General features: G+C 40.7%; 1 protein-coding gene and 6 long non-coding RNA genes across 8 annotated transcripts; 6 read left to right on the top strand and 1 right to left on the bottom strand.

Moving 5' to 3' along the window:
* The first annotated feature begins 25,490 nt into the window (after positions 1-25,490).
* On the top strand, positions 25,491-34,301 carry LOC118493489 (putative uncharacterized protein DDB_G0282133). The gene is made up of 7 exons (XM_035993446.1): positions 25,491-25,550; positions 25,645-25,676; positions 25,927-26,335; positions 26,462-26,733; positions 27,049-27,110; positions 27,615-28,007; positions 34,267-34,301. Exons 1-7 carry the CDS (start codon positions 25,491-25,493, stop codon positions 34,299-34,301), a joined length of 1,263 nt encoding a protein of 420 aa, XP_035849339.1.
* A 7,852-nt stretch (positions 34,302-42,153) lies between these two features.
* LOC118493315 lies at positions 42,154-43,629 on the bottom strand. The gene is made up of 2 exons (XR_004895307.1): positions 43,318-43,629; positions 42,154-42,267 (listed from the first exon to the last, which is right to left on the bottom strand). It is a non-coding gene; the product is annotated as an uncharacterized LOC118493315 (long non-coding RNA).
* A 6,149-nt stretch (positions 43,630-49,778) lies between these two features.
* Positions 49,779-50,682, top strand: LOC116051702. The gene is made up of 3 exons (XR_004105404.2): positions 49,779-49,867; positions 50,329-50,382; positions 50,568-50,682. It is a non-coding gene; the product is annotated as an uncharacterized LOC116051702 (long non-coding RNA).
* Positions 50,683-56,295: 5,613 nt separating this feature from the next.
* Positions 56,296-63,092, top strand: LOC116051703. 2 transcript variants are annotated; one of them, XR_004105406.1, is made up of 3 exons: positions 56,296-56,428; positions 57,057-57,110; positions 63,074-63,092. It is a non-coding gene; the product is annotated as an uncharacterized LOC116051703 (long non-coding RNA). The 2 variants fall into 2 exon arrangements; XR_004105405.2 differs by lacking the exon at positions 63,074-63,092 and adding an exon at positions 57,296-57,339.
* Positions 61,918-62,889, top strand: LOC116051704. The gene is made up of 3 exons (XR_004105407.2): positions 61,918-62,182; positions 62,733-62,738; positions 62,840-62,889. It is a non-coding gene; the product is annotated as an uncharacterized LOC116051704 (long non-coding RNA).
* A 33,814-nt stretch (positions 63,093-96,906) lies between the features above and the next one.
* On the top strand, positions 96,907-99,180 carry LOC116051705. Its single transcript, XR_004105408.2, has 3 exons — positions 96,907-97,368; positions 98,562-98,634; positions 98,717-99,180. It is a non-coding gene; the product is annotated as an uncharacterized LOC116051705 (long non-coding RNA).
* A 12,222-nt stretch (positions 99,181-111,402) lies between these two features.
* On the top strand, positions 111,403-134,281 carry LOC116051719. Its single transcript, XR_004105421.2, has 4 exons — positions 111,403-111,412; positions 126,598-126,608; positions 130,946-130,949; positions 134,193-134,281. It is a non-coding gene; the product is annotated as an uncharacterized LOC116051719 (long non-coding RNA).
* Positions 134,282-144,179: the final 9,898 nt, after the last annotated feature.

Below are 144,179 nucleotides of genomic sequence, written 5' to 3'. Positions count from 1 at the left end.
TAAAGTACATTTAAAATCAGGTACTTTTTACTTTTACTTAAGTAGGGTTTTCATTGTTGTACTTTTACTTTTACTAAAGTAAATATATCTCTGGTTATTTGTACTTTTACTTAAGTACTGAGATTCAGTACTTCCTCCACCACTGTAAACTGTAGAAATAAAATGATCTAAACTGGGCTCAATGACAGTAGTAAAATGCTGTACTAATGGTGTGTGTGTATTTTTTCTCCTAAGAATTTTATGTCGATGTTGTGTGGACCTTACCAACATGGTATTCTTGGTTTCCCCCACATATTGTAAACCACTTTTTATTTTTTTTTTTATTTTTTTTTTTACAAATAATCAAATAAACATAATTACTGGAAGCTGGTCTGGTGCTTAAAAAAATTCCCCCTGACCTCTAAGTTTTGGGGTTAATAATGGTTTAATTTTGGCTTCAACCAGGTAATCCTGCAGGTTTTTGTTTATCCTGTAAACCACATTATTCCTGTTGTCTTGTAATAGTTGGGTATCTCTTGTAAAATGATTGAAGTTATGTTTCACACTCTGACCAGCTTCATCATTGATGGAGAATATGTAGTAATAAAAGGCAGAAGATGCTCTTGCCGTCTGGGTTTAGTCTGTTGAAATGTTTTAAAGCACTGTCTCAGAAAAGACAGAGTAGCCTCTAGTGGTCAAAACAGAGGATAACACTTTTACAACGGTTGTGATTTAACAAGTCCAGCATCAGTGTGCTTAGGATGGTAACTTGTTTTAAAGAGCAGAGCATGCATGTCTGTATCCTTAAAAGATATGTTTATCTCCAATCTGTGTATTTCTCCAAAGTTATCATATTTAATCCTTTGAGGTCTAAGGGCATTTTCATATATGTTCTTAAAAATACCTTTTTAAGGTAATTGCATATAACTGATCCCCATTTCTTTCATATCAAAATGTTCAGAACAAACTCAGCTTTTCCTAAAGTGATGCCCACATTTTTGTAGAGCAATTTGTAAACCAGATAGTTTGGCGCTAAAGCTGAAACGTTTATTTTGGCTTTTTGAAAGTCCTCAAATCTCTTTTGTAAACAAACCAAATAAAATTTTGTAATATCGCTTTTAGAGTCAGAGTTTTTTCAAACATTGTTTGGACGCGTCGGTGGGTCTTTTGTCCTCAGAGGGTTAAATGTTGTAGTATCTGAAAAAGTCCACTGTAGACAAGCTGGTAGTAGAAGCATTGTGGTTGTTCAGAGTGTTCAAATATACCTCAAAATCCTCCATCGAATGCGTCCACACTCCCCAGATGTCGTCCAGATATCTAAAATAATGCAATGGCTTTTTGGAACATGATATCAAGGCTGAAACCTCCCATTCAGGCATGAAAATGTTGGCATAAGCAGAAGAAAATGTCTTCCCCATCATATTATATTTGATCTGCAGGAGAAAAAAACCCGCCAAAAGTCATTTCTGGTCAAATTAATCTCCAATAATTGCAATAATTCTGAATCTGGTCTTTTACTATCTGGGTTTATCTCCAATGTATGTTTGTATTTTTTTTGTATGCCCTCCTTGATATCAATGTTGGTGTAAAGGCGTTCAATATCCATAGTAAATATGATAGAATGATCAGCAATATGAAGTATTTTGACCCTATCCATTAATAATAGGTGTCTATAAGATAGCTGGGGTGTGTCATCAAGGATTAATAAAAAAGTCAATAAATTCAGGTGTTTGATAAGTCTCACTAATCGCTAACAATAGGTCTCCCAGCAGGGATCTCAAATGGTTTCGGCCACCAATCGGGCGGATTTTAGGAAGCATATAAAACAATCTGGTTCTGGGCTCTGAGCTCTGCAGATATGTCTTTTGTTTTGCATTGATATATTTTTTTCACATACAGAGTTTGAATTATTTTTGTCACCAGAGGCACAGTTTGAGGGTAGATAGGATATTCCAGCTTAGAATTATAATTGATACCATTTAGTTGTCTGTATCCCTCCCACAAATATTGCTCCCTGTTTAAAATCACAACAGCACTGCCCTTGTCATCTTGTTTAATGAAAATGTGTTTATCCAGGCTACGTGATGTCAGTGCTTCCCCCTCTTCTTTTTTGAGCTTAGGCTACATGTGACAGATTTGGAAAGCAGTATCAAAACAGTTTTCAGTATTGACAAGGTCAGTGACTTCCTGTGGCAGTTTACCATCAGAAGGAGTCCATTCAGATTTAGAAATGAATGGTAAAGATGGAAAATCTTCCTTATTTCTTCACTGATTTCTGTAGCTGCTTTACTGTCGTTTCTCTGGTCTTTTGGCTCCTGTTGTTGATGGCGAAAGAGAGGATGACCTTCTCCACCATTGTGTGGCAAGTCGTTTGGGACAGGATGGCCTCAGCATGTCTAAATGTCGCAGCCGGGAAGCTGTTGATCTGAAGATTCAGTGTTTAGTAAGCTAAAAACTCTGAGACATTTGAGTCTCCCACAATAAGCCACGTTGTTCTGGTTCTTTTGAGATGTCTCAGAGGTCTAGTGGTTGGTGTCTGTGGTTTTGGATCCGCAGGTTGAGGTTCCAGGCCCTGTGGTAGCCCCAGGGCGGCCGAGTCTCCTGGTGCCAATAGGAGACAGAGAATAAGGCTCCTGGATGCTCTGGGTCAGATGTTTAATCCTTTCCTTGGGGTCAGACAGTAGCACGCTCCAAGATGACATCTTTTTCCATGCTGACACATGGATTGACCAGAGATGGAGGATTATAAACAGAAGTGGCGGCAACATCTGGAACAGCAGCAGGTGTAGAGAAGCCAGCCGGAGCAGCAGCAGGTGTAGAGCTGGCAGAAGCAGAGAAGACTGTCACTACCCGATGTGAGTCGAGTGCAGATGTGAGTTGCGCATGCTCAGATTTAAACGGTTTATGGCATAACACCAAGGGATCCGAATCTGGCTGCAAGCAATTTGTGAAAGCCATAAAATAATAAACTTTTCTCATTACAAACAATAACAGAAGACGGAAATCACTCAAATAGCCATTCAAGTGACAGCCTTTGTTGTGTTTGATAGCTAACTTGTAGCCAGCAGTGAACAAACTTCGTTATGCAGGTCTATTTTTATTGTATTGACATTACAGAAGTCGTTCTTGCTACTTCAGCCTCTAATCTAGAACTGACATCAGGGATCATGCCGTGAAAATGTGATGCCTTACGCTAAATAATAAATTACTGCTATGTAATGTACCTATCTCATTATTCTGTGGCTAACAACAAAACAGATCTGCGTGAAATCATGGTCTAGCCTACCTATGTGTCGCAAAGTGACGCATGCGCAACTCACATTTGCACTCGACTCACATCGGGTAGTGACAAAGACATCCGGAGCAGCAGCAGATGTGGGGGCGTAAAGCCGGTGGAGTCCTCTGTTGCAGAGCAGAGGGAGGAGTGGGGGGGATTTCTGCCTACTCATCCTCAGGACCAGATGAGTCGTCTCCCCTCGCTGTAGTGGTTTCTGACTGTAGAGCAGCCTTTGTGTGTGCGCGTGTGCCCCTGATTCTGGACTGCAAGCGCGCGCTGGTCTGCCTGGATGGAGCTGGAACATGCACTTGTGCTGTTGTGGATGGCTGGACAGGTCTGGTCTTATTAACAGCTGTCTCCTGGGGCTGCAAATCTGTGAGCCTATATAGTTTCATTTTGATCCAGGATTTCAGCCTGCAGACGTTGACCCAGGTTTCTCCCAGCCCATGCTGTAGCCACCTCAAAAGGGCCGTGCCAGTCAACATCCGAGAGTCCAGTTATTCTCTCAACCTCAAGCTCCAGTGTCTGCATGTAGTGATCTTGTAGAATAAGTATAGTTATAAGTGTCCTTATATTGTCGATGTGTAAACTTATGTTTGCCACCTTTGCTGTTGTTGTTGTAGTAGTGGTAATTCTCTCGTCTGTAGTTGTTCTGAGCAGTTGAAGTGAGTGAGTAGTGGCTCAGCACCGTCTGGCTGTGGCGGGAATGATTCTCTCCACAGAGGCCAAAAAAAAGGAAGATTTGGGCTAACAATTTGATTTAGTGTCAGAAGCAGAGCCAGTAGTGTGCAAGGGTTAGCTGCTGTCAGTGTCAAAAGGCATAGGTAAGCTGTGTCCCTGTTTGCTTACTGCTGGGAGATTTACCTTTTTGTTCTTAATTAATTTTTTTTTTATTGTGTAGTTTAATTTCCCTCAATACTTTTAAACCTTTTTTTTTTTTGGTTTTGGTGATTGTGGTAGGCCTACAGGCTCATTTTAAGCACAGTTCAAAACAGTTTAATAAACAGTCAAAACATTCAGTGATGGTTATTTGAAACTTAGTGAAGCAAACTCAGAACGTGCCTAATCTCTGTGGCAGAAACAAATCAGAGACTCAAACGTCAACCGCTTCCGCAGATTCTTGACGCGCCATTTGAGAACGTCTTCCTTGAAGACATAATCTCAAAACAGACTCTTTGTGCCAAGATCAATCCCAATGCATTTCCCTTTAAAAATTAATTAAGGTTTGAATCTCTGCTGAAAACTTTCAGAGAGATCAGACATTTCTCAGGCCTTAGATTGTTTTTATAGCCAAATTACAAATTTACAATTACAAGTTTTGATTCTGTCAAAACTGAGACATGGTAAGGCAAAAGAAAATATGATTTGCACTTAGCAGTTGTGTAGTTTCCTCGAAATCCTGTTCGTTGTCACCAGTTGTTATTGAAAGACTCAGCAGCAGCTCGACTCTAGATATGTGAAGAAGGTTCGGGAGACTTTGATGACTTACACAACATTACGCTTAAGCTTCAAACTGGAAATAAATACTGGAAACAGCTGTCAACGTGTTGCTTAAATGCTCTGAGAAATAAAATACAACACATCTTTTTTGTGGCATCCATATTGTTTTAACATTACAGGTTAAATTTAATGAAAACACCAAAGTCAGAAGAACGACTTTCCAACTTGGGAAATGGGACCATTGGAGGAGCACGTGAATGCACCATATATACCGTATGTAGAAGGCAAACGGGAAGAGCTGAAGCCATGTAGCATCGGGCTGATGGTAATTTATTTATTTATAAAAAGTTAGTGACGTGTTGAACACCTAAACTTCCCTGAGGCTATAAACAGACACCAGTAGTGAAGAATATTTATTGACACTGGGTGTGTAAATGTAAATGTGCATCATCACACACGCAAACATAATAATCTATTTTCAGTAAATATGTTGGTTATTTTAACCACATGTATTTGTATAACCAATGTTATTTCTGAACTCTCTTATCTGAATAAAAAATTGAATTTCATGCAGTGGACGTCAATAAAAGACATTTTAGTAATTTAATGATGAATATAATGGGGTTATGTTATTAATACAAGAGGTTCTCTTTGTACATTGTGATTTTGCCGAACAAATGTCGATGACATGTATGACAATAGTTACAGTTTAGAATCATTGTTTTGATGATTTTAATGTGTGAATAGTTTGTTAAATTATTCCTATAGCTTGTTATTGGCTGTATGATCGTGCACTTGACACTGAAACAGTAGAGCTTTTGAGCACACATGACAGGAAGTCAGCCACCTTGGAGTTTGTATGTTAATTTTCATTTTACGAACATGTTTAAGGGCTGTAGGATACACAAAAACTCAAAGATATAGGCAGCTGTGTTCAAACTAGTAATAATTTAGATTGATATCGTAATTGGGCTCAGGCGTGGCATGTTGTCTCTATAGCGCCCCGCCTAGTTGGTGACTCTGGTTGCTTTGCAACAACAACACCAAAGCAGACTCGGCTGCTCTGCTTCGTACGTGTGAAACTACAGTTCATCCTCTATGTTCAGAGTCACTGGAGCCTATAACTGGAGAGGAGAGGCAACATGTAGATCCCAACTGCACAAACTAATTCTGGGCCCTGTAGAAAGGCATTCTGTATGGGCCACTCCCTGCATTCACAGCTATTCATTCTAGCATGTTTCTGGGCCCTACTCACATGAGGGCCCTGGGTATTGACCAGTCCGACACCCCTGACTGCAACTAACTATTATTTTCATTGTCGATTAAAATGTTGATTATTATTATTACTATCTTGACTAATGGATCAATGTTTTCCAAAGCCCAAGATTACGTCCTCAAATGTTTAGTTTTGTCCACAACTCAAAGATATTCAGTTTACTGTCACAGAGGATAAAAGAAACTAAAACATATTCACGTTTAAGAAGCTGGAATCAAAACATTTTTTTTCATTAAAAAAATGACTCAAACTGATTAATCAGTTATCAAAATAGTTGTTGATTAATTTAAGAGTAGACAACTCATTCCTTGTTGAATGTTGACCAGAACATCATAAAAACCTCTGGAGATCCTCCAGACGTGTTTTGCAGAGTTTAAGTTTCTGTGGTGTAACAGTGATCCAGCATGTTCTCCTTTCTGGTCAGGCATTTAATATCCTGTCTATATTTAGGTAGTACGTGAGTGAGGTTTCCTTTATTAAAGTCACCAAGGACAATAACTAAGGAGTCCGGGTTGGTCCGCTCCACACTCAGTATCTGGTCGGCGAGCATGCGCTGTGCGTCCTGCACGTTGGCCTGCGGCAGGATGTAAACACCGACCAGAATGAATGAATGGAACTCACGGGGTGAATAAAAAGGCTTACAGTTTATGATGAAAGATTCCAGGTCAGGAGAACAATGCTGCTGGATCACTGTCACGTCGTAGCACCAACCGCTGTTGATGTAGAAACAGATTCCTCCACCTTTAGTTTTGCCGGAGAGGTCCGTGTCTCTGTCCGCTCTGTAGAGTTGGAAGTATTAATCCACAGAGCCACGTCTCCGTGAAGCACAAAACAGCAGATGAAGAAAAGTCCCTGTTTTTCCCCAACAGCAGTTGTAATTCCTCCAGTTTGTTGGGCACTGAACACACATTAGAGAGAAGTATGCCCGGAAACGGTTCTCGGTTCTCCTCATGCATGATGCACCAGCGAACCAGCCCGTTTCCCTCTCCTCCGGCGTTTCGCTGCGTGAGCAAAGGTGAGCGCACCTTTGACTAGAATTTCCAAAATTTCCAGTGTAGGGAGAAGAAAAGTAGGAAATAAGTCCTCTGGCATTGTTCCCCTGATGTTCAAGAGCTCTTCTCTGGAGAAAGAGATCCGAGTACCATCGCAAAAAAACAAACCAAAACAAAACAACGCACACAAACACACCGAGTGTGGTGAACATTCTCCGATGAACTGATGACGCTGAAATGAGAAGGCTTCAGAGGGGTCAACCATATGACCCTGGGGTCTGCTTCACCAAACAAAAAGACACTGGACAAAAGATTCTGGAAATTCAGACTAATGGCCAGCAGACTGACTGAGAGTAGGAGGGGGGGGGAGTCATCTGACGCATGTGAAAAATGGTAGTGCACCTACAGCATACACATTCTGAAAATACACATACACTGTTAGGAGAAGCTAATCTATTAGAAGTAATTATTTTTACTTTCAAAAATAGGTTTACGCCCATGTGGGCACCTATATGAAGTGTTAAGCACCTATAGTAGTACATGACTCAATATCAGTCAAGTCGGTATGGAAAAATTACATTTTGCCTGTATCAGGTGCTATACATTCTGTAAAATTTGCATTGAATTTCCTGTGACAGCTTCTACCAAGATTAGTGGCAACTATATTAATTCCGTTGGTGTGTCAGGAAATGTTAAAAGAGCATTTCACTGTTCTACTTTCGTGCACCGACAACATTGGCAACTTTTGAACATGCTTTCATGATTCAGTGCTGCCCAGATAATTTATTAGGAAGTGATCTCATGTAAAATTCGAATTAGATTGATGTAAAGGTGGTAAAACAGCAGATTGAGAGTACTGTGTATCACTAGTGTCATTATGACCATATGAAGTGTATGTAAAACAGTGGTAGTGATAATGTAAAAGCAGACAACTCGCAATTACAGATATATTTTGGTGATATTATTATTATTTTTTTTGCATTGGTTAATTTGACCCTGAAAAACAGAAATTGTTTAGAGTGTATCATTCATCTGTTCATGTCTTACAGATTCACAAACAACTGAACGGAAATCAGTTTATTACTGGTTAGAATGGATGATGTACACAGCACAACAAGCTAATGTTAACAATTGCATTGCATGCTCCACTGGGAGGCCACAGTTAGGCACCATCCCATTAAAATTGAACAACCAAAATGATGCCACAGGTTTGCAATGTGTCCTTAGTCTGTTCAGCTATGCCTTCCTAAGCCTTACACCTAAAATGGAGCAATGCAAATCATTAGGTTATTCTTTCCTCCAGTAAAGCCTGTTGCTTCAGCTCTTCCAGGTAATTACACCTGTTTCTCGAGAATAGGACGGGGAAAAAGTATGCACCAACTGAGCTCGTCTTGGTGTTCGGAGAACATTGACATCACTACCGACAACGGTAACTACTTAGCCTCATGGTTTGTTAATCAATGCACCAGTAGAGCTGATGTGTGGTGGCTGTGTGGAGACAGTAAGTTGCGCCCTAGATTACCTCCACTGTGGACAGGAAGTTGTGCGTTGATACAGCTATTGATGCCGTTCCAGCTTTTCCAGCAGGAGACTTTGAGAACTTGTCTTCCATGCTCCACAAGCAGCACCCGCACTATGTCCCATACCGAGCTAAAAGGGACACTCCTGGTGGCACTTTTGATGACAGAGTGTACATTGATAAACTCGGTGTACCCAGAGCGTACCAGAGTCATTCCTTTTCTGGTGGGCAACAATAAACAAAAATGTGGATTGGATTAATTACTTGTATTACAATGCAGTGAGAGGCATGGCTGAGCAGTTAGGGCCAACTTCCCTGATGCCTTGGCATGGCCTTAGATATGCTGTTGGCCAAGAAAGGTGGAGTCTGTCTTAAGTTTGGGACATATTGTTGTACCTTTATTCCAAATAACACGGCACCCAATGGCAACATCACCAGGGCCCTAGAAAAATTAGCAGATAACTCAGGCATAAATGACCCATTCAAAGACTTCCTAGAAGCTTGGTTTGGAAAGTGGAACACTTTAATTTGTTCTTTGCTAGTATCCTTTGCAGTTGCTGCATCTCTCCTAGTGGCCTGCGGATGCTGTATCGTACCTTGTCTCCAAGGTTTAGCACTAAAATTGATCGAAAACATGTTGACAAAAAACATTATATATATATATATATATATATATATATATATATATATATATATATATACAATTGTGTTCAAAATAATAGCAGTCCAACATCACTAACCTCATAAATCAAATGTTTTGGTAGAAGTGATATTTCTACATGGCAAATTTACTAGTAAGTGTTGTAGAGTCATAGAAAACCAACAGACCCAACAGTCATGACATGCATGCTGCTCATTCTGTGTAATTGAATCTGTATTTGAAAGGGGCATGCTCAAAATAATAGCAGTGTAAATACTCAGAAAAATGGGTCGTTCCAGACATTGCTTTGAGGAACAGCGAACTTTGATTAAAAAGTTGATTGGAGAGGGGAAAACATATAAATAAGTGCAGAAAATTATAGGATGCTCAGCCAAAATGATTTCAGAATAGCCAAAATGGCAAAGGCTCAACCAATGATCAGCTCCAGGAAAATCAAAGAAGACTTAAAGTTACCTGTGAATACTGTTACGATCAGAAGAAGGCTATGTGAAGCAAAGCTATCAGCTAGAAGCCCCCGCAAAGTCCCACTGCTGAAAAAAAGACATGTACTGAATAGGTTGAAATTTGCCAAAGGACACATTAACTGGCCAAAGGAGAAATGGGGCAAGATTCTGTGAACTGATGAGAGCAAAAATGTTCTTTTTGGGTCTAGGGGCCGCAGACAGTTTGTCCGACGACCCCCATGCACTGAATTCAAGCCACAGTACACTGTGAAGACAGTAAAGCGTGGTGGTGCAAAAATCATGTTATGGGGATGTTTCTCATACTGTGGTGTTGGGCCTATTTATCGCATACCAGGGATCATGGATCAGTTATAATACATCAAAATACTTGAAGAGGTCATGTTGTCTTATGCTGAAGAGGAAATGCCTTTGAAATGGGTCTTTCAACAAGACAATGACCCAAAACACACCAGTAAGCGAGCAAAGTCTTCCAGATGAACAAGATTGATGTTATGGAGTGGCCAGCCCAATCCCCAGACCTCAATCCCATAGAAAACCTGTGGGGTGACATCAAAAATGCTGTTTCTGAGGCCAAACCCAGTAATGCAGAGGAATTGTGGAATGTAGTTCAATCGTCCTGGGCTGGAATACCTGTTCAAGTTGGTCAACTCCATGCAACACAGATGTGAAGCAGTTCTCAGAAATACTGGTTATGCAACTAAATATTTGTGCAGTGATTCACAGTAAAGCCAACCTTTGAGACATTTTTCAGTTCATACAGTAAATGTTTGAGTTTGTAAAGAAAAATGCAAATACTGCTATTTTTTGAACAGCCTAATATTCCTTTTTCTTCACTTTCTGTAAAGGTATAACACAAACGTGATTAATTTTGGTCATGTTTTGATTTGGAATTGAATGTGCAGTGTTCCCAATGCATTGATATTATGGAATTAAAAGCTATTCTAAGGATTTTGAGCATTATTTACTTTTTTTAAACACACTGCTATTATTCTGAACACAACTGTATATATTTATTGAAATTCATTTACTCTTATATTCATGTACTTATATATGCTTATTGAAGATGCAAAAGTTTAAACAGGAGGGAAATGTTAGAAAAGTTATGCTTACTTTTCTTTTAGTGTTAAACTATTTGCATGACGTCTGTGTGCAAACTATTTCTGTTTCCCATATGATAATCATGAGAGCCAATGACCTTATGAAAAGCACAGAATGCCCCTGAGGGGAGAGCGCATGTGGCGGAGACGCCGGGCCTAACCAGAGATAAAGACACTATCTCTTTTTACGTGCTATACTCCCTGATTGTTATAAAAATACACTGCTGTGAACAGATAGTCAGTCATTTTTCTGTACTTATGCTGTGAGTTCTGTAAAACTGACTCTACTTGCAACAAGCTTTTAAGAGAACTGTTTTGTCCATTCTTTGATAAGTAATTATCTTAACACAGACTCAGTCAGTAAATATGTTGGGTATACTAGTTTTGATGACTTTAATGTGTTAATAGTTAGTTGAAAGTTAGATGAAACCTGTTCCTATTTGCACACATTTTGATGCTAAGCTCCCAGTTTCTTCTACCACTGGCTGCTGATTTCTTCTCTTCTTATTCAACTGTTGCTCAGAGGGATCTTGCCAGTAGGTGTCACCGAAAAGCCATATTTTACAGAATATACTTCACAGTAGATGTAGACAGGTAGGTCCACAGGTAAACAGACAGTTGAGACGTGGAAGGTGTTGCTGAAGAACACATGTATGTTCGACAAAAGCTTGTTTGTAGATAAATAAAAGAGGAAAGTCTATTTTTTGGGGGGCTTTTCCTTTTTATTTGATAGTGACAGTGGATAGACCCGAAAGGTGGGGATGACACGCAGCAAACGGCTGCAGGTCGGACTCAAACCTGGGCTGCTTACTGGGTGAGCTAGAGGTCGCACCAGGAAAGTCTATTTTAAGGCAGGTTGATAAATGTTTTTATTTAGATTCAGAGTTAGTTATATTAAGTTAGTTATATTTAAAGAATAAAGATAGAGATAGAGATCTTGGTTAGTAGTGATGTTTATTTAATGAGATTTTTAGTTCTTTGAGCACTATTTTGGTTTTTACATGAGATTTGTTTTCTAGGATTTCATTTATTAGATTGTTTTCTTAACTTTAAAAATGAAAAAGACTTTAACCACATTTTCTCACCTCTTCTTAAACTTTCTTTTAAATCAAAGAGACAAATCACGACAAAACAAATTTAGAATCTACATATGAAAAAACAACAATGACGAATGAATATTTATTTGTGAAAGAGCAGTCATGGATTTATACTCATAAATACAAATGTAATTATGTATATATATATATATATATATATATATATATAATATATTTTTTTTAGATGGTTTTCATTCACTTTTTATTTGAATCCTACTTTAGTTTTGGTTAGTTTCTTTTCTTGGTTTTCTTTTGATTTTGATGTTGACGTGATTTCTGCCCCCAGTGAATTCTCCAGCTCTGCAGGTTCACTCGGCAGGTTAAGTAAGTGTGCAATAGTGCAAAACAATGCATTTGAAGCACTTTATCTTGTGGGTCGTTTAATGTTGCTGCTGATTTCCCTACAGGTGCTAGTGTTTTAATCTGTATTGCTGTATTTTATTTTAAGTTTTTGCTGTATGAACTATTTTATGTTTTATACGTTGTTTAATGTATTATGTGCTCTATGAGTGAGTAGCTTTACTTTTTAAAGATTCCAGATCGGCCCATCTGAGCTTTCATTTTCTCAAAGGCAGAGCAGGATACCCAGGGCTCGGTTTACACCTATCACCATTTCTAGCCACTGGGGGACCATAGGCAGGCTGGGGGAACTCGTGTCGCGTCGTGACGTGTCGTATGGTATTTTCTCGTATTGTGCCGTGTCGCATCGTATTGTTTCACGCTTGGTGCGGTAAAAGCCTGGAACAAGCTTCCAGAAGAAGTTGTGCGTTCACCTTGCCTTGGGCCTTCTGTGTGTTGGCATTTTAAACTCCAGTGAATTTATGAAAACTATTGTTAACTGCTCCTCAGATCTCTGCAGGGTAAATCCAGACAGCTAGCATGACTATCTGTCCAATCTGAGTTTTCTGTTGCCGGACTAAAACAACCTTTGAACGTACACCGTTCTACCAAAACAAGTTCCTTCCGAGCCCATTTTGCAGAGGCACCACAACTTTTCCCCGGTGCTTAACACCGCCCAAGACGATTGTGATTGGTTTAAAGAAATGCTAATAAACCAGAGCACGTTTGTCTCCCATCCCCGAATGCTATGTGGACTAGCCAGACCCTCCTCCAGCGTGCTTTGGAGGAGGGTGTGGCAAAGCGAAACTACCCTTCAGTTAACTCTTTCAAGAATAGGTTGGAAACATACATACTTGTTTGTAATGTATGTAACTTATTTATGAAATGTGAGTAATTTTTAATCATGGCATTCAAATTTGTTTAAATTATTTTTGTTTTTGTGTTGTTTAAGTCTGGAATAGAGGGTTTTATATCCTGTACCAGAACATTTTCAATCAATTTCAATAAATTGCAAAATTTTAAATTCAATCGAGTAATTTAAGATTCCATATATGAAGAAAATATATTTTCAAAAAGTGCTTGTTTGCATGTGTGAAGTAGGGTTAACCCTCCTGTTGTCCTTGGGTCAAATTTGACCCTATTCAAAAAGTTTCTATATCAGAAATTTGGGTTTTCTTTCAACCAAATTGTCAAAAAACAATAGGTGCTTTCCGACCGGTAGTACTTGTACTTTTTAGAGGAAAAGTACACTTCTAAGCAGTTCTAAGAACTACTCTCCCCCAAAATCTTTTTTTCCGTTTGCATTCCCACTGGCCAAGTGGCCATAGGGACTGGTAGGAGGGGTAAGGGAGTGACGCAAGCACGGCAACGGTCTTTATAGCATCATCACTAGACCTTAGCGCGACATACAACAACAACAACAAATGATGCTAATACTTGTGCACTTTTCCTATATTAAATGCACGTCCATTCTCGTAGTAATTCACGTAATGTTTTGCTCAACACAGACGGGGCTTTATTATACTCAGAACAGACCCCGCCTCTGCCTGCAGCGCTGTGGACGTGTGTGTGTGACTGTGTGTGTGTGTGTGTGTGTGTGTGTGTGACGGCCGGCGAGCCGTAGGACACGCTTGTGGAGTTTAACTCCGAAAAGATAGTTAACCACAGGTTCCCGTTAATCTTATGATGGACATGTGTTGTGATATTTAAACAAACGAACCGTCAACGACAAAATAAAAGCCTCTTATTTATGAGAGCGGTCTGAGAGACCTCCACCTCCAGGTGTCTGAGCAGGACTGGCCCAGCGACGAGCTAGAAGCCGGGGCAGGTGCTTGCTGGCTGTCGCCTCACTTGATGGAGCTTCTGAACTCCGAAAACTTTGAAGCAAATTGTCAATTCGGCATCAATTTTCGCAAGACTGCCTATATTCGAAATCTAAACAGTTAATTTCTCGCCTAAAACGTTGTTAGAAGTGAATTTAATGATGAATAAGATGGTGAAAATTGTTAAAAATGTCCCGTTGTTGGTTAGTCTGCAAGTTCCGAGTTGGCAGTGGGCGTGACTTATAAGTTCGACCAATCAAGTACACCTAGGAAAAGGGAAAAGGGAAAAGACCCTGCTCTGAAGTAGGAGCTAAAAAAGTACGCTACTGAGGCCAGAGGAACTTAAAAATCCCCAAATTTTTCCTGTCAGCACACGATGAAAAAAGTGTTCTAGGAACGTTTAGTTCTGAGAACTGCAAAAATCCCTCCGGCCGGAAAGCCCCTAATAACGTGGCTGGTTCCCTAAAACTATTACTCTTCACAAGTAAAAGAAATGATCACTTCACTACTTTCATTGAATTTGGGTGTTTTTATTCAATTGTATAGCATTTGAAAAAAAAACAAAATGGTCAAAGAGTGTTGAAAAAAGTGACACACACACACACACACACACACACACACACACACACACACACAAACACACACACACACACACACACACACACACACACACACACACACACACACACACAGTTATGATATAATTCACTGATAACACACCCAAAATCTTGTTGTCTGCAGTCACAGACAAAGAAACAGCAGGACAAAAGAACTTGTTCCTCTGAGGAATGCAACAAACGCAACAAACGAAAGTCGACCCGTCACACACACTTAGGATTTTGTTTTTAACCTGACCACACGACATGCTCTCCGCATTTTTTAAGCTTCCTTTGTGTTTGGAAATCAGAAGCAGCTTCATGTAACAGCGACATCGTTTCAAAGTGTTACATTATGGAATCCCTTTCCCAAAACAAATTATATTTAAGATGCACACACACACGCATGCATGCACACACACACACACACACACACACACACACACACACACACACACACACACACACACACACACACACACACACACACACACACACGTTTGTTTCACTATCTTTGTGGGGACCCGTCATTGACACAATGCATTCCCTAGCCCCTTACCCTAACCTTACCCATCACAACTAAATGCCTAACCTTAACCCTTACCCTCACCCTAACCATAACCTAATTCTAACCCTAATCCTAAAACCAAGTCTTAACCCTCAAACAGACCTTTAACCTTGTGGGGTCCAGCATTCTGGGCCCCACAAGGCTGTGCAGACCCCACAAGTATACTGTATTCCCTGGTTTTTGGACCCCACGAGTATAGTAAAACAAGCGCACACACACACACACACACACACACACACACACACACAGATGGATACACCCAGAATCTTTGTCTGCAGTCACAGACAAACGAACAGCAGGACAAAAGAACTTGTTCCTCTGAGGAATGCAACAAACGCAACAAACAATTTACCACTTAGGATTTTGTTTTTAACCTGACCACACGACATGCTCTCCGCATTCTTTAAGCTTCCTTTTTGTTTGGAAAGCAGAAGCAGCTTCATGTGACAGCGACATCCTTTCATAGTGTTACATTATGGCCTCCCTTTCCCCAAAAGAATTATATTTAAGAACCATATTGTGTGTGAAACAACATGATAATAATGTATGCTTGTTATATGGTACTGTGTAGGCTCTGTGTTGTGCAAAGATTAAGCTCAATTGATTGTTTTCCTTCATTCTCCTTTCTTTCTTTTTACAGATCTCCACCTCTGTACAATTTGAATTACAGCTGATACTGTGTAATTTACTATTCAGGTCAGCGTGTCACGTTATTGTGATCATTAACAGTGACGAATACTTAATGAGCCGATATTAATAGTCATTATGTGTTTTTAATTTTAAACAAACGTGAGTCATGTATCATACTATATACAGTATTTATATATATACATATATATATATATATACGGACAATAAAGTCTCCATCATGTAACTTTATTTAAACTAGAGGAAAGAAGGGTTCAACCTAAACACAATGCATGCAAGGAAGTGTGATAATTAGCCAACAATTGACCAATTCAATTCAATTCAATTTTAACAAGAGTTATCTCAGGACACTTTACAGATAGAGTAGGTCTAGACCACACTCTATAATTTACAAAGACCCAACAATTCCAGTGATTCCTCCCAAGAATATGCATAAGTGCGTAAATGTGACAGTGGCAAGGAAAAACTCCCTTTAAGAAGAAACCTTGGACAGACCCAGTCTCTTGGTAGGTGGTGTCTGACGGTGCCGGTTGGGGGTGTGATGGACAATGGCAATAATAGTCACAATAAAGATAATGACTAGAAATAGTAGTTATAGTAGTTCATGGTGTTGCAGGGCACAGCAGGGCGCTACAAAGCGTAGCAGGGCACCGCAGGGCGTTGCAGGACGTGGTAGGACGTAGCAAGTCGTAGCTGGGCATTGCAGAGCGTAGCATGGTGAAATAGGGCACAGCAGGGCGTAGAGCAGGACCACGGCGACAGCTGGCACCATGATTTAGGTGCCATTCTGACCCAAGGAAACATGCTGGGCGAAAAAAAACAAAAAACATAATGACTCCGGGGAATAAGCTCCCCAGAGCTAGGTTAGTAACAAGCATTTCATGGGACATGGATACACACAGATGGAAAGAGAGAGGAGAGAGGAGCTCAGTGTGTCAAAGGTTGTACCCCGGCAGTCTAAAACTATAACCGCATAACTAAGAGCTGCAGAGAAGCAGAAATAGGGAGGCTGCGCGCTGTGACTGTGGCTACACACCCTCCCCCGCCGGTCTAGGTAAACTCTGCGGCTCCTTACTTCCTAAATATATGTAAGCTTTCTATGGGAAGAAGCAGAGATAGGGTGGGGGTGCGCCCTGGTTGTGGCTACAAACCCACCCCCGCCAGTCTAGGCGAACGCTGCAACTCCTCATTCCCTAAATATACGTAAGCTTTCTATGAAGATAAGCAGAGATAGGGAGGGGGTGCACCATGTTCTTGTCAGAACACACGCTGCAGCATTCTGGATCAGCTGGAGAGTCTTAAGGGTTTTATTTGAGCATCCTGATAATAAGGAATTACAGTAGTCCAGCCTGGAAGTAACAAATGCATGGACTAGTTTTTCAGCATCGTTTTGAGACAGGATGTTCCTAATTTTGGCAATGTTATGAAGGTGAAAAAAAGCTGTTCTTGAGGTTTGTTTTAAGTGGGCGTTAAAAGATATATCCTGATCAAAAATAACTCCTAGATTTCTGACAGTAGTGCTGGAGGCCAACAGGCAATGCCATCCAGAATAATTATATCTTCGGATAATGAGGTTCGGAGATGTTTAGGGCCCAGCACAATCACTTCAGTTTTGTTTGAGTTTAACATCAGAAAATTGTAGGTCATCCAGGTTTTTATATCTTTAATGCATGCTTGAAGTTTAGCTGAGTGGTTTCATCTGGCTTGATTGATAAGTATAATTGTGTGTCATCCGCATAACAGTGAAAGTTAATTGAGTGTTTCCTAATAATATTTCCTAGAGGAAACATATATAAGGAGAATAGAATTGGTCCAAGCACTGAGCCTTGTGGAACGTCATGGCTAACTTTAGTATACTTGGAGGATTTATCGTTAACATTAACAAATTGAGATCGATCAGAGAAATAGGACTTAAACCAGCTTAGTGTGATTCCTTTAATGCCAACTAAATGTTCCAATGTCAAGAATGAAGTCCAAATAATTACACTAATGCGATGATTATGTTTAATTACAATAATTACAATTAATTGCTAACAGACGAGTACGATTATTCTGGTTTCACTCCCAAGTTTAGGTCTTCTGTCTCTAAGTGATGCCTAAAATCCAGGAACTTCGGTTGATCAACCTGTGTATTATGTTACAAGACAAATATACAACAAAGCTCTGTTGGCAGTTTTCTTGCTTTACTTTACTTTAAATGTTGGATTTATTACGACAATGTTTTATTCTGCTTTTACAATCAGGCCTCAGGGTTGTTTAGGTGCTCCAGTAAAAAATGTTTTACAATTTTATCATGTAAATGAGGCCTTTTGGTGAACTTTGAGATGAAAACAGAAGAAAGTTAAAAGGGCTCTTTACATTGTGTGATTTTGAAGAACCTTTGTTAAGTTATTTCTTGACTTAGAATACTTTTGGCCTCTTGGATTTAAATTTCAAAGCTCATTTTAATAAATATTTTTAAAGCAATCTTTAAAGCAAGTTGAGGGGAAAAGGTACAGCTAAACGTATTTACATTTCAGTTATCATACGTATTCAGTGTGGATGCAGGAAGTAGTGTATGGTGACTTTTTGTAGGGTGTGGAGGTCAGGGTGGGCACATCACATACATACGCACACACTCACTCACGCACGCACACACACACACACACACACACACACACACACACACACACACACACACACACACACACACACACACAAAATGCACAAATGAAGATAAATTTAGAGAACCGGGCAGACTCTGCAGGTCTGAACTCTAGGAATGCTTCCTTGTTCTTTGATAAGATCATATAATTATATCTGTTTACTGTCAACTCGTGAGGTTTTAATAGCTGAGTAGATGTTTTTTTTTAAATAGTAAAATGAAGTGATGATGTAGATCGGTACAGAATGTTCAAAAGAAACAACCTAAAAATAACCAGTTGAGACTTGAATCAAGGTTATTAGAGTTTATTCGTACACCCGTTGTAATGTATTGGTGTGGCGCTAAGAGCGCTATTCAGAAATGTGGCTTTACTCGTAATGTCTATTCTCAGCCACCAAACCTCTCTGGGTGGGTTTTGTTGTTAACGGTTTGAGTTTTAAAAGCAGAATAAAGCAAAGCAGCATGAAGTTCATAACGTCTCAGTTACTGAGTCACGGTATATTACATGGTGTCAGAATTCTGTCTAGCACAGACTTTTAAACAAGTGTAGTTATGGCTACTCCGCAGTTTGAACACCCGAGGATTGAGTGGGATGCCGCTGACTTATAGAAAGAGTTTTCGAAGTCACGCCACATTCGTCTTTGATGGACCGCTGTCAGGGCTAGAAGTTAAGCAGAAGGCGCACTGGCTCGGCACGTGGATAAGCGAACAAGGCAGAGATGGTGAGAAAGAAGATCCTATTAAAGTACCGGATAAGTTTGAAAGCTACATCAGACCGAGGAAAAATAAGAGGATAGCTCGTCTATTACTTTAAATTATCTGGATTGTGATACTAAACTAAAATCAGCACGGCTTAATATACTGTTTCATTCATGCATCATTCATCATCAGTTGACAAGATGGAGAAAAAAAACCAATGGTGTCATTGTGATTGTTCTGACAGGGAAGAACAATTCTGACATAATGTGTAATGTAATACTCTCACTTACACTTTACTATCACACCGCTGACCTTGCATGTGCTTCTTGTTTTTCATCATATGGCATGTTGCGAAACTAGCAACCCTAGCTGTTCACTACATTCAATGATGCAATGAATTGCGTAGACTGTATGTTTTGTGGAACAGGCTCAATTTTAGTGTGTAGAATGATGGTAACAGCATGCACTTTAAAGCAGTAAAACATTCAACCATACACAGATCAATAAACACTGCAGTCACAATTAAACATTGTACTTCAGTGGCGGTAATTTGAAACTTAGTGATGCCAACTCAGTTTTTAAATGTCTTGTTTACACATTTCCATCAGCGCCTAACCGCTGTGCCAGAAGCAAATCAGAGGCTCACATTTCAAAATGGCACACCGCTTCCACAGATTCTTGACTTATATCAAAATAGAATTTCTTAGCCACTTGAGAAAGACTTCCTGAAAGATATAATCTTACTACAGACTGTTGTGCCTAGCTCAATCTGAAATTGTTTCAGAAAACAATCAGCTGTCTTTCCAAACCACCCACCACTGGCAGTTCCTTTTCTGACTCTGTCAAAACTGAGACATGGTGAGGCAAAAGAAAATATGATTTGCACTTAGCAGTTGCGTAGTTTGCTCGGAATCCTGTTCGTTGTCGCCAGTTGTTATTGAAAAACTCAGCAGCAGCTCGACTCTGGATATGTGAAGAAGGTTCGGGAGACTTTGATGACTTACACAACATTACGCATTTAAATACATTTTGTTTCATAGCAGTTGGCATTCACAATATTGCAGATGCTGCCACTTTCTGGCTGTGTTACTTTGCTGCAACATATACCAAAAGTGAAACAAGAAACAAAATAATGATTTGACAGTGTAAACATAATAAATAATGCATAGATTTCATTTGCGCGTTTGAAAAGTATTGGAGTGTATTGGAAATAGCACAACTAACTTTCTTTAACCCAATCACAATCCTCTTGGGCGGCGCTATGGATGCAACAACGGTGCCTCTGCAAAATAGCCTCGGGAAGGAACTTGTTTTGGTGAAACGTGGTCGTTTAAAAGTTGTTTTAGTAGTGCAACAGAAAACTAAGATTGGACAGATAGTCTAGCTAGCTGTCTGGATTTACCCTGCAGAGATCTGAGGAGCAGTTAACCATAGTCCTCAGAAATCCAAAGGAGTTTAGAACGCCAACACAAAGAAAGAGGAAGGTGACGGACATTCGGCCTAAAATGAGGGACATCCGATGGCACTGGGACAATCCTGTAGATGAATCTTCGTCAATATAGACTAATATCTCAGGAGCTGCGTGGTCCAGAGCAGCAGCTGGATCTGCTATAGTGCAGCAGTCCTTATTGTGACATATAATTGATTCTTGGCCATTTTAATTGAGTGACTCTCCCCCAGCTTCAGCCTTGTTTTTAGCTCAGTTTTATCATTAAGAATTATGCAATAAAGTTATCCTTTTTTTATACACTCCCTTAAAGGTATAATCTCACTATGGGCTCTTTGTGCAGAGCTCAATCCGAAATTGTTTCTCAAAACAATCAGCTGCCTTTCCAAACCACCTACCACTGACAGTATCAAAACATAAATCATAAATTATGTCAACTCTGCTGCTCTTGGCCATACAATGTTGTATGGCCAAATTACAAATTTACATTAAGCAGTACAGTTTAACCACAATGCATTATCACATAGTGCCATCCCAACTCTGAGGCACTCTGCATTTTAAAGAGGCATTTGTCTCATGCTGTACACATGTCAAGTTTGGGTTATGTAAAAATATTTGTCTGTATATATAGTCTGGATGAACAGAAGTACATTTCCAGGACAAAGCCTTACATCATGTCAGACTTTGCCATTCTCAAAATCCCTTCAATACGGGAAACAACAACAAACTTTGACTTAGCAAGCTAAGTGCTGAAAATGGAAAGTTTTGAAGAACATTTGGATTGTGCAACAAGGCAGGCCTGCTTGGTTCTTTCAAGGAATGATTGTAAAGATTTACAAAGAATATGTTTACGCCATTTACGGACTGATTGGTGGGATTGCTATTGACGCTGGTCAGTGCTGTGGAGGTCTGACTAATGGTGCCATAACACTGGCACTGTAAACACAGATGTTGACCTAAATAAATGTTTTGCAAGTTCAATATCTATCTATCTATCTATCTATCTATCTATCTATCTATCTATCTATCTATCTATCTATCTATCTTTCGATCTATCTATCCATCCATCTACTGGGCTTGCGCACATCCTGTTGTACTGGAATTCCCCTGCTTTCCAAGCTGGAAAATCAAACTTTTCCCGAACCCCGTGGGGAGGAGGGCCACAACATCATGGCCACCAACAAAACTCAGCAAAGGTTGTTCTTGCTCGGGCTTTAACTTCTGGATATTCGGCAGCGTTGCTGCCACAACGGACCGAATGGCTTCGCTCGCATCTTTCTAGTGCTCGTCCTCAACGTCATCGTTCTCAGCCACTCCCTCTGTTCGCTGATTGGACCTACAAATATTTGACCGGAGAAAACCTAAGAATATACCGCAAACCCAGACGGAGTACTGAAGGAAAATGAAAATTGAGCGGAAGTAAGTAGGAGGGCGGAGCCAGGCTAACAGTCATCACCCAGTAGTGAAGAATATTTATTGACACTGGGTGTGTAAATGTCAATGTGCATCATCACACACACAAACATAATAATCTATTTTCAGTAAATAGTTGTATGTTGGGTATTTTAACCACACCTGCATGTATTTGTATAATCAATGTTATTTCTGAACTCTCTTCTTTTAAAAAATTGAATTTACTGCAGTGGACATCAGTAAAATACATTTTAGTAATTTAATGATGAATATAATCGGGTTATGTTATTAATATAAGAGGTTCTCTTGTACACTAAACCAAGTCCAGCTAATTCCAGAGAAACAACTCACATTTGAATAAAAAGAAGGTATTGGATGTTTCAGTTGTCACAATTGAGACTGACTGTTGTTGTTAAGCACAGTATAACTAAAGACACACCCTGTAGTTTGGGAAGATCCCAGTAACAATAATAGTCACAATGTCAGTAAAGCCTAAAATTACAGGACAGCTTTTTGCGGCACAAACCTGCAGGACTGTGGATGATATGTGGATGATATGTGGAAGATATGCGTCGCCCAGCACAAATTCACGTCTTTGCATTGACTTTGTATGTAAACATTTTGCGCAGATTTGTTTGGTGTGTGAACACATCATATGAAGTCTTGGTCACAATTTGTGTCAGACTGTATGAGGCATGTCATCAAATCATGTCATCCATCTCTGCCGCCCGCACGTTCTGAAACCAACAAAAACACTAAAAGAAACTTTGGCGATAGAGCTGACACATCCATTTAAAAAAAACTCAAGAGGAGAAGAAGGAAAGCGTAAAGTCAGTCTCTGAAAGATGGTGCATTCTAAGTAGCAAAATATAATGACACATTTCAATAAATTAATCCACTGCTGGAGTGCAAAATTTTGAAATTTATCCTGATGAAAGCCAAAAGGTTGGCTTTATTATTGGACCAAAGTGTGTATCAATAGTAGAGAGCAGTGTCAATAAATCAGATCAATATAAGAAATCAATTCAACAACGACCATGGTATTTGGACCCTAGATACTGTTGCTGTTTGCTCCTAAAGGTGTGGTACTTCCAGTCTCTCATACATGTACACAAATTAAACAAAAAACTAAAGACATAAGCTACAGAATAACGAAAAGGCATGGTGCAATCTTATCAGGAAAATTAACAAATATTTATAATAAAATTGAAAATAACTGCCAAAATATAAAATCAAAGGCTGTATCTTAAAAAGAAATGGTTTTCGAAATGTCTTTACCCAGTCCCCTTTAAACCTAAATAAAAGAAGTATGAATAGGCTATACATGGGTGGCTGCACCTTAAAATAAATGACTCATACAAATCATGTACGCTGTTGTTTGGCGCCTGATATCATATTACCTGCTTTGTGTGAATGGATATAAAAGATTATGTGTGTTCAGGGGATTTATCAGCAAACAGAAACAGGTGGAACCACAGCTTCAATCACTGGAGTCAAATCTGAAGACAAATCTTCGGCAGACCTGTAAGTATTTAAATGATGAATATTCATCCAATTTCATTCAAAGCAAGTTGTGTTTCCTGTCATTCTTTAATAACTATGCATTTATCTTTAATAATAGTCATAATAATAATGATTATCAACAATTATATGTAATTGTTGGTGTTACACGCTTGTTTAATTTTTTTTCAGGAGGAAAAGAGAAAAGATTTAAAAAGTGTTCTTAATTTGAATGCTTTAATTATTTAGTTGTATGTGTCTACAGCGTATGTTGGTATTAGACAGATTTTTTTTTTTAACTTAAAAGTTTAATTAAAGAAGAAAAAAAGCTTGTTTTCTTCCAGAAACAATGTAGACGCATACGATAACACAATGACAGTACTTGTTTGTAGATCCAAACATTTATACATGGTAGATTGCATATACAGTTAACAAGTTATTATTGTCTCAAACATGCATAGTTAATGTAAAGAAATTGAATAAATTAATTTTAACATATGCAATAAGTGACTTACTTAATTCTGATAGTTCAACAATTTACCATATTCCCTAAGTATCAGTATGTAGTAGTTTAAATACAGATTTTAGTTGATAAATTCAGCTATTATGTTGTCATTACGTAACTGAATCTTACTAAATTAAATCATTATATTTTTTAGCACCTTCCCAAAATGATGATGAAGATCTGTGTCCTCCTTCTTCTGTGTGTTGGTAAATTCAAAATTATTAATTAAAAATAAATGTACTGTAAAGAGAAGTCTAAAATGTGGGATCAAAATCTGAATGTTATTATGATCAACCATGGCATTATTGAAGACCATCAAACAATGCACTTGTCAAATGACTTTGAAATGTTGAACTAATTGTGCATCTGATCAAACAATTTCTACTCAAAACAGGCTCTGGCAACGCACAGGCCACCACAGCTGCCCCAGCAGTAACCACAGCGGCCCCATCAATAACAACAGCGGCCACATCAGTAACAACAGCTGCCCCAGCGGTAACCACAGCGGCCCCATCAATAACAACAGCTGCCCCAGCAGTGACGACAGCTGCCCCAGCAGAAACCACAGTTGCACCCTTGTTAACAACAGCGGCCCCAACAGTAACAACAGCTGCCCCATCAGTAACGACAGCAGCCACATCAGGAACAATAGCTGCCCCAGCATCAACCACAGCTGCCCCATCAATAACAACAGCTGCCCCATCAGTAACAACAGCTGCCCCAGCAGCAACAACAGCTGCACCCACTGTAACAACAGCTGCACCCGCAGAAACAACAGCTGCCCCAGCAGTAACCTCAGCTGCCCCAGCAGTGACGACAGCTGCCCCAGCAGTAACCACAGCTGCCCCAGCAGTGACGACAGCTGCACCAGCAGTAACCACAGCGGCCCCATCAATAACAATAGCTGCCCCAGCAGTATCAACAGCTGCCCCAGCAGTGACAACAGCGGCCCCAGCAGTAACCACTGCTGCCCCAGCATCTACCACAGCTGCCCCATCAGTAACGACAGCGGCCCCAGCAGTAACAACATTGGATCCAGCAGTAACCACAGCTGCCCCAGCACCAACCACAGCGGCCCCAGCAGTAACCACAGCTGCCCCAGCAGTAACCACAGCGGCCCCATCAATAACAACAGCTGCACCCGCAGTAACAACAGCTTCCCCAGCATCAACCACAGCGGACCCAGCAGCAACAACAGCGGCCCCAGCAGTAACCACAGCTGCCCCAGCAGTAACCACAGCGGCCCCATCAATAACAACAGCTGCACCCGCAGTAACAACAGCTTCCCCAGCATCAACCACAGCGGACCCAGCAGCAACAACAGCTGCCCCAGCAGTAACCTCAGCTGCCCCAGCATCAACAACAGCATCCCCAGCAGTAACGACAACTGCCCCAGCAGTAACCACAGCGGCCCCATTAATAACAACAGCAGCCCCAGCAGTAACAACATCTGCCCCAGCATCAACCACAGCGGCCCCAGGAGTAACCACAGCTGACCCTGCAGCGATGACAGCAGCCCCAGCAGTAACCACAGCTGCCTCATCAGTAACAATAGCTGCCCCTGCAGTAACCACAGCTGCCACAGTAGTGACGACAGCTGCCTCTGCAGCAACCACAGTGGCCCCAGCAGTGATGACAGCTGCCCCATCAGTAACGACAGCTGCCCCAGCAGCAACCACAGTGGCCCCAGCAGTGATGACAGCTGCCACATCAGTGACGACAGCTGCCCCAGCATTAACCACAGCTGCCCCAGTATCAACCACAGCGGCCCCAGCAGCAACAACAGCTGCACCCACTGTAACAACAGCTGCACCTGCAGAAACAACAGCTGCCCCAGAAGTAACAACAGCTGCCCCAGCAGTAACCACAGAGGCCCCAGCAGTAACCTCAGCTGCCCCAGCATCAAACACAGCTGCACCAGCAGTAACGACAACTGCCCCAGCAGTAACCACAGCGGCCCCATTAATAACAACAGCAGCCCCAGCAGTAACAACATCTGCCCCAGCATCAACCACAGCGGCCCCAGCAGTAACCACAGCTGCCTCATCAGTAACAATAGCTGCCCCTGCAGTAACCACAGCTGCCACAGTAGTGACGACAGCTGCCTCTGCAGCAACCACAGTGGCCCCAGCAGTGATGACAGCTGCCCCATCAGTAACGACAGCTGCCCCAGAAGTAACCACAGCTGCCCCAGCAGTGACGACAGCTGCACCCGCAGTAACGACAGTGACCCCAGCAGTGACGACAGCTGCCCCAGCAGTAACCACAGCGGCCCCATCAATAACAATAGCTGCCCCAGCAGTATCAACAGCTGCCCCATCAGTAACGACAGCGGCCCCAGCAGTAACAACATTGGATCCAGCAGTAACCACAGCTTCCCCAGCACCAACCACAGCGGCCCCAGCAGTTACCACAGCGGCCCCATCAATAACAACAGCTGCACCAGCAGTATCAACAGCAGCCCCAACAGTAATGACAGCTGCCCCAGCATCAACCACAGCGGACCCAGCATCAACAACAGCTGCCCCAGCAGTAACCTCAGCTGCCCAAGCATCAACAACAGCTGCCTCAGCAGTAACGACAACTGCCCCAGCAGTAACCACAGCGGCCCCATTAATAACAACAGCAGCCCCAGCAGTAACCACAGCTGCCTCATCAGTAACAATAGCTGCCCCTGCAGTAACCACAGCTGCCACAGTAGTGACGACAGCTGCCTCTGCAGCAACCACAACTGCCCCAGCAGTGACGACAGTGGCCCCAGCAGCAACAACAGCTGCACCCACTGTAACAACAGCTGCACCCGCAGAAACAACAGCTGCCCCAGCGGTAACCACAGCGGCCCCATCAATAACAACAGCTGCCCCATCAGTAACAACAGCGGCCCCAGCAGTAACCACAGCTGCCCCAGTATCAACCACAGCGGCCCTAGCAGCAACAACAGCTGCACCCACTGTAACAACAGCTGCACCCGCAGAAACAACAGCTGCCCCAGCAGTAACCACAGCGGCCCCAGAAGTAACAACAGCTGCCCCAGCAGTAACCACAGAGGCCCCAGCAGTAACCTCAGCTGCCCCAGCAGTAACGACAGCTGCCCCAGCAGTAACGACAGCTGCCCCAGCATCAACCACAGCGGCCCCAGCAGTAACCACAGCGGCCCCAGCAGTAACCACAGCGGCACCAGCAGTAACCACAGCTGCCCCATCAGTAAACACAGCTGCCCCAGCATCAAACACAGCTGCCCCAGCATCAACCACAGCGGCCCCAGCAGTAACCACAGCTGACCCTGCAGCGATGACAGCAGCCCCAGCAGTAACCACAGCTGCCTCATCAGTAACAATAGCTGCCCCTGCAGCAACCACAGCGGCCCCAGCAGTGATGACAGATGCTCCATCAGTAATGACAGCTGCCCCAGCAGTAACCACAGCTGCCCTAGCAGCAACCACAGTGGCCCCTGCAGTGATGACAGCTGCCCCATCAGTAACGACAGCTGCCCCAGCAGTAACCACAGCGGCCCCATTAATAACAACAGCGGCCCCAGCAGTAACAACAACTGCCTCTGCAGCAACAACAGCTGCACCCGCAGTAACATCAGCTGCCCCAGCATCAACCACAGTGGCCCCTGCAGTGATGACAGCTGCCCCATCAGTAACGACAGCTGCCCCAGCAGTAACCACAGCGGCCCCATTAATAACAACAGCGGCCCCAGCAGTAACAACAGCTGCCTCTGCAGCAACAACAGCTGCACCCGCAGTAACATCAGCTGCCCCAGCATCAACCACAGCGGCCCCAGCAGTAACAACAGCTGCACCCGCAGTAACAACAGCTTCCCCAGCAGTATCAACAGCGGCCCCAGCAGTAACCACAGCTGCACCCGCAGTAACCACAGCTGCCCCAGCAGTAACCACAGCTGCCCCAGCAGTGACGACAGCTGCCCCAGCAGTAACAACAGCGGCACCATCAGTAACGACAGCAGCCCCAGCAGCAACCACAGCTGCACCCGCTGTAGCAACAGCGGCCTCAGTAGTGACGACAGCTGCCCCAGCATCAACCACAGCTGCCCCATCAATAACAACAGCTGCACCCGCAGTAACAACAGCTGCCCCAGCTGTCCCAGCAGTGACTACAGCTGCCTCTGCAGCAACAACAGCTGCACCGACTGTAACAACAGCTGCACCCGCAGTAACTACAGCGGCCCCAACAGTAACAACAGCTGCCTCTGCAGCAACAACAGCTGCCCCAGCAGTGACAACAGCTGCGCCAGCAGTAACCACAGCTGCCCCAGCATCATCCACAGCTGCACCCGCAGTAACTACAGCTGCCCCAGCAGCCCCAGCAGTAACAACAGCTGCCCCATCAGTAAACACAGCTGCCCCAGCATCAAACACAGCTGCCCCAGCAGTAACGACAGTGGCCCCAGCAGTAACCACAGAGGCCCCAGCAGTAACCTCAGCTGCCCCAGCATCAACCACAGCGGCCCCAGCAGTAACCACAGCGGCCCCAGCAGTAACCACAGCGGCCCCAGCAGTAACCACAGCTGCCCCATCAATAAACACAGCTGCCCCAGCATCAAACACAGCTGCCCCAGCATCAAACACAGCTGCCCCAGCAGTAACGACAGTGGCCCCAGCAGTAACCACAGAGGCCCCAGCAGTAACCTCAGCTGCCCCAGCATCAACCACAGCGGCCCCAGCAGTAACCACAGCGGCCCCAGCAGTAACCACAGCTGCCCCATCAGTAACCACAGCTGCCCCAGCATCAAACACAGCTGCCCCAGCAGTAACCACAGTGGCCCCATTAATAACAACAGCAGTCCCAGCAGTAACAACAGCTGCCTCTGCAGCAACAACAGCTGCACCCGCAGTAACATCAGCTGCCCCAGCATCAACCACAGCGGCTCCAGCAGTAACAACAGCTGCACCCGCAGTAACAACAGCTTCCCCAGCAGTATCAACAGCGGCCCCAGCAGTAACCACAGCTGCCCCAGCAGTAACCACAGCTGCCCCATCAGTAAACACAGCTGCCCCAGCATCAAACACAGCTGCCCCAGCAGTAACCACAGTGGCCCCATTAATAACAACAGCAGTCCCAGCAGTAACAACAGCTGCCTCTGCAGCAACAACAGCTGCACCCGCAGTAACATCAGCTGCCCCAGCATCAACCACAGCGGCCCCAGCAGTAACAACAGCTGCACCCGCAGTAACAACAGCTTCCCCAGCAGTATCAACAGCGGCCCCAGCAGTAAGCACAGCTGCCCCAGCAGTAACCACAGCTGCCCCAGCAGTGACGACAGCTGCCCCAGCAGTAACAACAGCGGCACCATCAGTAACGACAGCAGCCCCAGCAGCAACCACAGCTGCACCCGCTGTAGCAACAGCGGCCTCAGTAGTGACGACAGCTGCCCCAGCATCAACCACAGCTGCCCCATCAATAACAACAGCTGCACCCGCAGTAACAACAGCTGCCCCAGCTGCCCCAGCAGTGACTACAGCTGCCTCTGCAGCAACGACAGCTGCACCGACTGTAACAACAGCTGCACCCGCAGTAACAACAGCGGCCCCAACAGTAACAACAGCTGCCTCTGCAGCAACAACAGCTGCCCCAGCAGTAACCACAGCTGCCCCAGCAGTAACCACAGCTGCACCCGCAGTAACGACAGCTGCCCCAGCAGCCCCAGCAGTAACAACAGCTGCCCCATCAGTAACAACAGCTGCCCCATCAGTAAACACAGCTGCCCCAGCATCAAACACAGCTGCCCCAGCAGTAACGACAGTGGCCCCAGCAGTAACCACAGAGGCCCCAGCAGTAACCTCAGCTGCCCCAGCATCAACCACAGCGGCCCCAGCAGTAACCACAGCTGCCCCATCAGTAAACACAGCTGCCCCAGCATCAAACACAGCTGCCCCAGCAGTAACCACAGTGGCCCCATTAATAACAACAGCAGTCCCAGCATCAACCACAGCTGCCCCAGCATCAACCACAGCTGCCCCAGCAGTAACCACAGCTGCCCCAGCACCAACCACAGCTGCCCCAGCAGTAACCACAGTGGCCCCATTAATAACAACAGCAGTCCCAGCATCAACCACAGCTGCCCCAGCATCAACCACAGCTGCCCCAGCATCAACCACAGCTGCCCCAGCAGTAACAACAGCTGCCCCAGCATCAACCACAGCTGCCCCAGCAGTAACCACAGCTGCCCCAGCACCAACCACAGCTGCCCCAGCAGTAACCACAGCTGCCCCAGCAGTAACCACAGCTGCCCCAGCACCAACCACAGCTGCCCCAGCAGTGACGACAGTGGCCCCAGCAGTAACCACAGCGGCCCCAGCAGTAACCACAGCGGCGCCAGCAGTAACCACAGCGGCCCCAGCAGTAACCACAGCTGCCCCATCAGTAAACACAGCTGCCCCAGCATCAAACACAGCTGCCCCAGCAGTAACCACAGTGGCCCCATTAATAACAACAGCAGTCCCAGCAGTAACAACAGCTGCCCCAGCATCAACCACAGCGGCCCCAGCAGTAACCACAGCTGCCCCAGCACCAACCACAGCTGCCCCAGCAGTAACCACAGCTGCCCCAGCAGTAACCACAGCTGCCCCAGCACCAACCACAGCTGCCCCAGCAGTGACGACAGCTGCCCCAGCAGTAACCACAGCTGCCCCATCAATAACAACAGCTGCACCCGTAGTAACAATAGCTGCCCCATCAGTAACGACAACTGCCCCAGCAGCAACCACAGCTGCCCCAGCAGCAACCACAGCTGCCCCAGCATCAACCACAGCTGCACCCGCTGTAACAACAGCGGCCCCAGCACCAACCACAGCGGCCCCCTCATTAATGACAGCTGCCCCAGCAGTAACAACAGCTGCCCCAGTAACGACAGCTGCCCCAGCATCAATCACAGTGGCCCCAGCAGTAACAACAGCTGCCCCAGCAGTAACAACAGCTGCCCCAGCATCAACCACAGTGGCCCCAGCAGTAACGACAGCGGCCCCAGCAGTAACCACAGCTGCCCCAGCAGTATCAACAGCTGCCCCAGTAACGACAGCTGCCCCAGCATCAACCACAGTGGCCCCAGCAGTAACAACAGCGGCCCCAACAGTAACAACAGCTGCCCCAGCATCAACCACAGCTGCCCCAGCAGTAACCACAGCGGCCCCATCAATAACAACAGTTGCCCCAGCATCAACCACAGCGGCCCCCAAAACAACTACAGTGAAGCTAACAACTGCTGCCTCCTCTGCAGTCATCAACAAAACAAGTTTCTTTTTAGTCATTGCAGTTGTTACAGCTGTTATTTGGAATTAACTGGACTGGATCAAGGGATTTAATACACCAACATTTAGACACTGTGTACACTTTCTACTGTTCATGAAGAGACTTATTATGTTATTCTATGCTATATATAATGTTCTTTAGCTGTGACTTATGTTTTTTACAAACAAAACTTACTAATCATAACAGACCTTATGTCATGCACTAAGTACACAGACAAACTTTATGTATATATTCTTTTGACATAAGACAAGCATACTTACAACTTTTACTAACTGCTGTTAACATTGACACAGAACCATTTGAGCCATATGCAGTGATGGGCTACAATAATTAACAACCCTTATGTACAGGATATAAGAGATATTTAATATCCATATTGCAGTTCATTAGTTTTTGATTGCATTACATTGTAAGAAATTTACTTGGTGGAAACTCTGCTGCACACTGTGGTGATTGTTATGTTGTCTGCATTTTTATGTCTGTTAATATTCTATGTAATGTAAATAAAGTATTAAAGTGTGAAATACAAGGAACATGAGTGTACTTGTGTATGTATGATGCAGCATCATTCTCATGGTGGTAAGCCCATGTTGGCATCTCACGAACCCCAGAATATTTTTACCTTTAATTATTTTCATCACAGGGCAATTGTGAACAGTTTTGACAATATAAACCATGTGGCACATGTGATACATAATTTTGAATAAACTTTATTTTTATTCACTGAGCCTTGTTTTAAATTTTGAGGAATCATTGAAGGCCTGCCATCATTTTCAGTAATGTCAAGAGTACAATTTAAACAGAATAAATACTCTAAAAACAACAACAACCAGACCACAACAGAACACAGTTAACAACAGAGGAAGTCAGTGTTTCCCACACATAGACTAATTTGTGGCTGTGCACCATACAACCAACACCGGCCGCCACATATTGCGTTTCGTTATTAGTATTATTATTATTTTTTTTAACGCTATTTAAAACATGCAGCGTATTCGTTCAGCTGCATTTCCTTTACCTGCTCTCCTCTGTCTCTCTGTTGCTCACGCGTCTCTCACACACTCACACACACACACACACACACACACACACACACACACACACACACACACACACACACACACACACACACACACACAGATACACACACAGCCCCTTCCCTTGCTGGCGAAGGATCTTGTGAACACCTTTACACAATTACACATTAAAAAGTCCTATAAATACTATTTTATATTCTGAATACAATGTTGGAGTCCCGACCCGACTCTTAACAAACAAGTGATTGCGCCTGCTTTAGAAAGTTAAGTAGTCGCAAGTTTGCGGTAAAATGCAGTTGGGTTGTCGAGGTCAAAACACTATATATAGCAGCTGTGAATCAAATAAACTTATTATAAATAATGTTATGTCATTTTTTTACTCTTACACTGAATGTTTGCTGCTTCAATCCAGATGAGTATTGAAAAGTATTTTCTGCCACTGAAAAAGGCACGTGTTGAGGATGAGACGGTTCAGGCTGGTCTGAAACAGAGCTGAACAGTCCGACCAGTGTAATTAGTTATGTTATAAATTTATTACAATATTTGCAGGCTTCAACCAGTGCTGCTAAAGCAGAAAGACAGGGTCACTGGGAGAGAAAAAGATAGATTTGTTAGGCATTGAAGAAAGAGTAGGAAAGGAGGACAGCATCCAACAGCATGTCCTCAGTTTTTGATACTTGATTGTTACGAAAATAAGTATTTAACACCCCCCCCCGCGCGCCACAAATTGCTTTCTAATCTGTGGGAAACACTGGAAGTGAAGACCTGTCGAGTGAACTGAGAAGTCCAGTTTAACCCTCTGAGGTCTAACGGCATATTTAGATATCTTCCTAAATTCTCGTTGTAAGGGTATTTGCATATAACCCTGATCCCCACGTGTTTCAAAACAAAATGTTCAGAACAAACTCGGCTTTCTGTACAGTGATGCCCCTAATTGTGCCAGAGCAATGTACAAAGAGATAATGCGGCCCTAAAGTGGAAATATTTCTCAAATCTCTTGTGAAAACATACCTACACTCAGTTGATTTGGTGCTTGAAATAAGTTTATAAAAGTCTTGGGTTCACATACGTAGCGTAATATGTGAATTAAATGCAATATGCAGAGCACCATGCGGAGCACTGTTGTCGGCTTCGCAAAACTCTGTAGAAGCTAAACACATCTACTAACTGTCGCTGATACGGCCAAGATCTGACAGAGGTCTGTAGCCAGCGTCACAAAGCTTTTTAGTGGCTTAAAGAACTACCAACTTCTGCTTGGCGTCATAGAGCTCGTAGCCAGCCACCAGCCGGCGGTCTCCTAGTTTTTGTACAATATCTTACGTTTTGGAGTGCATACATTTTCATACAAAATCATACAAACACGTTTGTGAATTGAATTAACACACCCCTGCAGGGTGCCTGGGTAGCTCACCTCATTAAACGTGTGCCCCATGTACCTAGAATCAGTCCTAGCGGCCGTGGGTTTCAATCCAACCTGGGGCACTTTGCTCCATGTCAATCCCCCTCTCTCTCCCCTTTCTTTTCTTAAGCTGTCCTGTCAATAATGGGCCAAAATATAATCTTAAAAAACAACAAACAATTAACAAGCCCCACCAGTGGCAAAGAAGCCCAACAATTCCTATCCAGTTTACACACATGTATTAGCGTGGTAAATTCTTTTGTAAAGGTCAATGGGAGAGAGCAAGTAACCTCAACCCCCAGATATTTAAACCCATCCAGGGCACTCTTAAAAGGGAAAATGGCTATAGTATAGGGAAGAGCTACACATTCATAATTCAGAGTTTAAAAAAAACCTTGCTCTTTTGCAAGTTCAGCTTATACGGCGACATAAGGCCAAATTGGTTTAAAATATTTAAAATGCAGGGAGTGATTGAGCTACATCAGAAACACATAATAGCGGATTGCCTGCGTAGAAAGAGAGAGAGAGACCTTAAATACCTCTCCACTGCAGCCCTTTGAAATCCTTATAGAGCTGCAGTACCACTGCCAGGGATTCAATGGCTAGGGCAAACAGGAGGGGATGGGGGCCGACACCCCTGTCTTGTTCACCTGCATAGAGGAAAGTAGTTAGCTTGAGTATTGTTACTCAACAATACTACATGTAACTACATGGGCTTACCGCACACTTCCAGAAGAAACAAATATGAGTGTCATACAAAAACAAGTACTCTCCGGTTCTTTTTAATATCACACTTAAATACTTTAAATACATTACATGTAATATTAACACACAGAAATTAAAATGCAGAAACAGAACAATCATCACACTCTGCAGCAGTGTTCCTTACGATGTCATGAAATCGAATACAAAAGAACAGAAATGTGGATATTAAATATCTCTTTAATTATATCAGATATAAGAGCTGTTTATGTCGTTGTATCCGCTCACTGCATATGGCTCATATGGTTCTGTGTCACTGTTAACAGCAGTTAGTAAAAGTTGTATGTGTGCTTGTCTTATGTCAGTGTACTTAATTAGTGCATGTCTTAAGATCTAATAAAATTAGTTTTGTGTTTGTAAAGAACACAAGTCACAGTTAAAGCATGTTACAGCTCCCATGGCATGAAAATTTCACTTTATGAGGTTTTTTAACATTAATATGAGTTCCCCCAGCCTGCCTATGGTCCCCCAGTGGCTAGAAATGGTGATAGGTGTAAACCGAGCCCTGGGTATCCTGCTCTGCCTTTGAGAAAATGAAAGCTCAGATGGGCCGATCTGGAATCTTCCCTTTATGACGTCATAAGGGGAAAGGTTACCTCCCCTTTCTCTGCTTTGCCGGCCCAGAGAATTTGGCCCACCCATGAGAGAGAGAGAGACATCATAGCTTGCAAACGAGCGAAGCATGGCACCCCCACCCTCCACCTTGCCCCCCCCCCCCTCTCCTCCTCAATAGCATTTAAAGCTACAGACACAGAAATGGCACATCCTAAGGAAAGCTCATTGTGGGACTGGCTCTAGTGGCTGTAATTCTGCACCAAGACTGAATTTCGGGAAAGACACTTCACATACAGTATTAGGGGACCACTAAGGTCTATATAAAAGAGACTTCAGGTACAGTATTAGAGGACCACTAAGGTCTATATAAAAGAGACTTCAGATACAGTATTAGGAGACCACTAAGGCCTATATAAAAGATACTTCAGATACAGTATTAGGGACCACTAAGGCCTATATAAAGAGACTTCAGATACAGTATTAGGGGACCACTAAGGCCTATATAAAAGAGACTTCAGATACAGTATTAGGGGACCATTAAGGTCTATATAAAAGAGACTTCAGATACAGTATTAGGGGACCACTAAGGCCTATATAAAAGCATCCAAAAAGCAGCATGTCATAGGACCTTTACATATATAGTAAATATATAGTATCGCCTCCACTCCAATCTCTTCCAGCACATTGCCTGAGGCTGTTTAATAGTTTCATGGATGGATCAGTAGGCTATAACATACACATGTTGATCCCACATTTTAAACAGTTTTTTTAAACTGCTTTGACACACTGCTTTCAACGTGTGGCCGGCAGAGATGGATGACGTGAGTTGATGACTTTCAAATTAATCACCAACCAAGTTTGATAACTTATTAATCAAAAAAGACGTATCTCAAAAGAAATGTCCCTCAGCTGGTTGTTATTACCCAGTAAACATAGGAACCCAAACAAATGTCCCTCAACAGGTTTCTTTAGGCAGAAACCCAAAAGAAGATTGAAGAATAAGCTATTACAGGTGTGTCCACACCTTAAAAGGCATCACTCATGTTCGGAGCCTGATATCATATTACCTGCTTTGTGTGAATGGATATAAAAGCTGTGTTCAGTCGAGGACATTTATCAGCAAACAGAAACAGGTGAAATCACAGCTTCAATCACTGCAGTCAAGACAAATCTTCAGCAGACCTGTAAGTATTTAAATGATGAATATTCATCCAATTTCATTCAATGCAAGTTGTGTTTCCTGTCATTCTTTAATGACTATGCATTTATCTTTAGTCATAGTCATCAAAATAATCATTACCAACGATTATATGTAATTGTTGGTGTTACACTTATCGGCTCCTTGTTTAATTTTTTTTCAGGAGGAAAAGATTTAAAAAGTGTTCTTAATTTGAATGCTTTAATTATTAATTAATTAATTAATTAATTATTTTGTATGTGTCTACAGCGTATGTTGGTATTAGACAGATGCTTTTTTTTTAACTTAAAAGTTTAATTAAAGAAGAAAAAAAGCTTGTTTTCTTCCAGAAACAATGTAGACGCATACGATAACACAATGACAGTACTTGTTTGTAGATCCAAACATTTATACATGGTAGATTGCATTGACAGTTAACAAGTTATTATTGTTTCAATGATGCAATAGTTAATGTAAATAAATTGAATAAATACATTTTAACATACACAATAAGTGACTTACTTAATTTTGATAGTTCAACAATTTACCATATTGCCTAAGTATCAGTATGTAGTAGTTTAAATACATATTTTAGTTGATAAATTCAGCTATTATGTTGACATTACTTAACTGAATCTTACTAAATTAAATCATTATATTTTTTCACGAGTAAAGCACCTTCCCAAAATGATGATGATAATGATGATGAAGATCAAAATTATTAATTAAAAATAAATGTTGTGCTGTAAAGAGAAGTATAAAATGTGGGATCAAAATCTGAATGTTATTATGATCAACCATGACATTGTTGAAGACCCTCAGACAATGCACTTGTCAAATGAGTTTGAAATGTTGAGCTAAATGTGCACCAGATCGAACAATTTCTACTCAAAACAGGCTCTGGCAACGCACAGGCCGCCACAACGGCTCCAGCAGTAACCATAGTCGCCCCTGCAGTAACCACAACTGCCCCAGCAGTAACCATAGCCGTCCCTGCAGTAACCACAACTGCCCCTGCAGTAACCATAGCCGTCCCTGCAGTAACCACAACTGCCCCAGCAGTAACCATAGCCGCCCCTGCAGTAACCACAACTGCCCCAGCAGTAACAGCTGCACCTGCAGTAACAACAACAAACAAGCTCACTTGAAACATGACCAGAGGAATGTGGGAATAATTGGAACTGGTACTGAGAGCAACATTGGAGTGGTGAAAACAAAGTTGGTGAATGTGTTTGCCACTAGGTTCTCTCCCACCCTGGATGCAGACACGCTACGTGAATATTTCTTTGAGAAATTGGAGAACGGAACAGTGACGTGTCGAAAGATCGAGACGGCTCGCAGCAGGTATGGCTCATTTCACATCACCGCTGAATGTAACAATGTTGCTGATATGTACGATCCAAAACTCTGGCCCGACGGGACTTATGTTCGTCGCTATTATGAGGCCCGTGGCCCCAAGGCATTTGGTAGTGAGGTGGGGGGTGAACTGAATTGCCATGGTACACCTGCAGCTCCACATGAGAGCCAGCCTGCATAGTAGCTGCTATGATATGAATTAACCTATATGAACATCTGTGTCGTGTCTTATAATGTGCGTGGGCTGCGTGTTGGCCACAGTGAAACTGATAAATCACACCGTATTGTTGTGGACAAATTGATGGACAGATGTGACATTTTGTGTGTCCAGGAGACGTTCCTGGCTAAACAAGACCTGGAAGGTCTAAATTCTATACATAGGGACTTTCATGGGGCAGGTGAATCAACAACTGACCTAAGTGCTAAAGTTGTTCGGGGGAGAATCGCAGGGGGGGTAGCCACGATGTGGAATAAAAAATATGACCAGTTGGTTAATGTTATAAGATTGGGAGTTGACTGGGCTATTGGGCTTGAGCTGTGTTGTAATGATAGGAAGATAATAATTTTGAATGTCTATATGCCATGTGAGTGCATACAAAATGAGGATGAGTACCTCAGTAGATGGGCATTTATTATGTCTTTTATTCAGGACAATTCTTCTACCTGCATTTATGTTGTTGGTGATATGAATGCTGATGTAACTGATGCCTACTCTTTATTTGGTAATCATTTTATGCAGTTTTGTACAGACAGTGGTTTGATTTTATCTAGTAAGGTACTATTGCCGAATGACAGCTATACTTATATCAGCGAGGCCTGGCACTCTACTTCCTGGCTAGACCACTGCCTTTATACAGTGGATGCTCATGACTCCATCGATATGATGAAGATTGATTATGATCTGGCTACTACGGACCATATACCCTTTCTCATGGTGTTGAACACAATTTACCAGTGTTATTGCCTGTGGATAATGGCATTGATGTAGGGCAAATAAATTGGTCAAAATTGTCTAAGGAAGATCTTAATGAATATTTCAGGCATTCTGATGCTTTGTTGGGTAATATTAAGGTCCAAAAAGATGCCTTATTGTGTCGGGATATGAACTGTAAGAATGTACAACACTGTAAGGATTTATGTTTCCTGTATGAGGCTATTGTGGAGTCTCTCGTTATCTCGAGCAGGCCTCTGTTTAAACATAGGACAAAAGTGTGCAATGCTAAGCCAGGTTGGAAAGATCGTGTAGAAGAGCTCCATGCAGAGGCCCGAAATGCTTTTAAAAAATGGGCTGAGTCAGGCAAAAGCAGGCGTGGCCCCTTGTTTGAAAATAAGAAATGCACTAATGCTAGATTTAAATATGTACTTCGTTATATTAAAAGAAATGAAAACACTATGAGGTCAGATTCACTGGCATGGAAGCTGCAAAAAAATAATGTTAATGACTTCTGGAAAGAAATAAAAACTATGAATAATTGGAAAACAACTCTCCCATCTAATGTAGCTCAGCGTAAATTCTGTCAGGGAGACTTCTAATACGTTGTCTCTATTCTCTTTAACTGATCAGCTGGGCAGTGGGTGTTTCGGTTCTGTATACCAATTAGAATCGGGCACGTATGTTCTATCCAATCACAGCATGACTACCTTGTTTTAAATATCTTCTCTCTCCCGTTTCTGTCAGTTGTATTTTCAGAAGAGAGTGCGACCCGCCTCCTCCCCTTCTACCTCCAGGCATTGTCGACAGTGTATCGGTCTTCTCCCGGCTGACGGCCCATTTTAAATCTCAGATTTTCTCACCACCACCGCCAGTGTCTAGATTCCATTGGGGGATATGTTTGGTTTTCCTAAACATTAGTTGTATAGATCCCCTTTACAATGGAGTCTAATCTCCAAATAATTGTTTGTACTTGTTTGGTTAATTGTTAGAAATAAATGTTTGCATATCTGCAACGAAGTCTCTCCTGATTGAAATATAGATGGTGTGAGTGGTCCTGATGAAATTTCACAGTTATGGCAGAAACAATATTATGAACTGTTGAACTGTGTAAAAAGTAATCTGTTTGTAGTGGATAATGTAGAGTTTAATGATGATGTTGTTGTCACTTCTGCTGAAGTCTATGAAGCAATATTGAAGTTAATAGATAATAAGGCCTGTGGTCTGGATAGTATTACAGCTGAACATCTTAAACTTGCCAGTAGGAAACTGTGCCCTCTGGTAGCCATGTGCCACACAGGTTTTTTTGTTCATGGAGCGTTACCTGATCCTATGCTCTCTGTTGTGCTAGTACCAGTTATTCAAGATAAAGTGGGGAAGCTGAACAGCTCAGATAATTACAGGCCAAGACAGTTCTATTGTGTAGACTTGAAAGGTACGTCCTGTCTACTGATAACCAATTTGGTTTTAAAAGAAAGCATGGCACTGATTTATGTATTGTTGCACTAAAGGAAATTTTAGAGAAATATAATAGGCAAAATTCCACAATGTTCATGTGCTTCATTGATGCTTCTAAAGCATTCGATCGTGTTAATCATGAGAAATTATTTTTAAAATTGTCTAAAAGTGGGGTCCCTGGTTTTTTAATAAGAATCTTGGTTTAATGGTACTCACGTCAGACAATGAGAGTGAGATGGGGGAATATAACATCTGTTCCCTTCCAAGTGACCAATGGTGTCTGCCAGGGCGGAATTCTGTCTTCTGTTCTTTTTAATATGTATATGAATGATTTGCCCTTGAATTTAAATGCATGTGGTACAGGTTGTAGGGCAGCGCTGCAGCTCAACCGTGGCGCTGTGAGATGACATGGGTTAAGAGCGACAACGGTAGCGAGAAGTATTAATGACCGAAAATCCGCGTAAGGAAGTTGGTTGGGGTGGTGGATGGGTCAAACTACCCAGGTCTTTCACCCAGGAAACCAGGGTTTGTGTCCCCGTTCCTGTCCCGCGTGTCACTGAAATGTACATTTTGTATCCCCACCCACCATCTTTTCCTTAACCTAATTGTCCCTTTCTTGTTCCCCATGTCAGTGGTCGCTGTTACTGTTATTGGGGCCACTGTTACTGTTACTGGGGCCGCTCTTGCTGGGGCCACTGTTACTGGGGACACTGTCACTGGGCTCAATGTTATTGGGGCCACTGTTACTGTTACTGGGGCCGCTGTTGCTGGGGCCACTGTTGGCGGGGCCACTGTAACAGTTTCCCCAGTTTCTCAAATGCTCTACAAGGGGTCTCTTAATCTTTCTCACGCAGATTTACTTACATTTTTGTCTCATAAAACAAATTGTAATTAAAAAATATGTTTAAAAATAATAGTATTATGATAAACCTTTAAATAGCATTGTCAAGCTCAAAATGCTTTACATCAAATTACAAACCCCATTTCCAATGAAGTTGGGGCATTGTGTAAAACGTAAATAAAAACAGAATACAATGATTTGCAAATCATTTTCAACCTATATTCAATTGAATACACTACAAAGACAAGATATTTCATGTTCAAACTGTTTTTTTTGCAAATATTCACTCATTTTGAATTTGATGCCAGCAACACGTTTCAAAAAAGCTGCAACAGGGGCAACACAAGACTGGGAAAGTTGAGGAATGCTAAAAAAAACACCTGTTTGGAACATTCCACAGGTGAACAGGTTAATTGGTCATGATTAGGTATGAAGGGAGCATCCCCAAAAGGCTTAGTCAATCATAAACAAGGATGGGGCTAGGTTGCCCACTTTGTGAACAAGTACGTGAGCAAATAGTCCAACAGTTTAAGGACGTTTCTCAATGTACAATTGCAAGGAACTAAGGGATTTCATCATCTAGAGTCCATAATATCATCAAAAGATTCAGAGAATCTGGAGAAATCTCTGCACGTAAGCGGCATGGAAGAAAACCAACATTGAATGTCCATGACCTTCGATCCCTCAGGCGGCACTGTATTAAAAAACGAAATCATTATGTAAAGGATGTTACCATGTGGACTTGTCTCCCATTGAAAATGCGTGATGCATTATGAAGCGCAAAATTTGACAATGGAGACCCTGGACTGTTGAGCAACTGAATTCATACATCAAGCAAGAATGGTAAAGAATTCCACCTGCAAAGCTTCAACATAATGGGCCCCATCTTGCACTCAGCGCAATTGCCTTTGTACACCGACGCATGTATCATTCCTATTTTGCACCCGACGCACAGCGGACTTTTCCCTTCACAGACACATGTCAGTAAATTAGGGCGGTTCAGCAAGAAGAGGAGGCGTGTTCAGGCGCAAACGTTCCCTAGTGCTATTTTGCAGTTTCAGAAAACAATTCCACCACAGACCAGGAAAAACCAGACCAGCCGACCGGAAATTCTTCCGGTGCTCCCGATTAGCCAATCAGGGCCTGTCTCTAAGGTACTTCCATCCACTGATGAAGACTTTTATGATATTGCTGAAAGCACTATAAAAGCTTTTACCTGGAGACTGTTAAACGCACAGTCCTGATGAAGCAGAATAGCTGATATTTAAAAAATATGACCGACTGTAAGGATTATTTTACCACTCCACATGAGCCTTTGCACCGCTATTGAGAAATACTTAAACAGATATATAATAAAAAGTTATGAGTGACAACTGCATAGCTTTGCAAAACCTTTATTGTAAACCATCTTTTTGTAATCATGTGACGACATACAAAATGTTAATATTTCGTAATATTAGACAGATTCACTTGCTGGCCTCTGAATCAAAACCTTACAAAGTCATCACAGGCATTTGGATTAATTATAAATACCGTCAGAGGCCTTTACTACGAATCAATATCAACATGCCCTGACGGGTGTCAGAAAAGGAAAAACGCCGACAGTATGACAATCACATCTAAAACACGTGATTCACTCTCAGTGGTTTCTGTGACATGAGAAATACTTTCAAAGTCCTGATGTTTAAAAATACAAAAATACACAGAGTCACGCCACTAACCATCTGTGTAAAACAAATCTCTCCGCAGTGTCACTCTCCGCCGTGCCATGTTGTAAACTTATATGAATTGTGATTGGCTGTCAGTGTTTCTATTGTTCATCAAATGGCTCTGAAAGTGATCCCCACGATATTTTTCTCCACTGTCGTTGTCTTTATAGTTGTGGTGTGGACTCCGCCATCCACCTGAGTTAGAACCATTTTTAAAACTAAACATTTATAGTTGTCGTTCTTGGTGTGGACGGCCCATTAGTTCCCTAAACTTAGCTGGGCTTCAATGCTCATGTCAATATTGGAACAGTCAATATGGTTGGTATTGAAATCCACTGACAAACTACCCGTTTTGTCATTTAGGTATGATGACTTTTTGCTAGACATGATTTCAGCCAACCTAATACCATGACTGAACACCGCCGGTCCTCGCAACCAAAAAACCAGACCAGCCCACTCAGTGCTCCCGATTAGCCAATTCCAGCCTGTCTCTAAACTAACTCCATCCACATATGAAGACTGTGTCATATGGCTGAAAACACTAGAAAATGCTTTAACTGGACAAGTCTGCTCAAACCTGCACAGTCCTGATGAAGCAGAATAGCTGATTTTTCATAAATATGACCAACAGCAAGGATTTGTTTTTAAAACTTTGATTTTAATAGCTAATTTGCTCATGAATGTTTCATGTTATCAAGAGTTACTTAACTTTAAAAAAATATATATTAAAGTTATGAGTGACAACTCCATAGCTTTGCAAAACCTTTATTGTAAATCATCTTTGTTTAATCATGTGACGACATGCAAAATGTTAATATTTCGTTATATTAGACAAACATAGTCATCACAGGCATTTGGATTAATTATAAGTACCTCCAGGAGGGTCCAGTGTACAATACACACATCATTAAACAGTTAAATCAATTAGCATATTAGCTTACAGTATATAAACACAAATCCTTACATTTTCATCACTTTCATGCACAGGATAAGAACTGCACTTAACACCTTCAACAACCTGAGTGGAGTACAGGTGTCATCACAGCCACAACGACTGAAAAGAGACTGATTTTGTTGATGAGGGCGGAGGAGGCCGGGGCAGTTGTATTTCCTGCCGGGGCAGTTGTATTTGCTGCCGGGGCAGTTGTGGTAACTGCAGGTGCAGCTGTGGTTGATGTTGGTGCAGCTGCGGTTGATGCTGGTGCAGCTGCGGTTGATGCTGGTGCAGCTGCGGTTGATGCTGGTGCAACTGCGGTTGATGCTGGTGCAGCTGCGGTTGATGCTGGTGCAGCTGCGGTTGATGCTGGGGCAGCTGCGGTTGATGCTGGTGCAACTGCGGTTGATGCTGGTGCAGCTGCGGTTGATGCTGGTGCAGCTGCGGTTGATGCTGGTGCAGCTGCGGTTGATGCTGGTGCAGCTGCGGTTGATGCTGGGGCAGCTGCGGTTGATGCTGGTGCAGCTGCGGTTGATGCTGGTGCAACTGCGGTTGATGCTGGGGCAGTTGCGGTTGATGCTGGTGCAACTGCGGTTGATGCTGGTGCAGCTGCGGTTGATGCTGGTGCAGCTGTGGTTACTGCTGGGGCAGCTGTTGTTACTGTTGGGGCCACTGTATCTGCTGGGGCTGCTGTGGTCTGTGAGTTGCCAGAAGCTGTTTTGAGTAAAAATTGTTGGATCAGTTTCATATTTCAAATTCATTTAACAACTTAATTTGTGGTGAAAGTTTCTCTCACCAACGAACAGAAGGAGGATGACACAAATCTTTGCAATCATGGTGATGATGTTGGAGTTTCTCTTCTCTGCTCTCTGAAAAATTGGTAATTTTCATTACATAAATGCAAAAACTGAAAATATTTTTTCTTCAATTTTAAACAGAATTAGTCTTGTGCTGAATTGCTTCCTGTTTTTTTCAGTGCTTCTGTTGAATGTCTATCACTGAGTTGAATAAAAATAAAATAACTTAAAGCTGCTTATTGAATAATTAAAAGAAACACAACAAAACACACCCACAGCTACTGCTGGTTACGCTCTGCTATATTACTATACTACTAAAATGTAATTTACTTCTTTGGCTGACTAAAAACATTTCTCAGGGAGCAGTTCACATACAATTCATAACTTTACTTCATAAAATATATACTTTATTGCGGTTTGAAAACTATATTGATACCATTATTGGGGTAATGGACCATTAAAACGTCGAGAAATCCTGCTTTAAATATACACACACCAAATAGAAAATTTGAACATTCATGCAATCTCCGTCTTGGAAAAAGAAAATAGCCATTGGTTCATATTGAAGTAATTTAATACTAGTAATTTAATAAAGTACTTACAGGGGCTGATTTACTGCTTGAATGTCATCAACTGCCGTGAATGAAGTTGTGATGTTTGTTCATTCTTTTTATAGGCAAATTGCATGAGGTGACATCAGTCTGAGGACAAAGGCAATAAAATATGTGCAGGTGTGACTGATGGCTCATGTTAAAGGTGTGATCATGTGCAATTAACACAACCATCACGTGTTTAGGGGTGGTTTGATACGCTATACACGTACCATCACATTTTCTGAAATGACATTTCACATTTAAACTGTGACTGGGACTTTGTGTTCTTTTTGTTACCATTGTACATCATTTACGTCATTGTAGGATTTCAGATCTATTTCCATACTGGAATCTGCACCTAATCACTTCTTGTAAGTCAAGGTAAATTGTATGACTGCGGACGTTAAAATGGGATGACCTGATCCTCCTTCATTAGTTCAGTGTTATTTTCTTGCTTATGTTGTGCATTATATGTATGCAGTATTATTTTACAATTTTTACTATTATTATGAAATGTTTTTGTATCAATTATGGCATTCCTTCACTGTTTTTACCTGGATTCAATGTCAACTTCTACTTATTGTAGAGCACTTTGTGCTACATTTCTCGTATTAAGGGTGTTATAAAATATATGACGTGTATTACAATTATTTATTTATTCAGCGACTCCCTGATCACAATCCACAGTTACACATTCATACTTGGGATGTGTAACTGTCCAACAGCTCCACTGGAGCGGTTTCGGTTGAGGGCCTTGCTCAAAGGCACCCCACCCAGATTTGTATCCTGTCGGTTTAGGGATTAAACCGACAACCTCCCGGTCACAGGCTTGCTTCTTTTACCTTTAGGCCACCACTGCCCACATGACGGTAAAAATACTAACAACTGGACACTTTACAACATGTAACACTATTGTATTTTTCCTTTTTGCTAGTAAAGGTCATATAACAAGGTCTCGCCGACTAAAGTGCCATCCACACCAAGAACGATAACCATAACCGTAACTATAACTATACCGATGTGAGCATGTGTGAACGATAACGTTCTGTAGGGATGTAACGGTACATGTATTTGTACCGGACCGTTTCAGTACAAGACATTCAGAACTGACAAACTACCTGTTTTGTCATTTAGGTATGAGGACTTTTTGGTAACCATTATTTAGTACAGTGGATATTCATAACAGTCAGATGATTTGCTAGGATATTCAGGGAGGAGTGCTGACTCGTCAGAGTCACACCTAGAAGAATAATAACAGTCTGAGACGTGTTTACAGAACATTCATCCTTCCATCAATTATTTATACCAGACTATCCTGTTTGATGTTCGTCAGACAGGAGTCTATCCCAGCATGCATTGGGCAAGGCACAGATGTTGCCTCCCGTGGATTAGTCAGAGAGCTAAGTATCTATTATTCTGAAACATACAGTTGTGTTTGAAATAATAGCAGTCCAACATCACTAACCTCATAAATCAATTTTTTTGGTAGAAGTGATATTTCTACATGGCAAATAATTTACTAGTAAGTGTTGTAGAGTCATAGAAAACCAACAGACCCAACAGTCATGACATGCATGCTGCTCATTCTGTGTAATTGAATCTGTAATTGAAAGGGGCATGTTCAAAATAATAGCAGTGTTGTGTTTAATTAGTGAGGTGATTGATTCTGTGAAGAAACAGGTGTCAATTATGGCCCATATTTAAGGAAGGAAGGAAGCAAATGTTGTGCATGCTGGTTATAGTGCATTTCACACTGAAATACTCAGCAAAATGGGTCGTTCCAGACATTGCTCTGAGGAACAGCGGACTTTGATTTAAAAGTTGATTGGAGAGGGTAAAACATATAAAGAAGTGCAGAAAATTATAGGCTGCTCAGCCAAAATGATTTCAACTTGAGACCATTCAGCAAAGGACACTGGGGAATAACAAATTCAACACTGGTTGCTATGGACTCATCACTAGGCTTCCTCAGTCATATATTTAGCACTGCTGAAGCTGAACATTATATTCCAAAACATACATGTTTATTTTTGAAGCAGATTTTAAATTACATTGTAACAATTTAACAATTCACCCTTATGAAATCCAATTGCGGCACGGCTGTCTTGGAACGCAATAGACAGACGGTGGCGGAATACCACGGCACTTAAATTCAACTAAAATGTAACAGTGAACAATCAGTGTTGGACCTACAGTCTGTTGAGATGATCTCCAAACGCAGAAACGAAGCGCAGTCCCACCATAAAACGTTAAGACACGTTGAGAAAAAAGATCTGTATTTTGCCGTAATCCAATGACACGAAAAAAAAAGTACTCCACAGCGATCAGTAGATCCACAAACAGTCACAGTGTATCCAGCAAGGCCTATACGGGCGTCACATTCACCAGACAGCTCCAAACAGGTGAACGAGGCCTCTCCACTTCGCCATTTAAAGTGGAATAAACGTATAAAAGTCCAAATCTACACAAAACCCACAATCAATTAGTAAGCTGACATCAAATTATATTATATTATATTATTATATACATGGCATTTAGGAAACCTTTATTGCAAGGTTGGCACGGCAAGATGTCCAGACTAGTGCAACAGTAATTTTCGTTTTTTGCGTCCTGCTGCTCCCATCGTCAGCCAGGTAATATTTCTTTTTACTAAAGCAGTATATGAAATCTGATGTATTACCTACCACCATTTAGTTGTTTTGTGTTATTTAAGATCATTTTTTAAACAATGCAATTACCCGTTTCAGCCACCAGGGGGGCAGTGCCCCCCAGCAAACTCATGGGTCAGACCCATCTGGTAGCAAAGGAGGGCCGAGACTAAGAGCTAAAAAAATATGCACCAAACAAGCCACTTTGAAATGTTGCTGTTTTCATGAATACAAAAGTTGGGTGACCCCGCACCCCCCGCCCAGACTAAAAAATGTTGGGTGACCCTCCCCTCAACAAAGAATAAAAAGACATGACCTATTTTCCTCCGGTGGTCCATTCCATAAATACCAAACAAATACCAAACGGTCCCTAAATTCTTTGCACAAAGAAGGTTCAGTACATCAGGAGAGTCTGAGAGGATTGAACACAGAGATTACAGAACTAGGTTTTCAAGTTTTTACAGCAATGTGTGGTGCAACATATTCTCACTCTCCCATTGTGTAACATACGCGTTTGTTATTCACACTAAAAGTCTCCTTTCGCGTCAGGACTCTGAAAAGCCATAATGTAACCCACAGGTATAGCACATGTTCAAACTAACAATCTTGATTAAATCAAAGGTACAGATATAATAAATAAGTGGAATAAGTTACATCTAAAATTACATGTCATTTAGCTGACGCTTTTATCCAAAGTGACTTACAATTGCTATATATGTCAGAGGTCACACTCTTCTGGAGCAACTAGGGGTTACGTGTCTTGCTCAGGAACACATTGGTTAATGTATTGCAGTGGGAATCAAACCCAGGTCTCCCACACCAAAGGCAGGTGTCATATCTAAAATTTCCTTCGGGATGAATAAAGTATCTATCTATCTATCCACTGCACCATCACCACCTAAAATAAGATTTAATTTATAGATTTAATATATACAGTGTCTAAATGTTGGTGGTATGTAGTCCCTTGTTCCAGTCCATTTTTTTAATTCCAAATAATACCTGTAACAACTGCTGTGACCAAAAGGAAACTTATTTTGTTGATGACTGCAGAGGAGGCAGCAGTTGTTGGCTGTGCTGCAGTTATTGTTGCTGGGGGCAGGTGTTGTTGTTGTTGGAGTAGCTTTTGTTGTCCTGCTGTTGATCCTTCAAAATCAATATTAAAAATATGGATTCTCTCAAACAAAATTACTACTTCTTTTTCTGCTTGGCCTTGATGGCTGCTGTCCTCTAGTCTGCGTTAGAAGTGCTAGATTGGAAAGATCAAGCTGTAGGATTGTTATCAATAGAAATGTAACATTCAGGCTTTTCTCAGTGACCTTGCTGACAGTAGTATACCGTTCATCACACTTCTGAAATACCATTTGTAGAACTGGCATTGAAATATTTGACAAATTATCATTACATGCGCACACTGCATTAAATTACATCAAACAACTAAACTTAGAGTTAAAGATAGATCAAGCCGCTGGTTCTACACAGAAATATCAATGATGTTCAAGGCAAAGGACTTAGGTTTAAATTACCCCTATGTCTGGATATAAAACTGCAAGTGCTGAACAGTTTAGTAACAAGCTTTCTTTTATGATGAGGTGGTGTAAGAGCATCATTAATAGATTCTCTCCTGAAGGTGTGGTTCTTCTAGTCTCTTATACCTATACACAAATTAACACAAAACTAGAAAAACGCTGCATAATGACAAAAACGCTTGGTGTAATCTTATGAGGAAAATAAACAAAGGTTTAGCAGAACATCGCAAATACCTTCCCCACAAATCAAACGTCATGTCTCGAAAGAAATGTCCCTCAACCAGTTTGGCAGTAACCCAAAAGAAGACGTTAGAATAAGCTACTACAGGGGTGGCCACACCTAAAAACAAACAACCATTACTCATGCAATTCATGAACGTTGTTCACAACTCATTGACTGATCAATTTATCTTTTCACAGCATCACATAAATTTTGTTTTCCACGCCCAGTGAAAATTCACGCCTGCTTTGAATTTGTATGTAAACGACTTGTGCAATAAATTCACTTGACGTTTGGTGTGAACACACCATAATAAAGTCTTGGTCACAATCTGTTTCTGCTTCCTATTAACCCTTGTGTTGCCTTCCCATCGACCATGCAACTTTTTGTTTTTCTGGGTCCAAATTTAAAATGAAAACTTTAATTTCAATGTTTTGGTCGTCTTTTTCGACACTTTTGTTCGTGTATGTTTTTGAAGCTTTTCCCGACGTTTTTGTCACTTTATAAGAGTGTTAGAGCATCAATAATAAAATTCTCTTATCTCTATAATAATAGATTCTCTCCTGAAGTGGAGGACATCAACCAGCAAACAGCAACAGGTGGAATCAGAGAGCATCACAGCTTCAATCACTGCAGTAAAGACAAATCTACGGCAGACAAAACCTGTAAGTATTTTAATGATGAATATTAGAATTAGAATGAATTTCAATCAATGCAAGTTGTGTTTTCTGTCTTTCTTCAATAACAATGCAATTATTTGCAATAATCGTAATCAAAATAATCATCACCCACGGTCTGTCGGTGTAAAAATTGTTGGTGTTACACTTTTCTGCTCTTTGTTTAATATTTTTCTTGAAGATGATGAAACGAATTTTAAATGCTTCAATTATTGTATGTGTCTATAGCTTCAACTATGTTGTGTATGTTGGTATTACAGATCTTTTTTTTTTTTTTTTTTTTACTTTTTAAATAAAAAAAAGAAAAAGTTTTATTCCAGACACTAAATTCTACGGCAATTTACTATAATGTCTGACTATCAGTAAGCAGTAGTATAAATACAGATTTTAGTTAGTTGCCATTGCTTAACTGAATCTAACAAAAAATATTATTTTATATTTTTCAACAGTAAAGCATCTTTCCAAAATGATGAAGATCTGTCTCATTCTTCTTCTGTGTGTCGGTAAGTTTCAAAATAATGGGGGATAAAAATCGGAATGTTATAGCCTCTCTATCATTGACATTGTTAAACAGCCTCAGACAACGCACTGGAAAAAACCACAGTGGCCTGAAAAATGTATGTTGTTAAATTAGTTTGAAATGTGGAACTAAATGTGAAACTGATCCAACAATTTCTACTCAAAACAGCCACTGGCAATGCACAGACCACCACAGCTGCCCCGACAACAACCACAGCTGCTCCAACAACAACCACAGATGCTCCAACAACAACCACAGATGCTCCAACAACAACCACAGCTACCCCAACAACAACCACAGCTGCCCCAACGACAACCACAGCTGCAGCAACGACAACCACAGCTGCCCCAACAACAACCACAGCTGCCCCAACAACAACCACAGCTGCCCCAACAACAACCACAGCTGCAGAAACAACAACCACAGCTGCCCCAACAACAACCACAGCTGCCCCAACAACAACCACAGCTGCAGCAACAACAACCACAGCTGGCCCAACAACAACCACAGCTGCCCCTACAACAACCACAGCTGCAGCAACGACAACCACAGCTGCTCCGACAACAACCACAGCTGCCCCGACAACAACCACAGCTGCAGCAACAACAACCACAGCTGCAGCAACAACAACCACAGCTGCAGCAACAACAACCACAGCTGCCCCAACAACAACCACAGCTGCCCCAACAACAACCACAGCTGCAGGAACAACAACCACAGCTGCAGCAACGAGCACAGCTGCCCCGACAACAACCACAGCTGCAGCAACGACAACCACAGCTGCAGCAACAACAACCACAGCTGCCTCCTCTGCAGTCAGCAACAAAACAAGTTTCCTTTTAGTCGTAGCAGTTGTTACAGCTATTATTTGGAATTAACTGGAATGGATCAAGGGACCTGTGTTATGTGATTCTATTCTATATATCTAATGTGCTTTAGCTGTGACTTATGTTTTTTACAAACACAACATTCACTAATTATAACAGATCTTATGTCATGCACTAATTAAGTACACAGACAATCTTGATGTATATTCTTTTGATATAAGACAAGCACACATACAACTTTTACTAACTGCTGTTAACAGTGACACAGAACCATATGAGCCATATGCAGTGATGGGCTACAAGAATAAACAGCTCTTATGTCTAATATATTCAAAGAGATATTTAATATCCATATTGCAGTTCATTTGTATTTGATTGCAATACACTGTAAGAAATGTACTTGGTGGAAACTCTGCTGCACACTGTGGTGATTGTTCTGTTGTCTGCATTTTTATGTGTTCATATTCCATTTAAAGTACATCAAATATTAAAGTGTGAAATACAAAGAATGAATTTACTTGTGTCTGTGTGATGCAGCATCATACTCATATTTGTTTCTTCTAGTAGTGTGTGGTAAGCCCATGTTGGCATTTCATGAAACACATTCAACCTGTCAGTTGATTGATGAGCCAGGCAGAACAACTTGAAGAAGCCTTCAAAATCAACATTGAAAAATTTGATTCTCTCAAATAGGAGGGACATAATGACTGCTTCTGGAGATTTTGTGCTTGGCTTTAATAACCGCTGTCCTCTAGTCTGCGTTAGAAGTGCTAGATTGCAAAGATCAAGCTGTTGGATATTTATCAAAAGAAATGTAACATTCAGGCTTTTCTCAGTGACCTTTCTGACAGTAATATACCGTTCATCACACTTTTGAAATACCATTTTTAGAACTGGCATCGAAATATTTGACAAATTAATGACATGCTAACATTACATTAAATTACAATGCTTAGATTTAAAGATAGATCAAGCCGCTGATTCTCCACAGAAATATCAATGACGTTCAAGGCAAAGCACAAAGCCTGGGCTCCAACAAGGCTTACTGGCGAAGTAGCTCATTTGCTGACTTTTAATCTCAGAAATACAACCTGATCTCACAGAATTCTGTGAAATGAACACGGCCCCTTAACTCAACATCTGTGTCAGTTTCACGGAATCGCCGAAAATTCCGTGATGGGCCCATGGAAGAATTCCGTGAAATGAACACTTAAGCCCCTTCAGTTATGTAAAAGGTCGTGGGTGGGCTTACGTTTCCATGACATGCTGGACAACAACAGATGGGATACATTTTGAATGTGCACAAAGTTTTGAACATGAGCAGTAATCTTGCTCAAACACATCTAAAACATTACAGTCCAGGGGTTTATTAATCCATTAAAATTAATTCATGTATCATTGAGGTGAATAATTGTCATATGCACATTTAAGGAGGTTACTTAGGGACTGTTCGTTATTTAATTAAGGGGCCACCAGAGGGGTTTTGTGGCCTCTAACCTAAAAAGACTTGACCCCTCCCCTCATCAGTAATAATTTTCCTATGACCCTCCAAAATGATTTGAAAAAGAGGCATGACCCTCCCCTTGCGTGCAACTTTGCATTTAGCAAAGACACACACATACCATTTGATTTTTACAGCCATGACGTACACGAGTTTACCTCTGCATTCTCATCTTACACATCCCACTCCTCTGTTATGGTGTGGTGGCCATTTCAGTAGATTTACTCACTAACATTGTTGTGGAAACACAATAAGCATGGAAACTAAATGCACACTTCATGCATTACTGCATTACTTCACATACTAAGTTACTCCTCTAGTAAACTAGTATTCACATGAAATAAAACAATAAAACATTGAGACCATTCAGCAAAGGACGCTGGGATATAACCAATTCAACAGTGGTTGCTATGGACTTGTCACTATCGTCATTGTATATTTTAGCACATAGGTAAAGCTGCCGAAGCTGAACATTATATTCCAAAACACATATGTTTATTTTTAAAGCAAATTTTAAGTTACATTGTAACAATTTAACAATTCGCCCTTATGAAATCCAATCGCGGCACGGCTGTTTTGGAACGCAATAGGAAGACGCTTAAATTCAACTAAAATGTAACAGTGAACAATCAGTGTTCGACCTACAGTCTGTTGAGATGCCTCTCCAAACGCAGAAACCAAGCGCAGTCACACCATAAAACGTTAAGACAAGTTGAGATAAAAAAGATCCGTATTTTGCCGTAATCCAATGACCACAGCGATCAGTAGATCCACAAAAAGGTAAATGACACGGTGTATCCAGCAAGGCCGATACGAGCGTCACATTCACCAGCCAGCTCCAAACAGGTGAACGAGGCCTCTCCACTTCACTGTTTAAACAAAGTGGAATAAACGTATAAAAGTCCAAATCTACACAAAATCCGCAATCAATTAGTAAGCTGACATCAAATTATATTATATTATATTATTATATACATGGCATTTAGGAAACCTTTATTGCAAGGTTGGCACGGCAAGATGTCCAGACTAGTGCAACAGTTAGTTTAGTTTTTTTTGCGTCCTGCTGCTCCCATCGTCAGCCAGGTAATATTTTTTTTACTAAAGCAGTATATGAAATCTGATGTATTACCTATCACCATTTAGTTGTTTTGTGTTATTTAAGATATTTATAAAATATCTGGTCATGCCAGATATAATTATTCCACTCATCTTTTAAACAATGCAATTACCTGTTTGAGCCACCAGGGGGGCAGTGCTCCTCCTGCCCCCCCAGCAAACTCCGCGTATGCGGTCAGACCCATCTGAGTAGCTCTCAGTCTCTCAGCCGAGACTGAGAGCTACTGGATAAATATGCACCAAACAAGCCACTTTGAAATTTTGCTCTTTTCATGAATAAAAAAGTTGGGTGACCCCCCCACCCAGACTAAAAAATGTTGGATGACCCTATCTAATCTAATCTACAGGAGAATAAATAGATGAAAGCAATACAGAATGCCTGAGAGCCTTATTGTAATATATTCCATTATGTTTTTATATTTGGATTGTAATCTATTTTTCCCTTTACATAACGATATTTCCAGCATACATTGATTCAGAAAAAGGTTAATAGGTGCAAAGAAATTCACCAGAATGCAGGAAATGAAATGTTTAATGCTCAAAATTTGCTGCTCATAGACTACTTTTCTTTTTTTTTTTTTTTTTGAAAGAGACCCCCACAAAGATGAAATCATAATTCGAACCCATAGGTTATGTCTTGTTTAGTGTTTACTTGTGTAGACGTATGAGAGACTGGAAGAACCACACTTTCAGGGGAGAATCTATTAATGAGAACGACAGGCGTTTTAAATGTGTGATCCCTTTTTTTTTGGTCTGAATTATACCAGAATTAAATAAATTGTACTTTGCAAGAAGGTCTATTTAGGGTTTATCCAGTCTTATAGCAAACAACAAAGAGAATTGTAACAGTGACAGTTCGGTTCATTATCACTTTAACAAATTATTTATTCAGGGTTAGGTTAAATTGATTTCTTAGATTTATCTGGTTTATTGACACTCTACAAACCAAATGAATGGGACTTATTAGGATTTTAACACCGAAGAAATAGAACCCTTTAGAGTTTACGGTTAGTGCCGGGTTATTATTGCAACCTATTGTTTTTGTAAACTTTCACTTAACGTTTGGTGTGAACACACCATAATAAAGTCTAGGTCACAATCTGTTTCTGCTTCCTATTAACCCTTGTGTTGTCTTCCCATCGACCATGCAACTTTTTGTTTTTCTGGGTCCAAATTTAAAATTTAAACTTTAATTTCAATGGTTTGGTCATCTTTTTCGACACTTTTGTTCGTGTACGGTTTTGAAGCTTTTCCAACGTTTTTGTCACTTTGTAAGTGTGTAAGAGCATCAATAATAAAATTCTCTCATCTCTATAATAATAGATTCTTTCAGTCTCGCATACGTATACACAAATAAAAACCAATCAACAGTGGCCGGGTTGGCTCAGTTGGTAGAGTAGGTGCACATATACTGAGAGGTTTATGCCTTGATGCAAGGGGTCCAGGGTTCGATTTCCTGCATGTCTTCCCCCTCTCTCTCCCCTTTCTCACCTAGCTGTCCTGTCAACATTAAAGGTGGAAAAGGCCCCCAAATAAAACCCGATCAATACATAAGCTGCACAATGAGAAAACACTTGGTGTCATTTTATGAGGAAAACAAATGTTTACCAGAACATCACAAAAACCTTCCCCACAAATCCAACGTCATGTCTCGAAAGAAATGTCCCTCAACCAGATTCTTTAGGCAGTATCCCAAAAGAAGACGTAAAACTTTGTTATTACCAGGCTGGCCACACCTTAAAAAAAGAAAAAAATACATTCCTCATACAAATTATGTGCGTCCTTGTTCAGAGCCTGATGTCATATTGCCTGGTTTGTGTGAATCAATAGAAACGTAACATTCAGGCTTTTCTCAGTGACCTTTTATGACTATGTAATATACCGTTAATCACACTTCTGAAATGTCATTTGTAGAACTGCCATTGAAATATTTGACAAATTATCATTACATGCTTACATTAAATTAAATTACATTAAATTACAAAGCTTAAAGTTAAAGATAGATGAAGCCGCTGGTTCTACTCTGAAATATCAAAGATGTTCAAGGCAAAGGACTTATGTTTAAAGTACACCTATGTTTGGACACAAAACTGTAACTTTAGTAACAACCTTTCCTTTTTTTCATGAAGAGGTGGTGTTAAGAGCATCATTAATAGATTCTCTCCTGAAGGTGTGGTTCTTCCACTCTCTCATACCTAAACACAAATGAACACTAAACCACCCTTAGGCTGCCCAATGACAACAACACTTGGTGTAATCTTCACAACACAAAAACCTTCCCCACAAAATCCAACATCCTGTCTCGAAAAGAAATGCCCCTCAACCAGTTTCTTTACCCATTAACCCAAAAGAAGATGTAAGAATGATGTATTACAGGGGTGGCCACACCTTAAAACCCCATTACTCATACAATTCCTGAACATTGTTCACAACCTGATGTCATGTTACCTGCTTTGTGTGAATGGGTATATAAGGTGATGTGTGTTCAGTAGAGGACATCAAACAACAAACAGCAACAGGTGGAATCAGAGAGCATCACAGCTTCAATCACTGCAGTCAAGACAAATCTACGGCAGACAAAACCTGTAAGTATTTCTATGATGAATATTAGAATTAGAATGAATTTCAATCAATGCAAGTTGTGTTTTCTGTCTTTCTTCAATAACAATGCAATTATCCACAATAATAGTAATCAAAATAATCATCACCCACGGTCTGTCGGTGTAATAATTGTTGGTGTTACACTTATCTGCTCTTTGTTTAATATTTTTCTTGAAGATGATGAAACATATTTTAAATGCTTTAATTATTGTATGTGTCTACAGCTACAACTATGTTGTGTATGTTGGTATTAGACAGATCTTTTTTTTTTCTTTACATTTTTAAATAAAAAAAAGAAAGTTTTATTCCAAAAACAATATAAATGCCTACAACAATACATTGACAATCCTCATTTGTAGATGCTAACATTTATAAATGTTAGTTTGCATTTACATCTAACAAAGGATTATTTTCTCAAAGATAATGTAAAGAAGTGGATAATGTAAAGAAATTAATAAAATTAATTTCAACATATACAAAAAGTGACACTAAATTCTACGGCAATTTACTATAATGTCTGACTATCAGTAAGCAGTAGTATAAATACAGATTTTAGTTAGTTGCCATTGCTTAACTGAATCTAACAAAAAAATATTTTATATTTTTCAACAGTAAAGCATCTTTCCAAAATGATGAAGATCTGTCTCATTCTTCTTCTGTGTGTTGGTAAGTTTCAAAATAATGGGGGATAAAAATCGGAATGTTATAGCCTCTCTATCATTGACATTGTTAAACAGCCTCAGACAACGCACTGGAAAAAACCACAGTGGCCTGAAAAATGTATGTTGTTAAATTAGTTTGAAATGTGGAACTAAATGTGAAACTGATCCAACAATTTCTACTCAAAACAGCCACTGGCAATGCACAGACCACCACAGCTGCAGCAACGACAACCACAGCTGCAGCAACGACAACCACAGCTGCTCCAACAACAACCACAGCTGCAGCAACGACAACCACAGCTGCTCCAACAACAACCACAGCTGCAGCAACGACAACCACAGCTGCCCCTACAACAACCACAGCTGCAGCAACGACAACCACAGCTGCTCCAACAACAACCACAGCTGCCCCGACAACAACCACAGCTGCAGCAACAACAACCACAGCTGCTCCAACAACAACCACAGCTGCTCCAACAACAACCACAGCTGCAGCAACAACAACCACAGCTGCTCCAACAACAACCACAGCTGCTCCAACAACAACCACAGCTGCCTCCTCTGCAGTCAGCAATAAAACAAGTTTCCTTTTAGTCATAGCAGTTGTTACAGCTATTATTTGGAATTAACTGGAATGGATCAAGGGACCTGTGTTATGTGATTCTATTCTATATATCTAATGTGCTTTAGCTGTGACTTATGTTTTTTACAAACACAACATTCACTAATTATAACAGATCTTATGTCATGCACTAATTAAGTACACAGACAATCTTGATGTATATTCTTTTGATATAAGACAAGCACACATACAACTTTTACTAACTGCTGTTAACAGTGACACAGAACCATATTAGCCATATGCAGTGATGGGCTACAAGAATAAACAGCTCTTATGTCTAATATATTCAAAGAGATTTTTAATATCCATATTGCAGTTCATTTGTATTTGATTGCAATACACTGTAAGAAATGTACTTGGTGGAAACTCTGCTGCACACTGTGGTGATTGTTCTGTTGTCTGCATTTTTATGTGTTCATATTCCATTTAAAGTACATCAAATATTAAAGTGTGAAATACAAAGAATGAATTTACTTGTGTCTGTGTGATGCAGCATCATACTCATATTTGTTTCTTCTAGTAGTGTGTGGTAAGCCCATGTTGGCATTTCATGAAACACATTCAACCTGTCAGTTGATTGATGAGCCAGGCAGAACAACTTGAAGAAGCCTTCAAAATCAACATTGAAAAATTTGATTCTCTCAAATAGGAGGGACATAATGACTGCTTCTGGAGATTTTGTGCTTGGCTTTAATAACCGCTGTCCTCTAGTCTGCGTTAGAAGTGCTAGATTGCAAAGATCAAGCTGTTGGATATTTTTCAAAAGAAATGTAACATTCAGGCTTTTCTCAGTGACTTTTCTGACAGTAATATACCGTTCATCACACTTTTGAAATACCATTTTTAGAACTGGCATCGAAATATTTGACAAATTAATGACATGCTAACATTACATTAAATTACAATGCTTAGATTTAAAGATAGATCAAGCCGCTGATTCTCCACAGAAATATCAATGATGTTCAAGGCAAAGCACAAAGCCTGGGCTCCAACAAGGCTTACTGGCGAAGTAGCTCATTGGCTGACTTTTAATCTCAGAAATACAACCTGATCTCACAGAATTCCGTGAAATGAACACGGCCCCTTAACTCAAAATCTGTGTCAGTTTCACGGAATCACCGAAAATTCTGTGATGGGCCCACGGAAGAATTCCGTGAAATGAACACGGCCCCTTAAGTTAAGTAAAAGGTCGTGGGTGGGCTTACGTTTCCATGACGTGCTGGACAACAACGGGACAGTTGGGTTTAGGAAACGTGACACGCGGGACACGATCCCCGGTCTCCTGGTTGAATGTCCTGTGATTTTGACCCATCCACCACCTAACCAACATCTCTATGCTGATTTTTGTCCTTTCATACTACTCGCTACCATAGTCGCTCTTAATGCTACGTCATCTTCTCATTGACTTTACATTGGCATTGTTTTCCGTGGTGGCCACACAGAATTTTCACACATTGTGTGCCACCACCACGTAATGCGGTGTTAACAGTTCGTGATCATTTCACGGAAATCCGTGAGATCAGGCTGCAAAAATAAATGCTCCTCTAGTTGATGTTGATGTCCTCTACTGAACACACATCACCTTTTATATCCACACAAAGCAGGTAATACAACATCAGGCTGTGAACAATGTTCATGATTTGTAAGAGTAATGGGTTTTTAAGGTGTGGCCAACCCTGTAATACCTCATTCTTACATCTTCTTTTATCTTACTGCCTTAAGAAAGCTGTTGAGGGACATTTTTTTGAGATACGTCTTTTTTGGGTTCCTATGTTTACTGGGTAGAAAAAAACGTTTCAAGGACTTTTCATTTAAGATATGAAGTTGGATTTGTACTGGAGGTATTTGTGACATAATGGTAGCATTTTTTTTAATTTTAAGATACCAGTGTGAGTTTTCGTGATTGTGCAGGTTATGCAGGGTTCGAATTACGTGGGAGCCAGTGGGAGCTGAGCTTCCATACAGAGAGGATGAGCTCCCATGAAAGCAGTAAAATCATACACCTGTGGGGTTCTCTAAAAATCATCAGTACCATTATTTAAATCACAAATAAAGCACTTTTCCCAAACACACGGAACTCTGAAGCAGACCTGTGCGTCGCTTAGTGTCCACTCTCGCTGTAAAAATAGAGACGAGCAGGGCGCCTTCCGTCCGTAGCCTGTGCAGCTTCAGGTTTACAATGGACGCGCTCTGCTGTCGACATGCTGCGGCAGATGTGTCATGTTTGTACTCTGTGTATTTTATGTCATAGTTTCAGTTTCCCACCTCCGATGTAGAGCAGCATACAGCCACTTCCCTAAACTTTGTGTCATTTAGAGACCAGAGTCTCAAACGGGGCTCTGAGTCTGTCAGGAGGTCTGACATCTACGGCATCAGCAGAGCAATCACGTAATGCACAGCAGGCTATGGTGCAGGTGGATTATTTAATGAAATATAGTGACTTTATTCTCGTAATAGCCTATTATGACTTCATTTTACTCAAAATATCACGACTCCTCAAATCACAGAGAGCACAGACAGGATACATTTTGAATGTGCACAAAATTTTAAACATGAGCAGTAATCTTGCTCAAACACATCTGAAATATTACAGTCCAGGGGTTTATTAATCCATTAAAATGAATTCATGTATCATTGAGGTGAATAATTGTCATATGCACATTTAAGGACGTTACTTCCTCAACAAAAGATGCAAAAGAGGAGGGAAGAGTAAATGATGCCTCTAGGCTACATGTGTGCTGACTCAGATATAATTAGAAAAGTCGATCTACAGGAGAATAAATAGATGAAAGCAATACAGAATGCCTGAGAGCATTATTGTAATATATTCCATTATGTTTTTATATTTGGATTGTAATCTATGTTTCCCTTTACATAACGATATTTCCAGCATACATTGATTCAGATAAAGGTAAATAGGTGCAAAGAAATTCACCAGAATGCAGAAAATGAAATGTTTAATGCTCAAAATTTGCTGCTCATAGACTTACTACTTTACTACTCATACTTTTTTTTTTCTTCTTTTTTTTTTTGAAAGAGACCCCCACAAAGATGAAATCATAATTAGAAACCATAGGTTATGTTTTGTTTAGTGTTTACTTGTGTAGACGTATGAGAGACTGGAAGAACCACACTTTCAGGGGAGAATCTATTAATGAGAACGACAGGCGTTTTAAATGTGTGATCCCTTTTTTTTTGGTCTGAATTATACCAGAATTAAATAAATTGTACTTTGCAAGAAGGTCTATTTAGGGTGTGCACATATACTGAGAGGTGTATGCCTTGACGCAGAGGTCCAGGGTTCGAATCCGACCTGTGATGATTTCCTGCATGTCTTCCCCCTCTCTCTCCCCTTTCTCACCTAGCTGTCCTGTCAACATTAAAGGTGGAAAAGGCCCCCAAATAAAAACCGATCAATACATAAGCTGCACAATGACGAAACGCTTGGTGTCTTTTTATGAGGAAAACAAACAAATGTTTACCAGAACATCACAAAAACCTTCCCCACAAATCCAGCGTCATGTCTCGAAAGAAATGTCCCTCAACCAGATTCTTTAGGCAGTATCCCAAAAGAAGACGTAAAACTTTGCTATTACCAGGGTGGCCACACCTTAAAAAAAGAAAAAAAAAAACATTCCTCGTACAAATTATGTGCGTCCTTGTTCAGAGCCTGATGTTATATTACCTGTTTTGTGTGAATCAATAGAAACGAAACATTCAGGCTTTTCTCAGTGACCTTTTATGACTATGTAATATACCGTTAATCACACTTCTGAAATGTCATTTGTAGAACTGCCATTGAAATATTTGACAAATTATCATTACATGCTTACACTACATTAAATTACATTAATTACAAAGCTTAGAGTTAAAGATAGATGAAGCCGCTGGTTCTACTCAGAAATATCAAAGATGTTCAAGGCAAAGGACTTATGTTTAAATTACACCTATGTCTGGATACAAAACTGTAAGTTTAGTAACAACCTTTTTTTCATGAAGAGGTGGTGTTAAGAGCATCATTAATAGATTCTCTCCTGAATGTGTGGTTCTTCCACTCTCTCATACCTATACACAAATGAACACTAAACCACCCTTAGGCTGCCCAATGACAACAACACTTGGTGTAATCTTCACAACACAAAAACCTTCCCCAAAAATCCAACGTCCTGTCTCGAAAAGAAATGCCCCTCAACCAGTTTCTTTACCCAGTAACCGAAAAGAAGACGAAAGAATGACATATTACAGGGGTGGCCACACCTTAAAACCCCATTACTCATACAATTCCTGAACGTTGTTCACAAACTGATGTCATGTTACCTGCTTTGTGTGAATGGGTATATAAGATGATGTGTGTTCAGTAGAGGAAATCAACCAGCAAACAGCAACAGGTGGAATCAGAGAGCATCACAGCTTCAATCACTGCAGTCAAGACAAATCTACGGCAGACAAAACCTGTAAGTATTTCTATGATGAATATTAGAATTAGAATGAATTTCAATCAATGCAAGTTGTGTTTTCTGTCTTTCTTCAATAACAATGCAATTATCCACAATAATAGTAATCAAAATAATCATCACCCACGGTCTGTCGGTGTAATAATTGTTGGTGTTACACATATCTGCTCTTTGTTTAATATTTTTCTTGAAGATGATGAAACATATTTTAAATGCTTTAATTATTGTATGTGTCTATAGTTACAACCATGTTGTGTATGTTGGTATTAGACAGATCTTTTTTTTTTTTTCTTTTATTCTTTTTTAAATAATAAAAAGAAAAAGTTTTATTCCAGAAACAATGTAAATAGAATACATTGACAATCCTCATTTGTAGATGCTAACATTTATAAATGTTAGTTTGCATTTACATCTAACATAATAACAAATTATTGTCTCAAAGATAATGTAAAGAAGTGGATAATGTAAAGAAATTAATAAAATTAATTTCAACATATACAAAAAGTGACACTAAATTATACGGCAATTTACTATAATGTCTGACTATCAGTAAGCAGTAGTATAAATACAGATTTTAGTTAGTTAATGCTATTTAGTTGCCATTGCTTAACTGAATCTAACAAAAAAATATTATTTTATATTTTTCAGCAGTAAAAGCATCTTTCCAAAATGATGAAGATCTGTCTAATTCTTCTTCTGTATGTCGGTAAGTTTCAAAATAATGGGGGATAAAAATCGGAATGTTATAGCCTCTCTATCATTGAAATTGTTAAACAGCCTCAGATAACGCACTGGAAAAGACCACAGTGGACTGAAAAATGTATGTTGTTAAATTAGCTTGAAATGTGGAACTAAATGTGAAACTGATCCAACAATTTCTACTCAAAACAGCCACTGGCAATGCACAGACCACCACAGCTGCCCCGACAACAACCACAGCTGCAGCAACGACAACCACAGCTGTCCTAACGACAACTACAGCTGCAGCAACGACATCCACAGCTGCAGCAACGACAAGCACAGCTGCAGAAACAACAACAACCACAGCAACAACAACCACAGCTGCCCCAACGACAACCACAGCTGCAGCAACGACAACCACAGCTGCAGCAACGACAACCACAGCTGCCCCAACGACAACCACAGCTGCAGCAACGACAACCACAGCTGCCCCAACGACAACCACAGCTGCAGCAACAACAACCACAGCTGCAGCAACGACAAGCACAGCTGCCCAAACAACAACCACAGCTGCAGCAGCAACAATCACAGCTGCAGCAACGACAACCACAGCTGCCCCAACGACAACCACAGCTGCAGCAACGACATCCACAGCTGCAGTAACAACAACCACAGCTGCAGCAACGACAACCACAGCTGCCCCAACAACATTCACAGCTGCAGCAACGACAACCACAGCTGCCCCAACAACAACCACAGCTGCTGCAGCAACAACAACCACAGCTGCAGCAACAACCACAGCTGCCCCAACGACAACCACAGCTGCAGCAACGACAACCACAGCTGCCCCGACGACAACCACAGCTGCAGCAACAACAACCACAGCTGCAGCAACAACCACAGCTGCCCCAACGACAACCACAGCTGCAGCAACGACAACCACAGCTGCCCCAACAACAACCACAGCTGCAGCAACAACAACCACAGCTGCAGCAACAACAAGCACAGCTGCCCAAACGACAACCACAGCTGCCCCAACTACATCCACAGCTGCAGCAGCAACAACCACAGCTGCAGCAACGACAACCACAGCTGCCCCAACAACAACCACAGCTGCAGCTACAACAACCACAGCTGAAGCAACGACAACCACAGCTGCCCCAACGACAACCACAGCTGCAGCAACAACAACCACAGCTGCCCCAACAACAACCACAGCTGCAGCAACGACAACCACAGCTGCCCCAACAACAACCACAACTGAAGCAACGACAACAACAGCTGCGCCAACGACAACCACAGCTGCCCCAACAACATCCACAGCTGCAGTAACAACAACCACAGCTGCAGCAACAACAACCACAGCTGCCCCAACAACAACCACAGCTGCTGCAGCAACAACCACAGCTGCAGCAACAACCACAGCTGCCCCAACGACAACCACAGCTGCAGCAACGACAACCACAGCTGCCCCAACTACATCCACAGCTGCAGCAACAACAACCACAGCTGCAGCAACGACAACCACAGCTGCAGCAACGACAACCACAGCTGCCCCAACTACATCCACAGCTGCAGCAACGACAACCACAGCTGCAGCAACGACAACAGCTGCCCCAACGACAACCACAGCTGCAGCAACAACCACAGCTGCAGCAACAACAACCACAGCTGCCCCAACGACAACCACAGCTGCAGCAACGACAACCACAGCTGCCCCAACTACATCCACAGCTGCAGCAACGACAGCCACAGCTGCAGCAACGACAACCACAGCTGCAGCAACGACAACCACAGCTGCCCCAACGACAACCACAGCTGCAGCAACGACAACCACAGCTGCCCAAACGACAACCACAGCTGCCCCAACTACATCCACAGCTGCAGCAACGACAACAGCTGCCCCAACGACAACCACAGCTGCCCCAACGACAACCACAGCTGCAGTAACGACAGCCACAGCTGCAGCAACAACAACCACAGCTGTCCCAGCATCAACCACAGCTGCCCCAACAACAACCACAGCTGCCCCAACAGTGACGACAGCTGTAGCAAAGCCAACAACTTCTGCCTCCTCTACAGTCATCAACAAAACAAGTTTCCTTTTAGTCATAGCAGTTGTTACAGCTGTTATTTGGAATTAACTGAACTGGATCAAGGGACTTAATACCACCATCATTTAGATACTGTGCACACTTTCTATTGTCCAAGAAGAGACTTATGTGATGTTATTCTATATATCCAATGTTCTTTAGCTGTGACTCATTTTTTTTTACAAAAACAAAACTTACTAATTATAACAGATCTTGCATCATGCACTAATTAAGTACACAGACAAACTTGATGTATATTATTTTGACATAAGACAAGCATAGATACCTTTACTAACTGCTGTTAACAGTGACACAGAACCATATGAGCCATATACAGTGATTGTCCACAAGAATGAACAGCTCTTATGTCTAATATATTCAAAGAGATATTTAATATTCATATTGCAGTTAATTTGTATTTGATTGCATTACACTGTAAGAAATGTACTTTGTGGAAACTCTGCTGCACACTGTGGTGATTGTTATGTTGTCTGCAATTTTATGTGTGTTAATAGTCCATGTAATGTAAATAAAGTATTAAAGTGTGAAATACCAGGAACAGGAGTGTACTTGTGTCTGTATGATGCAGCATCAAACTCATATTTGTTTCTTCTAGTAGTGTGTGGTAAGCCCATGTTGGCATCTCATGAAACACATTAGAATATTTGTACTTCATCATTATAGAAACTTATTTTCATCACAGGGCAATTGTGAGCAGTTTTGACAATATAAACCATGTGGCACACGTGATAATAAATAAACGTGAATAGACTTCATTTTTATTCACTCAGCCTTTTTTTAATCTTGAGGATTCATTGAAGGCCTGCCGTCATGTTCAGTAATGTCGAGAGTACAATTTAGTACATAAAGTATTAAAGTGTCAAATACAAAGAATGAGTTTACTTGTGTCTGTGTGATGCAGCGTCATACTCATATTTGTTTCTTCTAGTAGTGTGGTAAGCCCATGTCGGCATCACATGAAACACATTCAACCTGTCACAGTTGATTGATGAGCCAGGCAGAACAACTTGAATGATCCAAAATCAACATTAAAAAATTTGATTCTCTCAAATAGGAGGGACATAATGACTGCTTCTGGAGTTTTTGTGCTTGGCCTTAGTGGTCGCTATCCTCGAGTCTGCGTTAGAAGGGTTAGATTGGAAAGATCAAGCTGTAGGATTGTTATCAATAGAAATGTAACATTCAGGCTTTTCTCAGTGACCTTGCTGACAGTAATATACCATCCATCACACTTCTGAAATACCATTTGTAGAACTGGCATCGAAATATTTGACAAATTAATTACGTGCTTAAATTACATTAAATTACAAAGCTTAGAGTTAAAGATAGATCAAGCTGCTGGTTCTCCACAGAAATATCAATGATGTTCAAGGCAAAGGTGTCATGGTTGTGTATGTTTCAGTTTCCTGTTTTATTTTGTAGTCTGTTTTTCTCTTTTTTTCTTTTTTTATTTATTTATTTTTTTTTATTGAGGAAATTCATTTACAATATAAAGGCATAGAGAACATGACGTTAACATCTCTCAACATACATAAGGCACACAGGATAGAAAGGATAACTTAAATTGTATACAAAAATACATTAAAAAAATACATAAAAAAGGAAGCAAATAGAAAAAATATAAAATACTGAAAATAAATAATGAAATAATAATCACAGTGAATTTGACTTTTGTGGTTGCTAGGGGTCCTCAAATACCTTCATCTCCTTATACGCATGGAGGTGAGATGTTGCATGTTTCCCTTTCATTAGTTTCAAAGCACAAAGATGATTGGCTACAAGGTCCCGCTTAAAAACAGAAAAAGGGGCTTTGTTTTCCTCCATTTGGAGGTATGGATGAAAAACTTCGCCATCAATATCATATTGTTCAAAATCAAGTCAGTCTTAATGTTTTTCATAGTAACACCAAACACAATATTTTCTCTTGTGAAAGGGGTGAGTAGTTGGATTTTGGTTGAGAGCCAGTCCTGTTTTGGGGCTTACAGGATAATTGATATAGTTGGTTCTAAATTTCTTAATGTCTGATTCAGAGAACAGCTGGAGTTTGGAGTTTTTGTTTGATAGTATTGGGAAGAGTATACTATTAAGATCAATGCAAATTAATTTGTTTGAATTTCCCTCAGCCCGAAAATCATGACCATTAAAATGAAGTGTGGGTAGATTTAACATAACCGATTGTGTTTCTATGTTTTGGACTAACCCTCAAATTGAGCATGTGTGCAAACTATGTTATATTTCGAGCAGAAGCTGTCGTAAATTAGCCAGCATCCCTAGTCGTTAATTAACCCTTGTGTCGTATAGTTATCCCTTATGTTGTCCACCACGTTTTTGTCACTTTGTAAGTGTGTAAGGGCATCAATAATAAAATTCTCTCATCTCTATAATAATAGATTCTTTCAGTCTCTCATACGTATACACAAATAAAAAACAATCAACAGTGGCCGGGTTGGCTCAGTTGGTAGAGCAGGTGCACATATACTGAGAGGTTTATGCCTTGACGCAGAGGTCCAGGGTTCAAATCCGACCTGTGATGATTCCCTGCATGTCTTCCCCCTCTCGCTCCCCTTTCTCACCTAGCTGTCCTGTCAACATTAAAGGTGAAAAATCACAAAAACCAGCAAATCCAACGTCATGTCTCGAAAGAAATGTCCCTCAACCGGTTTCTTTAGGCAGTATCCCAAAAGAAGACATACAACTTTGCTATTACCGGGGTGGCCACACCTTAAAAAAACAAAAAAAAAACATTCCTCATACAAATTATGTGCGTCCTTGTTCAGAGCCTGATGTCATATTACCTGTTTTGTGTGAATGGATATGAAAGGTGATGTGTGTTCAGTGGAGGACATCAACCAGCAAACAACAGAGAGTATCACAGCTTCACAACATGTTAAATGTGACTTAAGTTATTTACAAACACAAAATAATTTCTAACGTTTATGACACGTTCTTGACAGTGTCATGTCATAGTTATGACAGTGTCATGTCACGATTATGTCAATACCCTCAAGTAAAGTGTTACCAATAAGGTATTTTTACTATAACAGATGCACTAATTAAGTACACTGATGTGAAGTTCTCAGTTCTCACAAGCATACAACTCGTACTAACTGCTGTTAACATTGACACAGCACCAACATGAACAGTACGTCTAATGTAATCGAGATATTTAATATCCATGGTTTAGTTCCTTTGTATTTGAGTGCATTACAATGTAAGTAATGTAGTGTTATAAAATACGTTGCATACTGTAGTGATTGTTTTGCCTGCTTTATGCATGTTAATATTCCATGCAAAGTATTCAAAGTGTTAAAGTGTGAAATACAAAGAACCAGAGTGTCCTTATTTTTGTATGATGCAGCATCATAATCATATGAATTGTTGGCTTCTTTGCTATTGTCCCTGGTGGGGCGTGTTAATTTGATAAAAAAATCGTTGAATTGGCAACGTTTTTATAGTGAAGGCCTGTTGGGTGAACTGAGAGGTAGAGTTTAAGTAGAGCAAATGAGCCAAAGGCTTCCTGTTAAGAGCAGATCCTGAGTACACCATAGCAACCAGCAGCAAAATGTGGGTAGAAAGCATGGGAAATCTCTGATGTCTTTTTTATTAAATGTGACATATAAGGAATAGATACTTAATTGAGAATTTGTGTGACAATGTGTGACAATCTCAACCTGGCACAGATGATTGATGAGCCAGCAGAACTAATTGAAGGATCCTTCAAAATGAACTTTAAAAAATTTGATTCTCTCAAATAGGAGGGACATAATGACTGCTTCTGGAGATTTTGTGATTGGCTTTAATAACCTCTGTCCTCTAGTCTGCGTTAGAAGTGCTAGATTGGAAAGATCAAGCTGTAGGATTGTTGTCAATAGAAACGTAACATTCAGGCTTTTCTCAGTGACCTGTCCTGTAAATCCTGCCAAAAGGCTTCACAGTACATACAATGGAAAAACAGGTGGTCAGTAGTTTCAATTTCAGTTTCACAAAAATTACAGTTATTATGGTCCAAGCCGAATCTCTTTCTTAGCAGCTCGTTGGATGGGTAAATATTACTCGTAATTTCAAAATGGGCTTCTTTTGTCTTGGGGCTTACAGGATACTTGATATAGTTGGTTCTAAATTTCTTAATGTCTGATTCAGAGAACAGCTGGAGTATGGAGTTTCTGTTTGATCATATTGGGAAGAGGGGGTGGGGACCCCGAAGCTCAACGCCAGGCCAATACAAAACGTCAAATAAACGTATAGTTATAGTTTGATGTGGGGTGAAATTGTGCGTGTACATGAGTTTTCCAACATAATAGTACCTGTTTGTGAAATGAAGATTGGCAATTTTTCAATTTGAAAATCACATTTAAGGACAAACTCTACAGCACCCAGTTTTTTTTAACAAACCTCTGGGGAGACAATACCACATACAGTTTTTGTTCAGCAGGAAAGCCATTTAGCCATTTTAATTTTAACATAGCATTTAAGCATTCAAAATCAATAGCCTTTAAATCACCATCTTCGTAATCTTTGACTGTTTCAGATTTTTTTATGTAATGTACCCGATTCTTCCAAATGAAATTAAATTCAATTGGTTAACAGTTTTAATGAATTTATCAGGTATGGCCATTGAGTATGCGGTAATGCATCTTGCTAGGGATTCCATCTTAGTTAAGTATGTTCTTCCAAAGACTGTTAGGTCCCTTTGTAACCACACATCCATCTTAGATTTGCACTCATGAATTTTGTTCTGTATATTTAAGGAGTCGCTGGATTTAACGTCCTTGGTTATATGAATTCCAAGATATTTCACAGAAGTTTTGATGGAAATATTGTAAGCATTTATGAGGTTGCATTGGTGAATGGCCATTAATTCACATTTATTGCGATTAAGTGTTAAACCTGAAGCTTTAGAAAATTCAGCAATTAAGTGAAAAACGTTTTTGTTCTAAATTTTTTACAAAGATGGTAGTGTCGGCGGCCAGTTGGCTTATCACTATCTGCTCATCAAAGATGTTTAATTTGGCAACATCAGAATTGTTTATATTAACTGCAAACATTTCTGCTGCTAGAATGAATAAAAGTGGGGAAATGTTACATCCTTGCTTGACCCCTCTATTGATGGTAAAACGAGGAGACGTACCCTGAGGGAGTGCTACTGAGCTAGTTGTGTCGTTATAGAAGGATTCTATTATGTTACAGAACTTTGGGCCAAATCCACACATACGTAAGACTTCAAATAGAAATTGATGTTCTAACATGTCGAATGCCTTGTAGAAGTCAAGGAATAGAATGAATCCTTTATCTTCTATGAGATAGTTATATTCTAACAGATCTTGTACTATAGTCTTATATTATGTATGGACCTGCCACTTACAAACCCTGTTTGTGTTTCACTAATTATTTGGTCCAGTCCTCTTTTTAATCTGTTAGTGTAAATGTAGGTTCATAAATTGTAATCGTCGTTTAATAGGGAAATTGGACGATAATTGTCTAATAACTTACTATCTTTACCTGGTTTTGGTATGAGTGTGATGATGCCTTGTTTCGTGCTAGTGGGTAGTGACAAGTCTGTATAAAAGTTGGCTGTTAAGCCATCAGGGCCAGGAGATTTATCCAATTTTAGGTGCATGACTGCTTTGTTTAATTCTTCCATAGTAAAGTCCTTGTCACATTCTTCCTTGAATCCACTGTCAATTAGGGGAATAAAATCTTTCATTTTATTGAAGAGAAAGTCTGAATCTGTTACAGAAAAGGATGAGCTATATAGGTTTTGATAGAATGTACTGATTTCTTTTGCAATTAGTTTAGGGTCTGTGCAGTCTGTACCGTTAATTGTAAGAGTTTTGATAGAATTCCTTTGTTGTCATTGTCTTTCTAGTCATTTTCTGGGACCGCAGACATCTTTTTAAAGCAGATGGACTTTTCCTTAACAAGCCAGGAGTAAAGCTGTTCACCTCTAGCCTACATTACTTTCTGCACCACACATCTGCTCCCTCGGCCAAGGACACAGGACAAGATAAATCAACACAAACAAAACAGGAGGAAGACACAACAAAGAGCGGCAGTGATCCACCACAGCCCCCACCTGAGCAAAGATTTGACCATGGAGGACCTCAGAGCGGAGACGAGAAATCTCAACCCCCTTCACCCGTCCAACACTCCTCAAACCCCCGTACCATCACCGACGCCTTTGAGGATCCATTGCTCTCCCCATTCACCCTTTCCCCTGTGTCCCCCTGCCACATGTTGGGGTTCACTGACCGGATGGAGCAGCTGGTAGATGCTGGAACCAAGTTTACCCCACTACATTCTCCCATCACTCGCCCCCAGCATCAACCACTGAAAGTAAAACGCCAGGCACCTCTGCCCCCTCAAGGACGGCAGCTAACTCCTTCTCAACAGACTGATAAGTATGCTTGTGTACAGAATGAAACAAGCTTTAACTGATATGTGCTGGGCCCAGGCGGCATGCCTAGTGGCACTCATGACTCTTTCCAGGACAAGCCTGGGTCCTGTGTATTCAATTCTTCGTCAATCTATGTTGTGATAGGTAATAGAAAAAGAATGGTGACTCCGCTAAGTAAGAAAAAGAAGCACTTAACTGCCAACTTAGCAAATTTAGCATCCATTCCTCGTCAGCCACAGCCTGTCCCAAAAAATGAGACAGATAACTATTTTAACACACTAACACTAGCCTTACTAAACGTCAGGTCTTTGGCGGGTAAATCATTTTTAATCAATGATTTTATTAGTAAACACAATCTTGATTTTATGTTTTTAACTGAAACCTGGTTAGACCATAACAACAGTGATGCTGTTCTCATTGAGTCAACTCCCCCTAACTTCAGTTTTATGAGTGAGAATAGAGCAAATAAGAAAGGAGGTGGAGTCGCCATTTTGTTTAACGACTCGTTCCAATGTACTCAAATAGCTTATGGAAACTTTGCTTCTTTTGAATATGTGGCTCTTCAGTTAAGGTCCCCCTCTCGACCTTTATTTCTAATTATCTACAGGCCACCTAAATACTGTGCATCCTTCTTTGACGACTTTAGTGGACTGCTGTCTTTAATCTGTATTAACTTTGACTGTGTAGTTATTGCTGGTGATTTCAACATTCATGTTGACAACCCCCAGGATAGAGGGACAAAAGAACTGTGTTGTATTTTTGAGAACTATGGACTGACTCAGCATGTGACGGAGCCCACACACAACAAGGGGCACACTCTGGACTTGATTATCTCGAAGGGTTTGAACATTTCCAAGGTTGTGGTGACTGATGCTGCTCTATCTGATCATTCCTGTGTTTTCTTTAATGGCACTATCTCTGTGCAAAAAAGTGTCCAAACAAAGTTAATACGAAAACGGTATATCACTGACAACACCAGTGAAACATTCAGTCAGCTTTTCTCGTCCACACCCGCCCTCTCAGGGGTCTCAGTCACTGAGCTTGTAGACAATTTCAATTGTAAAATTACAAATGTTATTGATACCATTGCTCCAATTAAGATAGAAACTGTCTCTGATAAGAAAAGATCTCCATGGAGAAATACCATACTGGTAAGAACAAAAAAAAGAGAGTGTCGAAAAGCAGAACGCAGGTGGCGAAAAACTAATCTCCAGGTCCACTACAACACTTTTAAAGAGAGACTTCGCATTTATAATTTGGAACTGAGGAATGCAAGGCGGTCCTTCTTCTCGGACATTATTGCCAAAAACAATAATAATTCACGTGCTTTGTTTGCTACTGTCGATAGGTTAACAAACCCTCCAGTACCAGTAGCATCTGAACTTTTATCCACAAAGGCCTGCAATGATTTTGCCACCTTCTTCAATGACAAAATTCAGAAAATTAGACAAACAGTCAGTGCTTCCATATCGAGTACAGGGTATGTGTTGTCACAGTGTCCAAGCAAAACAGATTCCAACATGACCCAATTTCGTATGATTAACTATAAAAACCTGGAGGACATTATACAACATCTGAAAACCTCCTCATGTTGCCTTGACATTCTACCAACGGGCCTTTTCAAAAATGTTGCAAATTGTTTGGCTCCAGATCTTCTACAGATTGTAAACACGTCTCTTCTCTCAGGTATCTTCCCACAGGCCCTGAAAACTGCAGTCATTAAGCCACTCTTAAAGAAGAACAATCTAGACACGTCACTAATGACCAACTATAGGCCGATATCAAACCTTCCATTTTTAAGTAAAATCATTGAAAAAACGGTTTCTCAACAATTGACCCTTTTCTTGTCACTAAACAACAGTTTTGATACCTTCCAGTCGGGTTTTCGACCACACCACAGCACTGAGACAGCTCTTGTTAAAGTCTTTAATGACATCCACTTAAACACAGATAGTGGCAAAATTTCAGTCTTGGTACTACTTGATCTCAGTGCTGCATTTGATACGGTCGACCATGACATATTACTAGACCGATTGGAAAATTGGGTTGGCATTTCGGGCTCAGTACTAAAGTGGTTTGAGTCTTATTTAAAGAATAGGGACTACTTTGTGTCGATAGGGAATTATACATCTGAGCATACAAATATGACGTGCGGAGTTCCCCAAGGCTCCGTTCTGGGGCCTCTCCTGTTTAACATCTACATGCTTCCACTGGCTCAAATTATGGAAAACAACAAAATAAGCTACCACAGTTATGCGGATGACACACAACTGTATATAACCTTATCGCCAGGGGACTACAGTCCAATACAACAACTGACTAAGTGCCTTGAGAAAATTAACGACTGGATGTGCCAGAACTTTCTTAAATTAAATGAAGAAAAAACTGAGGTGGTTGTTTTTGGAGCAAAAGAGGAACAATTGAAAGTCAGCACTCAGCTTCAAACGATAATGTTAAAAACAACAGACAAAGCCAGAAATCTTGGTGTAGTCATGGACTCAGACCTGAATTTTAACAGCCACATTAAGACAATTACTAAGTCAGCCTATTACCACCTTAAAAATATATCAAGGGTTAAAGGACTTATGTCTCAGCAGGACTTGGAAAAACTTATCCATGCTTTTATCTTCAGTAGACTAGACTACTGTAACGGAGTCTTTACAGGTCTCCCTAAAAAATCAATCAGACAGCTGCAGCTGATTCAGAACGCTGCTGCTCGAGTCCTCACTAAGACCAAGAAGGTGGATCACATCTCTCCAGTACTGAAGTCTCTACACTGGCTTCCAGTGCCTCAAAGAATTGATTTCAAAATACTTTTGTTGGTTTATAAATCACTAAACGGTTTAGGGCCTAAATACATTTCTGATCTGCTAGTACAGTATGACCCACCCAGACCTCTCAGGTCGTCTGGGACAGGTCTGCTTGTTGTCCCTAGAGTCAGAACTAAACAGGGGGAAGCAGCGTTTAGTTTCTATGCTCCACATATCTGGAACAAACTCCCAGAAAACTGCAGGTCTGCCGCAACTCTCAGTTCTTTTAAATCAAGGCTGAAGACTTATCTATTTGATGTTGCCTTTCTTTCTATATAAGCTTAGAAAGAGAAATTCCTATTTTATCTGCTTTTATATATTTAACTGTTTTAATTGCTCTTTAATGTTTCATTTCTTATACTGCACTGTAACTTTTATTCTTGTATTTTAACTGTTTTAAATTTTTTATTCTGTTTTCATGTAAAGCACTTTGAATTGCCCTGTTGCTGAAATGTGCTATACAAATAAAGCTGCCTTGCCTTGCCTTGCCTAGTCTACAAAAGTGTGCTGAAATTTTCTCGCCTTCTTCAATCCATTTAGATCTTGATCTGATAAATGCCCCACAAGCTTTTCTTTCATAAATTCTATCAAGTCTGGATTGCAAGGAAAAGAGTCGTCCTCTGTTAATACTATTTTTTATGCAAATCATATGTATCTCTTTAATGGTATTTTCTTAGTCTAAGCCATTAATCTTCTTAATGTATTTGCTAAGGGAGATTGAATATTGGCAGATTTTATATTTAAAAAATTCCCATTTTTGAGTGTATGACGATATGGAATCATCCTGTAAGACTTCTTGAATAAGGGTTTTAATGCCACTACAGTACTCATCATTTTTTAGGAGATTTGCATTAAATTTCCAGTACCCTTTTCTCCTAGCGAACTGTATTGTAGGGGTTATTGATAATCAATACAGCAATGGTCAGTAAGTGGTGCAGGAGATATTTCACAGTTTGCAATTTGACTTGCTTCTAACCAGTAATCTAGTCTAGATTTGATAGAGGCATCTGATTTAAACGAGGTAAATTGTCTAAGATTTGGGTTTTTGTTTCTCCAAGGATCGTGGAGGTATAAATTGTTACATAAGTTAACCAATAATGTGTTAGGATGAGGATTTGTATATCTGTTTTTCTCTCTTGTCATGTCTTATTTTCCTTCCTGCCTTGTGTTTTCCCACCTTTGTGATTGTCTTCCCCACCCTGATGTGTCTCACCTGTTCCTGAGCCCTCGTGTCACCTGTCCCTTGTTTCACCTCGTTACCGTGTGTATAGTCTCTGTGTTGTCTTTGTCTGGTGTCAGATCATTGTATTGTTTTGGGTGTTGGTGTCTCCTTTGTCTTGGTGTTCCCGTTTTTTTAGACGTAAAATGTAGCTATTAAAGGGGTGGCCACACCTTAAAAAAACAAATGAACTGAAGGTGTGGTTCTTCTAGTCTCTTATACCTATACACAAATAAACACAAAACCAGACATATGCTGCACAATGACAAAAACTCTTGGTGTAATCTTATGAGGAAAACAAACAACTTCACCACAAAGCCAACATCATGTCTCAAAAGAAATGTCCCTCAACCAGTTTCTTTAGGCAGTTACCCAAAAGGAGGCATAAAATGTAACTTTTACAAAGGGTGGCCACACCTTAAAAAACAAAAATCCCTCATACAAATTATGTGCGTCCCTGGTCAGAGCCTGATGTCGTATTACCTGTTTTGTGTGGATATAAAAGGTGATGTGTGTTCAGTGGAGGACATCAACCAGCAAACAGCATACAATTAAGCTTTCACAAAGGGTGGCCACACCTTAAAAAACAAAAAATCCTCATACAAATTATGTGCGTCCCTGATCAGAGCTTGACGTCATAATACCTGTTTTGTGTGAATGGATATACAAGGTGATGTGTGTTCAGTGGAGGACATCAACCAGCAAACAGCAGACAGCATCACAGCTTCACAACATGTTAAATGTGACTCATGTTATTTACAAACACAAAATAATGTTTACTATAACAGATTATTTTGTCTGCTTTATGCATGTTAATATTCCATGCAAAGTATTCAAAGTATTAAAGTGTGAAATACAAAGAACCAGAGTGTCCTTATTTTTGTATGATGCAACATCATAATCATATGAATTGTTGGCTTCTTTGCTATTGTCCCTGGTGGGGCGTGTTAATTTGATAAAAAAAATGGTTGAATTGGCAACGTTTTTATAGTGAAGGCCTGTTGGGTGAACTGAGAGGTAGAGTTTAAGTAGAGCACACGAGCCAAAGGCTTCCTATTAAGAGCAGGTCCTGAGTACACCATAGCAACCAGCAGCAAAATGTGGGTAGAAAGCATGGGAAATCTCTGATGATTTATTAAGCAGACTTTAAATGTAACATATAAGGAATAGATACTTAATTGAGAATTTGTGTGACAATGTGTGACAATCTTAACCTGGCACAGATGATTGATGAGCCAGCAGAACTAATTAAAGAATCCTTCAAAATCAACATTGAAAAATGTGATTCTCTCAAATATGAGGGACAAACTGACTGCTTCTGGAGATTTTGTGCTTGGCCTTGGTGACCGCTGGCCTCTAGTCTGCGTTAGAAGTGCTAGATTGGAAAGATCAAGCTGTAGGATTGTTATCAATAGAAATGTAACATTCAGGCTTTTCTCAGGGACCTTGCTGACAGTAGTATACCGTTCATCACACTTCTGAAATACCATTTGTAGAACTGGCATTGAAATATTTGACAAATTATCATTACATGCTTACACTACATTAAATTAAAGTAAATTATATTACAAAGCTTAGAGTTAAAGATAGATCAAGCCGCTGGTTCTATACAGAAATATCAATGATGTTCAAGGCAAAGGACTTAGGTTTAAATTACCCCTATGTCTGGATATAAAACTGCAAGTGCTGAACAGTTTAGTAACAAGCTTTCTTTTATGATGAGGTGGTGTAAGAGCATCATTAATAGATTCTCTCCTGAAGGTGTGGTTCTTCCACTCTCTCATACCTATACACAAATAAACACAAAACCAGACATACGCTGCATAATGACAAAAATGCTTGGTGTAATCTTATGAGGAAAATAAACAAATGTTTACCAGAACATCAAAAATACCTTCCCCACAAATCCAACGTCATGTCTCAAAAGAAATGTCCCTCAACCGGTTTCTTTAGGTAGTAACCCAAAAGAAGACGTAAAATGTAGCTATTACAAGGGTGGCCAGACCTTAAAAGACTAAAATTCCTCATACAAACGATGTCCGTCCTTGTTCAGAGCCTGACGTCGTATTACCTGCTTTGTGTGGATATAAAAGATGATGTGTGTTCAGTAGAGGACATCAACCAGCAAACAGCAACAGGTTGAATCAGATAGCATCACAGCTTCAATCACTGTAGTCAAGACAAATCTGCAGCAGACAAAACCTGTAAGTATTTCAGTGATGAATATTAGTCCAATTCCAATCAATGCAAGTTGTGTTTTCTGTCTTTCTTCAATAACAATGCAATTATCCGCAATAATAGTCATCATAATAATCATAATAATCATCATCCACGGTCTGTAGGTGTAATAGTTGTTGGTGTTATATATCTAACATGCTTTAGCTGTGACTTATGATTTTATTAAAAGAACACAAAACTTACTAATTTTAACAGATCTTATGTCATGCACTAATTAAGTACACAGACAAACTTGATTTATATTCTTTTGACATAAGACAAGATTGCATACAGCTTTTACTAACTGCTGTTAACAGTGACACAGAACCATATGAGCCATATTCAGTGATTGGCCACAATAATAAACAGCTCTTATGTCTAATATATTCAAAGAGATTTAATATCCATATTGCAGTTTATTTGTATTTGATTTCATTACACTGTAAGAAATGTACTTTGTGGAAACTCAGCTGCACAGTGTGGTGATTGTTCTGTTGCCCGCATTTTCATGTGTGTACATATTCCATGTAAAGTACATAAAGTATTAAAGTGTAAAATCTGTATGAAGGAGTATCATACTCATATTTGTTTCTTCTAGTAGTGTGTGGTAAGCTCATGTTGGCATCTGATGAAACACATTCAACCTATCACAGTTGATTGATGAGCCAGGCAGACGAAGAATCCTTCAAAATCAACATTGTAAAATTTGATTCTCTCAAATAGAAGAGACAAAATGATTGCTTCTTGAGATTTTGTAACATTCAGGCTTTTCTCAGTGACTGTGCTGATGGTAATATACCGTTCATCACACTTTTGAAATACCATTTGTAGAAGTGGCATTGAAATATTTGACAAATGAATTACGTGCTTAAGTGTCCTTGCTAGTTTAGGAACGACGCAGTTGTCAGTTTCCTGTCCAGCGCCCAAGTTGTTTAAATAGCAAATGCACCTGCACCCATCTTTGCGCACATGGGCATGCTGGTCTTACAGGGAGATTTGCTATCTTAAGGCAGTGGGAAGTGATCGCACCATTTACCAACAAAAACCTGGTCTAAAGTCAATAACGCAGCATTTCATTGTTATTTCAACAGCAAATTAGTCAAATGTGCCTAGGCTTATGCACAGTGCGCGCACACTATGCTTGCTACACACACAGGGAAGCGCAGCAGCACACAAACATGTAAAGGATTACAAATAAAAATATTACGGTCCAAATCCTCCATCATAATAGCAATGCTCCAAGATACAAATGTGCCCAGCTTTTAAAGGGAATGGGAGATGACACTCTGATTGGTTCATTGCATGTTACGCCCAAAACACACCTTTGAATTAATGACGGCACTAAGTACAACCCTTTTGAACCATGCTACACTTTCGGCATAATTATAATATATTTACAGTTTGAATTTCGTCACGCCACTTATATAACAGCTACCCCTAAGGTCTTACAAAGCTAACGCTTGCGTCCGATTTCAATTTAATGCATTTTTGTGAATATGAGGGATTTCGTTAGCTGCTAGTGTGCCTTCAATCCTATGGGTAAAGATCGCGGCTAGCTGCAGGCCCTGGAGCTCCATCAGGGCCTCGGCTTTTGGTAGTCCAGTAACCCAGAAAAGTGGGCCTTTTTGCGGGCATGGAGCGCCGCAGGCTTCCGGTCTTGACAGAGATCCATCTAGCTCACAGCGAGCCGGGGGCTGTGAAGGAGGACACGCCGGGCGGCAAGGCAGCACCGGCCGCTGTCACGTTAGCCTGCTGAGCACCTGCTGAACTGCGACACACAGTCAGACAAAATTTGCAATGAGCCATCAATTTTCGTAAAACAGCCCATATTTGACCTCTACATAGTTGATTTCTCGCATAAAAAAGTCTCGGAAGTGAATTTAGTAATTAAAAAGCGGACGAACAATGTATAATATTTCTGAGATCTGCCCAACCTAGATTCAGAAGACTAAGCTGACCTCAGATCAGTGGTGTAGCCTATGTAAATGTTTGGGCGTGACAAAGGTAGAGACTAGAGCCAAATGAAGAGGAGCCACCGAGTTGATGTCAACTCGGTGGTTCGTTGAGATTTCCGTTTTCAGAGGCAGTTTCAAATTGTGAGATTTGCAGAGGAGGTTCTATGTATGTCCTATTTACCCTCCAAACTCATTTTTCAACTATGACAAGGTAAAATCGGTTTTGCATTCTATCACCCCTTTAAAACTTTTCTTTTTTTCTTCCAGAATAAATGAACTAACAGATTAATTTGACACCAACAATCTTTACACAGATAATCGTTGGTGATGATTATTATGATTATTATGACTATTATTGCAGATAATTGTACTGTTGTTGATGAAAGACAGGAAACGCGTCTTTTATTGATTGAAATTAGACTAATATTCATCATTGTAATACTTACAGGTTTTGTCTGCCGTAGATTTGTCTTGACTGCAGTGATTGAAGCTGTGATGCTATCTGATTCCACCTGTTGCTGTTTGCTGGTTGATGTCCTCTACTGAACACACATCATCTTTTATATCCACACAAAGCAGGTAATACGACATCAGGCTCTGAACAATGTTGATGATTTGTAAGAGTAATGGGTTTTTAAGGTGTGGCCACCCCTGTAATGGATTATTCATACATCTTTTTGGATTTGTGGGAAAGATATTTGTGATGTTATGGTAAACATTTGTGTATTTTCCTGTTAAGATTACACCAAGCGTTTGTCTGATTGTGCAGCTTATGTTTCATTTAGTGTTTATTTGTATATAGGTATGAGAGACTGGAAGAACCACACCTTCAGGAGAGAATCTATTATTGGTGCTCTTAGAAAGTGACAAAAAAATCGGGAAAAGCTTAAAAAACATACACAAACAAAAGTGTTGAAAAAGTCGACCAAAACATTGAAATTAAAATTTTAATTTAAAATTTTGACAAAAAGAAAAAAAAGTTGCAAGGTTGACGGGAAGACAACACAAGGGTTAATAGGAAGCCCTTGGCTCATGTGCCCTCCTTAAACAGGACATCTCAATTTACTCGACAGGTCTTTACTTCCTTTGTTGTTAACTGTGTTCTGTTGTGGTCTGGTTGTTGTTGTTTTGTATTTATTCTGTTTAAATTGTACTCTAGACATTACTGAACATGAGGGCAGGCCTTCAATGATTCCTCAAGATTAAAAAAAAAGGCTGAGTGAATAAAAATTAAGTTTATTCAAGTTTATTTATTAGCACGTTTGCCACATGATTTATATTGTCAAAACTGCTCACAATTGCCCTGTGATGAAAATAATTTTCTGTAATGATGAAGTGAAAATATTTCAATGTTTCATGAGATGCCAACATGGGCTCACCACACACTACTAGAAGAAACAAATATGATAATGATGCTGCATCATAGAGACACAAGTACACTCATGTTCCGAATCAGAAACAGAATCAGAATCAGAAAGGGCTTTATTGCCAAGTACGTTGCACATAGGAGGAATTTGTCATGGTGTTGTTGGAGCATGTCACACATACAAATATAAGAAGGATAAAAAAGATATAAACAATATAAGTATAAACATATACACACAGTACGTATTAATAACGATAAAATAAATTTAAATAAATAGTAAATAGTAAAATAGTAAAATAAGTTCCTTGTATTTCACACTAATACTTTAATTACATTACATGGAATATTAACACACATAAAAAACAGACAACATAACAATCACCACAGTGGGCAGCAGAGTTTCCACCAAGTACATTTCTTACAGTGTAATGCAATCAAATACAAATGAACTGCAATATGGATATTAAAAATCTCTTTGAATATATTAGACATACAAGCTGTTAATTGTTGAAGCCAATCACTGCATATGGCTCAAATGGTTCTGTGTCACTGTTAACAGAAGTTAGTAATAGTTGTATGTGTGCTCGTCTTATGTCAAAAGAATATACATCAAGTTTGTCTGTGTAGTAAATTAGTGCATGCCATAAGATCTGTTATAATTAGTAAGTTTTGTGTTCTTTTAATAAACAGCTGCTGTTACTGCTGGGGCAGCTGTGGTTACTGCTGGGGCAGCTGTGGTTGATGCTGGGGCAGCTGTCGTTACTGCTGGGGATGCTGGGGCAGCTGTGGTTGATGCTGGGGCAGCTGTGGTTACTGCTGGGGCAGCTGTCGTTTCTGCTAGGGCAGCTGTGGTTGATGCTGGGGCAGCTGTGGTTGCTGCTGGGGCAGCTGCGGTTGTTTTTGGGGCAGCTGTGGTTGGTTTTGGGGCAGCTGCGGTTGATGCTGGGGCAGCTGTGGTTGATGCTGGGGCAACTGTGGTTACTGTTGGTGCAGCTGTGGTTGATGCTGGGGCAGCTGTTGTTGATGCTGGAGCAGCTGTGGTTACTGCTGGGGATGCTGGGGCAGCTGTGGTTGATGCTGGGGCAGCTGTCGTTACTGCTGGGGCAGCTGTGGTTGATGCTGGGGCAGCTGTGGTTACTGCTGGGGATGCTGGGGCAGCTGTGGTTGATGCTGGGGCAGCTGTGGTTACTGCTGGGGCAGCTGTCGTTTCTGCTAGGGCAGCTGTGGTTGATGCTGGGGCAGCTGCGGTTGTTTTTGGGGCAGCTGTGGTTGGTTTTGGGGCAGCTGCGGTTGATGCTGGGGCAGCTGTGGTTGATGCTGGGGCAACTGTGGTTACTGTTGGTGCAGCTGTGGTTGATGCTGGGGCAGCTGTTGTTGATGCTGGAGCAGCTGTGGTTACTGCTGGGGATGCTGGGGCAGCTGTGGTTGATGCTGGGGCAGCTGTCGTTACTGCTGGGGCAGCTGTGGTTGATGCTGGGGCAGCTGTGGTTACTGCTGGGGATGCTGGGGCAGCTGTGGTTGATGCTGTGGCAGCTGTGGTTACTGCTGGGGCAGCTGTCGTTTCTGCTAGGGCAGCTGTGGTTGATGCTGGGGCAGCTGTGGTTGCTGCTGGGGCAGCTGCGGTTGTTTTTGGGGCAGCTGTGGTTGGTTTTGGGGCAGCTGCGGTTGATGCTGGGGCAGCTGTGGTTGATGCTGGGGCAACTGTGGTTACTGTTGGTGCAGCTGTGGTTGATGCTGGGGCAGCTGTGGTTGATGCTGGAGCAGCTGTGGTTACTGCTGGGGATGCTGGGGCAGCTGTGGTTGATGCTGGGGCAGCTGTCGTTACTGCTGGGGCAGCTGTGGTTACTGCTGGGGCAGCTGTGGTTGATGCTGGGGCAGCTGTGGTTGATGCTGGGGCAGCTGTGGTTGATGCTGGGGCAGCTGTGGTTGATGCTGGGGCAGCTGTGGTTACTGCTGGGGCAGCTGTCGTTTCTGCTGGGGCAGCTGTGGTTGATGCTGGGGCAGCTGTGGTTGATGCTGGGGCAACTGTGGTTACTGTTGGTGCAGCTGTGGTTGATGCTGGGGCAGCTGTGGTTGATGCTGGAGCAGCTGTGGTTACTGCTGGGGATGCTGGGGCAGCTGTGGTTGATGCTGGGGCAGCTGTCGTTACTGCTGGGGATGCTGGGGATGCTGGGGCAGCTGTGGTTGATGCTGGGGCAGCTGTGGTTCCTGCTGGTGCAGCTGTGGTTGATGCAGGGGCAGCTGCTGTTACTGCTGGGGCAGCTGTGGTTGATGCTGGGGCAGCTGTGGTTACTGCTGGGGATGCTGTGGTTGATGCTGGGGCAGCTGTGGTTGATGCTGGGGCAGCTGTGGTTACTGCTGGGGCAGCTGTGGTTGATGCTGGGGCAGCTGTGGTTGATGCTGGGGCAGCTGTGGTTGATGCTGGGGCAGCTGTGGTTACTGCTGATGCAGCTGGGGTTGATGCTGGGGCAGCTGTCGTTGATGCTGGGGCAGCTGTCGTTTCTGCTAGGGCAGCTGTGGTTGATGCTGGGGCAGCTGTCGTTACTGCTGATGCAGCTGGGGTTGATGCTGGGGCAGCTGTCGTTACTGCTGGGGCAGCTGTTGTTACTGTGGGTTCAGCTGTTGTTACTGCTGGACCCTCTAAGACTCCCTCTACGTTGCCAGAGCCTGTTTTGAGTAGAAATTGGTTGATCAGATCCTGTACTACAAATCAAGATCAACATGCCCTGGATTTATTTCAGTTACCCGGCTTCACCTAACCTAACACCCGCGGTCCCGCATAAGCTCACAACGCTGGTTAACAACTAGTTCAATCAACCCAGGGTTTCCCAATCCAGCGACGCACGCGTTCACATAAAAGAGGCGGTGTTTGCACAGCATGACCAATCGCAAACATCTACCAGAGCCTCATATTGTACATAAGTAGAGCTTACTATAATTCTACATAAATTCTACAAAAAAAGAACACAGACACGGTTTATCAGGCAAAATGCAATACAATCACTGCTTCCTAAAACAGGAACGAAAGCCGGCAAAGGCCGACGCTTTAAATGCATAAATCACAACGCTTATCAATAGCACTCAGTCAGGCACAAGATCTGACCGTAATTACAGGTCGTCATTGCTTATTATTCCAGTTGCAACCCTGGCAGTGGTAAGCGATCGTGAGAGCAAATAAAAAATATAAAAACATAATTCAAACTGAGCGTTGTTGCGCATTGGCAACACACTGCTCAAGCAGCCGACAAATAGCATATATATAATTCCCTCCGCTAAAAATAAATACCAATCAATGAATGGTAACAGGGTTGTCGGTCTCTAAATGTTTTGACTTTTATGAGCACACCTCTCTCTCTCTCCGAGCACCGAGCTCCACTGGATCTTCTAAGAATGGTGACGCCGTTATCAATCGAGTATTGATTGGTCAGTAGGCGGTGCTTTTACATCGGTTGATCTCTAATCCCCAACATAACCTCCACCGTCGTGGTACACAAAACCCTGGGTTGAACCTGAAGTTACCTCGTAAACGGCAAATCTTGCTTTGTAGTACAGCCTCTGGTGCACATTTAGTTCAACATTTCAAACTCATTTGACAAGTGCATTGTCTGAGGGTCTTCAACAATGTCATGGTTGATCATTATAACATTCAGATTTTGATCCCACATTTTAGACTTCTCTTTACAGCACAACATTTATTTTTAATTAACAACGTAGAACTTACCAACACACAGAAGAAGGACACATATCTTCATCATCATTTTGGGAAGGTGCTTTACCTTTGAAAAAATATGATTCATTTTTTTTAGATTCAGTTAAGTAATGACAATTGAGTAGCTGAATTTATCAACTAAAATCTGTATTTAAACTACTACTTAATGATATTTAGGCAATATAGTGAATTGTTGAATTATCAAAATGTTATGTCACGTATTGCATATGTTAAAATGTATTTAATTAATTTCTTTACATTAACTATTGCATCTTTGAGACAATAATACCTTGTTAACTGTAAATGCACACTATCATGTATAAATGTTCGGATCTACATATAAGTACTATAAGCGTCTACATTGTTTCCTTATTATTTAAACTTTTAAGTTAAAAAAATACATTTGTCTAATAACAACATACACAACATAGTTATAGCTGTAGACACATACAACTAAATAATTAAAGCATTCAAATTAAGAACACTTAAAATCTTTTCTCTTTTCCTCCTGAAAAAAAATTAAACAAGGAGCCGATAAGTGTAACACCAACAATTACATATAATCGTTGGTAATGATTATTTTGACGACTATGACTGAAGATAAATGCATAGTTATTAAAGAATGACAGGAAACACAACTTGCATTGAATGAAATTGGATGAATATTCATCATTTAAATACTTACAGGTCTGCCGAAGATTTGTCTTGACTGCAGTGATTGAAGCTGTGATTCCACCTGTTTCTGTTTGCTGATAAATGTCCTCGACTGAACACAGCTTTTATATCCATTCATACAAAGCAGGTAATATGATATCAGGCTCCGAACAACATGAGTGATGCCTTTCGCCTCAAAACAGTTTTACCTGTGTTCAAAATCAAACCCTGCTCTCAAATCATAAACAAAGTGATCAAAATGATATAAACTATCAAGCAGTCAATACACAATACACAAAAAAAGAGAAAACACATTGTTCAAAACATATAGTTCTCAGGGAGAAGTACATTTTTATCTCAAAACAAATTTCATATTTTTCCGTCATTGTCCAACGAAAACATGTTCTATGATAGTAGCTCAAAATTGATAAAAAATTACTACTCTGCTTTGCTCTTTGCAATTTTTTTTGTTCTTTCTCCTCCTTGTACCTCTATTTTTACAGTACTGTACCCTGCATCTCACAAAGTTGTCCTTTGTCTCTGTGATACTGTAATTCTTGTTCTTTGTTGATATGATCCTGCAACCAGTCAAAATCTATTGAGCATTCAGTACTGTTGGAAAGCACAGTTCAGGGCCATACAATTTGTTCATTGTACAGTATACAGCCTACAATGCACTGTACTACAGTATACAATACTAAAAGGGACAAAAATCAAAGGAGTAAACATGTGATCACTGTGCTTCTTCTTGTCTTTGGGCTGGGTCAGGCCAGAGCACTTTGTCGACATCACAAGCAGTATTGTCCCTCCTGAGGCAACGGGGGAAGAAGCCCCTTGTGTGCCGTATCCAGCCCTGACACCTAGCATACGCACTCGTCCTCTCACATTGTTTCATCTATCCATTCTCAGACTTTCTCCTTCAACAACCTGTTTGCTCTCTGAACTGGCTTATATTGGTTGTGTCACATCATTTGAAACAAGTGAAATCAATTTTAAGTGGTTGTGTTTAATCAATGACACGTGTTCTTTATTTGTATTTGATTATTGCCACTTGTGTTTACCAGTATGGATGACATGTGCATTAGAGTGCAGAATGTGTTTTGAGAATGAGAATGTGTTTAGAGTTTTACTGAAAAGTCTAAGTGAGATCTGCAAATTGTGTTTTAACATGTGAAATGGTTTAAGGTATTGACAACAGACTGCACAATTAGCTAAATGAGTTCAGGCAACTAAGAACTTTGTTCAGCTGTGGTGGAAACTTTTCATGTTTGCAGCAGGTGTAGGTTTTGGAAAATAGGAAAGTGAAACAAATAAAGACAGTCGAAGACTAAACCAAGTTAGGTTTTTGTATTTTATTATAAACTTGCAAGAATATAGGAGTAACACGATTTCACAAAAGGCACAGCAGCCCAGTGTGGAAAAATGTATTCAACGAATGAGAAAAAGCACACAGTATATATGCATCTTAAGTGAGATAGAAAGACATGCCCCCCTTTCTAAACATGACTCAACATTTCTTACAATCAAACATAGTAGACATTTCAGGAGCCACTTCGCCTCTTCCCCTCTGTACCACTTTCTACCCCAAGGTTTAGACATCCTGTTTATCTCAACTATGTGAGAAGTCTCAACTATTCAGGGAGAAATAACAGATAGTTTAGGGTGACCTTGTAGCCCCTATCTGTTCAGCGTACATATTACGTTCCCAGACTTTGTGGCTCTTACTTTCAACACGTGAGAATAAGAAAAACTCACTTTCAGCATTGTGAGACAAAGTAAAACTAGTTTATAGAAATAAGACAAGAATATAAAGAATCATGCTTAAATATAATTTTGCCATTACATTTCACTCTTTTGATTACAAACTAATCACAATAAACAAATTAATTTTATGAATAGGAATATATATATTTTCAAATAGCGTCTTCCATGTTCTTCTGTTGTCAGAGGTTCGTCCACTAGCACTTGACAAAGCGTAGGAAAGAAGTCTTTACCACTGTTTCGTGTGTGTGTGTGTGTGTGTGTGTGTGTGTAGTCCCTTTCTCCATTTTGCATTCAAACACACTGCTTTCCAAAGTCTAATCAGTGTCATCATTGATTCAAAAAAATGTTACATTGGGGTTAGTCAATTCAACAAGGTTCATACAGATAGTTATAGTGGTGTAGTATTAGTACAAAGTAAGTAAAAAGTACTGATTCCAAACTGTAAACATTTTCTGTTACCAGCAATATTTCATTAAGGATATTACCTGAGTAAGAAAGGTATCATAAAGATATGTACTTAAGGTATTAAAAAGCAACAATATAGAAAAGTCCTCACATTTTGAAACCTGGAAACGATCAAAGCAGTTTTCTGTCAATCAACTAATTAATTTAAGCAACTAATCATTTCAGCTGAACTTGTAGGCCTATATATTTATCGGGCAGTTTGATGACAATGAAACATTATATTTCATAAACATATGTTTTGTGTACAAAAATCCTAATTCTTCTTAACCCAAATATGTCAGATCACAATAGCATCTGTAAGCATTTCACAAAACTCTGACTCTTTTGTCTTTGAAATCCAAATTAGTTATTCCTAAAAATGATTTTGTCTTTGAAATAAAAAAAAATCAACTGTTTGTTTATCACCTATATGACATAAGAAAAATTTTATTTAGCCCACACTGGGGAAATTCCCTACTTACAGCAGCTCAAAATTTCAATCACAAAAATATATATAGTCTTTGTCAGCTTTATTTTACAACTTCTAATCAACAGCATTTTAGATTTTTAGCACTTCACTTTTGTATGTTCACAATTTTCATCAGTTTTTTAGATTTTTGGAAAAAAGCATATAATTTAAATATCTCTCAGATAAAGAAGAAGTAGGTCAAATATAATTAACTTCTGAATGAAAGTAACTGTTAAATTTAACTCCTATACAATCCATCAATAGGAAATTATCCTAATTCAAAAGTACATTTAGCTCTCTGGCACCAGCAGGAACTGGCCTAGAAGGCAACCTCTTGTTTTTTCTAAACCTTTTCCTATGAGGCATTTGAGTCAATTCAAGTTTTTTATGTTTGTGTGCTGAAGATGCTGCTTTGATGTGATGCTGCTCAGAGACAGAAGGTCTGTGCAGACTCCTCCCTGCTGGAAACGCCTGCTTGTAACCTGAGCCAGTCTCTCATAGACTGTCATCCAGTGTACTTCTCTATCTCTCTAAAGCTCTTGTTTCCTCTAAGCTTTTCCTGACTGAATTGTTATCCCTTTTTATATACAAAAGTATATTAGTATATTATATATTATTATCTTTATAGTATAAAAGTATTATCTTTTACTGTTTATAAGATTTATCTTTAACTTATATTATATCTTACTTTTCGTGTAAATATATAAATATGAGTAAATTTTAAATGAATGTGTATACCATTGTCTCAGTATATAACTCATAATGTACATCATTAAGCATTCACGTCAACATTAAACATTTTCATTTAGATGTTAGTCTTAATCATATCTCCGTGTTAAAGTTGTTGATACATGGTTTTTAATCATCATGGTTTCAAACCATCTCAGCACTAAACCTCAAACAACTTCCACAGGTCACCAGGAAAAATGCAGCAACTGTGAAAGACTAGAAAAATACAAATTAAGGTACTCCCCCTTTCAAACCAGGTTTCTATGAAGTCTTTGAATGGATCTTTTATGCCTGTATTTACCCAAAAATAGTTTACTGATGTTTATGTCAGGCCTTACCTAAAGCCAAAGTTATTTTTATCAACTTTTCATCAATCCAATTCAAATTCCAACAGTGAAATGTACTTTAAACATTTCCTGACACACCAACTGAATACTTATCTTAAAAGTAAAAATAAGTACTTCTAATTATCTTCTCCTAATATTGTGTGTATTTTCAGAATGTGAGTCTGTGTGCTACTTAACTTCACAATGCGTCAGATGTGTCTGGTCAGGATGGTCTCATGGGGTAATGGGGTCTCATTACCCTTCTCTCAGCCCGTCTGCTGGCCGTTGTCCCGTACCTCCAGATAGGCATCATCAGTTCATCACAGAATGTTCATCAAGGCTTTGGGTAGGGCATGTGGTTTGCTGCTGGCTCTTTGGTTTGGCATAGTGCATCTCCAGATGCTGAAGTCACAACCATACGGCTAGCACTGGTCCACCATCACTTTCCCTCTGGGCCGAGAACCTGTAGCCAGACTACAAACCTTTATCATGTCTAGCTGTGCTGTGGTCTGAGGTGCTGTGGTGTTGGTTGTTGTTCTTCTGGGTTGTTTGTCACCGGTCCTGCAGCTGGTAGGGGGAGTGAGATGGACCCGACTGACACACACGAGGCACAAAACAGAACTCCAAAAAGCATTATTTGTTCTTTTATCAATATTATCACTCGGAAAAACTTCTACTCATTTTAGTCAATACCAATAATTATAAAACAGCATGTATTTCCCTCATTCTGGTTTAACTCTATAATCAGAATCAGAAATACTTTAATAATCCCAGGGGGAAATTATTTAAAAAATTTAAAATCCATACAAATAGGAAACACTGGTTTTTGGAAACTGTTCTCTTTTAGGCCTCAGTTTTTCTAAAGGGTTGTGTTTTCTTGCAAATAGTGCAAGTCAATCAAAACAAAATGAAAAGAAAAAAGATTCTTTAGAGTAGTTTTAAAATCAAAATGATGTGAACACTTTATTTATTAAACACCTTATTTATTACTACTCTATCCCTTCTGTTTGAGGCATGAAAAACTCATGACCTGTGTTACACAGCAAAACCTGTATAAAAGCAACACAAAAATTCAATAAATCATTTCTTTAAAAGGAAAAGAAATCGCCAAAATAAAATGTTTTCAAAACCAACTTAATAGTTTAAACAATTTGTGATATAGCAACTCAAAATACAAACAAAGTCTTTAGGGCAGCTTTACTGAAAAACTCACTAGAGTACAATATTAAATGAACTGTTGTTAGGATGAAATCTTATATCAACCTTTATTGGTTTCAATATAACCAATAAACTAAGACGAATTAAACAAAAATATCTTGTTTATTATATTTTGGGGTTTGGTTTGCAACACAAAGTAATACTAATTGCTGTCTGATATTTCTAAAAATCATTATGAATTAAAGTTTTTAGGCCTATAGAGCAAACCTAAGCACTTCTAATTTGAAGTATATTTATCCTGTTACCTGAAAAGGGAACAAATCCCATTCTATAATTTATGTAAAAAAAAAAACTATCACAATCATTGCTGAACCTAAATTCCACATGCACAACTCATATTTTTCTCTTATCTCTGGGTGTGTGTGTGTTCTCTATGGCCTTGCTCTCTGTAAGCCTAGTCTACAGTGAGGGGTTACCAATCACCTCACTGAGTGTCTCTGCTGCTCGCGTTGTGGTTGTTAGCATGTCATCAGGAATTGGTGCGTTTTGCAGTGAGATACAATACGTTACCAGTTGGTCCTCACACAATGGTGTGTTCGGTGGGTGTCCTCTTCGCCCAAGTCCAATGTGTGGAGGTGCTGCAAATAAAATCTCAAATGGTGACAGGTTAAGTCGCATGCGCGTGCGCATTTTCATAACCCTCAGTACAATAAGCAGAGCTTTAGTCAAGGGTAGGCATGTTGCATTTTGAATGCAAACCACTATACTTGAGATTTTGGTTGGAATTCTCCATTTTGGAATTATTTCAGTGAGTAGGGCTTTGGCTACTACACTAGCTGTCTGTTTTTACATGACACATGCCTGACAGTATCCTCGATCAGAAATAAAAAATCATATCATCATCACAGTGAAACAATTGTTTTTCCTCAATTGTATTTCCATCATACTAATCATTCCCCCTTTTACACATGGTTTTAACCCATGTGTCAATTTTGCAAAATGAGGAAAGAAAAGACTGGGTAGCCTTCTGTTACGAAAATGAACTCTACTGCTTGTACTGAGAGAGGAGATGGCAGAGGTCCAAATCAGATAGCATCAGAATCAGGTACAACAGAGAAGCCCACACGGTTCAGGCCAGTGCTAGAGTCTCTGGAAGCAGAACTGTCAGCATAAAAAAGAAATCAGGGTTAGTGAGAGGTGTGTCAGAGAGGTCAGGTCGTGGTATTCAGACCACCTGTAGCTTTGCAACACAATTGTTCCTCTCTGTCATCTGGAGTGGAGAAGACAAATCAGGGTTAAGAACAGTGCATCTGTTAGAGTGACATTTGGCAATCTAACAGAGTAGTAATATCTAGGTACCTGGCCACAGATAGTTTTTCCCTTCTGTTCCCACAAAATGTGTAACACAGCATGTGGAACAGGACGTATGTAATGCTTCGAGCGACATAATTGAGTTTAGCAGAGAAATTTGCAACCGGACGGAGTTTGTCGCTGTGGTGTTGCAGCAACACAGAGGTCACGCAGCTCTTGTGCTTGTCTTGCTCTGCATAAACTGTTTTTAGGGATCTGGCAGTCCCAGCGTCGGGGAAGACTGCAGAGCCACTTTCATATTCATGAACGCTTCATCAGCTTCAGGCATCCAAGAGATTGTTTGATGTGAACTGAGACCCTTACCATGGATCAGGGTGCTCAATGGAGCTTCCATAATTGCATAAATAGAAATAAACATATGTAATAGGCGCATATTCCCAGTAGGACAATCATTTTTCTAAATTATATGTTTGGGAAAGTTCCAGTTAGTTACTTATATGTTTGGGTGAGATGGATTTTGCCATCAACTGTGATCACATGACCCAGAAAAAACTTCATGTTGAACAAACTGGAGTTTTCAAAAAAAATTAGCTTCATAGCCTTCTGCAGCAAAAAGTTTTACAGTGACATCAGGAACGTGCACAGACATTTTAGGTGACAGGCTCAAGTAAAAATCCTAATAGTTAACACTTAAACTGAAAAAGCTGCTATTCTGTTAATTTTTACAGGAAAACAGCACTGTACCGATAAAAAAACGTTCTCCCGAAGAAGAAAAGAGCAGGTGCTCAAACCTTGCGAGATGTAGAAAAAACACACAAGGAGTTGGGCACTTCAAAAAAAACAATATTGGTTGTCAGTCAAGCATGCAGCTACAACACAGTCAGTATCAGTCCAAATCACATGTGAGGTTGTCAAACTGTCATTTATGTCTCTGAAGAACCGTTTTGAGCATTCTTCATCAGGCCCTGTAGTAACATGAGCTGTGCAATGCAAGCCGGTTTCATACAGTCAGAGGAAGGGCTGATTACAGACGCCGCCTCAATGAGGACATTTTAGCCACACTGTAATTAACAAATGTGGTAATGTCTGATGCATCATTACGAGAAATTCTCAATCCATCAGGTGTTGAGGTTAAAACAATGTTAAGAGTGCACATTAAATCACGACCAAGCAAATTAAGTGGACATAAATCAGACACCAAACAAAAAAAGCTTGCTAAGAACTGAGCTTTCCTCAGTTTCCCATGTACATGAGAAAGGAACAGAGAAATGTTCTTTTACTGCTTGAGCTGTAGCCCCAATTGACCAAATAGAATGACCACTAAGCTTCGGTGTCAAATCTTTAGCTCTGATAATCAAGTTTGTAGCACCAGAGTCAACTAAATAAGTGAGTGGAACCCCTTTAACTTTACACTCAATAGTAGGCATTTTCTTGTAGGCTTCAGAAGATAACATACTATAAGTTGGTTTAACTTTTTAGATTCTTTTTCAGAACTTTCTAACTTTCTAAAATGGTGTGTGTGGTTGCAGTAGCCTACCTCATCAGTGTTTGGACTCAGTCAATCAGAGGGACTAGTGCTGTTCTCCGTCTGAGGTGGTTTTTGCTTTTTCTTCGGGCAGTTACGTACCCAATGTCCAAAGTCCTTGCAGTACAAACACTGGTCTGGTTTGTAGGGCTCATCATTTTGTCCACGGTACCCGCCTCGGCCTCCTCTGTCTCGACCACGCCCTTCGTGGCCGCGGCCTTTTTCGGGTCTGCGCTCCATATGTTGCCCACCAGCCTGTTGTAACATGCAGACAGACGTTTCAAACATGGTTTTCTCACGTACTCGTTGGTCTTTCCACCCGATGCAGGTGTGACAGATGCTGTCGGTCATGTCCGAGAATTGAGTCTGGGGTTTGGGCGGCGGTGCACAAAACGTGTCCTCTTCATCCCTCCGTTTTCCCAGCTCGTCTTCCGGGCTTGTAGAGAACTGGAAAGCTCAGAATATGGGCTTTGGTTAGGTTGTAGAACTGATGAGGAGATTATTGATGTATGTGTGTTTTTGCATTCTTTCCCTGAATCACTACCTGATTTCATCAATATGTTTAAAACATTCTTTGTTTTTGTCTATTAGCTTTAAATCCTCTGTCTTAATCTTTGATTTTCCTCTAAATCTTGTCCCCGCAGCCAATGGGTTTTAGTGTTTTAGCAATTGAGAAAAATAAAAAAAATGTAAACGTAATAATAACTATATACAACTAGCGTTCTTTTCACTGTTAGTTTTGTTTGCTGTGATAGGTCATTTATGATCATCAGATGGAACATTACACAGTTTTCAGAAACATTAAAAAAGTTACATATAGTCACTTTCAGTAACATTTTCAATGCAGGACTTTTAGTTGTAACAGAGTATTTTTAGAGTGTGGTATTCGTACTTTTACTTAAGTAAAGGATCTGACTACTTTTTCACCACTGTTTGTCATCCTCTATGGTTTTGTGTTGATAGGAGGAGCTGTCAGCCGTAGTGATCAGTTTACAAGATTATCTTATGTAAATAATAAATCAGCAGGAGTGATTACTGAAAGAGTTATGCATTTTGGAGCCATGCAAGGGCAAAAAATGTTGACAGGCGACCTTTTTCGTTTACATTCCATTCATGCAATCTGTCTGAGCAACATAATAATACAACCCGATACTTATCGGCTGTAGTTTGATGTGAAGTACACCAGAGGGCAGCATTACCCAGAGTTCCCTCAGCACATTCTGCATGGATCCATGTTTTTTGGCAATGAAATATCCTGGTGATCAAGTGAAGAGCTCCGTGTGGTCAAGAGAACTGTTTAAAGCTCAATTACTGGACATGGTTTGTTTTTTTGCCAGTCTGGTCTGTCAGTCTTTGCATTAAATGACCATTTATTTTTGTGATAGCATTGCAGGCTTTGTAGTTAAACTCAACAAACTTAAATCATGTTCACTGTGGGTCTATATGGATATCTGTCATGCAGGTTGGTAGTGCTAATGTTTTAGCTGTTGGCTGTAAATGAAGGTAGTATATGACAACAATAGTCTGTGTTAGTTGTAACAAGAGTCTGGGTTAGAAAATGTTACAACCTATCCCAAGCACAACTTTGGTTATGCTTATGTTTTTTTCTTTAAACTTTAGCCTTGGAAGAGAGACTGACTGAGGGGGTGCCTCTCAAAACACAACACAACACACACACACACACACACACACACACACACACACACACACACACACACATTATGTTAAGAAATGATTTAAGTGTTGAATAAATATTAAACGTTACATTTCAGGATAAATTGTAACATGTTACTGCTTGTGTTTGAGAGTAAACCATACATTTTCTGTTTGGGTTGCAGATATAACAGCTGCACCATTTATAATAGCAGACACATGTAACTAGTTTATCTAAACCTCTGTGGTTTGGTGTTGATAACAGGAGCAGCCAGCCGTAAAGACCAGTTTACAGGATTACCTAAACAATGAGAACAATACAGGAGAGTTATGACTGACACAGTCTGGAGCCATGCTAAGACATCTTGACAGTGATGCTTTTGTGAATGTTTGTCTGCAGGTGATCTCCAGTTTACATTTTTATTGTGCAATCTATCTGAGCAACATAATAACACAACCTGATGAGTCAGGAGGAGTCACACGACTCATCGGCTGTAGTTTGATGTGAAGTACACCAGAGGGCAGCATTACCCAGAGTTCCCTGCATGTGTGAACTTACATTCTGCATGGATCCATGTTTTTGTCAATGCAATCTCTGTGTGCAACACGTTCTCACATCCATCTCATAAAATATGGACGCTTGGTCAGGTGCCTTTGTCGTTCTTATTGACGCTAAAAGTCTCCTTTAGCGCTTTAAGTAAACACGCTTGGTCAGGACTATTGCCGTCCCTTTAGCACCATAAGTAAACGCGCTTGGTCGGGACTATTGACGTCCCTTATAACGCAGTTATGTTAAGGAAAAGGTTGTGGGTGCGCTTACGGTTCCATGACACACAAAAACTACAGGACGGTTGGGTTTAGGAAAGGGTCGTGGGTGGGCGTACGGTTGCATTACACGCGGGAAGAATGGGACGGTTGGGTTTAGGAAAGGGTTGTGGGTGGGCATACAGTTCTGTGACACGCGGGAGGAAAGAAAAAAACGACTATAGCAAGCGTGACAAGTGGGACGTGAACCCCGCTCTCCTGGGTGAAAGTCCTGTGTTTGACCCATCCACCCCTCCAACCAACCTCCTTATGCTGAAATTCACCCTTACATACTTCTCACAAAATCCTATCTAACTGCTGCTCTCCCAGGTGTGTTACACAAACATGCTGAAAGACACCTTTTTCCTCACATCAGACGCTGACAGCCACTGTCCAGTTCGGAATGAGAACGGGTGGCTGTGTGAGCTGTTTAAAGCTCAATTATTGCACCTCTTTTGTCATTTGGCCATCCGGTGTGTCAGTTTTTGAATTAAATGACCATTAGTCTCATTATTAATTATTAATATATTATTAATTATATATATAATAAAATAAAATAAAAATAAAATTTCTGTTTCCTGGAAATGTTTGTGTCATTTTGAACGCATTACAAGAAAAATGGAGAAAGTGTTCACATGATACAGGTACTAAACATAAATGCACATCTATAACCTTTGAAACACCATTTCACATATGATAAACTCACTTAAACACATGTTTTCAGACATTTCACATGCAAAAAGTGACATTTTCACGCATGCTTTTTTTGGATAAGGGAAATCAACATGCAACTGCTAATTTATTTGCATACACTGTGAAGTTGCAAACTGTTCATTTTCTCTAAATATGAACACTATGCAAAACGTATGCATTAAGTTTTGTGTGCTGACGTTTGAGGCTCTCGATGCATCAAACTGTAATGGTTCTGCACACATAGAGAGATGAGGACTCAAAAGCAGCTGCAAGCAATCAGCCGTTTACTTGCTTAGAAGTTCAGAGAGTTCGGCAACAGTTAATCAATCAGCATGGGCAAACAAAGCAAACCAAACCATACACTACAAGACTTGAACAGACTTTGAAGGCCCTGAACACCCACACAGGTGTGTTGAGTTTATCTGGTTGATTAGACATCTTCCAGGACTGTGTGGGAATGGTTGGACTGATTGAGTGACATCCTCCTGAGTCTCCTGTTAGCTTTGTTGCGCCCGTTAGGACAGGAAAAATTACAGCTTTATCATTCTTATTGGTAAAAAAGATTTGCACCCTTATAAATTCCCATTAAAGGTCCGGCCCACTTAACCTGAGCAGAGGTCTTATCGGCCACAATAACTGAAATCACCTGTGTGGGTCTTCAGAGGCTTTAAAAAGCTGAGTAGATCAAGGAGGCTTACCCCATTCAAACACACAGACGACCTGGGTATAACCCTGATTGAGCCATCGGTGTGAAAGGGGTATTGGTGAAAAGTTAAGATCAGAGCGGAGTTTGGCAACAGGTAATCAATTACCGTGGGCAAACAAAGCAGGCTAGGAGCAGGTTGGAAGAGTACATAGCTGAAATTCAGTCAGGAACAGTTACACTTGGCGATGAAGGCTCTATTCTGATGCTGCCTGGATTAGTCCAATGCCGCAGTTAAGACAACTGCCCCGGGAGCAAATACAACCACCTCCTCCGCCCCCATCAACATAATCAGTCTCATTTCAGTCATTGTGGCTGTGGTGACACCTGTACTTCACTCAGGTTGTTGAAGGTGTTAAATGCAGTTCTTATCCTGTGAATGAAGTGATGAAAATCCAAAACATCCATCCAAAACAGGAACTGAAATCAGAAAACATCACGACTTCATTCACGGCAGTGGACGCCATTCAAGCAGAGAATCAGCCCCTGTAAGTACTTTCATGTTAATAAATTACTCCATTATGAACCAATGGCTATTTCTTTTTCCAAGACGGAGATTGCATGAATGTTGAAATTGTTTTAAATCATGTTTTTAAAATAGTGTGTTATTTTTTATTTATTTATATTTTGTGTGTGTATATTTAAAGCAGGATTTCTCAACATGTTAATAGTCCATTTCCCCAATAATGGTATCAATATAGTTTTCAAACTGTCAGGAGAAGTGAGGAATAGTGGACCCAAATGCAGGGAGAGGCAGGCAGGCAGGAGATGGCTTGAGCTCAGGGATTTATTAATAACAAAAAACGGCAGCGCAGGGGCTGGAAAAACCACACAAAGAAACTAAGACAAAAATACAAAAGCAACAGGAAAAACACAGGCTGACGGCAACTCGGGCAGGGAACAAAGGAGCAAACTTACGGGGACAGGACACAACGGAATACAAAAAGACACAACGATACAAAATGATCTGACAAGAGACAAAGGGAACACAGGGGTTAAATACAAGAGGTAATGAACAAATGAGGGACAGGTGATACGACAGGTGAAACACATCAGGGCGGGGCAGGACAATCAACAAAGGCGGGAACAAAAAGGTAAAACTAGACATGACAGGACAGAAAACAGACTATCAAAATAAAACAGGAAACAGGAACCACTAACAAAAACCTGGAATCAACTAAACACAGTAACTTGACAACACAGAACACAGGAATAACCAAAAAATACACTATAAACCAGGGGATAACTAAACAGAAATATACAGAATATACAAACACAGGAAACATGCACAAATAAACAATAAAGACAACAGAAATGAACAAACTGGAACAGAAATATCCCTAAACCGTGATACAAACTGCAATAAAGTATATATTTTATGAAGTATAGTTATGAAATGTATGTGAATATTTTTAGTCAGTGAAAGAAGTAAATTACATTATAGTAGTTAATCATGCCTCACATCTATAGCAGAGCGTAACCAGCAGTAGCTGTGGGTGTTTGTTGTTAATTATTCAATAAGCAGCTTTAAGTTATTTTATTTTGTCAGCTCAGTGATAGACATTCAACAGAAGCACTACAAAAACCAGGAAGCAATTCAACACAAGACTCTTATTCAGTTTAAAATGGAAGAAAAAAAATACTTTTAGTTTTTGCATTTATGTGATGAAAATCACATCAGAGAGCAGAGAAGAGAAACTACAACATCATCACCATGATTGCAAAGATTTGTGTCATCCTCCTTCTGTTCGTTGGTGAGAGAAACTTTCACCACAAATTAAGTTGTTAAATGAATTTGAAATATGAAACTGATCCAACAATTTCTACTCAAAACAGCTTCTGGCAACTCACAGACCACAGTGGCCACAACAGTAACAACAGCTGCACCCGCACTTAACACAACTGCCCCGGCAGGAAATACAACTGCCCCGGCCTCCTCCGCCCTCATCAACAAAATCAGTCTCTTTTCAGTCGTTGTGGCTGTGATGACACCTGTACTCCACTCAGGTTGTTGAAGGTGTTAAGTGCAGTTCTTATCCTGTGCATGAAAGTGATGAAAATGTAAGGATTTGTGTTTATATACTGTAAGCTAATATGCTAATTGATTTAGCTGTTTAATGATGCGTGTTTGTACACTGGACCCTCCTGGAGGTGTTTCTAATTAATACAAATGCCTGTGATGACTATGTAATGTTTTGATTTAGAGGCCAGCGAGTGAATCTGTCTAACGAAATATTAACATTTTGTATGTCGTCACATGATTAAAAAAAAAAAGATGGTTTACAATAAAGGTTTTGCAACACTATGGAGTTGTCACTCATAACTTGAATATCTTTTTTTTAAAGTTAAGTAATTCTCGATAACATGAAACAAAATCCTTGCTGTTGGTCATATTTATGAAAAATCAGCTATTCTGCTTCATCAGGACCGTGCAGGTTTGAGCAGACTTGTCCAGGTAAAAGCTTTTTCTAGTGTTTTCAGCCATATGACACAGTCTTCATATGTGGATGGAGTTAGTTTAGAGACAGGCTGGGATTGGCTAATCGGGAGCACTGAGTGGGCTGGTCTGGTTTTTTGGTTGCGAGGACCAGCGGTGTTCAGTCATGGTATTAGGTTGGCTGAAATCATGTCTACCAACAAGTCATCATACCTAAATAACAAAACAGGTAGTTTGTCAGTGGTTTTCAATACCAACCATATTGACTGTTCCAATATTGACATGAGCATTGAAGCCCAGCTAAGTTTAGGGAACTAATGGGCCGTCCACACCAAGAACGACAACTATAGATGTTTAGTTTTAAAAATGGTTCTAACTCAAGTGCACTTTCAGAGCCATTTGATGAACAATAGAAACACTGACAGCCAATCACAATTCATATAAGTTTACAACATGGCACGGCGGAGAGTGACACTGCGGAGAGATTTGTTTTACACAGATGGTTAGTGTCGTGACTTTTCCCCTCCGTGGGGCTACGTTCCTTTAGCTCTGTGTATTTTTGTATTTTTAAAACATCAGGACTTTGAAAGTATTTCTCATGCCACAGAAACCACTGAGAGTGAATCATGTGTTTTAGATGTGATTGTCATACTGTCGGCGTTTTTCTGGTTTTTCTGGTGCTCCTCTGCACAGATCTGACACCCGTCAGGGCATGTTGATATTGATTCTTAGTAAAGGCCTCTGGCGGTATTTATAATTAATCCAAATGCCTGTGATGACTATGTAAGGTTTTGATTTAGAGGCCAGCGAGTGGATCTGTCTAATATTACGAAATATTAACATTTTGTACGTCGTCACATGATTACAAAAAGATGGTTTACAATAAAGTTTTTGCAAAGCTATGGAGTTTTGCAACTTTAAAGTGCCCATATTATGAAAAAAATCACTTTTTCTAGGATTTGGGGTGTTATGTTGTGTCTCTGGTGCTTCCACACACATACAAACTTTGAAAAAAATCCATCCATGCTGTTTAGAGTGAGATACGGTTTCTGAATGTGTCCTGCCTTCAGTCTCTGGGTGAGCTGTTCAAAATCGGCACGGCTTGTGACGTCACAAGCCAAAACGAGCAGGCTAACCGCAACCATTAGCTCGTAGCGTTAGCATGCTAACGCTAATGCTAACGCTAATGCTAACGCTAACATGAAATAGTCATGAGTAAATTAGCTATTAAAATCAAAGTTTGGTAAAAAAAAAATTTTGAAATATTAGTGTTGACAAACTGACTGAAGAGCCGGTTAATTAACCTGACTCGTGTCACTGAACCGGGAGAATCGAGTGCCATTGTGTGTAGCTGGTATTCTTCTGCTACTGTGTGTGTAGTAAGGCAGTAAGGTAGGCTGTCACGAGGAGACCGCGCACCAGGCTACTGAATGACACCATAAGCGTGCCTGATGCATGAGTCTATGTAATTAAACGGGTGTCTAGGTTCTCTTCAAGTTTGAGTTATCAACCGATCCCAGAAGCCTTTATGTCTCATGCATTTTAGAGTTGTGTTCATGGAAATGCATAGGCTACATTACCAAGGGGAAAGTATTATATCACATACAAATACACGTAATGTTATCTTGGTAGTTATGTTAAGTTAAATTTTAGAAGTGAATGTTGCTACATGGTAGCTATTTAGACTGTCACGAGACCGTGCACCAGGCTACCGAATGTAACCGCCACCGGTCGAGTCTAATGTAATGAAGCGGCGTCTTGGTTCCTGCTGGGGGAAGTAAACACGCAATTTTTGCATCTGAGAGCCACTGACCAAGCGTCAGTATTTTACGAGTTGGAAGTGCTCAAGGCTTTAAGGCACATTTAACATAGCAGCCAAATGGTGGAATTGCCAATCGGTCTGTCACGTAATGCCCTCTGGCCCGAAAAAGACTTTTGCCCTTAGACTTACATGGCGAAAGAGACGTCTGTAAATCAGTGGATACATTTTGAAGTGTCACAACCCCCACGAAATGACTCATTTTACTATCAGAATTTGATCCATTCAGTTTCGATAACATTTGAAATGTCTACAAAGAGTCGCACGGTTGATCATTTAATCCCCATTCAAGTTAGATAGATCCTGCTACAGTAGGTGTCTCCACGACCACAAACACACACACACACACACACACACACACACATTAAACGTAATAACTGATATTCATATTAATCTTGATTGGGATTGTCATCTGCAAATCACTGCACCTTTCCTTTTAAATTAAATCTCCATTAGTTATTCATGCTCAAATAAAAAACCTTTGCTGTGTCTCCAGGATGAGACTTTGGGTGTTGTTCTTTCTGTGCCAGTTTCTGTAAACGTTAAAAGCACAACAGGGTGTGAGCAACTAGTGTTCTGGTAAAAGTGAGACTTCAGAGAAACAGGGAGGATCATCATCGACGTACTGAAACGTGGAACCCGATGTTTAAATAGCTCTAAAAACAACATGAGAACAAGTTCAGAGAAATGGCCCCGATGCTGGGGTGAAGTAACTTTATGTTACTTCTTTGGGAGTGAAAATTTTACGCGGAAAAAATTGATGGAGTTTAGATTGCTTAACCTGTAGGAAAGAGGTCAAGTGCCTTGCTCAAGGAAATCTCAACAGCAATTCAATCAGGAGAGACATCCTTTTGAGTGAGCAATTATTTACTGATATGTGCACAATAATGATAAATAATACGGCGATAGACCCCAGTAGACATTATCGAATTCCCATCGTGACGTCGGCATATCTAAAGGGGGTCGAAAAGCCGTGGGCATGTATGATACCCCCCTGATAGAGACGAAAACATTTAAATATTGACAGCGAGAATATGATTGGCTGATAGAGACTGTGGCTAAACCTGGTTGGTTTAACTAAACAAGTAAATACCACCTAATCAGCTGATAACAGACCTCAACAGTCCCGTCCACAGCCGACTCCGGAAGTAAAAATCCCATTGATTTTCTCCATAAGGATTTAGAATATCAGTCATAATGTCTAAACCATCCGAGGTAGACTGACCCCGAGCTACGTGATTGTGAAACTAAGGTTTCTGCTCCTGTAGAAGCTAGAAGTCCGTCTGAAATCAACCTTGTTTTAAGAAAAACATGTTTTATCCGCGATTTAATGGAGAAAAACTACACTACCCACAATCCTGAGCGTAACAGCAACGTCTCTGAATGGTCCAACTCGCCGTTACCATAGAAACGTTTACCGTACCCACAAAACCGTGAACGGCTAGAGCGAGCTTCTACCATTGAAGTCTATGACAGTTTCTATACACGGTCTTGTACCTTTGCCTTTTTTGCTGTTTTCAAAATGTTTTTTTGCGCCGAATCAAATGTGTTATGCTCACTAGCTGGTTGGCTTGGTTCCAGACTTAAAACTCTATATATAAGTAATTTTCGAAATGTCAATGAAACAATTGAATGGGGAAAAACACTTTCGGAGACAGAGCCGAAAAAAGGTGGGTGGTCACTGTTGAGCTCTATGTGAGCAGGAGGAGGGGAAGAGTGAGGTGAATGAGAATGAGTGAGTAACACAAGACAGCCTTCCTGGCTGAACTTACGGTAAGCTTCATTCAAATTAGCAGAGACCTTGTTTTGAGTGAACAATTATTTATTGATGTGTGCACAATAATGATAAATGATAGTCTTTGGCGAGTAGAACCTCATCGTGAAATTATCGAATTCCCGTCATGACGTCATCATGTTTAAATGTGGGCGAGAAGCCGTGAGTGTGTAGGATACCCCCCTGATAGAGTCTAGACACTAGCGGTGCTGGTGATAGTATGACTGATTTGGTGTTAGTCTACAAGCAACCATCCTAAACTCATGAAAGATGTTTTCCTGTCAACTATTTCTTCGAATTAAGAAGTTCCGATGCTCCTGATTCTTTCCATATTTCGTGTATTTCAAAAATAGGAGAAAGGAGATGGATACAATTGATTAGATTTCAGGCTAGTTAAATGCTAGTTAAAATTTTTTTCTTTTTTTTTTCCACTTCCTGTATTTGAGCTGGATCATGTTCTCACCTGAAGTAAACCAAACTCTAGTTCCCTTGGAAGGGAACCGTGACCCCACCGTTTTCAAGCAGACCAGAGTTTGTTGGTTTGATCCGCACCAGAGTTCGGATGAACTTTCACATTGCGCCCCAAACGAACAGGACTCTCTGAGCAACAGACCAAACGAGGTAACCTAAATCAGCCCTTCAACCTGACAATGAAAAGACACAGACAGACAGACAAACACAGTATTCAAAACCTCTTTTTTGGTAGTTCCTGCTACATTATAGGTGTTTCCAGGATCCCATTTTGCCACACACACACACACACACACACACCATTTATTCATGTCCACATGAAGAAAATGATAGAGGGACACAAATATTACAGATGCAGTACAATACATACACAAACTCATGGTCCAGTGGCATACAGCATGTCTTCACAATATCACTTAATAAGCGCAATACTCAGTTCTTAAGGGTAGGAGTAGCAACGTCTCCGCCATATGTGGCGGCTGCCAATAATAGCAGATATGGCACAGTACTTTGCAAGCTGTTTAGCCACACACACACGCACGCACACGCACAAGCACACACATGTTAAAGAAACAAATTTGTTCACAGGTCACCTAAATGTAAGAGCTGATATTCATATTGATCTTATCGAGGTTGTGATCTGCACATCACTGCAGCTTCTCTTTAAAATTAATACATTTCCATTAGCAGCAGACGCTCTAATTAAAAAAACAGTGCAGTGTCTGCAGGATAACACTTTGGGTGTTGGCCTATCTGGGTCAGTTTCTGTTAACCTGAAAACCTGAACAGCAAAATAGGGTGTGTGCAATTAGTTGTGCTGACATTAATGAGAGACTTCAGAGAAACAGGGAGGATCGTCAACAATGTACTGAAACGCGAAACCTGATGTTAAATTGGCTCCAAAAACAACATGAGAACAAGTTCAGAGAAGTAGCTCTAAAAACAACATGAGAACAATTTCAGAGAAATGGCCTCGATGCTGGGGTGAAGTAACTTCACGTTGCTTCTTAGGGAGTGAAGATTTTACACAGAAATGTCACACATTAGCACCTCTAACCTGCAGCAGAGCAGACAATAGGTCAAGTGCCTTGCTCAAGGATAACACAAGTTGGTTGATTAAATAAAGGCTAAACAATCAAGTTGTAGTCTTTTCATTTCAGGGACAGCAGTGTTTTTCTTCATGTTTCTCCACACAGATATTTCTAGAAGCTCATGTGAACATTTGAACCATTAACCTGACTAAATCTATCTGAAGGATCATTGACTGTCAGCTCAGACTAGTCCTAGTCATCCTTCGTAGAATGTAACTAAGTACAATTTAATAACTTTTCTATTCATGCCACTTTCTACTTCTACTCCGCTACATTTCAGAGAGAAATATTGTACTTTTTACTCCACTACATTAATCTGAGAGCTTTAGTTACTAGTTACTTTACACATTAAGATTTTTGCACACTAAACACGTGGTTTATAAAATCTGATGTTTTATTGTGAATTAAACTACCCAACATATAGGCCTACAAGTCAAGTCAACCTGATCTCACAGAATTCCGTGAAATGAACACGGCCCCATAACTCAAAATCTGTGGCACTTTCACGGAATTGCAAAATATTTTGTGATGGGCCCACAGAAGAATTCTGTGAAATGAACACAGCCCTTTAAGTTAAGAAAAAGGTCGTGGGTGGGCTTAAGTTTCCATGACACTCGGGACAACAACAGGACGGTTGGGTTTAGGAAAACAACAATGGGACAGTTGGGTTCAGTAAAAGAAGAATGGGACGGTTGGGTTTAGGAAAAGAACAACGGGACGGTTGGGTTTAGGAAAAGAAGAATGGGACGGTTGGGTTTAGGAAAAGAACAACGGGATGGTTGGGTTTAGGAAACGTGACATGCGGGACACGATCCCCGGTCTACTCGCTACCATAGTCGCTCTTAATGCTACGTCATCTTCTTATTGACTTTACATTGGCATTGTTTTACGTGGTGGCCACACGGAATTTTCACACATTCCGTGCCACCACCACGTAATGCGGTGTTAACAGTTTGTGATCATTTCATGGAATTCTGTGAGACCAGGCTGGTCACGTCCAGCTACAATGATTAGCTGATTAAATACTTATACTTGGAGTACTTAGAGTACTTTTTTTTAAAGATTTTTTTTGGTGGCATTTTAGGCCTTTATTCGATAGGAGAGCCCTAGGAGAGGGAAGAGGAATAAATAAAAAAAGTAAATTGAATAAAAAAGGAAAAATAGAAAAATGGATGGTTAAATAATAAGTAGTTATCGGGCAACCAGGTCTCACAGCAGTTCGTGAAATGGTCACGTTATTTAATCTATTGATTTGTGTACATGGATACATTTATCTCTTTTTTTTTTCGGTGGTGAGCACAAATTTTAAACTAATGTATTTCAATGGGAAGCATCTTTCGTGATCACAGCATGACTACGGTAGTGAGTAGTATGAAAAGCTGAAAAGCCGCGCAGGGAGGTTGGTTGGGGTGGTGGATGGGTCAAACAACACAGGACGTTCACCCTGGAGACCGGGGATCTTGTCCCACGTGTGACGATTAATTTCCCAGTTCTTTTCCTAAACACAATCGTCCACATGTGATGGTTCCTTTCCCCATTCTTCTTTTCCTAAACACAACCGTCTCGTTATTGTTGTGTGTCCCTGAGAGACCACGGCGTCCCCCAGAGACCGTGTCCGTCTCCCGGTTCCTTTCCCCTTTTTCCTAAACACAACCGTCCCGTTGTTGTCGCGAGTCCAAGAGAGACCGCGGCATAATAACTGTTATACTAATATTAGGCTCGCTTTGCCAGACCCTCCTCCAAAGCGTGCTGAAGGGAGGAAAACGTGCTCTGGTTTCATGGCATTTCTTTAAACCAATCAGAATCATCATGGGCGAAGCTAAACTCCGCACAGCTCTGCTGCAAAATAGTATAAATAGAGAAAACTTAGATTGGACAGATAGTCTAGCGAGCTGACTCAATTTACCCTGCAGAAAATGCAAACTGAGTCATCCAACAGCTTTACACATTCACGTCAAAAGAAAATTGGACAAGTCAGTGAGCACCGATGGCCTAAACTCCTGTAGACCCGAACCAAATGGAAACTCAACTGTAGCTCAAACCTTTGGAAGCCAAACTGGGGCCAGTGGTAATGGAATACTACCAATCCTTCCAGTTCAGGTGAAAGCAAGAAGGGGCAACAAAGTGATTCAGACCTATGCCTTTTTAGACAATGGATCAACTTCTACATTTTGCACTGAAGCTTTGATGCGAAAACTAAACCTGACTGGGAAAAAAAAAAAAAAATCAAGGATATGTTTGTTAACAATGAGCCCAAAGACATCTGTGTCAACATACATTGTGAAGGAGCTTGAAATATTTAGCCTTAATGGAAAAAGGTACCACAGTCTTCCAAATGTTTATACACAAAAAACAATGCCAGTGAATACAACAAACATAATCAAAAAGGAAAACCTCACAAATTGGTCTTTACTTACCTTGATTAGATTGACAACCCTGAAATCCAGGCTGAAGTGGTGTTGTTAATTGGTACTAACGCTTCAAAGTTGCTGGAACCATGGGAAGTTGTTAACAGCCAAGGAGATGGACCTTTTGCCATTAAGACCCTACTGGGGTGGGTTGTCAATGGCTCATGTGAAGATTAGAAAGGCAACCTTAATGATGATGACTGTCATGTTGCCACTGTAAATAAAGTATCTGTCGAGTCACTTGAGCTGCTATTGGAGAACCAGTACGAACATGATTTTAATGAAATAGATGCTGAGGACAATGAGGAAATGTCAAGAGAAGATACAAGATTCATTGAAATTATGGATGACTGAAGTTGCAGGATGGACATTACATTTGTGGCCAACCGATTATCTGTCATTAGGGAATCATCAAACACGGATCAATGGTGGTATATCCATACGTCACAAAACCCTGCATGCATCTAGAGGTGTGACAGTCCACAAACTTTTGAACAACAAGACATGGTTGTCAGGTCCAGAATTCTTGTGGAAAGCAAAGGAAACATGGACGCACTGCAAAGTGGAGCCCACTATTGATGAAGGTGATCCAGAAGTCAAGAGGGAGAGCTCTGCAAATGCTATAAGTTTACAGAACAACAGTGCAACCAGTCAGCTGATCATGTATTACTCTGATTGGAAGAGACTGAAAACCACAGTATTGTGGATATTGAAAATTAAGAAGGCTCTACTGGAATTGAGTCAAAAAAGAAAGAAACTTCAGTTGCATACTCCTCTGGATTTTCAATTCAATTTTATTTATAATATCAAATCATAACAAGAGTTATCGAGACACTTTACAGATAGAGTAGGTCTAGACCACACTCTATAATTTACAAAGCCCCAACAATTCCAATAGTTCCCCCAAGAGCAAACATTAGTAGTGGCTATTGCGACAGTGGCGAGGAAAAACTCCCTTTTAGGAAGAAACCTCGGCAGACCCAGACTCTTGGTGGGCGGTGTCTGACGGTTGGGGTTATGGCGGTACGGGATGTAGCGTGGCACAGCAGACCATGGGTGGACGCGGTGGACGCAGCAGGACATAGCCGGGCATTGCAGGGAATCGCAGAGCGTAGCAGGGTGTAGCAGGTCCATAGCCACAGCTGCACCCAAGACCCAGGTCTTGGTGTCACCCTAATCCAAGGCGATGTTCTGGGCGAAGAAGAAACATAAGGACTCCGGGGAGTAAACTCCCCAGAGCTAGGTTAGTAACAAGCACTTCTGGGACAGGATGTGCATAAAAGGAAACAAAAGAAAAGAGCGTGTCATAAGAAGGAAGGAACTTCCTCGGCAGTCTAGAATTATAATAGCATAACTAGGAGAGGCACTATATTATTGATTATACGATAGGTAAATCTGATGACTGTAAAGAGAAGCAGAGAAAAGCAGGGGTGCTGTGTCTGCAGCTATACACCCTGCCCCGCCGGTCTAGGCGTTCACTGCAACTCCTCACTTCCTAACTATAAGCTTTATCAAAGAGGAGAGTTTTCAGTTTAGTCTTAAATGTAGCGACGGTGTCTGCCCCCTGAACCCAGATTGGGAGCTGGTTCCACAGGAGAGGAGCCTGGTAGCTGAAGGCTCTGCCTCCCGTTCTACTTTTAGAGATTCTAGGAACCACAAGTAACTGCATTCTGGGAGCGTAGTGCTCTAGTGGGACAATAAGGTACTAAGAGGTCCTCAAGATATGAAGGAGCTTGGATCCAATGGCAGAAAATGCTATCATCTAATTCTGCCAAAAGGAAAGATTTAACGATGAGATTTGTGCTTTGTTGTCTGGAAAATCTGTGAAAAAAAGTTCAACCCTGTTGTAGTAGATGGACTGTTGAGAGTTGGTGGAAGGCTGTCCAGGGCTGCTATGCCAGAAGAAAACAAACACCCAATTATCCTGTCAAAAGATCAGCACATCTCAACATCAGCACATGTTAATTCTCCGACATATCCATGAACAGATAAGGCATGGGGGGAGAATCACATCCTCTCCAAGTTGAGGGAAAAATATTGGATCACACATGCCAATGCAGCTGCAAGAAAAATCTTGTCAAGTTGTGCTTTTTGCAAGCGTCAAAGGAAAAATGTGTGGTCAAATGATGGCTGACCTGCCCAAAGAAAGAATTACTCCAGATTTACCTCCATTCACAAATGTTGGGGTGGATTACTTTGGGCCAATTGAGGTAAAGCAAGGCTTTTCCTATGTGAAACATTATGGAGTCATCTTTACGTGTATGGCAAGCAGAGCTGTTCATTTTTGAAAAAAGCACATTCACTGGACACAGACTCTTGCATCAGTGCCATTCGTCCATTTATATGTCGAGAGGCCCAGTGTCACATTTCCGCTCAGATAATGGCACAAACCTCACAGGAGCAGAGAAGGAGCTAAAGAGAGAAATTGCAAAATTGAACAATGGGACAATTGAAAAGGCTTTACTGCACAAGGACATCAAGTGGAGATTCAATTCCCCAACAGCTTCACATCATGGAGGTGCTTGGGAAAGCATGATCAGTGTTACGGAACGATCCAGGAGGTGGAACCCAAAAGCAGATGAAAAACACAATAATTAAGATTAAGTGCTTTATTGAGTGAAATATATACAATAATTGTGCTGGTGGCAAAAGTGGGGTTGTGTCGAGGGAATCCAGTGGTGAGTGCAGTGCGCTCTCCAGAGCGTGCCCAGTGAAGTGGTGGCGTTGACCATGTGGTAGGGCCTCCTCCAGAGTCCAACAAACAATTGAGTTTGAATCCAATCCTTACAGAGAGAGAGAGGAGCAGGCAGGATGAGCAAGCAGGCAGACAGGAGCACGAGCAAGCAAGGCAGGCTGCAACAAGAGAATAACACAGAAAATGTTTTAGCAACACAAGCTAAAACACCAGGTAAACATAACACAGGGAGCCAGGAGTGCAACTATACCACACTGTGGTAGACTGTACGATCTGGCGACGAGTGGATCCAGAGCCAGCCTTAAATACTGCAGGAGGGTGATTAGGGAATGAGCTTCACCTGGCGCCACCTGCCAGCTCAGCCGTGCCCACAGCTCACAGTCCTCAGAACAGGAGGGAGGAACATGAAAAAAACACACAGAACAAGAAGAAGCACGGGCTGCCATGATGACATCATGACAATCAGGCTGGTTAGAAAGGTGCTGATATTTGTTCTACACCAACAAACTTTAACTGATGAAGCCTTGGTCACTGTCTTATGTGAAGCTGAAGCAATCTTAAATGATCAACCCATTACCACAGTCTCTGCAGATCCTAACGATTTGGAACCTCTGACGCCAAATCATCTTCTTACATTGAAAAGGAAACCATGTTTGCCTCCAGGTCTGTTTGACCAAAAGAACCAATATGTAAGACGATGATGGAAACAGGCACAGTACGTTTCAGATTTATTCTGGAAAAGATGGGCAATGGAATATCTTGCTTCGCTACAGGAAAGGCAAAAGTGGAACAAAACTAAAATGTAATCTTGCTACAGGAGACATTGTTTTGATTACGGATGCCACAGCCCCACGAAATTCCTGGATAACTGGAAAAGTAATCAAAACATTCCATGACAAGTCCGGAATGTTCAGATCCTTTCAAATCCAGACAAAAACAAACATTATTCAAAGACCATTGGCAAAATTGTGTCTATTAGTAGAAAATGAATTGTCAACATAAAAAGTTGACATGCTAAGCAGACTTTAAATTTGGTTTAAGGTAAATTAACTTTGCAGTTTTGAAAATGTTTAATTTAAGTTTTACATGGCTCCATATGTGTGTGCTTGTTTAATTGTGAGGGGCCGGTTGTGTTGGAGCCATTTCATTGGCAATCAGCGTGTAACGCTGGGGGTGGAAAAGTTTATTTAAATGTGGCCTAATTGGTTCAGCTGTGTTGCACGCAGCAAGGTTACAGGGTTTTTTTTAACCGTGGTTACGTGTATGATAACGTGGTAAGATTAAAAGAAGAATTATTATTTTGTTTGATTATTTTGCTGTTTACTTAAAATAACTTCAAATAAACAGACTGCCATATCCAACTTAAGTTTGAACTCTTGGAGAAGTTATTCTTTTACAATTGTTTGTTCAAAAACACGCATCTACACCGATGCCACGCTTTAATTACCGACCAAACAAAGGAACAATAGTCTGTGTTAGTTGTAACAAGAATCTGGGTTAGAAAATGTTATAACCTATCCCAAGCAAAACTTTGGTTATGCTTATGTTTTTTCTTTAAAATGTCAGCCTTGGAAAAGAGACTGACTGAGGGGTGCCTCTCAAAACACACACACACACACACACACACACGTTATGTTAAGCCATCATTTAAATGTTGAATAAAAGTTTCTGTCATAATCCTAATTTCATGATGTTACATTTCAGGGTAAACTGTAACATGTTACTGCTTGTGTTTAAGCGTAAACCGTGCATTTTCTGTTTGGGTTGTAGAGATAACAGCTGCACCATTTATAATAGCAGACACATGTAACTAGTTTATCTAAACCTCTGTGGTTTGGTGTAAACAATGAGAACAATACAGCAGAGTAAAGTCAAATCTAATCATCTAATCTAAATCAGAGTTATGACTGACACAGTCTGGGGCCATGCTAAGACAACATCTTGACAGTGATGCTTTTGTGAATGTTTGTCTGCAGGTGATCTCCAGTTTACATTGTTATTGTGCAATCTATCTGAGCAACATAATAACACAACCTGATGAGTCAGGAGGAGTCACACGACTCATCGGCTGTAGTTTAATGTGAAGTACACCAGAGGGCAGCATTACCCAGAGTTCCCTGCATGTGTGAACTCACATTCTGCATGGATCCATGTTTTTGTTAATGAAATCTCTGTGTGAGCTGGAATTGTTTAAAGCTCAATTATTGCAGTTCTTTTGTCATTTGGCTGTCCGGTATGTCAGTTTTTGTATTAAATGACCATTAGTCTCATTATTAACTTGTGTTTGAGATCATGTTGCGAATTCACTGAAAGTGACAGTTACAGGTTTAGCTGTCTGATCATGTCCTTCATAGGAACCGTTTCCTGGAAATGTTTGTGTCATTTTGAACACATTACAAGAAAAATGGAGAAAGTGTTCACATGGTACAGGTACTAAACATAAATGCACATGTATAACCTCTGAAACATAATTTTGCATGTGATAAACTCACTTGAAACAAACTGGGTTTTCAGACTCAATTCACCTGTAAAAAGTTGTGACATTTTCACGCATGTTTTTTTTGATAAGAGAAATCAACATGCAACTGCTAATTTATTTGCATACACGGTGAAGTTGCAAACTGTTAATTTTCTTTAATTATGAACACTATGTAAAACGTATGCATTAAGTTTCGTGTGCTGATGTTTGAGGCTCTCGAAGCATCAAACTGTAATGGTTCTGCACACAGAGAGATGAGGACTCAAAAGCAGCTGCAAGCAATCAGCCGTTTACTTGCTTAGAAGTTCAGAGAGCAGCAGTTAATCAATCAGCATGGGCAAACAAAGCAAACCAAACCATACACTACAAGACTTGAACAGACTTTAGCCCCATTTACACGAAGGGAAGACGCAGATATTTTCCTGCGGTTTGGCCTCTCATTTACACGAAAACCCCGTTTTTAATCACAGAAAACGATTATTTCTAAAAACTCCGGCCAAAGTGGAGATTTTGGAAAACTTCGTTTGCACGTTTGCATGTAAACTGAGACAAACGGAGGTTTAGGCAGCCGAGAGAGAGAAAGAGGAAGTGAGTCGTTGCTGTTGTTGCTATTTTCGGGATTCTGATTGGCTAACGTGGGCTTGAGCTTCTTGTTACACTGCCACCTACAGGTGTGGCATGGTCTTGACAGCATTGACAGCATATATACACGGGTACATGTAAACAAACACTTTTCTGAAAACATAGAGGTTCTAAATGTCCGTTTATGAAAATAGCCGGCCACGTGTAAACGTAGTCTTTGAAGGCCCTGAACACCCACACAGGTGTTTTGAGTTTATCTGGTTGATTAGACCTCTTCCAGGACTGTGTGGGAATGGTTGGACTGATTGAGTGACATCCTCCTGAGTCTCCTGTTAGCTTTGTTGCGCCTGTTAGGACAGGAAAAATGACAGCTGTATCATTCTTATTGGTAAAAAAGATTTGTTCCCTTATAAATTCCCATCAAAGGTCTGGCCCACTTAACCTGAGCAGAGGTCTTATCAGCCACAATAACTGAAATCACCTGTGTGGGTGTAGATCAAGGCCACCATTCAAACACACAGTTGATCTGGGTATAACCCTGATTGAGCCATTGGTCTGAAAGGGGTATTGGTCAGAAGTTAAGTTCAGAGCAGAGATCGGCAACAGGTAATCACTCAGCGTGGGCAAACAAAGCAGGCGAAGGGCAGGTAGGAATAGTACATTGCTGAAATTCAGTCAGGAACACTCTTGTCATAGATTCAACCATGTATTGCAACAAATGGAAATACAGTTGAACTTGGCGATGAAGGCTCTATTATGATGATGCTCCCTGGATCAGCCAAGCTGCATGCTAAGGTGACACAGGGCACACGCTGCTGAAACCCCCCTGTACACAAGAGTAGGCCTAATCCAAGACATCAAAACAATTTCAGACATAGTTATGATGACACCTAAAACCGGGAAGGTGGAGGCTGGGGTGGTGGAGGCAAGCTTTGCCAGCAGCAGCGGTGTGAGGGATTGGAGTAGCAGGAAGCAGAGAGGAATAGGGAGACATTTAAATGTACCGCCTGATGTGAAAATGGCTGTGATGGTTGTGACTGGCTGGGATAATAATGCAATTAGTGGGCCTATGACTTCCATGTCCTGCATAAACTAACGCAATGCTTAATTATGTGGGAGCAAATGAGGGGACAGGGAACAGGTGTACCACCCCCGATAAGGTAGTCTATATCGATGTCGTTTCATTTACGGGATTGGTCCGATGCCGCCAGAAGTTCTGCCCTGGATGTCACTCATTTTCGGCCGGATGTTCCTACCCCTCCGCTTTCTTTGTGTTGGCATTTAAAACTCCAGTGGATTTATGAGGACTATGGTTAACTGCTCCTCAGATCTCTGCAGGGTAAATCCAGACAGCTAGCTAGACTATCTGTCCAATCTGAGTTTTCTGTTGCACGACTAAAACAACTTTTGAACAAGCAAATGTTCCACCAAAACAAGTTCCTTTAGAGGCTATTTTGCAGCGGCACCGTTGCTGCGTTAAGCGCCCAAGACAATTGTGATTGGTTTAAGGAAATAATTGATTGGTTTAAGTCAATAAATCAGAGCACCTTTTTCTCCTATCCAGCAATACTGTGTGGACTAGCCATCTCTTACAAGAGTAAAAACTGCAGCAACACATGTTGACAGTGAAAGCATCCTGCCCTTAGTAAATCCAATACAAGTTTAAATACAGGTTGCCAACAAGTCCTCCAAACCATACATGTCATTTAGCTGTCGCTTTTATCCAAGGCGACTTACAATTGCTATATATGTCAGAGGCCACACGCCTCTGGAGCAACTATGGGTTAAGTGTCTTGCTCAGGGACACATTGGTTGATGTATCGCAGTGGGAATTGAATCCAAATCTCCCACACCAAAGGCATGTGTTATATCCACTGTGCCAAACAATATAGGTTGTTTAGTCCTCCCCTCCTCCCCTCCCACTGTTGCAGTTTTAAACACGTCGTTAACATGAAACGGTAGCAGTTCGTTTAGGTTTAGGCACCAAATCTACTTAATTAAGTTTAGAAAAATATTGTTGTTTGGGTTAAAATCAGACGTTCACTTCCACTCATGCATGTGACACGGAACGTGACGTAGCTCCGTTTGTTCTGTTTGTTCTGGTTGTATTTCATTTAGTTTTTTAAATTTCTAAATGGGACACACCTGCGTGAAAGTCCTGTTTGTTTGACCCATCCACCTCCCCAACCTACCTCCTTATGCGGAAATTTGGCGCTCTTATAATGCGACATCTTACTACCTGCTTTTCTCCCGTCATAATATCTACGGCCAATAGAGGGTGCATCACTATAAACATTAATATGTCATAATAGACCTTTTTCACAGCAGGTTGACATGTCATAGTAGGAAAAGCACGTGTATTCAAAACCATTAATGATGGCTGCATTCCACTTATGAGAGTCTCTGGTATTGTACATGCTGACTCACTGAAATAGCTTACTGGGTCACTTGATGGAATTGAGCCATTGTTAACGTTATCAACTTCAGCTGTGCTTTTCCTACTATGACAAGTCAATATGTCTCCTGTGAAAAAGGTCCATTGCTGCTTGAACAATTGAACGACTTATTTGATTGGGGAAGTCTCCAAGTTGCATATGCTTCCTACACAAGCCCTGAGCACTTATGTAAACATATATAAAATTCAACACAATAATAACACATCAAACAATAAAATGCATTGTTCATCATTGCACTCTAGAACGACACATATCAACTGATCTGACACCTCTTTGGGCATGTGAAGCGTGGTTAGGAAAAGATTGTGGTTTGGATTGAAATAGGAAGTGAACTAAAAAAAAGCCTGGAATAAAAAGTTTTTTTTTTTCTGATAAATAAGTTGGAATGTAGCTCCTGAACATACCAGTCATGCTGACAAGTATCAGTGTGTGTGGATCACATGTAGAGCAGCGATTCATTCTCTTCAAAGCCTCGTTTAGACTGCTGTGTGTTTTACACTTTCATTCATTATTCTTTTAAGAACAAGTGATGGAACAATGACATCATTTTTAGCTGCAGCTGAAACATGTCAAAACAAAAAGGAGGTGTTGTAAGAGACTCTCGTGTGTTTTGGAAATGTCAAAACAGGCTTTAGATCAAAATGAGATGACAAAAGCTTCTTTACTCAATCAATTGATGAATGTTGATCAAGGTATTCAGTTGGAAAAAACAGGAGCCTTGATGGGGCTGTGACTGACAGATGAGCAGGAATAGTGACAAAATAACATTTACTCAAATGTCTGAAACACTACACGTAACACTATATATATATATATACATATATACACATATATACACACATATATATACACATATATACACACACACACACACACACACATATATATATATATATATACACACACACACCATATATACACATATATACACACACACATATATATATCATATAATACATATATATATACATATACATATACTATATACACACACACACACATATACACACATATATATACACACATATATACACACACACACACACACACACATTATATATATATATATATATATATATATATATATAGATAGAGAGAGAGAGAGAGAGAGAGAGAGAGAGAGAGAGAGAGAGAGAGAGAGAGAGAGAGAGAGCGAGCGAGCGAATTGGCTGCTCTTCCAGAAGCTTTCAGAGGATTAAGATCAAAAACACCGTCTCACCGTTAGTACATTAGAGGCTGTTCAGTGTCAGACTGCAGGGCTGCACCGCCTCCTACATCAGCGGCTGCTTTATTCACACAGCCGGCAACAAACAGCGAGGCGTCTCTGCTTCTAACACATGTTTACACTCTTTTGACCTGAACTTAAAACCAGTTGCCACGCTCACCCGTCCTACAGGGTGTATTTCAGACCGTTCTGATTCCCAGGTCATGAAATACCGACGCTTAAGGCCGTGACTCTGGTATACGCTGCCTTTGTCAAGATTAAAAGGAGTAACACATTTTGCAATCTGTACAGTCTGTGGTTTCGAACAGCAGCCTCTGTGTTGTTGTGTTATGATCCTCATAGGTAAACAACACAACGTGACTGGTTGATGCGTTGCGAAAGCTCAGGAAAATCGTCATAGCCCTTTCGGGTCTGACACCAACCCACAAGACATTTTTAGGGTCCGTAGACATATCAGATTTTTAACTCAATCATGCGTCAACCCATCCGCGGCAAAATTAGACCCTCATAGCAACTGCTCGACTGTGTATAAAGAGCGACAGAGGTTGTTGGTTAAAGGATCGGTCGCTGTTCGTGTCCTGTTGGAAACCAAAGGTTTCATACTTATTTACGTTGCCTACTTAAGTCACGTAACAAACATACTTAGATTAACTAAAACCATGAGCTTTTCCTAAACCTAACCAAGTTTGCACAACATTAACCACGTGTTTAAAACTGCGGTATGCCAAGCGTCATAGTTTAATAAACCCAGAGTGACGCCACGGGGGCCGCGACTGAAAGTCTGCGTAGGCAGGAAGTCGGGGTGAATGTAGGGTCAAACAAACACTGGACTTTCACCCAGGAGGCCTGTTTACGCGAAGTAATTAAAAGGCAGGGTTGGTAATGTTGAAAAGCTAGCAAGATTTGAAAGTCGCATCTCCTCGGAGCCTCCGACCTACACACAGACGTGCACGAGCACCGCAAAGCAGAGCAGAGAAAGGGCTGCAATTTCAAAACCGCTTCCTGTCTCATTAACCAGTAAGCAAACACCTAGTCTCGCATTGCCAGACCTTCCTCCACAGCGCTGCAGAGGAGGGTCTGGCTAGTCCACACAGCATTCCAGGATGGGAAGAAAATGTGCTCTGGTTTATTGGCATTTCTTTAAACCAATCACAATCGTTATGGGCAGTGCTAAGCGCCAGACGGAGCCATGGTACTGCTGTAAAATAGGCTTGGGAAGGAACTTGTTTTGGTGGAACGTGTATGTTCAAAAGTAGGACTGAGCCTCTGCACATGGGGAACATGCTCAACCAGATGAGCTGCCCAGGCGCCCCCATATTTACTGATGTAAACTCAAACCGTGATCTTTTTCTAAACTTAACTAAGTCATTTTGTTGCCTAAACCTAACCCAACTGCGACCGTTTCACAACATGTGAGGTATGAGGATGGAAAACACAATTCCTGCCACCGCTAAGGGCATCGGCGTAAATCGCACAGGGGTCGGGGGAAAGGGGGGATCAGGACCTACCCCAAAGAATTTCTAATAAGGGAAGAAGTTTCACTCTCGATACTTCCGGCTTCTGAACTGGTTACAGTTCCACCAGAGTTCCACTTGGGGCGCTCACAGGCGAGTGCAGAATGAATGGGACTCTATGGAGCTATACCCCTTTTCCTTTTCTCAGGATATCATTTTTTGTCTAGTAATTTGAATGTTGCATTCAAAAGGGGAGGCTAAGAAAATACACACTGCTGGGTGTTTTTAAAGTGGCTTTTTTGTTCTAAAAAGCCTTTTAAAATGTCAATGACGTCATACACATATACGGCCAGAGTCACTTCCTTTTTTCTCTCGAGGCATCGACAACACAGCTGACAGGTAAAGCTCTCCCTGTCAATACACATGCTAGAAAGAGGTCTGCTAATGTTTTAAAGACCACGCCGAAATATTCACTCTGACATTCTGGTTCTGCTTCTGATGCCGTCAAGCGGGATCTCTGATCATAATCAGTCCTTCACTGACCAATCAGCATTCATTAGCAGAATGCTAGCATGTTATGGGCAACAACGACTCAACCTGTAAGAAATCAAAAGGACATAAGTACTCGTTCATTCAACTTTCGACCTATAATCCATGTTGAACTTGCAAAACCTACAATCAAATCTGAACTCTCTCAACGACTGTCACGGGGACAATGTCGGACTCAAATGCGGAGTAAAAGGTGAGTATGTTTATTAAAGAATAAACAATCCAGACAATGGTACAAATCCAATAGGCAGAAGACAGGATCAAAAATACAGGCAATAAATCAGGAAACACTGGAAACAAACACTAGGAAACGCTGGAGAGTGAGACACACGAGGAGTAACAAAAATCTGGCAGGGAACAAGTGAAACAAGGGGGTATATATACACGGGGATGGGAAGACAACTACACACAGGTGAATCACATTAGGGCGGAGACAGGTAATCACAAACGGCGGGAAACAAACAAAGGCAGGAAGACAAGTGAAGTGAATGAAGACAAAACAGTAAATGTCAAAATAAAACAGGAAGTCCAAGAAACAAACACAATAAGAGCGGAACTGGACGTGACGACAATCAGGCGAAAGAGACAAATTTAGCCGTCTAGCTCCATAGAGTCCCATTCATTTTGCACTCGCCTGCGATCACCCCCAGTGGGACTCTGGTGGAACTGCAACCAAATTAGGTACAATGGGGCTGATGGGCTTTGACCTACCCCCATCTGCGTTTAAAAGTTGTTTTAGTCGTGCAACAGAAAACTGAGATTGGACAGATAGTCTAGCTAGCTGACTGGATTTACCCTGCAGAGATCTGAGGAGCAGTTAACCATAGTCCTCATAAATCCACCGGAGTTTAAAATTACAACACAAAGAAAGCCGAGGGTACCGGACACCGGGCTAAATGAGGGACATCTGGCGGAATTCCTGGCGGCACCTGAACAATCCCGTTAAATGAAACGTCTACCAAACACCTAATATTATCACACCAAATGTTTAAAACAAACATGACTACCGACGACGCGCATTGAGCTCAGGCTCGTACAGAGGAGGGGTAGAGTACGTGCAGAGGGGCGAGGAGGCAGTGATTGGTGGGCGTTTTTTACAGGATTACAGCAGCTACAGGGGACTGATCTTTTTCGCCCCTTTTTCAGAACCCAGAAGTTATTTATTGCTGTCGGGGTATAAAGACCATTGCAAACAATATCTGTAAAAATAAATGTATATTGGAAATAGTTACCGACCCTGCCTTTAACTTTAACATACATTACGTAACAAACACACCATCATCTTTTTCTAATCTTCACCAAATCATTTTGTTTAAATACACAACATTAACTACCTGTTTAACAAGCTTTTTACAACATGTGCCAGTTGCTGGCAAATTTATTTTCCTGGGAACGTATTTCAGGATGCAGTTTTGTTGTATGGGAACGGAATTTTCTAGGAGACAGGGTTGCCTGAGCAACTAAACGTCCGACAGAATCATACACACACACACACACACACACACACACACACACACACACACTTTTTATTACTCCAGTGATCTCTTTGAAAATGGAGATCTGTTTCCTTCTCAGTTCCTAGAAAGCTGATTCCCACTCTTCCCTCAGTCACCTTGATTTTTCCGTCTTTTGTTCTCTTTTGATGAAACCTTTTTCATCTTCACTTGCACATTCATTTCTCATCTTATCTCTCCTTCTTCCTGCTTCCTTTTTCATTCTTGTTTGAGTGTGTAAATCAGCGAAACCTGCAGCCTTTAAAGTGTTTTTCCCTTGGAAGTGCGGGGTCTTCATCTTGCCGCCTTCTCTATATGTTTGCTTTGCCCGACAGCTGCCGTGCCAACAGCTACGGGCCTGTTTTCTTTTGAAGGTCTTCGGTCTTTTGCTTCTGTCGCTGCCGAGTTAAGAGAAAAGGCTAAAAATCATCAAAACCGGCTGCTTTGATGTTCCCTGTCACCAAAGAGAGGAGAGTTTTGGTTTTAGGGAAGATGTGGGCAGAGCCGGCAGGGAGGTGGGAGGCATTTAAAATCATAATTTATTCAAATCACTGAGGGCGTTTGATTTTGTGTTACGGAAAAAAAACAAACAGAAATACTGTCCAGACACACACAATGATTCTTCCTTCCTAGGTTATTGCTTTTATGAGTTGTGTTGTCGGTTACAGCAGCAGGAACAGCATCGACCAACGTGAGACACAATCCAACAGCAGTGAAGCGTTCAGACACACTGAGAACCAATGGGAACTCGGATCTTCTCTCTCTCTCTCTCTCTCTCTCTCAGTTATCTCCTCAGAGGCTGACTGGACAGGAAATTGGACAGGCGGGGAAACAGTGATCCGCTGTTGAAACACAGTGAGCTTGTGAGCAAAAAACCACGCATGTTCTTTGTTTTTCTGAGACACGATAAACATTTCGTCAGTTACAGTAAGAGAAAAGTTACTGAACCTCAGGGTGACCAGAGGGATGGAAGCAAATAAGAGACATAAGTATTTGTTCTGAATTCATCTCTTTGAAATCAAAATATGACATTTTCTGATTTGGAATTTTAAAAGCTGAATTTGATTATATACATTTGTGTCAATGGTCACAAATTAAGATCCAAAAAATCAAGTTTCAGAATAAAAAAAAAAGGCAAAAGAAAAGATACTTTATTGTCACATACACATACATGTAGCGAAATTCATTCTCCGCATTTAACTCATCCCTCAAGGGAGCAGTGGGCAGCCATTTACAGCGCCTGGGGACCAACTCCAGATCTGAGCCAGTGCCTTGATCAAGGGCACTGACTTGGAGAACCTAGTACATGTTATTTGATGGTGGGGGAAACCGGAGCACCTGGAGGAAACCCACACAAACATGGGGAGAACATACAAACTCCACACAGAAAGGCCTCAAACTACCTGGATTAGAACCCAGAACCTTCTTGCTGTGAGGCCACAGTGCTATGGTACCATGCTGCCCAAGGTTTCTCAAATTTGATTGGTTGAATTCAGATCTAAAAATTCAAGTTGAAAACTGGACGACTTACCGGAGCCCCGTTGTTGTCCCTGGCAGTCATCTTTGAGTTTCAACTTTCGAGGCCGCTTTCTTTGGATCACATAACTTACAGACCGTGCTCTGATAGGCCAGAAGTTGGCTCAAATGCATTCAGGCTCAATTGCCTCTCCTGTGAACCCCGTTCTCACTCCCATCCATCCATCCATCCATCTTCGTCCGCTTATCCGGTCTCGGGTTGCGGGGGTAGCAGCTCCAGCAGGGGACCCCAAACTTCCCTTTCCCGAGCCACATTAACCAGCTCCGACTGGGGGATCTCGAGGCGTTCCCAGGCCAGGTTGGAGATATAATCCCTCCACCTAGTCCTGGGTCTTCCCCGAGGCCTCCTCCCAGCTGGACGTGCCTGGAACACCTCCCTAGGGAGGCGCCCAGGGGGCGTCCTTACCAGATGCCCGAACCACCTCAACTCACTCCCAACAAATGGTCAGTGTCTCTCAGCGTCAGATACCCACGCAAAAATCACCCTTCAAGCATCTGTATGGAACGCACCGGGCAGAGCAGCAGCTCGACTGTAAGATGACATAGTATTAAAGCAACACCATAGATTCTTTTGTACCTTAAAATGTTTCGAAAATCGTTTCAGTGGTTCATCAACTCGTAACAGGGTGAACTGCACTTCTGCATTCGCTTTGCCGCCCTCTATCGGCTATAACCGCACTATGCAAGTTTGCCAGATCGGGTAGCGGATCTGTAATTCGAATGATAACGGTAATGGACAATTTTGCTTCCAACCTGTAGGGAAGCCAAAGAGGAAAAGTGCTATGGTGTTGCTTTAAGAGCGACAACAGTAGCGAGTAGTATGAAAGTCCGAAAATCCGAGGAGGGATGCGGGTTGTGGTGGTGGGTGGGTCAAACAACACAGGACTTCCATCCAGGAGACTGGGGTTCTTGTCCCCCCATGTCACAGAGACTAAATTTTACAACCCCACCCATGATCTTTTCCTAAATCTCCACCATCTTTTCCTAAACCTTTCTTGTGCCGCATGCGTAATGGGTGTTTACTTCTCTTCATTTGCGTACAGTTAATAACATCCCCGTTAACACTTTTATTGCCGCTGATGGTAGTCTCTGCGTTGTGTTGTGTGATGATTGTAGACTGACAGCTGACAGTTGGACCCCAACGGAAGAACCACAGACAGCTCCGATGTCGATCATTTATTTGCTAACAAGCCTTCAGGATCTGAGGGATACAAGCCCAATCTCAGTGAAAACTATTCACCATAAAAGTAATAATCAAAGGAAATGTACAAGAATGATTTCTGTGGCCAAGCTCAACGTTACAAATTAATTCACACAAAGATCTTATTTACACAGATGGATAGTGAAACATAGATAATTACTCTGGGTTTACTTTTCTTATTTAAACTTATTAATATTTATGGGTTTCATCAGTTTATATTACAGTACACACTCACCTGAGGGAGACTTGTTCCCCCTGTGATGGAAGCTTTATAGGTGGAAAGTTACCTTGGATACTGTAACTTAGTAACTTATGAAATATGAAATAACAGTATAAAATAATATATAATGTACACATTACAACTTACCAAATTAAAGTAAAATTACTAACAAAATTCATTAGAACTCAAATAGTGTTTTTAATGTAACATGCAAAAGGTCTCTGTTAAACACAGTTAATTAGGTTCAGAAAAAGATGGTTGTTTGGGTTAAAATAAGTATTTTTGTCATGTAATTTAAGTTACGTAATTTTTATGAACGTTAAGTACCCTACATAAACAATTCAATGTTGACTTTTGGTTTCACACGGGACACAAACACCAGACTTTGGCAGTCAGAAACAAATGTAAACCGGGACCAAACATGTTTTTCCAACACAGTCTCACTCCCTACTCGTCAAATGTCTGAAGCATGGTACCCGTTGCGTTATTTTTCGACGAGGGGGTCCGTCAGATAGACATTCATGTTATCCTTCACCCTCGGATAGAGACGAAAGAAAAAACATGCCCCCCTTAACTCAAAATCTGTAGCAGTTTTATTTATTCACCAGATCTTATCATGGTTTATATGTATTTCTTTTAATGTCATTATTTCGGCCAGGGAAGCTGGGTTGCTTTTTTGTTTATTTATATTTTTAAAACTATAACGCTACATCTATCAACATTTATTTAGATGTTATCATGGTATGATACGTACCTCTGAACTTTGAACCCAGTCCATGTTTGAAGGCTTGTCATTTAGCAGCAGAAGGAGCTACACACTCAAGACCAGCTGTTATAGAAAGCTCTGGACCTCAGCTCTCATGTAGATATGGTCACCAAAGTTTACCCACTGTAAGCACTGTCAAATATGGTAATAAGCTATTTTCACCTATTTAACGATTCAATTTTTAAAATCTGATGACACCAGTGTGTTCCCCATCCCAAAAAAACCTAGGGTGTATCCAAAATTCTACACTGGCAACTTCTAATTATGAGAAATATACCAATATACTTTAAAACTACAACTCCCATAACAGACGCGCAACAGAAGATGTTACAAAGCTTGTGCACTTGTAGTTCTTCCGGGGGAGGTGGGTGGCAGGTTCGGCTCCTATGTTTCTGCTGTCTGCCGTGAATGGGCTTCATTTCATTTCAGATTGCCGCCGCCCGTCCGCCGACCAAGCAAACAGTATATGAGACAAATACATGAAACTGTATTTTATTATTATTGTTAGCTTTATTGTTTGAATCCTCAAATACAATGTTAGACGAAAAGCCGAGCGGCACGTACTACGTCACTTCCAGAGTATTCCGTGGATTTTTTTAAACGTTATTACGATGCATAACTTACTGGAACAAAGCTGAGCAACGTGTTGTTGCTGGTGACAAAACCACTGATTAAATATGTACATTGAAGCAATACTGTCGTTAAAGACCCGCTGATCGCTATCCGATTCTGTGAATGAATGCCCGCATTGCATTGTGGGATATCGGCTTTGAATGCGTCTAGCTCGGATAATATCATAATGTTCTGTATTACAGCATACTGTAATATTTCACTGGTAATAAGACCAAAATAATATTATTAAAATAATGAAATGAATATACCATGATAACATCTAAATAAATGTTGATAGATGTAGCGTTATAGTTTTAAAAATATAAACAAAAAAGCAACCCAGCTTCCCTGGCCGAAATGGACAGAAATAATAACATTAAAAGAAATACATATAAACTACGATAAGATCTCGTGAATAAATGTTGATTAAAACAGCTGTTATTGGGTTAAAAATACCAATAATAAAACTGCCACAGATTTCGAGTTAAGGGGGGCATGTTTTTTCTTTCGTCTATATCCGAGGGTGAGGGATAACATGAATGTCTATCTGACGGACCCCATCGTCGAAAAAATAACGCAACGGGTACCCCCCTGGCGTTGAAACTTAACGTCAGGGGTCCTTGACCATGCGTCAGACATTTGACGAGTAGGAAGTGAGACTGTGTTGGTTTTCCTTGAAATGTAAGTTTCTGTTGCCGACAGAAATTTAACTATGGTTGGCTGCTCCTCAGACCTCTGAAAGGTAAATCCAGACAGCTAGCTAGACTATCTGTCCAATCTGAGTTTTCTGTTGCACGACTAAAACAACTTTTGAACATACACATGTTCCACCAAAACAAGTTCCTTCCTGAGGCTATTTTGCAGCGGCACGGTTGCTCCGTACGGCGCTTTGCGCCGCCCAAGACGATTGCAATATTTATTGCGAAATTCCAATATGCCAGAGCATGTTTTTCTCCCATTCCGAAATGCTGTGTGGACTAGCCAGACCCTCCTCGGCAGCTCTGTGGAGGAGGGTTTGGCAAAGCGAGACTAGCTGTAGGGGAACGTGTTGTTTAGGAGATAGATAGATGATAGATAGATAGATAGATAGATAGATAGATAGATAGATAGATAGATACTTTATTCATCCCGAAGGAAATTTTAGGCATCCAGTAGCTTAGACAACCATAACACAACAAACACATATACACATATATATCACACATACATAAGAATAAAAATCAAAATGAAAATCACTCACAGAAATGCAATGACCATGATAAGGTGTTATGGTAGAGTGTGTGCAATGGCGGTAGTGCAAAAGTGAACAGTGCAGGGATTGAACAGTGCAATAGATTATTATTAAATATTAACTATGACTATGAAATATTAACTGGCTATGAATAAGAACAATATATAAAAGGGAATAAGTTATAAGATGTAGATGTAGATATTATGACCACAGTCCAGATTGTGTAGGAGGGCTACAGGCCTATAAGACAGTTGTACAGCAGACAAAGTGATATAATGGTAGGGGCTGAGAGACACAGGACCTCCTCAACCTGTCTGTAGAGGATGACAATGACAGAAGTCTGCCACTGAACATGGTCCTCTGTTTGATGACTGGGCTGGCTCTGGATGTTGCAGAGGAGCTGCAGGACGAGTCCGGTCACAGCAAGGTTACTGAACGCTGCAGGAGGAGATCCACTGATGGAGGTGGAAGTCAGTCACACTGCCAGCTCAATACACACACACACACACACACACACACACACCTATAAACACAAATGGTGAAGCATGTTAGTGTGACCTAGACACAGTACAGAATGTTGTCTACACATTACTGCCTCTCTGTGTGTGTGTGTGTGTGTGTGTGTGTGTGTGTGTGTGTGTGTGTGTGTGTGTGTTTTTAAAAAAGGTTCGCCAAACAGTGAACAGCCATCTGTTTCATCAATGGAAACCTCACACTGACACAGAGAGAGAGAGAGAGAGAGAGAGAGAGAGAGAGAGAGAGAGATGATGAGAGATGTGAGGATGATTAAAGGATAGGTTGACTGGACGGTTACAATACTGAATGGATACATGGATGAATGGATGAATGAACAGATGAAAATAAAAATGATAAATAGTTAAATGGAGGGATTAAAAGGTGTACAGACAGATGAGTAGAGGGATGGCCACATGAAAGCATGGATATACGGCTGAATGGATGTGTCAGTGGCAGACAGGACTGTGTGTGTGTGTGTGTGTGTGTGTGTGTGTGTGTGTGTGTGTGTGTGTGTGTGTGTGTGTGTGTGTGTCTTCCACAACAGTGCCGCCTACCGACCAGGTTAGGTACTGCACCTGAATATGGCTATATATGTATGAAGATATATCCAAAACTTGATTCTTGCAGGTTAATTCAACACCAAATACATGTTAACAGAAAAGAAAAGATGCTTTAGAAAGAAGAAAACAATTATTTAACCAGTTTTTGTGTGTGTGTGTGTGTGTGTGTGTGTGTGTGTGTGTGTGTTGGTGAAGATGGCGCTGTGTTTCAAGCAAATGATCCTCTCTGGAACTCCACCGACCTGTTGAAAAACCCAACATGCAGCAGCTCACATTTGTTAGAACGAAGAAAATCTGAGGAAAAATATTTCATCCATTTTTTTTTTTGTTTCCCCACAGTCTGATGCTTTGAAATTCTCATGATCAACATGTGGAGAGCAAAAGGCTTTTATGCACACAAAGACACACACACACACACACACACACACATGCGTGCGCTTCATGACAAGAGCTGCAGCTAATAAAGGTTAAATGAAAAGATTAGAGTGGGGGAGCAAACTAGAAGGTCAGCGGCAGGGATGAAGACGGCGTGCTGCTGTTCCTCCCTCTCCTGTGATGTTGTTATTTCTTTAAAAGCAGAGAAAGCTTATTATGGACGCACCATCAACTCCATTAGAGATTTAATAAATCCTCTGGCCTAACACGGCCATCAATCATTCTAAACACTGTAGCATTATTTAAAGCCGGCTCCAGCTCCTGAGGCCCAGTTTTTAAAAGGTTGATTGGATTTTATTTATTAGCTGCATGCAGCGAGAAGGGTTTTCAGCCCTAATGGACTGCGTAGGTTAGTCTGGTAATTAGCAGTGTGTCTTAAAACCAGAGGTTTGATCTCAATCCTTATTTTGGAGTTTGAGTTCAGTGACATTTAACTGCTATATGTTCTATTTTCTTACGCATTCTTTTTTTGACAGTGTATCCTGTTAACTAGCCAACAGGAAGAAGGTGGAGGTCCAGAAGCCACTAGTCTGAATCAACGGAAGTACAATAAGGTTTAACCATGTATCAGCTAATTTAAATAGCTCATGTTACTGTATTGTGTCAACAGTTAACTTCATGTAATATTGTATGTGGCGTTTTCTATTGCGGGGTGCAAATGTTCCACCAAAAGAAATTCCTTCCCGAGACAATTTAGCAGAGCCACCGTCGCTGCGTTCGGAGCTTAGTGCCGCCCAAGACCATTGTGATTGGTTTAATCTAATTGGTTTTATCTTATCTTATCTCTAAAAGAAATGCAAACAACCCGGAGCGTTATTTTTTCTTCTATCCCAGAATGTATCTGTTTTGTAGCCAGACCTTACTCCACAGTGCTGTGAAGGAAGGTCTGGCAGTGCGAAACTACAACACTGTAAATTATACCGTCAGGGCTGAAGCAAAAAGCTGGAATGGGGTTGGCCAACGAATGCTGCCTGACTAGCAGTATGCTATACACCCTCCTGTGAACGCTCTCCTGACAATTATTGCACCGGCATCGAAGGGTAACTCTCTTAAGAAAGGATTGTCCATGGTTAGAATGAGTTTTTGTGTGGAGCGGGCATTTAAAAAGGCTCAGGATCATCCGGCTAACTGTAAATAAGCTGCACTTTTGCAGATTTGGGCTTATAAGAACTTGTTGCGATGATAACAGTTCCAGATATAAATGAAAGAACAAAAAAAAAAAATCCAGACTCACGTCAAATCATTGAAAAGATAATCTGGATAACGCGGTTAAGATCAGGCATCACAAGCTCACAGAATTCAGCACGTTATACATTTTGTGTAGCCTACATTAGGTATTTTCCAGTGTAGGCTCACAGACAGTATTGGAATGTAAGTAAGTACATTTACTCAAGTGCCAAATGTCATTTACTACTTCATTACATTTTAGAGAGAAATATTGTACTTTTTACTCCACTACATTCATCTGACTTTAGTACTTTACAAAATAAGATTTTTGCACACAAAACACATGTAGTTTATACAGTACGATGTTTTATTATAAATGAAACTAGCCAACAATACAACGACCTACAAGTCCAGCTGAAATGATTAGACCATTAAAGAAACAACAGTTTGGATCCTTTTTTCTGCATCGAGTACTTTTACTTTTAACAATTTAAGTACATTTTCCTGACGATACTTACATACTTTTACTTAAGTAACATTTTCAATGCAGGACTTTTACTTGTAACAGAGCATTTCTACAGTGTGGTATTACAACACATTCTCACTCCCATCACGTTAAAATATGGATGCTTGGTCAGGTGCCTTTGGCGTTGTAATTGACGATAAAAGTCTCCTTTAGCTTCAGATCTAAATGCGCTGATGGCACCAATGTGCAAGTCGGAGCAGTATAGGAAGTCCTTCATACCAGCTGCTATACGACTCTATAATGCACAAAAATAGCTTTCCTTCATTTATATATTTTTTTAACTTATTGGTATGGATATATTTGAGTAAATGTGTGGTGTTATGTCTGTCTTGAAGCTGCTGTGACACTGCCATTTCCTGCAAATGATTAATAAAAGGATCTATCTATCTTCATGTAAACGCGCTGGGTCGGGACTATTGGCGTCACTTTTGACAAGTTAGGTTTAGGAAAAGATCATGGGTGGGCTTATAAAAGGGTACGTTTACGTGACATGCGGGACAAGAACGGGACAGTTGGGTTTAGGAAAAGAAGAACGCGATAGATTGGATCGTGGGTGGGGTTATAATATGAAAATTTCAGTGACACGCGGGACACGAAACCCAGGCTCTGAACGTCCTACGTTGTTTGACCCATCCACCACCCCAACCAACCTCCTTACGTGGAATTTCCATCTTTCATACTACTCGCTACCGTTGTAGTAGCCCTAAAGAGGGATTATTGCGTCGTATCGGACGCTGAGAGACACTGACCAAGCATCAGTATTTTACGAGTTGGGAGTGAGAATGGGTTGGGTAAAGTAAAGGATCTGAATACTTCTTCCACCGCTGCTCACGGACTCACTTTTATCTGACTAACTCCGGCCTCCACCCAACAAGCAGAAACAGAAGACATTTTTCTGTAAAACTCACTCAGCTCTGAGTGTCATGTAAAAGGAGCATTAACGAGAACAATGGAGCAATTTCATTCTCAATCTCTGCCAAATGACACGAAAGATAAACTGAAAAGGTAATGAACTAATTAGGACTCGAGGTTGACCTGGGACCACTGCTCAAACATGGGCTCATGTACCCAGCTTCCATTTTGTTTCACTGCTTTGATGTTTGAATAGGGAAAAGAAAAAGAAAGGAGAAAAAAAAAGATCTAAGTTTTTTTTGTTCTCGGATTTTTTTGAAGCTGCACAAGTAGAAGGTGGCCTGCACAGTAATGACAATTTTCCCTTTTGAAGATCATCTTTCCATTAGAACCAGGGGCTGCAGAGGTGACGGCCATTAACACACGGCTGACAAAAAGTTGTGTGACCAGTTTAATCTTGTCGCATTCGTTCCACATGAAAACACAGCTTTATGGACAGAACTAATGTTGTCCTGATAAAAAAAGAAGTCCTCCGGCAGAGCGACTCACAATGACATGAAGTGTGTCACAGATAGGAAACGGAAAAGTGAAATCGCCCACAACCTGAATTTTCAAATACACCGGAGTCACACCTGCTGATGTTCAGCCAAAAGGCGTTTCACTTTCAATTGATTGTGATTCCAAACAGCTGCAGGGCTACTGAAGAGAAAGGAAGAAAAAAAGTATATGCGTAGCTTAGTTAGTCATTTTATTTTTATAACTTTAACATCTATCCAGAGATTAGTTTTTTTTTAATCTAAAATAAGGCAAAAGATTTTCAATACCCGTGGAGGAATAAGATCACCATCACAGAAAATGTAATACAATTCAGAGAGAAGAAAAAAAAAGAGAGAAAACTACAAAACTTTTAAATATCTCAGGACTTTAAAATAGCTGCATCCACACAACATGATTTTAAACGCGAATGCTCAAATTAATTAATTGGAATAAGTACTGAAAACTTCAAATTTGTTAAGAAGTTCAACTTACTTAAAACTGTTGAGTGCCAGTAGCATATATTATCTTTTTTTAGTTCTTTCAAGTTGATGTTGAGTTATGGTTAATTAAAACGACTGAACAAGAAACTAATAAATATTTAGTTTTGTGAACATGAAATACTGAGTTTTTATACTTAAGTTATTCAGTTATGTTAATTGAATATTTTAAAGTTGCATATACTGATAATGTTTGAGTTGGCTTAATTAGTACTTATATTTAAAGCTTCAGTGCATAACGTTTTGATATTAATGAACGTCTGTTACATCCAAGCCGTTGCCAAATGAGTTGCTACAAAGCTAATTAACACTATCAGCTCCACACAACTCTCTCTGGCTATGTTCAGAAGATTGTGGCGTCCGGTGACTTTCGCACACAGAACTTGAGTAAAGAGTCCATCATGTTTTTTTAATCCTCTGTGTCCTCCTTGGCTACTAGCAACTGCATGGAGGAGTGGGTGGGGACGTGCCGACAGTGTTGTTGTCATTACTTAGAATTCCTCATGGGGGAGACAGAAACTACGCTCTATAGATTTAACGGTAATCAGAAAATGGAAGTACCTCAGACTTTTGAGTTCATAAACTCAAAAACTTCCCTCAAAGAGTTCTGCTTACTTATTTGGGTTTACAGTATATTTTGACCACACACACACACTGCTTCCAGCTGCAAATGTCCAGTTAAGTCAGTGCTTAAAGGGCTGCAACTGCTGGTGCATCAGTTCAACGAATTCTCCCGAACGGGTTCGTATGATATCGTACGAAAACGTATGCACAACATTTCATATGATATCCTATGAAATTAAGGTCACATGACAGTTACGTTTATTGGTCTAATTTTTTTAGTCGAGAAAAGGTGACTATGAGCAGGGTACAGGGCACCGTGAGGTGACGGTCGTTTCAGCGGTTGCGGTTTATTTAGCCGACAAGTGACTGGCCTGCGGCGACGACAGCTGTGTTTAGACACCAAAAAGACTAGTTAGGATTAGAAAATAGATTGTGGTTTGGGTTTAAACACCGGTCCTCTTAAGTACTGCAGTACTTCCGAGAAAAGAACACCCGTTTTCCTGGGTGAAAACACTGCTCCCCCGCTTGAAAGCTCTGTGTTTTAGGACCGAAACATCCACCCTGACCTCCTCCCTATGCGGATCTTCGCGGTCTAATACAGCGACAGTCAATGTGGTGCATACAGTAACAAATACGTGGAATACATACGAGTTACAGTGCATTAATTTTTGTAGCTATATGTACGCATGGTTCATGAGAACAGCCTTGCATGTAATGTTGTGGCGGGAGGCGAAAAAAGTAAAGAAATTGTAAGGTTTCAAGTAAACCAAAGAAAATACTTTTCTTTCTGTCCTCCTCTGCTGTTTTTTTTTTTTTACATTTTTACATTTTTTTTGCATATTACATTATTGCTTTTGTTCATAATTGCCAATGGCTCTTAAGAGTACTATATAAAGATTCAGTTAAAAGGTCTTTATGGGATTGGAAAACAAGGTGTGGATTATTTTTTGTGCCTTTAATATAAAATGATTCGATGATGAGTCTGGACTTGTGTAGCCTTCCTTCCTGTCTCTAGCCAGGGTATTGTGCAGTTTGTTTCTGTTTTTTCGTCCACCTCCTGTTGCTCCTGCATTAGTGTGATTGGTTCACACCCAGGTGGCCCATTAGCATGGGGGTGATGAGGTCCTCCTTAAACTCTGATAACGCACGGCAGTCAGTCAGACTGCCCGAGCACAATGAACAGCTGTGTGTGTGTGTGTGTGTGTGTGTGTGTGTGTGTGTGTGTGTGTGTGTGTGTGTGTGTGTGTGTGGGGGGGGGTGTGTGTGTGTGTGTGTGTGTGTTAACGAGCTGATGCATTCAGAGGGTAATACAATTCGAGGTCCCTCAATGAAAGGTAATGAGTTGAATCACTGTTATTAGTCCCTTGCTCCTTCCACACACATTCACATTAACACATGCATTAACACCAATCTGCAAATTAGGAAACAAAAACATGGATGAAAAAACACTAAACAAAGTGTCCCTGTGCAACCCTGTGTCCTAAAAAAAATTACGTTCCCATAACAAAACTGCATCCTCAATTTCGAGGGAAACGGTCGCGGAAACGGTGAACATGTGGTTAACCTTGTGAATTGAAACAAAACTGCTTGGTCAACGCATTCTCATGATATACAGTATGTGCAAAAGGTAAGCCCAACAATTCGTATGATATACAAAATTACCGCGCTGACCTGTCACATGACAGCTGTGTTTAGCGCTCTTTACAGTTACGTGCTGCTGGTCGTTTCAGCGGCCATTACAGTTAAGTTTAGCCCTCAAAAGTTGACTGTCATGTTATGACAACAGTTAAGTTGAAGCACCAAAACGAGTAGTTAAGATTAGTGAAAAGATTGTGATTTTGTAGGGTTAGGGTTAGGCTTTTTCTGGGTATGCAAAAACATTGCAGCGCCAACCATTTCAAGTAGCTGGTTGAAGGAATGAGAGAGGGAGGCTGTGTTCGCACGCTCCAACAAAAGTCAGCCACCGGTGGAGAACTTTGCCCAGCTGCACGTAAATGAGAATATTAGTGGGGTATTCATTTTCATTAGCCGTGTAAACAGATTAGTAGGAATATTGTCTTTTTTGTGCAATATTTTGTGCGTGCAAAAAAAGTCAGTGTGTAAGTTCTATCCTCAGTGCTCAATGCAAAATTAAAGTTCAAACAGACAAGTTCAGTTGAGTTTAATTGGTTTTTGTAAATGCATTTCTATCAAAAAGAAAATAAACACACAGAGTCAAATAAATCCTTGTGGACCGACAATTGTGCTGTAATTGAAGTGTTTCTGTTGTGATGGAAACTGGCTTCAGTCCATGTTGATTAGCCCAAAGTCATTCTCCGTCCTGTCAGGCTCAGAGACGGTAAACGTGTCATTTAGCAGTGTTTTATAGTTTCTGAGAAACCGTTTGTGTGTTCAATGCCCATCAACCTGCTTCACTAGCATGCGTGTATGTGCGTGTTTTATGTCTGTGTGCTGTCCGAGTTTTTATGTTGCTGCAGGCCGATTCCAGTTTTTACTGCAGGTCCTGACCCAACGTCGCTGTAAACATCAATCGCTCCTGCGGTGTATTGAATCCACAACATGTTTGTCTTCGCCTTTAAAATCTCACTCTGAAGGCACAGTCAGAGGTCAGGGTCGGCTACGGAGCAGCAACGCTGCAATCTTTAGGAGATTCACTGTCTGGCTAAAGGGCACTTCAGCACGGCAGGTACACAAGGTTTGACCCAGGGCTGTATGATTCATGGAATCTACAGGTTTTTCTTTATCCCCTTAAATGTATTTCATCATCAAGTCTGAATCTGGGTGTGAGATATTTGCAGATTTTTTTTCTGTTTGATCTGCTGTTTTATTCCGTTTTCAGTTTCTTACCGTGGTTAGTTGGATAGAAACACATTTATTAAATGGATGATGATACTGTACACAGTCTACCTTTTTGTTGCGTGGTAAGTGCCAAATATAGAAGAGCCATAACCCCTCATGTCCACCGGATGCATTATAGTCATGATCAGGATGCCTCATAAATTATTTTTTGCCTTGGCCAAGGAGGTTATGTTTTCGGGTTCCAACAAGTCCTCCAAACCATATGACGGTACAGGTTGTCTATTCCTACCCTCTAATACAAACCCACAGAAACGTTTTATAAATTAAATTAGAATTTTTCAGTGGAGGACAGTCTCTTAGATTTGTTAGGTCTGTCAGCAGGATTACAGAGAAACTCCTGGCCCGATCTTCATGAAACTTGATGGAAGGGTGTAGCACAGGCAAAGGAAGAACCCATTGAACTTTTAAGAGAATTTGAATTAAAAGTTATTTTTCTCTTCAATTAAGAATGCAAGGTTTTGGCGGAAGTCTGTGCTTTCCGAGTGCAGATAAATCTCTGTCCAGTATTTATGTTTAAGTGTGTTTTTTCCCCCAGAATTCAAAGCATCTGGATGTGTCATATGCAACATCATTTCCATCCATTTTCAGTGTGTTTATGAGGGAGTTTGCAGCGTCGCCTCTGCAGCCTGCTCGCCTCTTTATTGCAGCTGTTGGCACAATGCCCGTTTCCTCGCATCCAGACGGCCGTCTACTGTTGACCATATGTTCCCTGCCGGCCTGCGTCCGCTCTGCCCTCTGCTCTGCTGCTGCCCACACACACAGTCACCAGTTCCTTATTTTGGCATAATTGTGTTAATGAGGTATTCACTTCACACTCCTCTACAAGCCTTCATTAGCAGATAAGAGGTAGAAGATCAGATAGGAAGTGGGCGAGACGGAGTGGAGGACTTGTTTTATCATGTATGAGCAGGCGGTCCTGTTGACCTCTGTCACTGTGAGGGATTTCAGCACTTCAGCGAATGCTAACTTTGACTTTGAAAGGTTTTTGTCTGAATTGGGGTCAATTTACTCAAAGTCTACAAATTACAGAATCTCATGTTCATATGGCAGCTGATTCTTGAGTCATTTAAACTGTAAAGAGGCTCGCAGGGTGCAGCTCCCATGATTGACTACGTTAACACGCAAATAATATTCCGGTGTTTGCCCTTATTCCAAAAAAGACAATGTTCTGACCAAGCTGGTTACATTGCTAATGAAAATGAATATTCCACTACTATTACCGTTTACATGTAGCCGTCGGTGTTGCGATGTTTGTGCATATCCAAAAACCTGTTGATATCCAAGTCCTCGATAATGTTAAAACGTAGGTGTGTTTCTCCTTCTTTTCTTTTGGCCATGCATCTCTACTGCAGCTCTGCAAACTGTCAGCTAGTTGGCTTGTGTACAACAACCATAGCTACGCACAGAGCTGACTTTAATCCGTAAACGGGCAAGAGCCCGTAAACTTTCACAAACTGCGGTAAAAACCCTGACTAAGATGCATATTCGGTGTGCGCTGTATACATGTTCAAAGAATTCTCCTAAAACCTGAATAACACCGGCATATCCCACATGTCTTAATCAGAAAATGCTAAATTTGGAAAAAGGCCTTATTTGGGATTTCCAACCAGAAATGCTGTTTACATGACTCGTATCATATTCTGAATATTGTCATATTCGGAAAAATAGTAAAATATTAGTGTGAATGTAAACATACACAGTGTTGCCATGGGCAGAACAATTGTTATTACTAATTATACCATATTGCTAATTATACTATATGCATACCAAAACACACAATAAGGTGATGAAGCTATGTTAAAGTCACGCTGTTGTGGCCCAACAGAATGCTTCTAAAACCACAATAATACCGGCATATCCCATGTCTTAATCAGAAAATGCTATATTCTTTTAATGTCGCTTTTGAAGCGTTGTTTGATGCTTTTAACACTTTTTTCGTTTCCAGTTTCTAAAATGTGAGGATTGTTCTGCATTGAGTACTTTTACTTTTAATACTTTAAGTACATTTTCCTGACGATACTTACATACATTTACTTAAGTAACATTTTCAATGCAGGACTTTTATTTGTAACAGTAAAATGTGTGTGTATATATATATATATATATATATATATATATATATATATATATATACACAGTATATTATATTATTTTTACACTGTGATGTAAGTACTTTTACTTAAGGATCTGAAAACTTCTTCCAACACTGCTAAGCCTCAGTGGGTTGACAAGTTGATATATAATGGAAACAACCGGATCATTTAATTTCTCTTAAAAGGAAATGATGTAGCTTTTCTGCACCATTGTGCTAATTAACAAAAATTGGACCAAATATTGTGGACCACCAAGACCTGCCCATGGAAAACTAAATGATCAAATGTCCACTCAGTTAATGTCCTCTGGCACAGGGACCAGCTAATGCCCTGTCACTGTTAAATTTGGAAGGACATTTAGATCACATATTGACTATATTTCTCTGGATTGAATGTACTTAGTGCGCCCAAGTAAAAGTTATTTCAGCTTCTCATGTGGATGAACGATTTTTCATTTCTTATCTTTAGCTTCTCTAACCTTTGTGTTAGCTGCTGGTCCTTTATCTTCCCTCTCTACTCTCTGTTTGTTACTCTGTGCCATTCAGCTCTGGGTTCATTTCGAAAATGGAATTCGTAGCTCTGCACGGAGGTGACTGATCTGTGGTTGAAATCAGGCCTAGGATGCATTAGAGAAAATGTTAGTCACTCCTGGGCTCCGGGCCCAGCTTCCTATAAAGTTAGAGATAAAAGTTTTATGAAACAGACAAGATCCTGAGTAAATCCAGACTCACAGGGGCAATCAGTCACTGTCAGTCTCGGCAACTTTTTCAGCTATTTCTGAGCTGGTTGGGGTGAAAAATTATCCTTCATTTGAATGGGAGCACACAGTGATGCAAATGGAAGCTGGGCACAAACCCAGAAATCCTCAAGTTCCATCTCTGGTGTAATAAAAGTCTCTGTAGCACGTTCCACAGCCCATTAGCTGCGGATTGATGAGATCTTCTAATGTCTACTTATTTGATCACAGCTGGCCGAGGACCAGTAACGACAGCTCTTGTTGTTACACGAAGCATCGGAGAGGCTCAATCAATCTGCTCAGATATTCACCACTTTGTTTCCTTTTCAGCTTTTCTCTTTATTCTATTATTTCCTGTCACCTACAGGTAGCTATATGACCATGGAAATATATACTACTTTACAAGTAAAGACGCTGTATAGAAACGCATTGCGTCATACTCTGAAAGCCGCGGCCATAATTCACTCCCAAGAGGGTAAATAACCCATGACTTAAGTTTTTATAAGCTACCGACTGGGAAAATTTTATGAAGACAAAAGTGGATACAGACGTGAGGAGTCAGCAGGGAGAATGGAGAGACTGTGTGATCCTGACACTAAAGCTAACGATATGTCCGAGCGTTACGTTTGCAGCAAGCATTTTGTTACCAAGTCAAATATCCAAATGTCAGTTCTAGGCTAACTGTATAAGTTAAGCTAACACACGCAGCGTCGGACATAACGTTAGCTTAGTGTCAGGATCCCACAGTCTTCCCATTCTCCCTGCTTATTCCTCACGACTGTATCCACTTTTTAAAAGCTCAGTTTTTCAGGTCGGCAGCTTATAAAAACTCAAGTTATGGGTTCTTTACATTGTTGGTAGTGAATATTATCACAAAACAGCCTTTAGGCATTTTTCTGTGGTTTTGTAGCAGACAAAATTGACAAAGAGGAAAATCAAGCAATATAAATAGATAATGGAGAGCGGAGGGTGCTTTTCCCCTCCAGTGGGGGCGGGACTTGAATGCGCGCATGTAATGTGTAATGTTATGTAACATTCAAAATGTTACATGTATAAAAATAAAGAAAAGTTATAGTTTCCAAAGACTAAAATGAACCCTTGCTAATTGAGTAAAACCCCTCAATATCTCCAGTTTCAGGAAAGTAAATGGTTAAAGATAAAAAAAAGGGTGCAGAAAACTACAGGTCATATTGACATTGTCATGCCTGTCTGCGTTACATTATCGCGGCATGTCTGTCTGCGTTACGTTATCGTATCACATTTGCACATTGCACAAATTCTATGTATACTTTTATACTGTGAACTTTTACACATCCTCTTGACAATATTTTGCAAGTTTCTGCACAAAACTACTTCTTTTAAAACTGTCCAGCACTTTCATTTTAAACATATATATATATATATTATTTTATTCTATTCTGTTTGTTTCTTGACTTTTGCAGTTTTTTATTTTTTAACGTTCTCTTACAGTACTGCTTATTGTACACTCACAAAAAAAGTCTTCTAATCTAATATACTGTGTTAATATTAAGGATTGTTCTGTAATGATTTTTCACGGGTGTTTTTCCGTATTTAGATTTTTTGGATTAACAGAAATGTCTGTTTAAAGGTACAGAGGATAAACTGTAAATCTACAGAATTTTTCATTTTTGGATTAACAGAGATGTACAGATTTATTTCTTCCGGTGATATGTACCAAAGCAAGTTCAAAAACCAAACCTGGCAATAAAGCGGATTCTGATTCTTTAAAGAAGACAGAAAGACGCACATGCATGCCACGAGAACAAGAGGGATCCATGTTATTCCATGAGGCAGAAGACACTGCAATCAAATGAAATCTCCTCCAGATGAAGACTACACACACTGGTGATCTCCACTTTACTAATTATCGACCAATCAGCCACACCAGTGATGATTTAGTGGGTTGTAATGCAAACACTTAATATTTGTAATTCTTTTCTTTTGTTTTCATTTTGACACAGATTTTTCCCAGCACGAAAACGTGGGAGTGAGGTTGAGTGCATTTTCCTCCACAAAACCTCAGTTCATTTCTGGCTTGCACTAATTTCTTCTTCCTTCCTCCTTTGTCTCTTATTTCTGTTTCTCACATCGCCCCGCTAATGAATGTTTAACGGGAGAGTTAATTATTTTGCTGCAGTGATGTTGTTGTGATTGCGCACATTTATTTACAAGAATATTATGAACCGGTGAAAGGTTAACATGATAAGAACAATGTCTTCATATCACTTTTCTATTAATGGAATTTAATTAAAGAGATTGGCATTTAACAGTGTGCATATTGGGCGCCCGGATAGCTCAGTTGGTAGAGTGGGTGCCCATATATAGAGGTTTACTCCTCGATGCAGCTGGCCCGGGTTCGACTCCGACCTGCAGGACTTTGCTGCATGTCATTCCCCCCTCTCTCTCCCCTTTCATGTCTTCAGCTGTCCTGTCAAAAATAAAGGCTGAAAATGCCCAAAAGAATAATCTTAAAAAAAAAAACTGTGTGGTGCCGTCGGGCTTCTACTTTTCAAAATAAAACCTCGCGTCTAATAATATGTTTTAAATATGCAAGCATTTCCACTCTAAGATGGTGCCATGGTAGTTTATCTGAAGGTTTTATGAGTTGTGTGTATTATTTTATTATGAAAGCCTGTAAGTGTGCCTCGTGCTGGTGGTGCCAAATTCGCACGTGAGCCTGGTTTTTGCAATTATAAAGCAAATAATGTGTTGGCGTCATATTTAGACACGCTTGATTGGGACTCTTGGCGTCACTTTTTGACGCTCTGGGTCGGGACGTACGTTTAACTGACATGCGGCATGAGAACAGGACAGTTAGGTTTAGGAAAAGATGGTGGGTGGGTGGTTACAAAATGTACGTTTCAGTGACATGCGAGACAAGAACGGGACAGGAACCCCAGTCTCTTGGGTGAATGTCCTGTGTTGTTTGACCCATCCACCACCCCAACCTGCCTCCTTACCAGGACATTTCGGTCTTTCATACTACTCGCTACCGTTGTCACTCTTAATACTACTACTATCTTACAGCGGCGCGTCGGTATCTGACGCTGAGAGCCACTGACCAAGCATCACTGTTTGACGAGTTGGGAATGAGAATGGGTTGGTGGAGTTGATTGTCTGAGCTCGAACTAGAGTTGAATGTGTCCCAACTAGGCTATTCCAAAAAATGTTATGTAGACAAGAATATACAAGAATCAAATAATTTAAAGTGGCTGTATGTAACTTTAAGTTTGTGTTGATTCTAGCGGCCGCTTTGGACAAACACGGGAGTGTTTTTACCACACCTGCTGTCATAAAGCTCTTTTCTTTACGACGCTGTATTACCCACTGTAGATTACTGAGTTAGCGTTACCGGGAGGTCATATGGTTGCGATGAATGTTTTGCTTAAGTTACAGATGCATCGCTGCATTTCAAGTGTAGCATACGGATACTTAGCCTACTACTGAAGCATTGAGAGATTGTTGTAGCAACCAACGTAACAATAACTTAGATTCATATACCGCGCATTTCATGAAACCCACGGACGCTTTACACAAGTAATGTTACAGAGGGACAAGGGAAAAGAAAATAGTAGGCCGACACAAACACGGAGTAAAATGAATAAAACCTCTGCGCTAAATGGAAAGGGGATGAAACATCATTTAGTGTCGGCTACTGACGTACAACCACATTGCGCACTGTAAAGTTATTTTATGAATAAAATAGACATATTACATACCTGAGGGCCAATTCAGGGTCAGTTTTGAATCATTTACAATCCCATAATTGTCTCCATCTGTTGAAAGCCAAACCGAGTGTGACTCACGTTATTGTTGTCTTTCACTTTCCCTTTCCCTTTTATCTTTTAGTTGTTCTTCGTTTAATTTCCTTCTTTCCTCTGATGGCCTTGCCAGAGTATCACTACTTCTAAAATAACATTAAAATACAATTAAGCCTACATAAAGACATTGCCTGCTTCCTTTTACCTGGCTCAAAAGGCTAGATACAATAACACAGGCTTTTCTGGTGTAATAAAGAAATTTGTGATCCGTCAGAATGTGTGACTGTAGCGCCGTCTACCTGCAGCAAATCATACTGTGACTTCACGGGAAAAATCGGACCCTAAAAAAAATATAAAAATAGCATTCTTTTCACTGTTAGTCCCATTTGCTGTTATATGTCAATTAAGACCATTGTATGATAAAGGACAGAGTTCAGCAACACTACAAAGTTACATATAGTCACTTTAATTTCAATTAAACGTATCACAGTTTTAGAGGCTGGCAGATTTCAGGGAAAGACAGACGTCAGGAAAATGACTACGACCGGGTAGGGTAGGCTTTAAAAATGGCTTTCTCAAATGCTGTGGTGTTTAAGGACTGAATCTTGAGGCTAGCGGTTCATGTCAACTGATCTTTCTCCGACACGGTGTAATTCTCCCACACGGCAGTTTGAGCCTATGGAAAATGTTGTTTTTATTCTGATATACAATTTGTTTAAAATGCAAACAAGTGAAATTAACAATGAATGTGATGTTTTATTTAGCAGAATTACATTGTGGTGTTCTATCCTATTCAATATTTTTTATATTTGTAAGCAGATTTTCTATGCTGTATTCTGATAAAAATGTAGGCTACTTGGAATCTGTGATTTGGAGAGACAAATGGGAGAGGATCTTTTCAATAAAAATCTGAAACAGAACAGTCTGTCCCCCTAACTTCTGAAATTGCCGCTACGCCCATGCTACTTGTAAGTCAGTTGACGTAGGAAACAGGCTGCCACCAAAAGCTGTTCTGAATGACAACACACACTCATTAGAGTGTATGTGTGTGCGCATGTGTGTGTGTGTGTAGTTGAATAATTTGAGCAGCACGCCACCTGGTCAAGCTCTGCTTGGCCGCTGTCCTCTCAACAGTTTGTTGTGTGTGGCCCAGCCGGAGATTTAGGACGAGACGCCGTCTATTTGGTGTTTCTCCAGACCAGCTGGTGCACGGGATCAAGCTGTTAATGGCAAATTATCATCCTATTAATCTCTGCAAGGGCTGGGCCTTTGTCAAAAACAGCTTGCACTGTAAAAAATATCAATCAAATGAAACCCTCCTGCCTTCTCATCATGTCTCAGCATTACATCGTCACCTCTAGTTCTTCACTGAGCCAACACAAGCTATGTTTCCATCCGCTTAATTATTAGAATTATCTGAATATCGCTAAAAACATTCATGCGAATAAAGCTGGTGAAAGTGTGTTTCCATCCAACGGCTCTGATGCAACAATAAAAACCTGTGTGTAATGATGTTACATGCTGTTTTGCGATCAAATTGGTAGTTTCTATTATGCCCCAATGAATCGCACAACAGTCCCATTTGCGAAGAAAGTTTGCTAGCCAAAATGGATCGCGCCATTTACCCACAAATGAATAATATTGCACAAGTTGTAATAGTGCTTATGTGCCAGCTGATAGCGACATATCAAGCTATAATAAGACAACAAAGACGCTATCAAAACATCGCTGTGATGATGCAGATAAATTATGGCATTTCTTAGATGTTAGCTGTTATATTTTGCTTGAAAATTCAATTTAAAAAGACATTGTCTCCTCGTTCGTCCACTTTTATCTGTCTTTGTTGACACCCGCAATGTCTGCAAGAAAGCGGAAATGCGTGGCAAAAATAACCTAAAACTGCTTCTTCTTCATCTTATGGACCATAAAATGACCTAAAACATAATCGCAATTCATTATTTATATGGCAAATAAGGTTTCCAGCAGCGTTTATCGCATAAGCCATTTACTGATTAAGAGAAAATCCAGTGAGATCGAACGTACAAACTTTCTGTCGATATTCATGAAATTCAAGCAAAGTTTACTGTTTCCATAAGGCATTTTTCATTCGATATTATTTAATTTGCATAAAAACGTGTGAATGGAAACATGGTTACTGACTGACGTCATGAGGTGGAAACGCCAAGCAGCAGGTGTTTGGTGTTTTAAGCCCCCAACGTCGACTTCAAGGCAACGCTGCGATCGTTGACTTCAAGGCACCTAACCCTAACCTTAACCGTAATCATTGCCTAATCCTAGTGCCTTCCAAGCAGCGCTGCCTGGAAGGCGACATTAGGGCCTTAAAACACCAAACACCGAAGGCACTAGAGTTAGGCAAGCGTTAGGGTTAGGGTTAAGGGTCAGGGTTAGGTGCTTTGAAGTCGACAGTCACAGCGATGCCTTGAAGTTGACGGTGCGGGCTTAAAACACCATCAAGCGACTGGAGGCGAGAATACACAACAGATTGATCTGATGTCACGTTGGGAGACGTTTTTCTGTTTCTGTTTAGCTTTCCCTCTCTCAGTTAATATGTTAGCTTCATATTCTCTCCATACCTTCAAAAGTTGGCACTGTCAAGAAGGATTGGTGTCGGTCAATGGTGTAAATGATCAAAAGTACCAAATTGAACACGGAGGCAGCAGTTCTGTTCAAATTATTAGTTAAAAAATTATAGTTATAATTAGAGATGCACCGATTATTGTTAGGGAGGTTGGTTCCTTATGTGGATTTTTTGTCTTTCATACTACTCTCTATCGTTGATATCAAAATGTTTTGAAAGGTAAAAACTTAGTATTTGCTCATTTCAAGTATTTAATGATAATTTATTAAGCCTGCTGACTCTGATTGAAGCGATCATGTTGCTGTACGAGCCTCGCAAATGTATTTTTTTTTTTTATCCAGCATCTTCACAGGCAGTTTAATTTCAGGGGCGACGTTAAGTTTGAACTGCAATGAATCAGCGTTTGACCGACTTTTAAATGTCATAATGGAAATGTGCAATTCAGATTCGACCTTTAGGCTGCTTGCAGACAGCGAGCGGCTGCTGCCCGGCAACCACAGTGGCGGCACACGACAGGCTGCTGCTGTTCACATAATCGCATAATCCTGTCATGCACATGAACAGAACTGGTTCTACAGGCATCAACTCAGTCTAAATAAATGGGATGTGATTTGAACTTTGACTCAAAAAAAAAACAAACAGATGCCAGATAAAGGCGAGCACTCAGCTTTTTAACCGACAGTTGGAGCTTGGGGCGCTTTTTCAGTTCATTGGAGCTTTACGTTTTCGTCGCTTTTTTTTAAATGTTTTTTCGAATGCTTTCGGCATTTTTTCCCACATTTGTTTCGATGCTTTTTGTTCTTGTAAGCAGATTTTCTCAAATTCTTGCTTTTCTTAATGCTTTTTTTTGGATGTTTTTTTTTTTACATCCGGTTTTGTATCTAATTGTTCTCCAACTGTCTTCATCCTTCTGAAACCAGAACACAACAAATGACTCATCTTCACTCCTTAACTGACAGTTGGAAGCCGGGGGAGCTCTTTCAGTTCAGTGGATCCATTCTAAAGTGATGAAATGTCTTTCAGCATTTCAGCATCTTTTTTTAATTATGTTGCTCTGTTTGGCTGCGGAGATAATTG

This window comes from Sander lucioperca, chromosome 16 (genome assembly GCF_008315115.2).
Source record: "Sander lucioperca isolate FBNREF2018 chromosome 16, SLUC_FBN_1.2, whole genome shotgun sequence".
NCBI classification, from domain to species: Eukaryota; Metazoa; Chordata; class Actinopteri; order Perciformes; family Percidae; genus Sander; species Sander lucioperca.
Note: the sequence above shows the minus strand (reverse complement) of the source record. Positions and strands in the feature narration are given on the sequence as shown.

Coding starts and splice junctions, on each gene's coding strand:
- LOC118493489 (XM_035993446.1), top strand. CDS start 25,491: ATGACAGCAGCCCCAGCAGTAACCACAGCTGCCTCATCAGTAACAATA. Junction 26,734..27,048: donor AACTGCCCCAGCAGTGACGA/CAGTGGCCCCAG, acceptor CAGCAGTAACCT/CAGCTGCCCCAGCAGTAACG. Junction 27,111..27,614: donor CAGCTGCCCCAGCATCAACC/ACAGCGGCCCCA, acceptor CCTGCAGTGATG/ACAGCTGCCCCATCAGTAAC.